Consider the following 144,179-nt stretch of genomic DNA (forward strand, 5'->3'; position numbering starts at 1 on the left):
AAGTTTCAACGTGTTCATGGAGCAACTGTAGCAATCTGTTCAGAGTCCGAGCCCGAGATAGAATTATCTTCCTCTGTAGTAGGGGCGTCTACCTTCTTTAAATTATCCCGCAGTAAGTCCCACTGTGTGGCATTCTCCCTGGGTCTTTGGCCGCGTATGGCTTCTTTCATTAACACAGCACTCTCTATTTCTGCCCACTTTTCCAGTGCACCTTGCCATCTACTTGCTAGTGGGCCCCCTGGGTCTTTCCAGTGTGAGGTTATCTCTCTTTTTGCTAGTATCAGGTCCAAGTCTATGAATTTGTTCGAAGTTTTGTGTGACGAGCGGCGCTGGAAATCCCCTAAAATTGCTGCTAGGGGGTTTGGAGTTAGAGGCCTTTCAGTAGAGCTGGCTATTATCCTGAATACTTCTGTCCAGTAGGAACTAATCTGAGAGCAGTTCCATAACATGTGCATTAGGGCTGCCGCTGGTTCGGAGCATCGCGGGCAGAGAGAATTATTTGCATCATATATCTTGGTTATCATTTGGGGGGTAAGATAGGCTCTATGGAAAATGTACATGTTTATCAGTTTAAATCTCGCATTCCTGGAAACGTTATAGACATGGGCTGCTATTCTGGTCCATTGGGTATCTTCCAATGGGGTATCAAGATCTGTTTGCCATTTTGCTTTGAGTTTGTTAAGTGGGGTGCAGATGCTGTTCTGCATGAGTTTAAATGTCCTCGAGATTATTCCCCTTTGGTCTCCAATGGAGCAGAGGAGTTCGCAACCCCCGTGGATCCGGGGTTCGGTAATGCCTGCGCCCCATGGTTTTTGGATAATTCTAATGAGGGCACCCTAGGTGAGAAATAATCCGGGTGGGAGGGTAAATATGTCCTGCAGTTCTGCAAAGGAGCAGAGTTTCCCATTAAGGAACAGGTCGCCTAAATTTGTAATATTGAAAGGGGCTAATTTATTAATATGTTTGGAGATTTGCGTACCTGGTGGGCAATTCAAAGACTCCAGAGGTATCATAGTTGTGTATGGGGTCTTAGTGTGCGAGCATTTGAGATAGAGATCCCAGCAATATCTAGCGGCTTCCCACTCCAAAGGGAGAGGCTCTTTTGGTTTCTTGGGGTTCAATACTATACGTAAGATTTTTCCTAGCGAACAGCTTAAAGGTAACTGTAGATCTTTTTCAACTGCGGGTCTATTAATCAGTTTCGCTAGCCATTGAAGCTGTCCCGCCCAATAGTAAATTTCCAGGTTAGGCGCAGCTAGTCCTCCCTCCGATGTAGGTCTTTGTAGCGTGTGCAATGCAATTCTGTGTCTGTTAGAACCCCATATAAAGCTTGTAATTAAAGAGTTTGTGTTCTTAAATACCGAACTCGGGATTATTAGAGGAAGCATAGAAAAGTAATATGGGAGTCTGGGCAGTACTATCATTTTAAGCGGGGCGATTCTCCCTGCGACTGTAAGAGGCAGGGTGCTCCAGAATTGCATGCTAGCTTTGATTCCCCTAATTGTTCCATGTATATTCCCTTCTAGTATATCTTCAACTGATTGATAGATATTGACTCCTAGATATTTAAAGGTGTTTGGGAACCAGGGCAAACCCCTAGTGTCGGATGGCTCCGGGGTGCCCCTGAACGCCGGAAAGACGGAGGATTTCCTCCAATTAATCTGGAGTCCCGAGGCAGAAACGAAACTTTCAAGCATTTCTATCGCCCCAGGAAGATCAGCACTCAGGTTCTAGAGGAAAAGTAGTATGTTTTCAGCATAGAGGGCTATGAGATGCGTCCAATTATTAATCAGGATGCCCTCATAGTATCTTTTGGATCTAGCAGTTTGTGCAAGGGGTTCGACCGCTAGAGCAAATAGAAGGGGGGAGAGTGGGCAGCCCTGTCTGGTCCTCCTTCCCACTGTGAAGGGCTCGGAAATGATCCCACCCGTAGAAACTCTCGCTGTGGGATTTGTGTACAATAATTTCGTCCATCGGTGTGAAGCCCTCTCCCAGGCCCAGTTTCAACATTTCTTGTTCCAGGTAATCCAACCTTAAGCTATCAAAGGCTTTTTCAATGTTTATTGAGATTATTCATGTGTGTGGTATGGAATTAGGCACGGAGTGAAGAATGGAGACTAAGCGTCTGATATTTTGCGCTGTACTGCGAAGAGGGATGAAGCCCAACTGTTCCTGATGAATCAATGAGGACATGAAGGGTAAGAGTCTGTTAGCTAATATCCTGCTTAAAATTTTGTAATCTAGGTTCAACATAGAAAGAGGACGGTATGAGCGGACATCTGTGGCAGGTTTTCCAGATTTCAGTAATGGGACCATTATGGCTTCGTTGGTGGTTTGAGGTAATTTATTATTATGCCACGCTTCTGTATATGATGTGCAGAGTCTAGGTGCTAGTGTATCCTGATACAACTGATAGAACTCTGATGGAAGGCCGTCTGCTCCCAGTACTTTGCCCTTTGCCATGCTTTGTATTGCGGCTTTAACTTCCGCTATTGAGATCGGGGCGGCTAGGGTTGCACTCTCTTCTATACCCAGTCTAGGGAGGGCAAGTGACTCCAATTCTGTGATCTGAGAGCTATTAATTGAATCAGTGGGTGGGGCATAAAGGGAGAAGTAGTATTCATAAATGCAGGTGTTAATTTTTTTTTGGCTGAGTACTCTGTCACCTGGGGTCCTCTCAATTTCAAGTGTAATAGTTTGTTGTTTGGAGGGTTTGGCTAACCATGCCAATAGAGCGCCTGCCTTATCTCCTTCAGCGTGTTGTCTACTTAAGTACTGTTTGTAGTTGAAGCGAGATAGTCTGAAATCTACCTCAACTATTTTCGTTTTAGTTTCCCGCAAAAGAGTGAGGAGCTCAGGGTGTGAGGGAAGGTTGCATTCTGTGATTCTTAGGGAGTCCTCAAGTTTTTTAAGTTCAGAATCAACACCTACACTTTCCCCGATACAATTGCATCTGGTTACTATTTTAAAGGTTTCCCATTCTAATGTTCTAGTGGAAGCTGTTCCTGCATTTAGTTTGAAGAAGTCTTTAATGTTATTGTGGAGGAAGTGTTTAAAGGCCTCGTCTTCTAAGGATTCTGCTCCCAATCTCCATGAGGGGATCACAGGTTTTTCCCTATGCCAGTCTAATGAAATCAGTAATGGATTGTGATCTGAAATGGTACGGCTCAGATATTCAGCCGCAACTACGACGGGTGGTAGCTCTGGGGAGGCTAGTACAGTGTCTAGTCTAACGTGTAGGTCATGTACTGCTGAATAGAAGGAGTATTCTCTATTATGCAGGTTGAGGTGTCTACAGCAGTCTCTAATTTGCCAGTGTTGTTGCCATTCCTCAAAAGCTTTAGCAGTTTTTAGTGTTTGAGTATGTGGGGGAGGGGGATCTGTCCATATTGATATCTGTTCTGCCCCCACCTATTATTTTCGGGTTCTCTAGGATCGGGCTCAGCTCCCTAGACAGAGTGTCAAAGAATTTCTTTTGATCCTGGTTCGGGGCATAAAGACCTCCTATGGTTATTTCCCTTCCATCCAACCTTCCTGATATAACAACGTATCTACCTTCTTTGTCTAGGTTTGAGTGAAGGGCCTGGAATGGAACGCCAGGACGTGTCCACATCAGAACTCCTCTTGCAAACGCCGAGTAATTAGTAGCAAATATTTGGCCTCTCCATCTCTTTCTAAGTGCCCTAACCTCCTGTTCTAGCAAATGAGTTTCCTGCAGAATAGAAATGTGGGCTCCTCTGCATTTGAGGTAGCTGTACACCCTATATCGCTTGGCAATATTATTTAACCTCCTGACATTCCAGGTTATTAATTTGTATTTTGAAGTCATAGTCTTGATTTACTAGTTGTTGGCTACTATTAGGGGACGAATCCAAGAGTAGTTTGCTGCTCCCAAAAGCTATCAGGTGTTTAGAACTAGAGATATTGACCATTCTAGGTCTCAGTGCACAAATTCCCCCTAACACTAACTGAATAAACATAACTCCCAACTCCACTTCCCAGGACCGGTCACTAAAACTCTTCCCATCCAAACTGTTAACAATCCTATTCTAATATCCTATTGGTGAGTGGCTTGGCTGGGGCCGAGAGTGCGCGCTCAGAGCCTCTCCAGGGGCCCGGCCGCAACATGGAAAGCTCAATGTGGAGTCCGCTTTTAACACATGGGTTCACCAGCAGTGTTCTTAAGCTAGTGCTGAGCAAGATCCAACATCGGAGTTAATTCTTTCTTTAAGTTACTCACGGTCAGGATGGGCCGAACAAAGAGCAGTCAAATAATTTCTTCTGAGGTTCCTGGAGTTATTATAGGTAGGCTGGTGGCAGTGTCTCGTGAGGATATTGATGAGCCCCCGCAGCTGGAGTCCGGGTCTAAGAGGTTACCAGAGGACCTAGGTTTGTGGCAGGGACCCCGGCTAAGGGTGGCGGCCGCATCAACCGCGTCTCGCATTTCCTGAAGCGATTGGTGCTTAGGGGGGGCTGCCCCCGTAGTCCGCCTAGAAGAACAACCACGTTTCTTTCCTGGTTCACGGAGGGGTCCGGGTGGAAGAGCCGAGGTAGACAGGTTCAAGGTTTCCAGCCACTCACCTACCTGTTGAGGTGAAATGAAGAAATGCGTTTTACCTTCGTATTCCATTCTGAGCTTGGCAGGGAAAAGCATTGCATATTTTATCCCATTTTCGCGTAGGGTGCATTTGTGACCATGAAACGAGGCTCTTTGCGCATGAGTTTCTCTCGTGAAGTCCGGGAAGATCATAACCCGTTGATTGTTGCATAAAGTTTCGCCTAGTTGTCGTGATTGGGCGAGTATATAGTCTCTATCTTTGTAATGTAACAGTTTAGCTGTAATTGGGCGTGGTCTAGTTCCTAGAGGTGGAGCTCTGTTAGGGATCCTATGAGCTCTTTCTATTGCAAAATAAGCTGAGAGGCCTTCAGGGTCCACTGTGTTTCTTATCCAGTTTTCCAGGAAGGTTTCTAAGTTAATTGCTGAAGTTTCTGAGTCTTCCGGTATTCCTATAACTCTGAGGTTATTTCTACGAGCTCGGTTTTCAGCATCTTCTGCTCTAGTTTCCTGTGTCTTAATGCGGGCTGTTATATGTGATAGTTCTTTGGTTGTTGTTTGTTGTGCAAGGTCGACTGTGGATAACGATTTTTCATTCGTCTCCACTCTCTCTTTCAGTTTGCGGTGGTCGTCTTGTAGTAGTGAGAGGTCCGACGGTAGGCAGTCAATTTTTTTCTCAAGTGCTTCCCGGGATTCTTTAATAGCTAATAGGACCGTGTCCAAGGTTGTTTCTTGTGAATTCAGGTTATCAGAGCCAGCCAGGTTGGAGGGCTGTGTGTGTTGTTTCGTATTTGCTAAATCCGATTGGGGTTGGTCTTCACGCCTTTTGGGTTTCCCCATGATTAAAATCTTTGCTGTGCACGGAGAAGGTGAATCGAGTTCCCAGGCCACCGCTGGGGTCCGGTTGGATCACCCAATCCACCCCTGAGTCTCCGTCGTTTGGGGGGGCTCCCCGCCTTTCCACTCCGCCTCCTCCCCTAGTTGGCACTGTCTGTGGAGTTCCGATGGGTCCCAGGTATGTGGAGGCGGCTAGGGCGTGGGGGGAGCTCTATGATTCGGTCTCTTGTGTGTCCAGCCGGTATAGATGTCGTGAAGCTGAGAACTGAGCTTGGCCACGGAGGGGGTGGGATGCAGGAGCAGGTAGTATGAGCAGCATCTGCACCCGCTAAGCTAATGAACCAAGCCCTCAACATGTCAAGATATGGGCCGGGGCACCGTGGTCCAACACCCCCACTCCGTTTATAATTTCGGAGGTCTCTAATGGGGACTCCCGGGGGTGAAACGGCTCCGGGGTCCCCGATTACTCAAAGCTCCCTCAGAGGGGAGGGCCTGACTTCCCCCCCTTCCCTCAGCGACTCCAGGGGGAGAATTCTTTTAATTTAGGCAGGAGGGATGGCGAGTGCTCCTTTTTAAGTCTTTTGGGGGGCCCCAGAGGTCAGTCTCTTTATTATTTGGGAGGACGGACTCCAGTCCGCTCCCCGCGCTCTGGTGGGGCCCCACGGCTTACCTCCGCTCGTGCCTCCTTGCCCTCATCAGTCCTCGTGCCTGCACAGGGTCAACAGCCCTCCCGGCTGGCTCCTCGAGTCGCTGCTTTCGGTTACCGGACTCCACCGCTACTCCGGGCCTCCGTGCCTTTGTCTTCTCGCCAGCCGCCACCGCAAACGCCGTGGCCGCCATCTTGTTTCTCAAAGTTTTCCCAGGGACGCCCATTACACTCGCCCAAAGATGCTTTTGCGGGGGCAGAATCGCCAGGAGCAGGGTCACCCCGATGCCGGGGATCCACAGGGGATGGTCCCAGCGGGTCGCAAACGCTCCGGTGCGCTCTGCGCAGAGATACTGCCGGCCGGGCCCCGATCGCGGCCCCGGAGCTCCGCGTTACGCTTGCAGCCTCATCGGCTGCCAGCCACGCCCCCCCATACCCATTCATACACACACTCACAAATTCACTCACACACCCACTCACACACCCATTCGCACACTCACACAAGGACTCACACACACCTTTCACACACACTCACACCCATTCACACACTCACACACCCACTCACAGACCCATAAAACCACTACCATACCCATTCACAGACCCCCACACCCACTCACACACCCAGTCACAAACCCATTTACACACACACACATTCACACACTCACAATCCATTCACACACCAATTGACAGACTCACACATGCGCTCACACACCAATTCACATACTCACACACCCACAAAACCAGTACCACAATGACTCACAAACTGACACAGCCACTCACATACCCACTCACACACTCATTGACACACTTCTGCACTCACTCACAGACCCACACAGCCAGTCCCAACCCACTCACACACCCATTTACAACCTCAAACAGCCATTGACACACCCATTGACACACTTCCATACCCACTCACTCACCCAATTACATGTTCACACACTTACTCACACTCCCACAAAACCACTACCACACTGACTCACAGTCCCACACAGCCTCTCACACATTCACTCACACACTCCTAAAAATACTCACACACCATCTCACAGTGACATATATATATATAGACATATGGACACACAAACAATAAACATATTGTTTTTGTTTCTTTGAATGAAAATAGGCTGTTCTGAAAAGAACCAGTTTTGAGTTATTGAAACTGGTTTTCTTTTTTTGGTGTTTTTACATTTTTTTCAACAAACTACAACTATAAAAATAAATTGGAAAGATGCACATTACTTGTTCAAACAATGTTTTAGAAAAACAAAAAATTACATTTGTGGTAATGACAACCTGCATAAATGCTGGCATGGGCTGTTCTTCCACACTCATGATTTTATTGCACACTTTTGAATAAGTTGCGATTTTAAGCATCTGGCGCACCACCGCAGGAAGGTTTGCAGTTACAGCAGCAGGAAGCGGGTCTCCGGGAGAAAGCTGAGCTGGAACACTTGATGTTGATGCATGTGGTGCATCCCTCTGGATCTCCGTTCTCACTAGGTGTTAGGGGTGGATGGTCTGCAGATATTTTAACATGCTGCTCATCCCAAGTATTTTGTTGTTGTCCCTCTGGAACGATCTTTATTACAAAGGTTGCACTTAACAACCTTTGGTACCACCTTTTTGTTCTCCAGATGGTATGGAGAAAATGTTCCCTGCAATGGATTCCTTTTTCATGGCTGTTCTGCTTCGTCCTGTTCCTGATGGTTCATGAAAAAACACTAGAAAAAAAAGAGTTTCACCTGAGCTGCAGAGGTGTCAAGACTAAGGAAACCCAACCAAAGAAGAAGAAATGGGTATTTAATTTCCTTACAAGAGGATGGCAGGCGTTCCAACAAATCAAATGCATTTGTTGCTGTGTCACATGAGATCTGCAGATCCATCATAGTGCTGCTGAGATGTCACCGTAAATCTGAAAATATGTATTAAAACGACCTTGTAAACTAGAAGCACTTATTGGAATATAGTTTCTATGTTATTTTACTATATCACTTACCTCACACACCAATTTAATAGTATTCATTTATGTTTTTAAATGTTAAAAAACCCACCCAATCCACGATTCCCCTATGGAGCCTGAAACAGAAGGGTGTATGGGTTGGGCTTGAGGCGGAACTGCAAATCCTAAAAACATTCATAAAAATGACAGGACAAATTTTGATTTTAAAAGAATTAAGGTAATATATTTTAATGTCATTTTTCTTTACCTAAAACATTTGTTGATTAAAATCACTTAAACAACCTAAGGTTAAAGTAATGTTATAGTTAGGTGTGTTTAATAAATATACGTTTTTGTAAAAAAAAAATTAGAATTTCACTAAAAAGCCAAAGGTGTCACGGATGTTATAGTTCATAAACCCCATAAAAACTGTAGAAATTCACTGAAAAAAAAAGTTTACCGGGATAATATAGTTAGGATATACCATTAGAAAACCATCGAAATTCACTGAAAAAAACAAAGGTTACTTGGATGTTATAGTTAGGTATTAGAATTTGAAAAAGCTTTATAAATACACTAAAATAAGAAAGGATGTAGGGACATTATAGTTAGGTTCAGTTTTTACATACACAAAACCATAGAAATTCAGCAGTTATAGTTATACATTTCTCAAGAAACTGTAACTCGTGGTCTAACGTGACTATAACTCAAGCCCACGCCATGCAATTCTAATTACCCCACATATTACATCAGTCATGACATCTACTGTGACATCATTGATAATATAACTGCAACATTTGCAATAAAATTATTGATGAGAAATCTGTGCATGGTCAGAAAAATGGCACTCGTTCAATGGAGTTCAGCAGTAAGTAGTTATTGTTGTGACTGCACCAATGTAATGTACGGTCACACCAACAACAATGATGCATCTCAGCTTCGCAGAAGTCTTTGTCAAGTAGATTGTGACCATAAACCATAGAGAGAAATACAAAAGGAATCACTGTGCAGAAATGATAGATTTCAGATTAACTTGAGTCTCAGAAGATCTTGATATTTTACATAATCATTACACATGTATTCCATTGTCCAAAATAATGCATTAGAGAATCAGGAAAAAATATTGGTGAATAATTACAATTTTGCTATAATTCCTTATTATGTCATAGAAGAAGAACAAGAAGCAAGTATGTAAAGAACATGAAGAAAGCCTATGTAAAGATAACATGAAGGTCATTCTCTGTGGATGGGGAAAAATGATGGAAGTGACAATATTTTAAGCCATCATGTGAAGTGGCATACAAAAGAATATTCATGAACACATCCCTTAAATGCATTTATTCCATAATCACTGAATTTTACTTGTTGGAAATGATGCATGGATCACACATCTAGGATCGGAACAATATTAAGTGCCATAGTAATCATGTTTACGTTTATGGAAATGATCAGTAATAGACGCAGCAATCATGGTAGGGAACTAGTCCCACCATTGGTAATCCCACATCAAAAAGTACCTGATGTTTTCTTGGTATTGAAACTAATGTGTCATAGCATGCATTAATGATGGTGGGCATGGTGTCTAATAATGAGCAATCACAACACACAAATCCAGTCTGTAAGATGCAGATGTTTTGCCATGAATCCCCATCGGTTATGTGTCTATCTAAATATACATGAATTGTGTCAGAACCCCTTTCAGAGGCAATTAGCAATTACTCGATGTCCTTGAGCTCCGGGCACTAGTTGTTGTCAAGCAAATCCCTGGAACACCCTCCTTTTTGTAATGTGGTCAGGGTTATTCCCCCTTCACTGGTGGCCGCATCCAAGGAATGCTTACTGGAAGTCTGTGCTCAAAAGTTCCTCTTTGAATTCTTAGAATTTAGTCAAAAGTTTCTATGATACTGTAGCACTATTAGCAGTCAGTTCCCCATGGCCCCAAAGGCCCAGATCCAGTCTGACCTGCTCCAACGGTATGGAAGTGTTCAGTGGTGTACCAAGTGCCTTTTCAAAGGGTACTCCAGAGTCCTTTTCCTGCTCAGCAAAGAGGCTTCTTGTCGTGAATGTGGCAGTAGGGTCCGCTTTAGCACAGGTGGTGCCAAGTGCAACAATCTTTATTGGCACCCCTCCAAAAAAACACCATTCTCCATGAACTCCCTCACTACCACACTCTGCCAATGCCTCTCATCTCTCCATAGTTCCTCTCTCACATGAATTTTGTTTGTTTTATAGCGTGACTCATAACAGTGTAGGATGTCAGAGCACATACCTTATAAAGAGCCAATGAATTCTATGTTTGTAAATTAGTCTATAGGAAATGTTACATAAAACAATGATGGTTACAAGGTATAGGAATCACGTCATCCATACTAGTAGGCAGTATATTTTATGAGTGTTTGACCTGAAGAAGCACAACTCCGAATTTACAACATAGCACATAAGATGGATTCTTTTATTAGTTCCTACTAAAATGTGGTACAGGTGCCCAGGGCGTGTAAATTAAAAGCTACTGGTGGGCCTGCAGCACTGATTGTGTCACCCACTTCAGTAGCCCTTTAAACATGGCTCAGGCCTGCCTTTGCAGAGCCTGTGTATGTATTTTGAAACTGTGCTGTTGACTTGGCAAGTTAACCTTCTGTTCAGGCCTAAACCGTCCTTTTGTCACATATGTCACCCCTAAGGTAGGCCCTGGAGAGCCACAAGGTTAGGGAGAAGTATATTTAAAAAGGTGGACATGTACTTTTAAGTTTTACATGTCAAGGTACTGAAAAACTCTTACATTTGTTTTTCACTACTGCAAGGCCCATTTATCCCATAGGTTAACATTGTGATTATCTTATTACATTATAAGTGTAGTTTCAAACTGGACCACATTGATATTGCGAGTTTGGTGTCTCTGGACTCACAATTTAAAATCACAACTTTTGGTGAAGTTGGACATCAAGTTGCAAGTCTGAAAAGGACACTTTTAGAAAGTTGGCAGTTTCCTACCATAACTATTCTGTGCCTCTGCCTGTATCAGAATACCCGTCTGGATAGCTGACAGCTGGGCTTGTGCATTCCCTCTAGAGAGTCACACACAAAGGAGCTGAGGTGTGCCATTACATCCTGATGGCCCATCACCAGGTTGATGGGTCTTCCTAGGCTGGATGGAAGGAGCTGACGTGCACCTGAACTGGGCTGGGCCTGTCCCCACACAAAATGTTGCATAACTCCCTGTAGTATGTCTGGAACCAGGAAAGGAAGGGCAGGCACTTTGTGCACTTCAAAGGCCTCTCTTTGAAGTCTCTCCCACTTCAAAGGCGCAACTGGGGATAAGTACTGGACCCAAAACCCCACCAATTCAGTACACATCTGGACCTGAAGGCATTCTGCCAGGACGAAGGACTGCTATGCTGCTAAAGGGACTGTCACTCTGCTAGAACTCTGCTGGAATTTTCTGGACTCCTTTGCTTTGCCTGCCCTGCTGCCTGCTGCCTGCTGCCTTTCTTGCCTGGGAGTGAGAAGAATTGGACCTGCATCACTACATTGCCAGAACCAAAGTGACTCCACAGGCTTGCTGGCTTGCCTTCTGTTCTGTAGTCTCAGGGACATCAAATCAATCAATCAATCAGAGTTTATAAAGCGCTGCTACTCATCTGTTGGGGTCTCAAGGTGCTGGGGGAGGGGGGTGTAGCGAGTACCAGAGGTGGATTGAAAAAAGTCATGTCTTCAGTTCCTTCGTGAAGTTGGGGAGGGAGGTGGTTTGACTGATGTGGATGGGTAGGGCGTTCCAGGTGGTGGCGACGAGGTAGGAGAAGGAGCGTCCTCCTGTTTTGGTTTTCCTGATGCGGGGTACTTCTGCAAGAGAGAGTTGGACTGAGTGTAGGGTTCTGCGGGGTACGTGGAAGTTGAGTCTCTGGTTAAGGTAGGCAGGTCTGGTGTTGTGGAAGACTTTGTGTGCGTAGGTGAGGATTTTGAAAGTGATTCTTTTCTCAATGTGGAGCCAGTGAAGTGTGCGTAGGTGTTGTGAGATGTGGCAGTTAAAGGTTTTGTCAAGGATCAATCTGGCGTCGGCGTTCTGGATGTTTTGCAATTTGCTGGTGAGTTTTTTGTTTATTCCGGCATAGAGTGTGTTGCCATAGTCCAGTCTGCTGGTGATGAGGGCTTGTGTGACGGTCTTTCTATGCTCGAGGGGGATCCTTTTGAAGGTCTTACGTAGGAGGCGGAGGGTGCGGAAGCAGGTGGAGCTGACTGAGTTGATCTGATGGTTCATGCAGAGGTCGGGATCCAGGATGAATCCGAGGTTGCCGGCTTGGCTGGCGGGAGTGGGTGGGTGGGTTTCTGAGGGTGGGTGGCCCCAGGAGTCACTCCATGCATTGTGTTTAGGGCCCAGGATGAGTACCTCCGTCTTCTTTGTGTTGGGTTAAAGGCAGCTATCTCTCATACAGTTGGCGACTGCTTTCATGCTCTTGTGGAAGTTGTGTCCAGCCTTGTCTGGTTCGTTGGAGAGGGAGAGAATGAGCTGGGTGTCGTCGACGTAGGAGATGATGTTTATTCTGCAGCTTCTGATGATGGTGGCTAGTGGAGCCATGTAGACGTTGAACAGCGTAGCGCTGAGGGAGGATCCTTGGGGCACTCCGCAGTGGTGGGTGTGGGTTCTGCATGGAAGGGGGCGAGTCAAAGACTGCCTGCATCTCTCCTACAGCACTAAGACTGTGCCACCTGTGAATCCTGCTCTGCCATGTGGTGCCAATTTAGTCCTGGAACCCTTGGATGTGGGTTCTGCAGCTGTGTTCTGAGAAAAACCACAGATCGCCATCACTGCACCGATCAGAACTTGTGCATCTCTCCTCAACGCAGACACATCGTGCTGAGGATGGGGAATTCTACTCATTGATTGCATGCTCAGGATCAGTGCAGCGTTATCTGCCCTGGCGCATCACCATTTCATCGCCAGCTGGGTGGCTCAATGGCGATGCATCACTTTCATCACAAAGGGTTTGACGCTGCACCTCGAGGAGATCGCATCAACGACTGCGTAGTTTGACGAGGACACATCCCTGACTGTAGGGATCGGAATTGACACATAGCCTTTGCATTGGCACCTCCTGCTCCTCGCAACAGATCCTTGACATCAAAGCAAATCTCCACACAAGGTGCTGTTTCAGCAGTACAAGGATGGTCCCTGTAGCCGACCTGAGGTCCATTGCGGTTGGCCTAACTTTGGATTTACCCCAGTCTAGCTTGACCAGATAGCCTCAGTCAGCACTCTAAGGCTCATATTTATACTTTTTTAGTGCCGCATTGGCATCATTTCTTGACGCAAAAGCAGAGCAAACTTACAAAATACAATTGTATTTTGTAAGTTTGCGCCGCTTTTGCATCAAAAAGCAGCACAAATGCGGCGCTAAAAAAGTATAAATATGGGCCTAAATTTCTAAGCACTACAATTGCAGATATCCTTTAAAAATTCATATCCCAACTTCTACTTATTGTATTTTTGTCATGTTGGTCTTGTTTTGTTCATTAAATTAAGATCTATTTTTCTAATTTGATGTGGATTAATTTTGTGTGGTGCTTTCGCAGTTTTACTGTTTTAAGTGTTGCAAAAATAATTTACACACTCCTTCCTAAATTACACCTGCTTGCTCTGTGCCAAGCTACCAGAGGGTGAGCACAGGTTAATTTAGGTGTGTACCTGACTTACCCTGACTAGGATTTTGGCTCCTTCTTGGACAGGGTGCATACTTCTGCCAACCAGAAACCCAATTTCTAACACCAAATTAACTTTTTAACAAGATTGGGATGGTGAAAAACTGGCTAAAAACATAACACTCTAACCCAGTGATACTCAAAGTACGGCCCGAGGGCCACATGCGGCCCTCTCGACTTTGACATGTGGCCCCCTGGTGCACAGCAGCACTCTGGTGCTGTTTACACTAATAGATGCTAACAATAAAAAAAGATGTTAAAGAAACAGGCAAGCATTTATTTAAAGCATTATTATTGTTAAAAAAAAGAAGGTAACTGTTAAATCCTGCATCATTTAATTTTAGGAGCACCTTCATTTTAAAGTAATCTTGCAGCCACGTGCAAACAAATGATAAAGTCTCAAAATTCAAACAGTGTATTTAATTAACATGCAGAACCTTTTCACCTCAGTACATCAGATTATATCAGCAGATTGAGAAGTATTATTTTAAAAGTGCTAGTTTTCAAACATGAAGTTAGAAACATCAATTCTTCTCCCTACCTTGACAATGCCAACAGTGGTGGTGACCTGGGTTCCTATTATACAAGTAAGACATTATAGTTTTTTTAAATCAAACATAGGATAAGTTTTTGTACAGCGGACATCATGAAGTCATGTATTTTTTAGGTCCTGTTTATGTGATGATGAAGGGAAGAGAAATAAAACTATTGCCTAGAATCACACAATTTGGTAAAGTGGGGAAGCCGGGATTAATCCAAGGTTTTCTGGTTTCACATTTTGCAATTCAGCAACTACATGTATATGCTTTGTTTCATCTACACCCACCTTACAACCAATGCATCCCTAATACCCCCACCCCAACCACACCCCGCTGACATCAATGCGGCCCTCGGACACATAACAGACCACATCTTTTGGCCCCTGGGAAAATGTTTGTGAGTACCCATGCACTAACCTATCCCGTGCAGTGTGTAGGCAGTTCTTTGATGACAGTTTATTGCTCACTGAGCCATATTAAGGTTGTAACTTATGAAATGCAAGAAATAAAAGCATCTTTGTGACAAAATCAGTAACCTTTTGAGAGATTCACATAAAACACAGTTTGGTTATTTGCGTCATACACTTTTTTTGCAGTAGGCCTATTAACCCTCTGTACTACTTTATCATGATGGGAAACTACCACTAGGCAAAATATCTCTGTTATCAGGAACATTAATCACCAGAGATAGCTCAACATTTTTATTATTGCCTGAAAGTTGCTGGACAGACAAGAACCTTTGCAGCAGGTGCTTTTTAAAGCTTTGTTATTTCTAAACACACGCCCCTCAAAGTCAGTGCCAGGTGTGGCCGCACCGTTTGCACTGCCCTATACCCAGCCCTGCAGCTGCCTACAGGCAGAGACTCCTTTCTGCAAGCAGTGCTGGCTGTTCATTCCAGCGATCAGAGCAGCAGCTCTTATTACAGAATCCCCTCCTAGCATATGGGATCGCCGATCTTGGCTGACACACGTCTCACACTCCTGGCCAAAATAAGTTCAAACATGGGCCTCTTAGAAATGGAGTCTTTGACTGGCAGTCAGGTTACCCCCTGTACAAGCAAGGACCCACACTTTAGTCAGGGTAAGTCACACACAATCCAAATTATCCTGTGCCCACCCTCTGGTAGCTTGGCACTGAGCAGTCAGGCTTAACTTAGAAGGCAATGTGTAAAGTACTTGTGCAATAGATCATACAATAACACCATATAGCACCACAAAAACTATATAATATTTATCGGGATATTTGTAGGTCAATACGATCAAAGATGCAATAAGTAAATGTAGAGATATCACTAAAAAGTGATATAAAGTGTCCTGGTTCATGTGAAAAACCTCCGCAAAGGGGCCGCAGAGAAGGAGAAGCGTGGAAACAAAGGGGTATGTGTCGATTTCTCGGGCCACACACGGCGATGCGTCATTTAGTTTCCACGCAGGGATGGCTGTGCATTGATTTCCGGTGCTCGGTTGTGGATCCTCTTCGAGTTGCAGGGTTTTCAGATGCCCCGGGGTCTGTGCGTGGAATCCTGGGCTTGTGGAGCGAAATCACAAGCGCTGCGTCATTCCGGTGGGCGTTGCGTGGAAGTTTATTCCGCACGGCAGGCGCTGCATCGATTTTACCCTCTGGAAGTCAGGCTGCGTCGTCCCTCGGTCGTCTGTGCGTCGATCCGGTGGGCCGTACGTCAAAGTTCCGGTCACAACGCAGGCGCCACGTCTATCTTCTCCTTGCAAAGTCACGCTGCGTCATTCCTGGTCGACGTGTGGTGAATTTCTCACCACGGGGCAGGCTGTGCATGGGTTTTAGCAAGCTGTGCATCGCATTTTCACCGCACAAGGAGTCCAGTTGCAAGAGAGAAGACATTTTGGTCCTAGACTTCAGGGAACAGGAGGCAAGCTCTATCCGAGCACTTCTTCACCTCAGCCAGAGAGCAGCATGGCAGCAGTCCTGCACAGAAAGCAGTCAGGTGAGTCCTTTGGACAGCCAGGCAGTTCTTCTTGGCAGGATGCAGGTTCTGGTTCCAGTTATCTTCTCCAGGAAGTGTCTGAGTTGTAAGGGGCAGAGGCCCTGTTTAAATACACAAATGTGCCTTATACGTAGGGGGGACCTCAAAGAGTGGCTTAGAAGTGCACCAGATCCTCTTTCAGTTCAATCCTGTCTGCCAGGGTCCCAGTAGGGGATGTGGCAGTCCTTCGTGTGAGAGCAGGCCCTCCACCCTCTCAGCCCAGGAAGACCTTTTCAAAATGCAGATATATGCAAGTGAGGCTTGTAGGAGGCTGGCCTGGCTTGTAGTGGGTACCAGAGGTACTTACACCTTGTGCCAGGTCCAGTTATCTCTTATTAGTGTAGAAGAGGTGTTTCTAGCAGCTTAGACTGATAGAAGGTAGCTATGGCAAAGCAGCTTAGGCTGAACTAGGAGACATGTAAAGCTCCTACTATAACACTGGTGTCATATGCACAATATCATAATAAAACACAATACACAGATATACTAAAAATAAAGGTACTTTATTTTTTAGGACAATATGCCAAAAGTATCTCAGTGAGTACCCTCAGTATGAGGATAAGTTATATACACAAGATATATGTATACAATAGACTGGTTACTCCCTTTATCATCCACTATATGGTTACTTCCCTGTGGGGATGTAAACCACCCTGTTTGAAGTTTTTTAGCTAACCAACAATGTGAAGATATATTCTCAGAGTTCCTATCAGTAGGTTTTGGTTTAGAACAGTGGAAATTGTCCACTGGACCTATTTCTAGTGATGAGAATGCCAGACAGGGATGCTGTCTCAGTAAAGCCATAGCTGGGCAAAACCTTTGTCCATATGGCTGTAAAAGAGAACAGGGATGCTGTTTCTCTTGTTTTGGAGCAGGGCAGAGATGCTGTCCTATGAGCTCCACACTAGGGCAGGGCTGCTGTCCTAAGTGTTTTAGGCAGTGCAGGGTTTCTGCACTAAAGTTTCTCTGGGAGGGTTGGAGGAATGCTCCATGTTAACTAAAATGGTGGCCTTTTTCTCACCAATATTAGTTATCCCACAGAGAGGTACTTTCACCTCAGGGAGTACAGCTGTGCCAGCTGATGATTCTCTTGGTACAGGTGCCACTCCAGGAGAGGTTTCTCCCACCACAGGAATGGTATCCTGAATGGCAGGGTGGTTAGGGGATACTGTGATACCCTTTTTACCTGTTGTTGGAGAAGGATCCTGAGTTTTCAGGCCTTTTTCTCTCCTTTGCTTTTTCATTTCAGCTGAAATGAGAGGAAGCAATTCCTCAGGGATACCCAGCATGGCTGCATGGGTATAAAACTCTACCTCAGCCCAACCTGAGGTCTCTAGGTCATTACCTAAGAGACAGTCTACAGGTAAGCTAGGTGACACTACCACCTGCTTAGGGCCAGTAACTCCACCCCAACTAAGCTGAACTATAGCTAAGGGAAGAAACTTAGTGGCGTTATGGACATCAGTAATCTTGCACTGTTGTCCAATGATGTGTTGTTCAGGAGGCACTAGGCTTTCAGTCACCAAAGTGATTCTGGCACCTGTGTCCCTGTAGGCCTGGGCCTCAACTCCATTTATTGAAACTGTCTGCATGTACTTATCCATTGAAGGGGACAAGCAGCCAGTGTGGCAAGGCCAATGCCACTAGGTGTGACAGAAACTGTCTTGGGACTGACTACCCCAGTTTCTATGATGGACCCATAAGTGAAGCCAACTACACCCTTACTTTGACTGTTGCCAGCAGTCCTACCACTATTACTACTACTGCTAGGGGCACTAGAGTCTGATGTATTAGTGGTTGTTGGCTCAGGGGGTTTACCTGGACAGGATTTATCCCCTTGCCAATGGCCTTTATTTTTACACACATAGCACCAAAGCTTTTTAATGTGTGTATGTTGTGAAGAAGAGGAGGAATTTGATTTATCCCCACCCCCTGAAGAGTGTTTTGGATTTGAAGAAGGATCTTTGGTTTTACCCTTATCCCCATGCTTATCCTGAGATTTCTCACCATCTTTCTTCTTGCCATCCTTGTCACCCCCTGAATGAACTTTTCTGTTCACTCTTGTTCTGACCCATTTGTCTGCCTTCTTTTCCAGTTCTTGGGGAGAGGTCAGATCTGAGTCCACCAGATATTGGTGTAACAAGTCAGACACACAGTTATTCAGAATATGCTCTCTCAGAATAAGATTATACAGGCTTTCATAGTCAGAAACTTTACTGCCATGTAACCACCCCTCCAAGGCCTTCACTGAACAGTCAACAAAGTCTATCCCGTCTTGTGAGGACTCTTTTCTGGTGTCTCTGAACTTAATCCTGTATTGTTCAGTGGTTAAGCCAAATCCATCCAAGAGTGCATCCTTCAAAACTGTAAAATTGTTAGCATCACTTTCTCTAACAATAAGGAGCCTATCCCTACCCTTTCCATTGAAAGATAGCCACAATATAGCAGCCCACTGCCTTTGAGGGGCCCCCTGTACCATACAGGCCCTCTCAAGTGCAGCAAACCACTTGTTGATGTCATCCCCCTCCTTGTAAGGGGGAACTATCTTATGCAGATTCCTGGAATCATGCTCTTTAACAGGATTACTATCAGGAATACTGCTGCTGCCACCATTGGGTCCAAACCCCAATCTCTGTCTCTCCTTTTCCAGGTCTAGGGATTCCCTGTCTAGAGCCAGCTGTTGCTGTTTAAGCTTCAGTCTGGTCTCTTCCAATCTCAACTTTTTTGAGTTCCCTTTCTAACATGTTGTCTTCAGGGTGGGTGGGTTGGGAATGCTTGGAAACAGAAGATAAATTGGACACAACAGAGGGAGATCTGTCCCTAACTGGCTGGACTCTATCAACCTGGCATCCAGGAATAAAAACATCCCTACTATGATGGGAGCTCCTATTACTACCAGCATTGCTACGTGGCCTGCTAAGGGGCAGATTTGGAACAGAACCCTCCCCACCTCCCTCAAGGAGTTCCCCTGAGTCAGAATGGGAGCTATCTATTAACTTCTCATTTGAAGTGCCTACTTGGGACTCATCATTCACAATAAGCATGTTATATAGAAACTCTCTTGTAGGGTTCTTTCCTATAACTAAACCTCTATCTAGGCAGAGACTCCTTAAGCTCTTGACATTTAAATTGTAATAGGTAGTATTGACCATTTTAAGAGCAGACTCTACAGCAGACATGATACAAGAAGGTTTAGAGACAGTGAGAAGAGAGAAAAAGTTTCAGGACTTTTTAAAGAACAGAGAAAAAAACTTTTTCAAACTTTTTGGAAACTTTTAGAAGTTTTAGAGTACTTTTCAGCACTTAGTAGAAAGTGTAAGAGGAGAAAAGCAAAACTTTTTGGTTAAGTGTACATACACTGAACTTGTTTTGTATATTATTCTCTTATGAAAAGTACACAATGACAAAGTGGTAAGTAGTTACAAGTACTTATCCCACCGCTGCACAACCAATGTAGGAGGCTGGCCTGGCTTGTAGTGGGTACCAGAGGTACTTACACCTTGTGCCAGGTCCAGTTATCCCTTATTAGTGTAGAAGAGGTGTTTCTAGCAGCTTAGGCTGATAGAAGGTAGCTATGGCAAAGCAGCTTAGGCTGAACTAGGAGTCATGTAAAGCTCCTACTATACCACTGGTGTCATATGCACAATATCATAAGAAAACACAATACACAGATATACTAAAAATAAAGGTACTTTATTTTTAGGACAATATGCCAAAAGTATCTCAGTGAGTACCCTCAGTATGAGGATAAGTTATATACACAAGATATATGTATACAAACCAAAATTATGCAGGTAATAGCAAGAAAAGTAATGCAAGCAATGTGAAGTCACAGTAGATTGCAATAGGAGCACATAGGTATAGGGGCAACACAAACCATATACTCCAAAATTGGAATGCGAACCACGAATGGACCCCAAACCTATATGAGCTTGTAGAGGGTCGCTGGGACTGTAAGAAAACAGTGAGGGTTAGAAAAATAGCCCACCCCAAGACCCTGAAAGGTAGGTGTAAAGTGCACCTACTACCCCCAGAGAGCACAGAAGTCGTGATAGAGGGATTCTGCAGGAGGAACAAACACCAGCAATGCATCAACAGTGGATTTCCGGACCTCAGTACCTGTAAGACAAGGGGCCCAAGTCCAATAGTCGCGACAGTGTTGAGAGTGGGCAGGAGCCCAGGAAATGCCAGCTGAGGGTGCAAGGAAGCTGCCACCTGTTGGAAGAAGCTTGGTGTTCTGCAAGAACGAAGAGGATTAGGAACTTCCCCTTTGGAGGAATGTTCCACGTCGTGAAGAAGCTTGCAGAGGAGTTCCCACGCAGAAAGACCGCAAACAAGCCTTGCTAGCTGCAAGGGTCGCGGTTAGGGTTTTTGGATGCTGCTGTGGCCCAGGAGGGGCCAGGATGTCGCCACTTGGATGAGGAGACAGAGGGGGCGCCCAGCAACGTAGGGAGCCCTCACAGAAGCAGGCAGCACCCGCAGAAGTACCTGAACAGGCACTTCGAAGAAAAGTGAACCGGAGTCCACCCAAAGTCACAAAAGGGAGTCCCACGACGCCGGAGGACAATTCAGGAGGTTGTGCACTGCAGATTAGAGTGTCTGGACCCAGGCTTGGCTGTGCACAAAGGAAATCCTGGAAGAGTGCACAGGAGCCGGAGCAGCTGCAAATCAGGCGGTACCCAGCAATGCAGTCTAGCGTGGGGAGGCAAGGTCTTACCTCCACCAAACTTGGACTGAAGAGTCACTGGACTATGGGAGTCACTTGGACAGAGTTGCTGAGTTCCAGGGACCACGCTCGTCGTGCTGAGAGGGGACCCAGAGGACCGGTGATGCAGTCTTTTGCTGCTTGCGGTTGCAGATTCTGTCGGCCCACGGGAGATTTCTTCAGAGCTCCTGGTGCAGAGAGGAGGCAGGCTACCCCCAGAGCATGCACCACCTGGAAACAGTCGAAAAAGCCGGCAGGATGAAGCGATACAAGGTTGCTAGTAGTCGTCTTGCTACTTTGTTGCGTTTTTGCAGGCGTCCTGAGCAGTCAGCGGTCGATCCTTTGGCAGAAGGTGAAGAGGGAGATGCAGAGGAACTCTGATGAGCAATTGCATTCGTTATCTGGTGAGATCCCCAAAGCAGAGACCCTAAATAGCCAGAAAAGGAGGTTTGGCTACCTAGGAAGGAGGATTGGCTACCAAGAGAGGTAAGAGCCTATCAGAAGGAGCCTCTGACGTCACCTGCTGGCATTGGCCACTCAGAGCAGTTCAGTGTGCCACAAACACCTCTGTTTCCAAGATGGAAGAGGTCTGGGACACACTGGGGGAGCTCTGGGCACCTCCCCTGGGAGGTGCAGGTCAGGGGAGTGGTCACTCCCCTTTCCTTTGTCCAGTTTCACGCCAGAGCAGGGCTGGGGGATCCCTGAACTGGTGTAGACTGGTTTATGCAGAGATGGGCACCATCTGTGCCCATCAAAGCATTTCCAGAGGCTGGGGAAGGCTACTCCTCCCTGGCCTTCACACCTATTTCCAAAGGGAGAGGGTGTTACACCCTCTCTCAGAGGAAGTCCTTTGTTCTGCCTTCCTGGGCCAGGGCTGCCTGGACCCCAGGAGGGCAGAAACCTGTCTGAGGGGTTGGCAGCAGCAGCAGCTGCAGTGGAGACCCCGGAAAGGCAGTTTGGCAGTAGCCGGGTTCTGTGCTAGAGATCCGGGGGATCATGGAATTGTCACCCCAATGCCAGAATGGCATTGGGGTGACAATTCCATGATCTTAGACATGTTACATGGCCATGTTCGGAGTTACCATTGTGACGCTGTACATAGGTAGTGACCTATGTACAGTGCAAGCGTATAATGGTGTCCCTGCACTCACAAAGTTTGGGGAATTTGCCCTGAACGATGTGGGGACACCTTGGCTAGTCCCAGGGCGCCCACACACTAAGTAACTTTGCACCCAACCTTCACCAGGTGAAGGTTAGACATATAGGTGACTTATAAGTTACTTAAGTGCAGTGGTAAATGGCTGTGAAATAACGTGGACGTTATTTCAAGCAGGCTGCAGTGGCAAGCCTGTGTAAGAATTGTCAGAGCTCCCTATGGGTGGCAAAATAAATGCTGCAGCCCATAGGGATCTCCTGGAACCCCAATATCCTGGGTACTCAGAACCACATACTAGGGAATTATATGGGTGTACCAGTATGCCAATGTGAATTGGTAAATTTAGTCACTAGCCTGTTAGTGACAAATTTGGAAATCAGAGAGAGCATAACCACTGAGGTTCTGGTTAGCAGAGCCTCAGGGAGACAGTTAGGCATCACCCAGGGAACACATACATAAAGGGGGTCATTCCGACCCCGGCGGTCAAGGACCGCCGGGGCCGGGGTCGGCGGGAGCACCGCCAACAGGCTGGCGGTGCCCCGCAGGGCATTCTGACCGCGGCGGTTTGGCCGCGGTCAGAACAGAAAAACCGGCGGTGTACCGCCGGTTTTCCGCTGCCCTGGGAATCCCCCATGGCAGCATGGGATTCCGACCCCTTCATCGCCATCCTGTTCCTGGCGGTTCCGACCGCCAGGAACAGGATGGCGGTGAGGGGTGTCGTGGGGCCCCTGGGGGCCCCTGCAGTGCCCATGCCAATGGCATGGGCACTGCAGGGGCCCCCGTAAGAGGGCCCCACTTTGTATTTCAGTGTCTGCTTTGCAGACACTGAAATACGCAACGGGTGCCACTGCACCCGTCGCACATCCTCCACTCCGCCGGCTCCATTCGGAGCCGGCATCCTCATGGAGGGGTGTTTCCCACTGGGCTGGCGGGCGGCCTTTTGGCAGTCGCCCGCCAGCCCAGTGGGAAACCCAGAATACCTGCGGCGGTCTTTTGACCGCGCAGCGGTATTCTGGCGGTTCCCTCCAGGCGGGCGGCTCCCGCCGCCCGCCGGGGTCAGAATGACCCCCATAGTCCACAAACTTATGAGCACTGGGGTCCTGGCTAGCACGGTCCCAGTGACAGATAACAAACATACTGACAACATCAGGGTTTTCACTATGAGCACTGGGCCCTGGCGAGCAGGATCCCAGTGAGACATTGAAAACACTGTGACATATACTCACAAACAGGCCAAAAGTGGGGGTAACAAGGCTAGAAAGAGGCTACTTTCTCACAAGGCTGAGTATCCTGTGTTTAGGGTGTTTCTGAGTGAATGCACAAGGAGCTGTCAACTAAACCCAGCCAGACGTGGATTGTAAGGCACAGAAAGATTTAAGTGCTGAGAAATGCTGACTTTCTAAAAGTTGCATTTCTAAGATAGTAATATTAAATCCAACTTCACCAGTCAGCAGGATTTTATATCACCATTCTGGACATACTAAATATGACCTTCCTACTCCTTTCAGATCAGCAGCTACCAATCAAACAATTCACGAGGGCAGCCCCAATGTTAGTTTATGAAGGGAGCAGGCCTCACAGCAGTGTAAAAACGAATTTAGGAGTTTTACACTACCAGGACATGTAAAATACATAGGTATATGTCCTGCATTTTGCCTACAGCACCCTGCCTTATGGGTTACCTAGGTGATACCTTAGGGGTGTCTTATATGTGGAAAAAGGGGAGTTTCACGCTTGTCAAGTACTTTTAAATGCCAAGTCGAATTGGCAGTGAAACCGCACACACAGGCCTTGCAATGGCAGGCCTGAGACAAGGTTAAGGGGCTACTTAAGTGGGTGGCACAAACAGTACTGCAGGCCCACTAGTAGCATTTAATCTACAGGCACTGGGCACATATAGTGCACACTACAAGAGACTTATAAGTAAATTAAATAGTCCAATGGGGTATTATCCAATGTTACCATGTTTAAAGGGAGACAACATATGCACTTCAGCACTGGTTAGCAGTGGTAAAGTGCGCAGAGTCTAAAAACCAGCATAAACAGTGTCCAAAAAGTGGAGGGGGGCAGGCAAAAAGTTTGGGGTGACCACCCTAAGGCTGTCAGGTCTAACATGTGCCCCCCCAAGCTAAAAGTGGGGAGAACTACCCAACCTCCTGGGAGCTCTCATTGCTAAGACAGAAGTATCTGGAGAGACCATCAGCGTTGGCATGGAAGTAAGTCCCAAACAGGTAGGGTCTCAGCTTCTTCAGTGCCCAAACCAAAGCAAATGCTTCTCTCTCAATAGCACTCCACCTCTTTTCCTGTGGTAATAGCCTTCTGCTAATAAAGGCTACTGGTTGGTCTGAGCCCTCCTCATTTAGCTGTGCTAGAACAGCCCCAATGCTATGCTCTGAAGCGTCTATCTGCACAATAAATTCCTGGGAGTAGTCAGGGGCCTTCAGCACGGGGGCCGTGCACATGGCTTTCTTCAGAGAATCAAAGGCTTTCTGACAAGCCTCTGTCCAATTCAGCAACCTAGGTTGTTTCTTGGAAGTGAGTTCTATCAAGGGTGACACAATGGTAGCATAGCCCTTGACGAATCTGCAGTAGTATCCAGTGAGGCCTAAAAAGGCTCTCACTTCAGTCTGTGTTCTAGGTGGTTGACAGGCCTTGACAGTTTCGATCTTGGCCTGGAGTGGCTGCACCTTGCCACCACCTACTAGCTGTCTCAAGTACACCACGGAACCCTGCCCAATCTGGCACTTACTAGCCTTGATGGTCAGGCCTGCCTGTTGCAGAGCCTGAAGCACCTCCTTGAGGTAGAGCAGGTGTTCCTCCCAGCTGGAACTGTGGACAGCTATGTCGTCTAGATAGCCTGAGCAGTAGGCATCCTTGCCAGCTAGGACCCTGTTAACCAACCGTTGGAAGGTAGCGGGGGCATTTTTCAACCCAAATGGCATCACCCTGAACTGGTAATGGCCATCAGGTGTGGAAAATGCAGATCTCTCTTTAGCCCCCTCAGTCAGGGCGATCTGCCAGTACCCTGAAGTAAGATCAAACGTACTCAGGAACTTGGCAGTGCCTAGCCTGTCAACAAGCTCAGCAGCTCGGGGGATGGGGTGAGCATCAGTCCGTGTGACTGAGTTGAGACCCCGGTAGTCCACGCAGAACCTGCGTTCTGGCTTCGCACCGGAGGCAGCAGCCTTAGGAACCAGCACCACAGGGCTATCCGAGGGACTACTGGACTTCTCAATAACCCCTAAAGTCAACATCTTGGAGACCTCCTCCTTGATGCTGGCCTTCACCTTATCTGTAAATTTTTCACAGGGTGTAAGGAAATGCCTCCTTGGCATGGTTACCCCCTGACTTTTTGCCTTTGCTGATGCCAAGTTATGATTTGAAAGTGTGCTGAGGCCTGCTAACCAGGCCCCAGCACCAGTGTTCTTTCCCTAACCTGTACCTTTGTTTCCACAATTGGCACACCCTGGCATCCAGGTAAGTCCCTGGTAACTGGTACCCCTGGTACCAAGGGCCCTGATGCCAGGGAAGGTCTCTAAGGGCTGCAGCATGTCTTATGCCACCCTGGGGACCCCTCACTCAGCACAGACACACTGCTTGCCAGCTTGTGTGTGCTGGTGGGGAGAAAATGAGTAAGTCGACATTGCACTCCCCTCAGGGTGCCATGCCAACCTCACACTGACTATGGCATAAGTAAGTCACCTCTCTAGCAGGCCTTACAGCCCTAAGGCAGGGTGCACTATACCATAGGTGAGGGCATAGGTGCATGAGCACTATGCCCCAACAGTGTCTAAGCAAAACCTGAGACATTGTAAGTGCAGGGTAGCCATAAGAGTATATGGTCTGGGAGTCTGTCAAACACGAACTCCACAGCACCATAATGGCTACACTGAAAACTGGGAAGTTTGGTATCAAACTTCTCAGCACAATAAATGCACACTGATGCCAGTGTCCAATTTATTGTGAAATACACCCCAGAGGGCATCTTAGAGATGCCCCCTGAAAACATACCCAACTTCCAGTGTGGGCTGACTAGTTTTGCCAGCCTGCCACACACCAGACATGTTGCTGGCCACATGGGGAGAGTGCCTTTGTCACTCTGTGGCTAGTAACAAAGCCTGTACTGGGTGGAGGTGCTTCTCACCTCTCCCTGCAGGAACTGTAACACCTGGCGGTGAGCCTCAAAGGCTCACCCCCTTTGTTACAGCGCCACAGGGCACTCCAGCTAGTGGAGATACCCGCCCCCTCCGGCCACGGCCCCACTTTTGGCAGCAAGGCCGGAGGAGATAATGAGAAAAACAAGGAGGAGTCACTGGCCAGTCAGGACAGCCCCTAAGGTGTCTTGAGCTGAGGTGACTCTGACTTTTAGAAATCCTCCATCTTGCAGATGGAGGATTCCCCCAATAGGATTAGGGATGTGCCCGCCTCCCGTCAGGGAGGAGACACAAAGAGGGTGTAGCCACCCTCAGGGCTAGTAGCCATTGGCTACTAACCCCCCAGACCTAAACACACCCCTAAATTGAGTATTTAGGGGCTCCCAGAACCTAGCAAGATAGATTCCTGCAACCTGAAGACAAAGAAGGACTGCTGACCTGATAGCCCTGCAGAGAAGACGGAGACACCAACTGCTTTGGGCCCCAGCCCTACCGGCCTGTCTCCCAACTTCAAGAAAAACTGCACCAGCGACGCGTCCACCAGGGTCCTGCGACCTCTGAAGCCTCAGAGGACTACCCTGCATCTAAAAGGACCAAGAACTCCCGAGGACAGCTGCTCTGCTCCAAAGAAGAAACAACTTTGCAACAAAGAAACAAACTTTAAAGGACTTCACGTTTCCCGCCAGAGGTGTGAGACTTTCCACTCGCAACCCGATGCCCCCGGCTCGACCTGCGGAGAAACAACACTACAGGGAGGACTCCCCAGCGACTGCGACCCTGTGAGTAGCCAGAGTTGACATCCCTGAGGCCCCTCAGCGACGCCTGCAGAGGGAATCCAGAGGCTCCCCCTGACCGCGACTGCCTGCTTCTAAGAACCCAACGCCTGGTAAAGACAATGCACCCGCAGCCCCCAGGACCTGAAGGATCCGACCTCCAGTGCAGAAGCGACCCCCAGGTGGCTCTCTCCCTTGCCCAGGTGGTGGCTACCCCGAGGAGCCCCCCCTTGCCTGCCTGCTTCGTTGAAGAGACCCCTGGGTCTCCCATTGAACTCCATTGCAAACCCGATGCCTGTTTGCACTCTGCACCCGGCCGCCCCGTGCCGCTGAGGGTGTACTTTTTGTGCTGACTTGTGTCCCCCCCAGTGCCCTACAAAACCCCCCTGGTTTGCCCTCCGAAGACGTGGGTACCTACCTGCTGGCAGGCTGGAACCGGGGCACCCCCTTCTCTATTGAAGCCTATGCGTTTTGGGCAGCACTTTGACCTCTGCACCTGACCGGCCCTGAGCTGCTGGTGTGGTAACTTTGGGGTTGCCCTGAACCCCCAACGGTGGGCTACCTTGGACCCAACTGTGAACCCTGTAGGTGGTTTACTTACCTGCAAAACTAACCAATACTTACCTCCCCCAGGAACTGTTGAAAATTGCACTGCCTAGTTTCAAAATAGCTTATTGCCATGTTTGTGAAAACTGTACATGCTATTTTGCTGATTCAAAGTTCCTATGATACCTAAGTGAATTACCTTTCATTTAAAGTATTGATTGTAAATCTTGAACCTGTGGTTCTTAAAATAAACTAAGAAAATATATTTTTCTATACAAAAACCTATTGGCCTGGAATTGTCTTTGAGTGTGTGTTCCTCATTTATTGCCTGTGTGTGTACAACAAATGCTTAACACTACCCTCTGATAAGCCTACTGCTCGACCACACTACCACAACATAGAGCATTAGAATTATCTCTTTTTGCCACTATCTTACCTCTAAGGGGAACCCTTGGACTCTGTGCATGCTATTTCTTACTTTGAAATAGTACGTACAGAGCCAACTTCCTACACAGGGGGACTGTCACCTGTGTCAATGTCATGAACACAGAAGTGGGCCAGTCCAGGAGTAAGGGAGAACAGGGAAGAGGACTGCTTTAACAGCTCATAGCAGTCTCCTCCCTGATTAAGAGTCAGGGAGTCAGAGAGAATGACACCCTCCACTGACCCATCACCTTCTTTGGCAGAGAGGAGGTCGGGGAGAGGTTCCCTCTCCTCTTCTATGCCCTCATCTGTGACCAGGAGCATACTGATCTCAGACCTCTCAAAGTGAGGTGTGAGCCTGTTGTGATGGAGGACCCTTAGGGGGTGCATATGGGTCTTGAGGTCCACTAGGTAAGTGGCCTCCCCTTTATACTCCTTGATCTCAAATGGGCCAGTCCAGCGGTCCTGGAGAGCCCTGGGCTCTACTGGCTCCATCACCCAAACCTTGTCTCCAGGTGAGAACTCAACCAGAGTGGTCTTCCGTTTATATCACTCCTTCATCACCTCTTGACTGGCCTCAAGTTTACTCTTGTCCTGCTTCCAGAAGCATTGGGTTTGGTTGCTGAGGGCCAGCATGTAGCTGACCGCATCCTGGGAAGGTGTCTTCGGAGCTTTCTCCAAGCCCTCTTTAACTATGTTTGAAGGTCCCCTAACAGGATGACCATAGAGAAGTTCAAAGGGGCTGAGCCCCATCCCTTTCTGGGGCACCTCTCTGTAAGCAAACAACAGGCATAGTAAGAGGACGTCCCACTTATGCCTCATGGCTTCAGTCAGGCCATTAATCATGCCCTTCGGGGTCTTGTTGAATCTCTCAACAAGCCCATTGGATTGAGGATGATAAGGGGTGGTAAACCGGTAGGTCACCCCACACTCATCCCACATGGACTTCATGTACGCAGACATGAAGTTTGTGCCCCTGTCAGACACAGCTTCCTTAGGGAATCCCACACGGGATAATATTACCAACAGGGCTTTGGTCACCACTGGTGCAGTCACTGTCCTCAGAGGGATTGCCTCTGGATAGCGGGTAGCATGGCCCACCAAAACCAGGATAAACCTGTTGCCCAAGGCAGTTTCGGGGTCCAAGGGACCAACAATGTTGATGCCCACCCTTTCAAAGGGGTTCCAACGGCAGAGAGTGGGAGCAGGGGAGCTTTAAGCTTTTCCCTGTCTTCTTACTAGCCTGGCAGGTGGGGCAAGCTCTGCAGAAATTATCTGAGGCTAACCTCATTCTGGGCCAATGGAAGTGGGTGACAAGCCTGTCAAAGGTCTTGTCTTGGCCCAGATGTCCTGCCAGGAGAATGTTGTGAGCCAGACCCATTAGGAAGGCCCCGTAACACTGGGGGACCACCAGCACACGTTCTGCCCCAAGACCTAGAACCTTAGGCTCACTGTAAAGGAGATCATACTCCCAGTAAATATGGTGAGTGCCAGAGGCGTCACCTGCTGTTTGGGCTGTGGCCTGTCGCCTCTGACCCTCAACGGTGGGGCATTCCTTCTGCGCCTGGCAGAATTCTGTCCTGGTTGGCCCACCCTCTACTTGCCAGCCAGCAAGTTCAGGTAGGTTACCCAGGTCAGCTATGTCCTCCCCAGTTGGCTCCTCCTCAGGGGCCCAATCCACCACAGTGGGAACATCTGAAGTGGGTTTCCCCTGCCTCTTGCCCTTCCTCTTTGCAGCTGTCTAGGCCATTGTTCCAGGCTCCAGACACCCTTGACTCCCTTCCCGGGCAGCCATGGACCGTGTGGTCATGCAGACCCACTCAGGCAAACCTAACATCTCCAGGTGGGATCTGAGCTCTACTTCTTTCCAGGCAGTATGCTCAAGATCATTGCAGACAATCTACAGCCATGGCAGAACTCACAGCTACTTTCAGAGTACCAGAGACCCCCCCCCCACTCAAAGGGATCTAGAGCCACCGGTAGGTGACTCTCACGATTGTCAGCGACTATTACCTGGTGGAATTTATTAGGGACTATCTGCTCTGATGACACTAGCTGACTCTTGACAGCGGTCATATTGGTTCCTGTGTCATGCAGAGCCTCCACCCTTTGCCCATCAATGGTAACCTACTTGGAAGTATTTTCTGGCATGTAGGCTTTAGGCACCATATCTCTTTCTCCCAGGGACACTAGGGAAAACTCTGCCTGCTCCCCAAAGCTAGCTGGGACTGTCTCCTCCCCAAGCGCTATACTAGCCAACCCAGGTGTCTGTCCAGTGGTAGACTGTGCTCTCTTGGAACACTGGGAGTCGCCCTTATAGTCCGCATGCTGGTAGCTCTCTAAGCACTTGGGGATGAATTTCCCTAATGTTTTATCAAAATACCCTGTCTTCTTCCCAAATCTATAAGAGGAATGGTGATCACCCCTCCCTTGGGAATTCTTTTGGGGGCCTTTTGAGAACTCCTTATATTTAAGTTTTTCTCCCCCCTCTTTCTTCTGTTGGAAACCCTGAACACCTTTGTGGGAGTTCCCCCCAGATGCCTTCTTGGACACTCGGGTGCTAACCCAGAGGTCCGCCTCCTCAGCAAGCTTCCTGGAGTCAGTCGGCTTACTATCTACCAAGTGCTGGCGCAACTCTGAAAAAGACATATTGAGCATATGCTCTCTCAGAATCAAGTCATATAACCCTTTATAATCATCTAGTTTGCTGCCCCACACCCATCCATCCAGTGATTTGTTGGAGAAATCATAAAAATTCACCCAAGTTTGTGTTGAAAGTTTGGTGCTGTCCCTGAACCTCTGATGGTATCTCTCAGGGGTCAGCCCAAACTTGGCCAGTAAAGTGGCTTTCACGTGTGAGTAGTCATTTCTATTCTGTGGAGCAAGTGTGAGAAGTGTGTCCCTCCCTAAGGATGGTACATGAAACCACATGGCCGCCCCCAGTGCTCCTCAGGTGTCCCATGGGCCCTTAGTGCAACTTCATGGGCAGCTAGCCACTTATCAATGTCATCTCCCACCACAAAACTTGGCACCACATTCTTGGGTATACGAACCTGTTTGTCCCCAGCCAGTCCTGCATGTATGCTGCCACCATCACTGCTGGACTCAGACTGTCTCGCCTTGATCTCCACCTCCATGAGACTCAGTTCATGAGCCAACAACAGTTTTTTCTCAGCCAAGGCTCTTTCAGCTGCAGCTGCAGCTGCAGCTGCAGCTTCAGCTGTTTCAGCTTCAATCTGTTTGGCTGCTCTTTCAGCCTCAGCTTGCTTTGCTTGGCTTCTCTCTCTGCTCTCCTTTCCTCCTGTTGAGCCTCAATTTTTAACTTTGCCATCTGCAACTGAAACTCTCTCTATTCTCTCCTTTCCTCTGCAGTCAGGCTTTGATCAGAGATACTGCTCCCTGGTTTTGCAGGGGGCACAGTTGCAGCACTAATCTCATCTAGTGATGGCAAAAAATCCTCTGAGGGGTCATCTTCTGGACCCTCCTCCTCATCATCCTCCTCAGCAGGGGCTTCTGCCACGGCCATCAGCGCTTTTGGAATTCCTCCTTCCTGGAGGCTTCCTGGGTAGGTACACCCATATCCCTGCAGAATGCCCTCAGCTGTTTAACAGTGTAGGTTTCCAGCATAGCCATATCAAAATCTTTCTCGCCTGCTTAAGACCCAGCTTGAGACATGTTGATTTGAGGATTTTAGTCAAAAATTGACAGGAAAAACGAAATTGCAGAAAAGAGATAAAAATCAAGTTGACCTTCAACTGTGGGTAGGTAGTGATATACATAGCTACTGTATGTCACTGCACAAATACAAGTCCTATCCTCACCGCTGATCACCAATGTTAGAAATAGGGCCTTTGGTTGTCAGGTTACCCCCTGTCCAAGCAAGAACCCTCATTCTAGTCAGGGTAAGTCACACACAATCCAAATTATCCTGTGCCCACCCTCTGGTAGCTTGGCACTGAGCAGTCAGGCTTAACTTAGAAAGCAATGTGTAAAGTACTTGTGCAATAAACCATACAATAACACCATATAGCACCACACAAATACACCACACAGTGTTTAGAAAACTATATAATATTTATCTGGATATTTGTAGGTCAAAACGATCAAAGATGCAATAAGTAAATGTAGAGATATCACTGAAAATTGATATAAAGTGCCTTAAGTCTTTTTAAAGCAAACAAAGTCTCTTTCAAGCACAAAGTGCCTGGTTCATGTGAAAATTCTCCGCAAAGGGGCCGCAGAGGAGAGGAAGCGTGGAAACAAAGGGGTATGCGTCGATTTCTCAGGCCACACACGGCGATGCGTCGTTTAGTTTCCACGCAGGGACGGCTGTGCATTGATTTCCAGTGCTCGGTCGTGGATCCTCTTCGGGTTGCAGGGTTTTCAGATGCCCTGGGGTCTGTGCGAGGAATCCTGGGCTTGCAGAGCGAAGTCACAAGCACTGCGTTGTTCCGGTGGGCGTTGTGTGGAAGTTTATTCCGCACGGCAGGCCCTGCGTCGATTTTCCCCTCTGGAAGTCAGGCTGCATCGTCCCAGGTCGGCTGTGCATCGATCCGGTGGGCCGTGCGTCCAAGTTCTGGTCACAACGCAGGCGCCACATCGATCTTCTCCTTGCGAAGTCACGCTGCGTCGTTCCGGGTCGACGTGCGGTGAATTTCTCACCACGGGGCAGGCTGTGCGTCGGTTTTAGCAAGCTGTGCATCGAATTTTCGCCGCACAAGGAGTCCAGTTGCAAGAGAGAAGACTTTTTGGTTGTGAGACTTCAGGGAACAGGACGCAAGCTCTATCCAGGTCCTTGGAGAGCACTTCTTCACCACAGCCAGAGAGCAGCAAGGCAGCAGGCCAACCGCAAGGCAGCAGTCCTGCACAGAAAGCAATCAGGTGAGTCCTTTGGGCAGCCAGGCAGTTCTTCTTGGCAGGCTGCAGGTTCTTGTTCCAGTTATCTTCTCCTGGAAGTGTCTGAGTTATAAGGGGAAGAGGCCCTGTTTAAATACACAAATGTGTCTTTGAAGTAGGGGAGACTTCAAAGAGTGGCTTAGAAGTGCACCAGGTCCCCTTTCAGTTCAATCCTGTCTGCCAGGGTCCCAGTAGGGGGTGTGGCAGTCCTTTGTGTGAGAGCAGGCCCTCCACCCTCCCAGCCCAGGAAGACCCATTCAAAATGCAGATGTATGCAAGTGAGGTTGAGTATCCTGTGTTTGGGGTGTGTCTGAGTGAATGCACAAGGAGCTGTCAACTAAATCCAGCCAGACGTGAATTGTAAGGCACAGAAAGATTTAAGTGCAGAGAAATGCTCACTTTCTAAAAGTTGCATTTCTAAGATAGTAATATTAAATCCAACTTCACCAGTCAGCAGGATTTTATATCACCATTCTGGCCATACTAAATATGACCTTCCTACTCCTTTCAGATCAGCAGCTACCACTCAAACAATGTAGGTACCACTCAAACAATGTATGAGGGCAGCCCCAATGTTAGTCTATGAAGGGAGCAGGCCTCACAGCAGTGTAAAAATGAATATGGGAGTTTTACACTACCAGAACATGTAAACTACATAGGTACATGTCCTGACTTTTGCCTATACAGCACCCTGCCCTATGGGTTACCTAGGGCATACCTTAGGGGTATCTTATATGTAGAAAAAGGGGGGTTTCAGGCTTGGCAAGTACTTTTAAATGCCAAGTCGAATTGACAGTGAAACTGCACACACAGGCCTTGCAATGGCAGGCCTGAGACAAGGTTAAGGGGCTACTTAAGTAGGTGGCACAATCAGTGCTGCATGCCCACTAGTAGCATTTAATCTAAAGGCCCTGGGCACATATAGTGCACACTACTAAGGACTTATAAGTAAATTAAATAGTCAAATGGGGTATGATCCAAGGTTACCAAGTTTAAAGGGAGAGAGCATATGCACTTTAGCACTGGTTAGCAGTGGTAAAGTGTGCAGAGTCTAAAAACCAGCAAAAACAGTGTCCAAAAAGTGGAGGGAGGCAGGCATAAAGTTAGGGGTGACCACGCTAAGGCTGTTAGGTCTAACAGTCCCCCTCTGCCATACAGGGTCACCTGGGCAAGGCAATGCGGGCCTGGTGCTTCTGCACAGCGCTCCTTAATTAGCACGTTGTTAAGATGGCCGCCACGCTCGTGCTGTTAAGGTTATAATTCCTTTTCCAAAAAGGCCGCCGTTACATAGTGAATCGGCAGAACGTACCCGGACTTCACAAGAGGTAGCTTGACAAGCACCCTTGTGCCAGATGAATAAGCATTTGCAACTTAGATAGAAGTGATAGATGAGGAAGTACTAATAAGTTTAAAGTATATGTAAATGATTACTAATGACTATTTTGGTTGCATTTTTTCAGTGGAGTAATTGTTTTATCTGTCTGATTTAAATTTCAGATAGGAGAAGTTTTGATATTGGGCAGCTTTCGAACCAATGTGTAAAGGTACAGATAGGACTTTTCTTACACGAGGAGGGCAATTTGGTTACTTGTAATATTTAGAATATACTTTTAGTAGTACACTATAAGATACAAGATATTATACACAAAAGTGAGCTTCTTTAGCTTAGTTTACGCCACATGAAATACAGCATGCTAACCATAAAGACACCAATGTGGTTGAGTGCTAGAGACACCATGGAATGGTTAAAAAATGTAAAAGATAATTTTTCACAGTGGAGGGATTTTGGGTTCAAGCAAGGTCCGAGTTTAGTAATGTTTCAAATAGCAAGGCTTTATTCGGTCTAAAAGGCCATCAAAGCATAAAATACATACATAACAGAGTTAAAACAAGAGATAAAAACAACTAGCTCAATAACTTAATAAATACATATACAATAATTAAAACAAAGAAGGTATATCCCTATAGTCGTATCTTCAATTGGTAGTTGGTAGCAGAGTTTAAAGAATAAAGAATGTCGTATGCACCACGCGGTCACAAGGAACTTGCAAACTGCGAGGATCACAGATTTAGAAGTGTCACTCTTTAAAATCCTGATAGCTAAAAAACACTGGCTCAAGCCCAAGTCTCAACACATTGGACGTAACCATTTTGATCTGGGACCAGTATATACAGGGCAAAAAAACATGAAATGTTCAATAGTTTCGGGACCACCAAGACAAACAGGACAAAGATCGATAGATGGAGAGGTGCCCCAGCGTTTGGTAAAAGATAACAACGGGAGGCTTCTAAAACGGAAGCGTGCGCAAAGACCCCCCCCAGTAAATCGGGAATCAGATCAAGATATGGTTCAAATTGGGGATACCACTTAAGATCGATAAATGAGTTGGTCAGCTGGCCATAGGATAAACTGTGGACCAGGTTGTTTTTTACATAGGACCAATATGCTATCTTCAAAAGAGTTTTATCAGATCTTCCCAGCTTGTGTGGCTCGTCCCAAAACCTTCGTAATCCAAGAATACAAAACCCTTTGGAAACGTGCTTGACCCATGAAACAGTGGCCGCTTTCGGCCTCCTTAGTAGATCGAGTACTGAATCTCTATATACAAAAAGCTCGGTGACAGTCTAAATCCTTACCCAGTATAGCAGGGGTCTTAGAGCTATCAGATCGGCTATACGTTTAAAGCCTAGGTCCAAAAACATAGGGCTCAAGGGCGTACTACTGGGACATGCTAGTAAAGCCCTGGCAAAGTTGTTTTCTCCTACTGTTAAATGTTTGCAATCGGAGAATCTCCATATTTCAGCACCATAAGCGGCGGCACCCTGCGCCTTTGCCAGATAGATTTTAATGGCTGGAGATACAGCTTTAGGTAAGGAATTCTTATAGCAGCGCAGGATGGCAGCTGCTCTGTGCTGAAGAAGCCCCAAGCTTTTATTGATTTGATCCTCCCAATGCAGGTTGTTTGATAAACGCACTCCGAAGTAGTCTATAGTCTTAACTCTGCTTAAAGCGGCCCCATCCAAGTTGGTGGTGCACTTCCGACCCAAGCCGGAAGTGAACAGCATCAACTTGGTTTTATTGGCATTCAGTTACAAACCATGGTTGTCACAGAAAGACTTAAATCTATCCACAAGGGTTTGGAGGCCCATGGGGGTCTTAGAGATAAGAAGTGAATCATCGACAAACAGTAATATTGGAATCTTCTGTCCATTCAAAGTGGGAGCGTCATTGGAACAAGAGGATAGGATTTGGATCACTTTATTAATGAATAAGGTGAATAGTAGGGGCCCCAAGACACAACCCTGGTGGACTCCCCTCCGTATGGGGATTTTGTCTGTCAGTTCTCCCTGGGCACCCCACTTCACTTGCGCGTACGTATTAGCATGTAGCCGCTGAAGGAGAAAACTAGATTTTTGGGGACACCCATTTGAAATAGTGTTTCCCACAACTTTTCTCTGGAGACCAGATCGAAGGCAGCTCTAAGGTCCACGAAAACGACATATAAAGGTTGTTTAGCAAGAGCCACGTATTTCCAATACAGAAGTGTCAGTCTAAAAACCTGCTCATTTGTACTGATTTTGGATCGAAAACCCGCTTGTAATGTGGAGAGAGCCTGGTGGTCTTGAACCCAAGTAGTTAACCTCTCTAGCAATTGTTTAGCAAAAATTTTCTGCAGATTATCGATCAAGCTGATAGGTCTGTAATTGGCAGGGGAGTTTGCGTTACCCTTTTTAAAAATGGGGATTATTTCTGCTCCCTTCCAGGTGCTTGGAATTGCACCGCCAGCGGCAATTCTGTTTGAAATCAGGTCAATGTACCATGACCAAATGGAAATTTCTGATTTATAAAGATCACCTGGTATCTTATCTGGCCCTGGAGCTTTCCCTGGCTTTAAAGAGTTTATTGCAACTTTAGTTTCCTCTATAGAGAAAACAAGTGGTTCATACCAATCCCCCTGGCTAGCCGACTGTGGAGTTAATGAATCGTGTGCTGGAAGATGGTCGGCCAAGGAGTTATAGGGGGTAGCATAAAGTTGGGTGCTTCCTCCTTGCCCTCTGGACAATAAGTCCCAAAACATCACATCGTTTTTGTTGACTGTAGCAAGGATCAAGCCTTGCCATAATGCATCTTCCCATGACTTTTTAGCTACCATTTGGACCTTCTTATATAATCGTCTAGCTGGTTAAATCTCTGCTGGGCAGTCTGTCTTAATAGCAGCTTTTAGTTCAGATTTGGCCCTGCTACAGCCCTCGTCAAACCACCCTTTCACGCCTTTGGTAAATTCAATACCTAATTTAACACAAGATTTTTTGTAAAAGAACCTCTGCAGTCCCTTCAGCATTTCTTGATGGATATCAAGAATGGGGATGATATCAACTTTGCAGTCCGCATAGATTGCCAGCTTGTCCATAAACAGTTTGTAAATCCCGTTGATTGCATGGGGGCTAGACAAAACCTTTGGCCATGAAACCCTAGTGTGGTTGTTATTCAACAGTGGGGAAGGAACCACTGTGCGTTGTAGGTTCAGAGTTCTCCTGAAAACTTCCCCATCCATTGATAGTAACAAGGGGTTATGATTGTTTTCACATCGAAGTTCCACCTTCATGTCTTTCAATAGAGGCCACAATCTAACGTCGAGTAGAAAATAGTCAATTACACTTGAAGACATCCCACGTTTGAAGGTAGGTTCCAAATTTAAATCAGATGGTGTACGACCGTTACAAGCCTGCAGCCCGTACCTCAAGCATAGCGAAGCCAACTGAAGGGATATGCGAGATTGGGTACAGGGATGAGTATCTATTAGCTGCGGGATTCCCCACATCTCATCTTCCTCTTCAGTTAGTCCAATAACCAAATTAGAGGGTTCAAAGGTACAGTTTAAATCACCTGCTATTATTAGATAGAATGGGGGATATAGGGAGCCAAGGAATTCTGACAGTTGTATCAGAATTTGGGACTCAGTACCCCTTGGAACAGATCTAGCGTATACATTGATAACTATGATTTTAATTTCTCTGTGAAAAGTGAATTGTACTCCCATTAGATCCACTGAATCTATTTTTAGCAAAAGATGCTCACATTGCAAATTCTTATTAATGAGCATTAACAGTCTCCCTTTAGCGCGGCCTCTGCCCTTCTCTGGGATATTATACGAGAAATACCCATCAATATGTATTTGCCCAACAGCCCAGGTTTCCTGAAACAAGCAGATGTGGAAATCATTGATGAAGGTGGCCCACTCCCAATCCCCTAGTTTCATACTTTCTTGGCCCATAACTCATTGGTACGGTTTACCAGTTCCATAAGTTGATCCACTGTGTCTTTTTTAATGAAAGAAACAGAGATGTAATCATAATTTAACCCTGGGAGGTCATGTCTGCCTACCTCTAGAATATCTGATCGGATAACTGAGAGGCAATGGCGTCTAAATCTTAACCAATGGATGACGTTATTGGTCAGAGACTTGTGGTCCTCAAACGAACCATGCGTCAATTTGGGGACATTAATCATATAAATATTGCAATCTTTACTAGGTTGGACCAAGTGTCATGTCTGTCGTGCCAGTCGTGATGTATCAACCATAGACGTATCTACTCCTTTAGGAGTCCCATGAAAGCCAGCTGCCCCACCTGAACCTCGGAATGTAACTACCCTCTCGGGTCTAGCTTCCAGGGGATGGGAACGTGTTGCAGTAGGAGCTCCCCCCCGTGAACCCCTTGTGTTGAGAGCCCCAGTATGCTTCTGGCACAGCCTAACAGCATCTTGCTGGTTGCATTTGGCAAGGGTCAGGGGTAATTCGAGCGGAAGGGGATTCATAGCAACCTTAGGGGAAGGAACAACTGATTGTAATCCAAGCTTGGTCATGGCTGTAGGTCCAGTATCGGTTCCCGCCTTTTTTATGGTTGTTCGGCAACTACAAGCACATTTCGGCACCAAAGTCTCTTTCAACAGCCCCATTAAGGACATTACCAGGGTCTTTATCCGTCCAGCGGATATGCACATCATCGGGAGTGGGATCACTGTCACGCTGGCTGTTACTCTCAGTGGCAGCTCCGTGTTGATCATGTGGTACACAAGCAGGGGAGCCTCCCTCTTCCACCAGTGGCCCAAATCGATTTGTACACAGGATGTTAGGGATCACCACGATTTCAGGGCTAAGTGGAGGGGTGTTTGCCATAGTGCCCGCGAGAGGGAGACCTGGGTGGCTAGGCAGAGCAGTGGCGAAGCTGCAAGAAATTGCTGCTGTCTTGTGCGTGGATTTGCCTCTAGGAGCAGAAAGGACCTCGCTAGAAGGATTTAAAGGTGGAGAGTAGGTGATTAATGACTTCTTCTTTTTTGCAAAGATTTCTGGTATCTTCCCCACCCCTAGGGTTTTGCTCTTTTTTATGGGCTTTTGAGAGTTATTGTAAAGAAATGGCTCCCTGTTGCAGTTACCCCCCACTTTTTGCCTGATACTGATGCTGACTTGACTGAGAAGTGTGCTGGGACCCTGCTAACCAGGCCCCAGCACCAGTGTTCCTTCACCTAAAATGTACCATTGTATCCACAATTGGCACACCCTGGCATTCAGATAAGTCCCTTGTAACTGGTACTTCTAGTACCAAGGGCCCTGATGCCAAGGAAGGTCTCTAAGGGCTGCAGCATGTCTTATGCCACCCTAGAGACCCCTCACTCAGCACAGACACACTGCTTGCCAGCTTGTGTGTGCTGGTGAGAACAAAATGAGTAAGTCGACATGGCACTCCCCTCAGGGTGCCATGCCAGCCTCTCACTGCCTATGCATGTATAGATCAGTCACCCCTCTAGCAGGCCTTACAGCCCTAAGGCAGGGTGCACTATACCATAGGTGAGGGTACCAGTGCATGAGCATGGCACCCCTACAGTGTCTAAGCCAAACCTTAGACATTGTAAGTGCAGGGTAGCCATAAGAGTATATGGTCTGGGAGTTTGTCAAACACGAACTCCACAGCACCATAATGGCTACACTGAAAACTGGGAAGTTTGGTATCAAACTTCTCAGCACAATAAATGCACACTGATGCCAGTGTACATTTTATTGTAAAATACACCCCAGAGGGCACCTTAGAGGTGCCCCCTGAAACTTAACCGACTGTCTGTGTAGGCTGACTAGTTCCAGCAGCCTGCCACACTAGAGACATGTTGCTGGCCCCATGGGGAGAGTGCCTTTGTCACTCTGAGGCCAGTAACAAAGCCTGCACTGGGTGGAGATGCTAACACCTCCCCCAGGCAGGAGCTGTAACACCTGGCGGTGAGCCTCAAAGGCTCACCCCTTTGTCACAGCCCAGCAGGGCACTCCAGCTTAGTGGAGTTGCCCGCCCCCTCCGGCCACGGCCCCCACTTTTGGCGGCAAGGCTGGAGGGAACAAAGAAAGCAACAAGGAGGAGTCACTGGCCAGTCAGGACAGCCCCTAAGGTGTCCTGAGCTGAAGTGACTCTAACTTTTAGAAATCCTCCATCTTGCAGATGGAGGATTCCCCCAATAGGGTTAGGATTGTGACCCCCTCCCCTTGGGAGGAGGCACAAAGAGGGTGTACCCACTCTCAGGGCTAGTAGCCATTGGCTACTAACCCCCCAGACCTAAACACGCCCTTAAATTTAGTATTTAAGGGCTACCCTGAACCCTAGAAAATTAGATTCCTGCAACTACAAGAAGAAGGACTGCCTAGCTGAAAACCCCTGCAGAGGAAGCCAGAAGACGACAACTGCCTTGGCTCCAGAAACTCACCGGCCTGTCTCCTGCCTTCCAAAGATCCTGCTCCAGCGACGCCTTCCAAAGGGACCAGCGACCTCGACATCCTCTGAGGACTGACCCTGCTTCGAAAAGACAAGAAACTCCCGAGGACAGCGGACCTGCTCCAAGAGAAGCTGCAACTTTGTTTCCAGCAGCTTTAAAGAACCCTGCAAGCTCCCCGCAAGAAGCGTGAGACTGGCAACACTGCACCCGGCGACCCCGACTCGGCTGGTGGAGATCCAACACCTCAGGAGGGACCCCAGGACTACTCTGATACTGTGAGTACCAAAACCTGTCCCCCCTGAGCCCCCACAGCGCCGCCTGCAGAGGGAATCCCGAGGCTTCCCCTGACCGCGACTCTTTGAATCCAAAGTCCCGACGCCTGGGAGAGACCCTGCACCCGCAGCCCCCAGGACCTGAAGGACCGGACTTTCACTGGAGAAGTGACCCCCAGGAGTCCCTCTCCCTTGCCCAAGTGGAGGTTTCCCCGAGGAATCCCCCCCTTGCCTGCCTGCAGCGCTGAAGAGATCCCGAGATCTCTCATAGACTAACATTGCGAACCCGACGCCTGTTTCTACACTGCACCCGGCCCCCCCCGCGTTGCTGAGGGTGAAATTTCTGTGTGGGCTTGTGTCCCCCCCGGTGCCCTACAAAACCCCCCTGGTCTGCCCTCCGAAGACGCGGGTACTTACCTGCAAGCAGACCGGAACCGGGGCACCCCCTTCTCTCCATTCTAGCCTATGTGTTTTGGGCACCACTTTGAACTCTGCACCTGACCGGCCCTGAGCTGCTGGTGTGGTGACTTTGGGGTTGCCCTGAACCCCCAACGGTGGGCTACCTTGGACCAAGAACTGAACCCTGTAAGTGTCTTACTTACCTGGTAAAACTAACAAAAACTTACCTCCCCCAGGAACTGTGAAAATTGCACTGTGTCCACTTTTAAAACAGCTATTTGTCAATAACTTGAAAAGTATACATGCAATTTTTATGATTTAAAGTTCCTAAAGTACTTACCTGCAATACCTTTCGAATGAGATATTACATGTAGAATTTGAACCTGTGGTTCTTAAAATAAACTAAGAAAAGATATTTTTCTATACAAAAACCTATTGGCTGGATTTGTCTCTGAGTGTGTGTACCTCATTTATTGTCTATGTGTATGTACAACAAATGCTTAACACTACTCCTTGGATAAGCCTACTGCTCGACCACACTACCACAAAATAGAGCATTAGTATTATCTATTTTTACCACTATTTTACCTCTAAGGGGAACCCTTGGACTCTGTGCATGCTATTCCTTACTTTGAAATAGCACATACAGAGCCAACTTCCTACAGTTATAGTTAAAAATTTCATCGACCTCCTTAAATAATAGATTAATTTCATCCAGGGGGTAGGTTCCTTTGCTAATTGCGGGGCTCACTGGATTTTTAGATTGTTTTTTAGATTTCTTAATACCATTTTGGCGGGTTGAGACGTCCATAGCTTTGCGTTTCCCCATTCCTTAGTGCTGGCAGCAGACAGGTCACAAAGTCAAAGGCAATAGAAATGGCCCTACACACTTAGCCCTTTTTGGGGAGGAAGGTAATATGACTTGCCCAGCCTCAATCACTAAAAGGAACCCTTGTCGCCACCCTAGGATGACCAAACAGCTTGACTTGTTTGGAGAAAGGATGTTCAGCACACAAAATAGTAGTTAGACAATTGCAAACAGAAGGGGATCAGTGCCGTATCTTGGGGCCCAGAGGGGGGGCCCAGAGGGGGGGCCCAGCCCAACCTCCAACAGGCTCTGACGGACGCAGATGGGCCCGCCCATAGCCTGGGCTTTGCCCGGGTGCGGCCCGCGTGCATTCCGCGCAGCAGCGAAGCGCGGCACTCTTAATAGCGCCCGCGATGTTCCCCCGGTGTGTGGGAGCGAGGAGGTGCCTGGGACTGGGAGTCCCACCAGGCAGAGTCAGGCGGCATTTAGTAATGTGTATTGTTTGCATTGATTAGGTACTTGTCTCTCCATTAGTCCTGAAGAGGCCCATTTGCGAATGGGCCGAAACGCGTCAACCTATTGATAATCAGAGAGGTTGCAAGAAAAATGTATTTGACCTATAAGGATCTCGGAAAACATCTCTTTTTAAATAAGGATGGAAATAAAGAAAGATCAGAGATGTGATAGATAGGGCAACCATCTATTATATGTGGATTTATGTTATTAATAATGTAGATAACCACATTGGTTCTAAATATTGAGAGCTGTGAAGGACCTTGTGTACATGCTTATCTAAAAAATCATTTTTTTGCAAAGCTTGGTTTATATGTTTATCTGAAAGGTTATTTTATATACATGTTTTTGATTGGCCTTGGTATTGGAGAAGAAGAATGAATTAACTAATTGTGTAATTAAATTGCATTTCCATTGATCGATTTACAGATTAATTGTATGTGAATTTTTTAATGATTTTTTTATACAGGGTCACCTGGGCAAGGCAATGCAGGCCTGGCGCTTCTGCACAGCACTTCTTAATTGGCACTGGGCAACGACCCGATCGGTGCACAGATGTTCTCCTCATATCTGGCTCAGGGAGTCCTCTTAGTATGGCTCCCCACTGAATCTAGATCCCTCCATGCCCTCCTCTTCCTCACAGGGTACACTGCTCTTGGCAAACAAGCAGGTGCTGGTGCTCTGGGCTCCAGGGCAAGTGATTTTGGTTTTCCCTGGATGATGTTCCCTCGCCTAGCAGTGAGAATAGCAGGCCTTGGCCCACAGTCCTGGTCACAGGCCAAAGAAGTCTTGAAGAGCTTCCCCTTCTAACATAGCCCATCTGGCTGGTTGGCAGGTGACAAATTTTGGAATCTCAACTTCCCCTTGTTAGAGTACATTTCCAGACACCATAATGTAATTTAGGTCTGAATCTTTGAAGTTTTATGCTGGGGGTCTGCTTCTTTTGAAGTTTGCATTTCTTTTTTTTCTTTCTTCTTGAAAGGATGTCTGTCCACACTTCTCTTTTCTTCTTTCTCCTTGAGAGGATGTCTGTCATAGCACGCTTGACTCTGAAGCTGATTGACCCTCAACACAATTCATAGGAGTTACCAAAGTTCACACTTGGATGTCAGCCACAGTGATATGTGCATCAAAAGATTAATCCCAGGCTCTCAGCCGTACTCTTTATGACTCCCTTATCAGCCCGACCCCGTTCCTAAGATTTGTTCAGGACCCTTCCTTGTGATCTATCATTGAAGCAAAGGACAATCTTCTGAAGTATTAAGGGAGAGGTCTCTCCCTCCTTCCTCCACTCTGTTCCACCCAGCTTACAGGAATGCAGCAATACACAAATCCACCTGGGGAAGGGGAATTCCTCTCCTCCTCATGTTTTCATCAGGCAGGCATCTGCTTCCCAAAATGGAACCCATGGTTCTAAATATAATGTACCAATGCAGGCACACTTACTCAGTGTACATTAACAGCACACACTGTGCAGCACTGTTACCTTTATGCATTGTGCCATTACAAGTACACATACATTTAGTACACAAATTCAGTCTGCATACAGTATTTAGCACTGAAGCTTTTGCTATACTGTACCAGTTTGTGCTGTTTGCAAACAGACCAGCACCAGCAAATACACCCACCATGTACTTGCTGTACAACACTTCACATTTCATGTGTTGTACTTCATCCATGAATACATACACTTAGCACATGCTTTCGTTGCACACCCACTGCAGGACACTATACTTTCCATGTCATTTATTTCTTGCAAACGTACATACACTTAGCACATGCACTAATCACACACATACTATACAGTATTGCTCTAACCCTATACTGTGCCCTTCCCAGACAAAACAAATATCCAGCACTGTCACTACACCTGCGCTGTGCAGCACGCCACATCTACCTGATGTAGGGCAAGGGTGAGTTAAGCACACAGAAGCTGAACTTTAAACATTGGTGAGTAAGCCTGTAGGTCTCTCTCCATTGACACAGGGTAAAATGTTCCTGTTCACTACTACTAATTGCTACACTTTATGCTGCCATTACCTCTGTTGTGCTGTTTATCTCTTGGTAAAGGCGGTAGCTTTCCACCATGACAGTAGCACGTTTGGCACTCCTCCCAGTCCAAGACCAGGAGACACGCCTATGTTATGCCGCACACACAAAATACATGTTTACCTCTGACAAAAAAAACAGCATTAGGAATCCAGACAACTGCACAGTTGGGAACTCAGGGCAGGGGTATATGTCTAAGACCATGCATAGGACTTTTCAGATCCAATACGTAGGTTTCACATTACAATCACTTCCAAGTGGACTGTAAATTATATGTCACAATGGAATCCTAAAATGTTTCAACAAAAGTGACAATGCATTAATGTAACCAAAGAAGTGTCTGGAAATACAGAGGACTCTCGAGTGCTGTGCATCTGAATACATATTCACAGTGGTGTGCATTTAATATATACTCCACGTAATATGGAAACGTAATTGCTGTCAATCAAGTATGAAACATGGAAAAGAATATAGAAAAACATGCAGTTGTAATAACCTGAAAAAAAGCAATTTTCCAAAAAGTACAACAGTTATACAAGACAAGGTCTACATAAATAAATCCTTCTATAGGGCATACGTTGTCATAGGAGTAGTACACAGTTCATCAAAGTTCTAGAGTTAGACACAAAAAGAATGGTTCTCTGTTAGAGAATGTGCATTACAAGTTATTCGACTTGGGGTTAAACGGAAAACTCTCTTTGTTTTGGGGTTAAACTGAAACTGAAGTGAGAATGGCATCTGTGAATGATTGAGTGTCAGAGGGTGGAAGCGGTTGAATTAGGAAGCAGCTGCTCTACTTTACCAAGGACTCTAGGATTTACACCATTAATTGATAATTATTTACGCCACTGATTAACAACTACAGATTGAGGGTGTACCAGTCCTCCCGGATAAACCTAAAAGAGAGGAAAGGCAGGTATGATTATTGTGTCACCATTGAGAGATTCTTATATTCAGTTTGACTCCTACAGTGCAATCAAAAACCTGGTTCCAAATAAAACAGCAGCATGTACAGAAAGAAAGAGGGCCAAGAAAGGAATACATAAAGAGAGACAAAGCAAGCGGGAAGTCAATAAAAGGTATTAACTGTATATTTGCACATACCGTGGATGATAGTGAACATTTATAACAGCCAAGCAACTGAAAAGGTATTGATCAGACAAATGAGACCTAAGGGGGTAAAATTAGATAACGTTTGGAGAACTATTGGAATCAATAGGTGGTGACATTACTTAGACTACAATCGGAAGCGTACCTGAATAGTTGTTTAAATGTCTTGATACAATAATAAGATCTAGATAAGCTGCAACTTCTACATGGTAGGCCTGATGTTACAATCATGTCAGAGGGTAATCATGTTGTCTGAGAAACAAAAGCAAATGATTCTAAAAGATTTTGCAAACTTTCTGCTAAAGTATGGTGATTTGAGTAAATATTAATGCAATGTAAGTTAATGTGAATGTGAAACATACTGGAGAATATAATCAGTATGCTAATGACTAGCATCATCCATCTCTTGGGTATATAAAAAGAATGAAGATGAAATTTAGAGACGGTCCTGTATGTATATTTTTTACATTTTGTAAGTCATGGCAAAGGTCATGTGGCTAATTAGCAACAGCTTTAAAACAGTAACTTCCTAGATTTAGGCTATTCATAGTATATATATATATGGGTCTTCCCATTTTCATACAAGTATCAAGAGATTGGAGTGTAGTATGCAGGGTTTAGTCTGCACAAGGATCTCCATGTCATGCAAGGCTTAACTAAGCTTAGTTTATCTGTGTGTCCAAATGTGAAGAATGGCTGTATTTTCTGAGAGTGACTTAAACATGTAGCATGCAGCTAACATACATGTTACCAAGGATTTTTAAAATAAGCTAAATGTATTGTCGGTGCTTCCCTGGTGTGTCGATCACAAGTGAGGACTTCCTGCCATGTTATGAGGGTACACACCATTGATAAGGACTGCATCTTCTAGTGGGAGGTTTGCAACATTGAATGGTTCAAATAAATTGCAAAGGCAGGTAGCCTTTATTAGAATACCACAATCAGTAAGGGATACAATGTATAGTGTAGAACACTATACAGACATCCACCACGGAGCCCACTACTTGTTCAGCCTCTTAGAGACTAGACTAGAAATAACAGTAGTGTGCACCCAATATAGTAAGCATTACACATCAATTTGTGTTAGTCCAGTGTTAAAACACAAGTATACATGTTTTCTTGCCCCGTAGTTCATCCTTTATTTATTATAAAAATATCCAAAAGGTCTATTTATTCATGATTCCATCACAGAGAATATTCCATCAGCTGATGTTATTCTTTGCATAGGAAACTTCTTCAGGACTGCAAAAACATGGATATATTGTAATTATATACTTTACTTTTCTTTAAAACAGACTATTCAACTCTTATCATTTTATTTTCTTACATCTATATTAAACCTTCCCATATTCTCGAGGTGGTATTATTGCTTACATAAAACCACTTGTTCGAAAATGGAGCACATTTCTACATACCGTAAGATCAGGATAGTGGCATAATCATTACTGACAGAGTGTAAAAAGTGTAAAACACACCTCATGTAAAAGATCTAACTTTTAGCCATAAAATATTATCACACTTTGTATGGATTTGTACCAATATTATTATTAATATGCAATCGGTAAATCATCTTCAGTCCACAAATACATATTTCCATATAACTGCATATTATCCAAATGTCATCAGCGGACGATTAAGAGTTTACAAATTTCATCTGTTAAATATAGCATCACAGTATTACATATCTGAATCGAGATAAACGACCTTAACTAAAAGATAACCTTCTTTTGTTTCTCTAATAATGAATAGTCCAAAGGGACAAGTGGAAGAAACGCACATCTGCTTTACATGGACAATCCGCCAAATTATCTGAAATTCAGCCAGCCAGACAGGATTACACCCATGTCTACCCATTGGCTCAATGAGAATGATTGCCAATTTATTACTTATAAAAGGCTGTGGCAACTGAAATCGGAGAGGCTTTGGCAGGTTAATGAATACCGCTGTGTGGCCCGAATATTGTATTGTCCAAACCTCTTCCATGGAGCTAGCCATGGCAGGAAGCCAGAGGTCTCCGTCATTGCTCACAAGGGACAGAAAAGAGCTTGTCTGTACTGTCTAATCGATCATGTTAATGGTTAGTTATTCTCTGAATCCATGCAAATTCTAAACAAGATCATGTGATCTTTTTTGACGTTGCTATTTCATGAATTATTGCTGCTATTTATTAAACTACTTTCTAGGTTCATATGGATTGCCTGTTTCATGATATTTCTCTATTGGTTATATTCACTCACGCCCACATCTAAAATATTATATTGGGTTAAGGGTGTTACTTGTGCACATCTGTCCAACACATTTTGTGTGTGTATGTGAATCTGTGTTTGTGTGTGTGTGGCATAAAGTGGCACCAACATACATGGATGCTCAATAATATCACAGGAAGTAACATCGCAGAGATGGGGCCAGTGTGCTATTATTTACAACCTTTACAAAAAACTGGTCTGCTCAATGTCAATGTTAAATTCTCCTTAGGTCTGTGTTGAAGGGAACACATGCTTCCAAATGCCAATACTAAGTCCCCTCCCAGGGACGGTTCCTGCCTTAGGGCGCTGGGGCATTGCCCTACTGATATTTTGCCCCCTCCTTCCTACACAGAGAACTCTACAACAATTCAAACAATTTAGTTGTGCCCACCCGGCGCTATGGCTCTGAAGTGGGCGGGGCTTATTTCATAGACTGTACATAACAGCATGACATACATACTGGTGCTTGGCACCTACTGCGCATGTCAGATGGGGGCAGCTGCACTGCTCCAGCCAGCCAGACATGCGCACTAAAGGCTTCTCTTCACCTTCACATTAGAGAGCAGAGGTTGATCAAAGCCGCAACCCCGGTCTCCAAATGAGCGGTGAGTGAGCCTGCTCACACTAATCCTAGTGCTGTTATTATGCTGTGTTACAGCAAATGAGCAGCGTCAGTATTGGCTGAGACTCGGTTGTTAGGCCTGGTGAAGTTTGCACATTAGCACCGCGGGTCAGTTAGCAGGCTCTGCTTACCAACGGAGCAGCATCACCAACGTCGAGTGAGTTGCATTTGTCAGTTATGTCCTACAATACATTCCTGACGACTTCGAGCGCCTGTAAGCCAGCCATTTTTACCCTGAGGCAAATGAAGGTGACTTCGTTCGTGTTATCCTTAAGTAAGTCATTATTTCGGTTTTACACTGTACTTGTCTTTTATTTTTGTTATACTAACTCAACTGGATGTGTCGTGTCGACGCGCCCGTCTGTAATGTATACTTTCTTCATCTCTGTGGCAGAAGGACGCATGGCAGGCTCACTTGCAGCCACTGATCACACAACACGAGTGACCCTTGCGAAGTATATCTGGGCCTTCCTCGTGACTTATATTGCCAATGGCAAAGGCGGCTTGAGGTTTTTGCAGCAATAAATCCCGTAAAGAGACTGCTGCACTACAGGTGTGATCAGGGTGTTTTTCTTAATTCCTGACCTATGGGTTCAGGTTGTTCCAGAATTTATTTCAGATTTATTCCTTATCTACTTTCGCATGCAGAGCAGTTCTGGCAATAATGCTTGCTCCTCTGCCCTCATTGTTCGTCATTGGCTGCCAGGAGGGCAGTAGCCAGATCCTGTGGCTGAAGTCAGACCGCCATGGGGTTAAGTCTCAGCCTGACCTCGAGTTCACACCCCAAAGATAGCTGTCTCTCCCCCCCCCCCCCCCCCCCCCCCAGCAGTGAGCACAAGCGGCCTTGCGCTTTGCCCGCTTATTAGCCTTTCGATATGGAGATGTGTGTGCGCCCAACATTTCAAAACAACTTCCATAAAAGCCAAAAGCATTCATTTTGGATAATACAAACTTTGGTCCACGAATACAACAGCTGTCAGTTCACACGTGCTGCCTTGACCGGTCTCATTCACTCACTACTGTGATGATCATGCTCGGAGTTTTTCTATTCCATAACAATAAAAGGAATGACTGCGCAGCAACCACAAACGCTTTTCAAATTGGAAATACTATTCTTGTTTCACACATTAACGGGCAGGAATTTGGAAGTCACTGACAGCATTTTCTGTAAGGATGTGTGTGTAAGTGGGTCACTCTCTCTCTCACGCTCTCTCTTTTCCCCTGTTTGTCACCCCGCTGGCTCTTTCTCTCTCTCTCCCTCTTTCTCTCTCCGCCCTTTCTCTTTCTCCGTCTCTCTCTCTCTCCGCCTCTCCCTCTCACTGTTTGTCTCCCTCACTCACTTTCTGTATGTCTCTCATCTCTCTCTTAGCCCTTTCTCCCCCCCCTCTCTCACTCTCTGTATGGCACCTGTCCCTCAGCCTTTTCTCTCTCTTTATCTCCCCCTCGGCCCCCCTCCTTCTCTCTCTATCTCTCCATTCCCCTCTTTGTCACCCCGTTCGCTCTTCACCTGTCTCTCCTTCCTTCTTACCGCACTTCTCTTGTTTTTCTCTCTGTTTCTCTCCGACATGATTTCTCTCTCTCACCCTGTCGTTTTGTTTTGTTCTCTCTCTGCCTCTTTCTTTTTTCCTCGGTTCTATTTTGCCACACCAAATTCACACTCTAATAATCCCAAATCACCGGTACACATTTATGGCTCCCACTTAAACGACATGAACATGCAGTTAAAGAGTAGATAAAACAAGTCGGGAATTAATACCTCAGCAAATAATAATAATACCTGCAACACAAAACAGTATATAGAAAAGACAAAAGCACATTAAAATATATTAGTAGCATAATTGAAGCACTCGTACACTAAAAAAGCGTTTCAACAAAAGCAATGTTGTTTTCCACTTCGTTGGTGGGAGGGGATAACTGGGAGGTGAGTGTGGGCTAAGAGATGGGGGGGAATGGGGGCCATGGCGAACATCACGAGCTGTTTCCAAGATAGATGACAGGCACCTTCTAGAAAGAGAAGTCAGGAAAACCTAAATGGAAAGTTAATGAAAGGTCACAAAGAAACAGCATCTGAAAAGGAAAATGTAACTGGTGTAACAAGAATGAATATAGACAAAAATCACCACACAAACAAACAGATGCACTTCCTAAGAGCACAATGCTGACAGCTGTGCACTTTGTATTTAAGAAAGGAAGCAGAGATTTTTGCCCTGAACCAGGATTGGTGGAGGGTGGACAGAGAAGCCAAGGAGACTGCTGCGAGCCACAGTTACTAGTACAGTCAAGTTTTTTTCTATTAATGCTTTGTCTTTAATCCTATTTAATCCAGCTTTTAATTAGTCTGTCCAGCACAGTAATTGTTCACTTAGCATTCAGTGCATGTAATAATTGTGCTGCACATACTTTCAGACATTCTGCTTTTTCAGCAGGACAATTAATTATCCGGCTATGTTGCATGACTCCCCACCCCCCCATTTTTTAGCGGCCAACAGCAATCCATTTTTAGAACTTAATTTGTCTTTCCTTTCTCGCCTGCTCTACTGCTGTCCTTCTGCTGTCCTTCGCTTCCTTCTTGGACCATCCCAGGGCCCTATTGAGAGGTTTGCAATTGTGTAATCTCCCTGTGCCTAAAAAGAAAATGACTCAAATGTGACTTTGTGTGATGTAATCTGGCGCTCATGTAAAGTGCTCTAATGCCGTCTGTCCTATTTTACGAGGCGCTATATATAAAACTGCAAAAATGCCATTCAAAAATTGCAAAATGGGGCATTTAATTATAATGTTACAGGAACAATCTGGCAAATAAAAGGTCTGTGAGGTAGGACTAGGGAGATGCATACATGTCAAAATAATCCAAAATGAAGATTTGTCTGGCTATTAGTATGTTTAATTGAGGAAAGAAATCGAACCTTATAAATCAAAAGTACCTGTCAGTGCTACTGAGTTAAAATGAGCATAATTTGCTGAAACAAACTCTTAGAAATTTTTGAGTTCCATTCCAAGGTGTTAGCAAAGGGAGTTTCCTGGGTGAGCGGGGTAGAAAGATTTGTAAAGTGTGTGTTTGTGTGTGTATGTGTGTGTGTGTGTGTGTGTGTGGTAATCCAGGCCGAACTGACTCACAAACTTGGTAATAGGCCTTGAGATGCTGCAGGCCCATTCGTCTGACCTCTATAGAATGTGTGCCCAGGGTTTTTACAAGCCTTCATTTTCTTTTTGGGAAAAAACACTGTATTATTTCCCCCGGTGGTAAATGTCTTCAGTGACTGAGGCCTGGTTCCCTCAGGGATTAGAGGGGCCTTAAACGGTTGTTCATAAAATTAAAAGTTAGTGGTCGTAGGAGCGGGGTGAGAGGAAAAGGGGAAACAAAGACAAAGGTGAGGGGAAGACCTGAAGCTGAAAACCAAGGAATTGTGAAAAAAATGTCACTCTCCAGGCACCATCCCTTCCCAGTGTCAGGATGAAGGCACAAGTTGCTAGTTAGGGAAGCCTTGTTTAATAAGCCTTTGCATTGACTTTGAACTATAAAAAAATAACAAAAGTCGATGTGGTGGTCTATTGGCTGACCCTGTCGACTTCTGAGTAGAAGAATCTCACTTCTAAATGTATATCAATAAATAAAGAAGTCTGTGAGGTACTAGACCTCACACTTATCTCACACTCTTATGAAGTTCTATGGTTATATTAAATAAGCAGCTACCTATGATGTTATTATATTAACTCTCTTTATTGATGTCATAACTACATTTTCCCAATTGCTTTATTAACCTTCTTGCTTTCTCAAATTTGCTTGAAAATGCACCATTTGCCCACTCTTTTTTCAAAAATTTCTCAGGGGGGAACACCCCCGAAACCTCCTCATGTTAGTCAGGCTGGCTCACTACTCTCACTTGTTACAGTGCACTCTCCAGCAACTTTTACGCCGCACCACTTTCAAATGTCACCAGCCGCCACTGGTCCCCTCCCATCTCATCCTATCACTCACTTCAACTCTAATCCTCCAGTATCTGAAGCTTCGATGTCCTTCAGCTAACATTTGCATATATGCTCCATCTTCCTCTAATTTGGTTGCAAAATCCTTCGATTATGAACCACGAGATGGTAACATGACAAAGATCTTTGGGAACCTGCATTTTCTACTGTATGAGTGCAATTTCACGCAAAGTGCCCAGTGCAAATCACTGAAGGGCATCATTAGCCATGCTCAGGCCAGGAAGTGTGACCAGGGAGGAGTGGTACCCTTCTTCCTCCCACCATGCTACCAGGCCATTTCCAAGGTAACTGGTCATCTACTGGGAGGCGTCACTTCTGTCTTGATACATTGCATCCAGGGGGCAAGGTAAGGGGTACATTTCCCTGAAGGTCATGTCCTGTAAATAGACCTTCTGCCGAGAAAGGTTGTTAGAATTGCTTTATGTGACCTTTAATCATTTGATGGATACAGGGGTGTCCAACATAAGCCCAGGACAGCTGGGTTCCTGCCAGATTTTCAGAATATCTACATAGGACATATTTTGTACAATGAATCTACATGAAACTAAGGGGCATATTTCTACACCATTTGTGCCAATTTTTTGTCATTTTTTTACGCAAATTCGGCACAAAACTAACTCAATACTTATATTTTTACATTAGACCCATCTAACCTCAAAATATTGGAGTTTGCACCATTTTTTAGATGCGTGAACCTACCTTGCGTCAGTGAGATGCAAGGGTGGCGTTCCCATCTAAAAAATTGTGCTAACTTCATAGCCCTACATTTACCCCTGTGCTAAAATGATGCACAAGTGGTTGGAAGGGCTAAATAATGGTGCAAAGCATGCTTTGCACCATTATTTAACTCCTGGGTCAGACCAGGAGATAGGGGACCTGTGGACCCATTCCCGAGGTTGAACACCATGGAATGGGTCCACAGGTGCCCTCTTCAAGCCCCAGGAACACCCTTACCCACACCAGAGGGACACCGGAGGATGGAGGACCCCATCCCAGGTAAGTAGGGTAAGTATAGGTAAGTATTTTTTTATTTATTAAAGTGCCATCAGGGCCCAACTTGGGGGCCCTGCATGGCACAGAGTGCAATGGCCATGCCCAGGGGACACTGGTCCCCTGTGCTGGCCATTGGAGTGGCAGGCATGACTCCTGTCTTTTCTAAGACAGGAGTCATGTGGTATGGATGGTTTTGCATCAAAAAATGACGCTAGGCTGGTTAGAGGCATTTTTTTTGCCTATAATCAGCCTAACGTCATTTTTTGGTGCAAAACCCCCTTCTCCCATACCGCCACCCCCACCTGGCTAACGTAATTATTTTTACACTAGCCCACCCTTTGTAGTGGCTTGCGGCATTCCATTAATTTGGCACCCAGCTGGCGCTCTGGAATGACTCAAGCCGGCGCTATACTTTTTGACGCAAAAATGTGTTTGCACAGTTTTGAGTCAAAAAATATAAATATGGGCCTAGTTTGCGTATTCAGTGGTCATCCCGAAAATCTGGCATAGATCCGGTCCTCACTGGCTTAGGATGGACAACTCTAGCTAAGTGGAATCAATGTTTCTACACGTCACAAAACTTTATATTTGACACTTAAGCGAATTTTCAAATCACAGTGTTCTCTGCGAACTTAAAGCGCCTTAGTTTCCTTGCTAATTTTTAAACACATACCTAGAGTTCACATTTCATTTTAAAGTAGACGAAAGTGTAAAATTGTCACATGCAAACTTTGTGAAGTTTTGTTTTCAAAACTTTGCGGCCTCCCTATCATTCACAAGGGTTGCAAATGTGTTTCTTTGTTTTGCATTATTGGAAAAAAATGTTATAAAAGTAGAATTTGTGGGTTATAGTAGGTACCAAAAATAGTTCTTGGAGGATCTTTCAGCCTCAGGTGAATCAGTGATGAGGTTGCTGAATTTGAGTGACTTTGCATAGGTCAAAAAATGCGCTGGCTGAATTATAATTAAGGCTCACCGTTTTCCGTTTTTACTAAGTTTTACAAAAAATACATGAAAGAAAACAATGTTTTTCCTCTCTGTATTTGTTTTTAAAAGTGGAGAAATACTGAAAATTACGCTTCTAATGAGTGACTTTCCATGCTGTCTGTCGTGAATTCCTAGAAGACACATAAGGAGATAGACAGCATGGGGAGTTAAAAAACAGCTTAAAATAGCTTTAAACACAGGCATATGTTAAAATATATTTGTTGAAAATAGCTAATATTTACCTGTAGCTGTATTGTTTTGCTATATTCGGCTGCTGAATTTGCTAAAACATACCAGGCATCAAAGTATGAGTGCATGTTTATCAGTTAAATAAATGTGGAAATGTACCATTTTTGACTTCACTTAGTCGCGAAACACAAAATAAATATGGATAAATACTAAGAGGATGCCTAAAAAAATAAACATGGATAAATACAGACGGAAGTGTTAAAAAATAAATACCATGAAACCGGGAGCCCTAATTATAATTATGCACACTTGTGACTTTTCAGACAACTTCTTTAACAAAACGGCAACCTTCAAACTGCCTACCTCTGCCTCGAAATGGCCCCATCTATGTTTTAGTTGCCCAAACATGGCTATGAGGGCCAAATAATTTGTTTATTGCTGAGGTCTCTGCCAGCACAGCAAAAAACACGAAAAAACATAACCACCAAAGATAACTGAAAATATCTTTGATTTTCCATCCTGTTAGTAATGGCAAGTTCTCAGATCGGCATAAACAGGAAACAGCCCAGGATTCTGACAGTAAAAGAATAGATTTTTGCCCAATGTCTGCTACTATTAATTTCTGCAAAATAAAGACAATTCTAGTATGAAAATAGTAACCCCAACCCCGCGACCTCTCCTATGGGTTCATTTCCGTCAAGATAGTCTTACTTCTCTCTTGGTAATTAACATTATTTGAATATTCCCTTATACATCCTGGTGACCCATACGAAGTCTTTATAAGACCTCTGCTGTTGTCTCTCCGTGACCTTGTCACAATGCAGTCCGACGTGGCGCGAGAAGGGCTCCAAGATGACTTCATGCTTTTATCCGGTAGGTAACTTTGGGGGTTGTGACCTGGCGCCAGATGTATCAAAGGGTTTTACCCATTCTGTGTCTATGAGAAAATGCTTTAGTACATATGGACCCTGGTGACTTACTTGTAGACTTTGGCACAGGCACTCATGACATGGATTCGAATCCCGTCTTCCCCACTGCATCACAAAACAGTTTGGGTCCTGGTCAATTACTCTGTCAACTTCGGGAGCGCTTAGAAACGAGAACACTCTTATGACATGGTAGTTATTCAATTTAAAAAAATTATGTTCCATTCCGTTCTACAAACTCATAAAGACGATTTCTTGGTAAAATTCAGTTGGAAGGAAAGAGTTTGATACCTATTCTTCTGTAAGGTTTGTGCCTGACAGGATAATATCTAGAGGTCAAAATCATCTGTTTCCATGGTCTAAGCACCTCAAGAAATATTTGAGGTTTGGTGGTGGTACTTAAGGGAATGCACCTCTAAACATGGACAATTTGTACTCATTTAAAAAAAATGAACAATGATCATTATTTGCAAGTGAGATTAACTTGCATTGCTCTTACTTTTCACTGATCTTCTTTTGATGTTGGGTAGGAAATATCAAGTTTGATTTTCAGTGTCGTAGCAGTGTGCACCTAACGTCTAACGCAAACACTAACTGCAATTTTAGGAAGACGCAATATGGTTTTGATCAATTGTGTTTAACGGGCACCCTGTAGCAAGTGCTTCCCACTAATAGATGTCAATGTGCACATTTACAACAGGCCCAACGCTTGTGGTTACACATGCTTCTAAGCAGGCTCTGTGTACAACAAGGAGAATTATGAGACATGGGAACTATCGTGCTTGCCCTAAATTCCACGGCAATCACTTGTGGAAATCAGCTGCTTTTCATCCCTGGCCACGTATCTGGTAAGCGCTGCAGTCCCACTGGCAAAGCCATGTGCAAGTTTAAATTTCACAAATACATGAAAAAGGCTTGATTTACAAGTGTTAAGTCGTTCACAGGCTTGATATAGCGCGAAGGAATTAATGTAATCTGGTGTAACATTATCCCAGTATGGTGAATATGATGCTTGCCTAAATTTCCAGGAGTTGCCCTGGGAAGTTTTGGAACAATAAAAAAAGTGCGAGCTTCTGGTTATTAATACAAATGTACATGATCTAATACTGTAAATGGGTAGAACTGAGCACTGAGTACCAATCAGAATGGGATAATACCTGCATTTCTCAGCCCTTGTGCAATACTTAAAATGTGAGACTACCAGCACTTCTCAGGAGACACTGATAGTGAGTGCCAGCACTTGGATAACTCTAATTAGAGCACTGCATAACCCATTCTCATGATGGAAATGATCAGAAATGTATACATTTTCTAGGGCAAGAGTAAATCTCTTTCTATAATGGAAATGGAAGAAAACACCCCGACAATTGTTTGGTTCAAGGGAAGGGATTTCTCTAAAAGCAAGAATATTTTTTTCCATGGAGGGACGAAAAGAACAAAAAGAGCAAAAATGCTCATAAAATAGTATTTTCACATGCACCATTGCACCCTTTGGACGCGTGCTGAAAGCGCCTTTGAAAAACCTAAGTTGGCATGCTCAACAGTTTTGTGAAATCCAAACATTTGTGCATCTGTGAAAGTGTGTTCTGCGTGCCTTGGTCAGAGAGAGTGAGAACGAAGAAGTTACAGAGAGGCAGTGGAAGAGAGAGAGCGATTAAGAAATAGTGAGACAAAGAGAGAGGGAGAGAGCGAGAAAGAAATAGAGAAATCGAGGTAGAGAAAAAATATATATAGAGAGAGAAAGAGAGGGTGAGAAAGAACAAGTGCAAGTTTGAGCACAAGAGAGAGAGAGAGAAAGAAAAAAGAGAGAAAAGAGAAAGCGCTAGAGAGAGTGAACAAGGTTTGAGATAAGAAAAGAGAGTGAGAAAAGGAATAGATAAAAAGAGATAACGAGAGAGTGAGAAAGAAAGAGAAAGTAACGGAGAAAGAGAGAGAGGACGGAAAAAAGAGAGGAAGAATGATGGGAGAGAGAGAAAGAGATAAAGACAGAAAAAGGAAGGGAGCGAGAAAGAAAGCGAGAAACTGAACAAATATGATAGACATGGAGGAATCGCTATACATAGATCAATTTATTGCTGAATAGATCAAGACTGATGTTTAGGTGGATACACACATTTACAGAGGAAGATATACTGGTAGACATACAAAAGTTGACAAAGATTGTTGTGGGGTCACAGAGATAACATGTCTCAGGTCTGCCGTATGTTAAGTTGTAAAAAGTTGTGTGTGAGCTTTAATTGCATTGCCATAATTTATTACTAGAACTACACATTTTATCTACCATTGGCATTAACCGTAATGTTGCCTTTATCGGGTATGTTTAATGTATTCGTTCCTGGGTTTATGGTTTACTGTAACTCAGACTATTTTCAAACTGAGATAGCATTTCCGAATTTTAAATTAGGCTTGCGATAGCAGACAGATGTAAAAAAATGCTACAACAATAAAACTATTCACTTAGTTCAGTGGTGATAAGCTATATATCAAAATGGTGGGATTATTAACTAAACTGCGGAATCGGATCAAATTTAACAAGCAACTTCAATTCCAATTGAAGGATAAACAAATGGAAGAATAAAAACATTGTGCCCCATGGTTGCTGCCTGCCAGGTGAGCTATGATGGAGGACAATGAAAATTCGACTGTAATGTCTGCTGTACAAAAGTTGCTGCTTATTCAGTATTTGTTAAATCATCTCTACATGTTCTTTGAGTGCAGTGGTCGAAGTGCATTAAAAGAAGTTTGTGGCACTGAGTAAGATGGGCGCGGAGTCAATGGGTGTGGGGGCTTGATAAAAGCCATTGCTAAAAAGAACACCCATATTTATACTTTTTTAGCGCCGCATTTGCTCCGCTTTTTGACGCAAAAACGATGCTAACTTACAAAATACAGGCCCATATTTATACTTTTTTAGCGCTGCATTTGCGCCGCTTTTTTATGCAAATGCAGCACAAACTTACAAAATACAATTGTATGCAAATGTGACACTAAAAAAGTATAAATATGGGCCCCTGTATCTATTCTGTTGGCCTATCACCTTCAATAAACTGCATATAAAATAACACATACTTTTTATGAAAATAAGAGCACCTTAAACTAATCAGTGAGAGATTAACTTTTTAATGTCGTGAATTATTAATTAATGTGATCACTGAAGATATCTGAGTATGTAACCAGAGAGCCACAGACCTGAAATCTTGTTGGTGGAATGATGAGTTGTGACTTGTGAGTTTTTTATGTTACAAGTTCCCAGCTTGTGACAGGAAGCATGTGAATATACACGTCATTATTTTAATCTTGCATTACACACATTATAGGATAGGCTGCTGCACAAAAGTATTTAGGTTTAATATAAAAAGTACTTCCAAAATATAGATCTTAGTTATATGCAGACTGTATCTAGTGCAAACACTCCACAGCTTACAATACCTATCAAAAAGAATTGTCTTTAAGTGAGTCCATGCTTCAAAGCCACCTTTACATTTGCAGACTAACAAATGTGCACATTTAAATTTCTTTCAAGCAGCAAACACTCTGGCAAGAAGGATTATTTATTGTTCAGATGTCTGTCCCTTAATTACCTTCACAGCTTAAGAGACACTCTTCTGTTCCAGTTCAGCTGAGGCATTTCAAATGCAGGGGAGGCTCCTTTGCAATGGGAAGGAGCTCCACCCCGCTGGCTGAGCCAGCAGCTGAAAAATAAAACGATATTTCATTATTGTTTTATTTTTCAGCTGCTGGCTCAACCAGCCTGTGCAGGGAGGGGCGGGACTGGGCCATGGTAGATGGGAGCAGTGGCAGCCAGCAGCTTTAGGAGGGGGGGGTACACACTCATTCTTTCACACACACACACACGCACGCACGCACATCCATTAACAACACTCATAACATTCAAACATGCACGTACGCACCAAACATTCATTTTAAAAGATCACACACACACTCATTCTTTCACACACACACGCACCCACACACATCCATCAACAACACTCATAACATTCAAACATGCACGTACGCACCAAACATTAATTTTAAAAGATCACACACACACCGTCATTCTTTCACACACACATGCACGCATGCACATCCATTAATAACACTCATAACATTCAAACATGCACGCATGCACCAAACATTCATTTTAAAAGATCTAACACATGCACACACACACACTTACTCTCAGCCTCGGAGGTCCCAGGAGGGTGGGGACTGGTGCCTTCCCTCATTGGCTGACCTTGGGTCAGCCATTGAGGGAAGACAGCTGTCCCAGCCTCGTCACAGAGTGGGATGGGGTCAGTGAGACTGCTGACCCCACCCCACTCTGTGACAAAGTGTCACTGATTGACACTCGCCCTGGGCGCTTCAGGGCTTAAACCTGAAGCACCCAGGTCGAAGTCAATGGGTGACGCTTTCCTCGTCACCCAGGGGAGGGCCTTGAGGCACCTTTGCTGAGCCTAGGAGGTCATGCCCATAGGAGCTGTAACCTCCTCAGCCCAGCAAAGTTCAGCTCAGGCAGCCAGGAGTCAGCGCAAATAGCGAATGTCTGCTCCTGGCTGCCTGACCTGAACATGAGGAGTGTCTGTCAGGCTGACCTTTGTTCAGCCTGACAGACACTCTTCATGAGGGGCAAAAGGTGGGGAGGCGTGGCCCCTCCGCCCTTAAGGACGGGCCGTGCCTGGATGGGAGTGGAGTGCACCTAAGTGAGCATGTTTGTTTGACCAGCCACCTTAGGCCGGCCAAACAGACGTGCACTTAGGTTTCTCCAACTCAGCTATGTTGCACAGCCGGATTGGAGAAACTGCACAGACTCCCATGCAGTGTCTGCGGTAGACCAAGCCACTCAGACCAATCCTGGTGCTGCTCTCATGGTAGGAATAGCATGAGAGCAGTTCCAGGATTGCATGGGGAGTCTATGCTGGTCTCCCAGGGACTGCTGGGACACCGTCAAGAGATCAGGGGGTGAGGCAGCAGCATGGGGAACGCTAAGTTTAAAAAAAATTGTTCTTAAAGTATTTCCCTCGTCCCTGTTGTCCCCTCCCCTACCCCCCTTTGAAATTTGTGGTGGCCGCCGCTGCTCAAATGTCAGAATCAACTATCCCGGACTATTCTTTTTCAACATAAATTAGGGGAACTGTTTTTGTCAAATTAAAAAAGTATGGGCACGTCATGCCCCTCAGATACCGCCCACTTCGGCATCTGTTTCAGTCACATTCCCTTACAAATCATATTTGTTTATATATGTGAGGAGAAATTTCTCCCGCCCTCAATGTCTACTTCCATGTGATCTTGGTTCCATTCCTTAGTTCTTCAGTCATAACGGCTTGCTCTCATTTGAAAATTCATGCCATCTTCCATTCAAAAGGTAAATGAATACCTCCAAGGCTAATAAGAAATGTGAAAATGCTTCCACTGTAACAGACAACAGAAAAGAACGGTTACCATATTTCATGTAGTTGTGGTGTCTGAGAAAGCTTGGTGGTAAACAATGCTCAATTACTTAAAAAATATAATAAAAGCCGTCCAATGTTTTTATTGAAACTCACTGCTGGTACTGCTGACATCCAGGGTTACCCAAAACCGAGTCCCCAGATTCTTGATGCCTTATATGGTCCAAATATATTTATTTCAAATATAGCTGATTAATTTGCATTTCTACCTGAAATTTAAATATTCAAAAAGGTGTCCTCCAATTTCAGTCAGAAATTCATCATTATAAAAATAATAAAAAATTAAGATCTACTATAGACTGAACATTTTGTAAATACTAAAAAGATTATAATGATGTAAGTAAAATGATGCCTACATTTTACAGGACATTAGTGAAAGCAGACTACTTATGGGTCTTTTAGGATTTTCTCTGGATATGCAGGGCTGAAAAAGTGTTTTGTATGATGGAGTGGAAAACAAATATCAGTCCTGGCCAAAATGTTCAAATCAGCCCCACACTGTTGAAAGCCATGACTAGAATGGGGCTAGTGGGGGGGGGGCAGGGCTGTGTCATGACAGCTCATCCTCCACTTAAATATCCAGTCCTAGGAGAGTAAAGTATAAGTAAGAGCGGAGCACTTTTTACGGGGCATGGCCAAGAAAGCCAGCATGGCGGATGTACCTTAGTGCAGCTTCGCCACGGGCCACCAAACCGTGAAGTTATACCCCAGTTGCAGCAACAACACCCACCTGCGAGCAACACACGAAGACCCCGGGAAGACGCAGAGCTTGGCCCTAACCAGGAGAGAGGCAGTCGCGCCCCTGCAGGGCTATTCAGTGGGAGCGGCCTACCTTCACACAATACTAAGGCTGGAGCAGCCTGCCCGGCCAGGGCTGCACAGGCCACATGACTAGAACTGTAGCTGCGATCCACGGGGCACAGAGTCAGTGGCGAGGACCCCCAGACACAGGCAATGGCTGCACTGACATCCTGCTAACCAACAAGAAGAACTGGATGGCAGGGAGATGTGGCCCGGGAGCAGTCTGTGTGATCGCGGCCGGCTCACCTCTGCCACATCTTGGACCTGGCCGCCGGCGGTGGCACACCGACAGGAGGCGTGGCCGAATGCGACCCGGCCAGTCCCGATCCGATTCCCGTTGATGACTGACACCGCCCAGCCGTAATGCACATGCCATAGTGTCACCAGTTGAGGGGGCCACCTGGAGCGTGGACCCGGGAACGGGGTGGCGGCGCCGACTGGGGGGCTCTACCTGAACAATCGACTAAACTGAAGCGTGCTCCTGGCTCAGCAGGAAGCGACCAACATGGGACCCACAGGCATGGTGCCCAACTGCGTCTGAGTGTCCCCGGGACTGGGGCGGATGGCATGCCATGACCTGTTGCTCGGTGATAGGAGCAACGGACTCTGCTGGAGATTGGCTGCGACCGCCTAGGTTCACCATGTGGGGGCCCCCAGTAATGGTACAGTGAGTGGGTCCCGTGGGACGTTTGGAGGAGGATGCCCACCTGTTGGTGACCTATTGGGAGCTCAACAGGGGACCCAGTAGACCTTTGTTGTCACCCAGGGGGATCCCATCTGATCACCCCCCCCCCGGAGTAGGAGAATGGGACTGGGCTGAGTTGAATGGTGCTGGAGGGCCCTGGGCTAAGCATTGCTGCTTCACTACCATTCAGAAAGCCATGGATCTGTGCCCCTGAAGCCCCTGAAGCCCCTGACTCTAACATGACAGACCCATAGGCAGGGTTGCGCTGAGCTGAGTCCCCACTGTACGCGCTAGGAGCGGCAGATAGCTGGTGCCAGAGATGGTGAGAGGGGAGAACAGCAGGACTTGCCACCGGAATGGGCAGACAATGTCCCGGCCCTGCAGACCCCGGCAACCAACCCCCCCATACCTGCAAGTACTGCGCCCCTGAATCAGTGGAATGCAGAAGCCCTGGTGATGTTGGATAGGCTGGACCAGGTACCTGCAGCCATAGTGCAAGTTAGGCACTCTATGGAGACCCAGCTGAGAACACTGGCCAGTGAACTTGGCTTTTTGAGAGACGACCACCAAAAGCTGGTAGATAAAGTTTCTGAGGGGGAAAAGACACTCACCGAATTACGGCCACAAGTAACGGAGCATCAAGCAGAGTTACAGGACCTCCGCAGTTGGGTCCAGCACTTGGAGATGCAAACAGATGATGCTGAGAGACGCACCTGCAGGAGTAAGATCAGGATCATTGGGATGCAGACGGGGCGGAGGGGCTGGCTCAGACCTCACACCCTTCTACACACTGGAGAGAGCACATAGGGTCCCCACCAGCCGGCTGCCCCCCCCAGGTCACCACCGTGCCCCATGCTTGCTAAGCTCCTACACTACCAGGACATGGATGCCATCCTACGGGCAGCTAGGATGCCACTGCAGCTTGAAGACAAAACAGTGATGCTGTTCCCTGACTACACCAAAGTAGCCCTACAACAGCACTCTACATTCCTGGCAGTTAAACGCAGTCTCCGACAATTAGGACTTCAGTACTCACTACTCTTTCCAGCCTGTCTACGGATCATTGCGAACAACGAGACACATTTCTTTACCGACCCTGCAGAGGTGACACAATAGCTAGACAGACGAGACGGCGCTACCTCAGTACGCATTGCCTGGGGGGTCCCCCCGGTCTCCTCACCAGATGCAGTTGGTGGCCGCAAAAGAGGGTGGCCTCCCGAGGGACCCCCGAGGGACCCCCTCTCCAGACATGCAACAGATCACTTAAGAAAGAAAGGCAGAGCTGACTGCTGGGGCCACCGGGGAGCGGTGACTCCCTCCACGGACGGCGACTCAAGGTCTCACCTCTTCTCAACAAAAACCAGGATTCAATGAACTCAACCTTCACGGCTGAGATTCACCCATACTGCCAGTTGTCACACAACAGACGGGGGTGACTGATCTGAGGGATCGGGCTCAACACATTTGATCAACTACTCCTCCCCCCCTTGTGGGTGGCACAGATGCAGCCACATGTATGGAGGCCAGGGGAAGCCATTTGACGTACATAAAGATTACAATGGACATATCGCATGCTAGATTGAGAGCCTTTTTCCCCCACCGTTACTTGACGTCGGTGGGGTACCCAACGCCAGGCTACACAATTGAACAGGACTCAATGCAGGGCCGGCGGCACTCTCTGGGTCCTATCTGTCCCCGCGCAGTGGAAGATATCACAAGCAGATATGAAAATGGCCCACACGCAGCCCACTAACCCCTACTCTGATAGTCAACACTATGGCGGTCATTCTGACCTTGGCGGACGGCGGAGGCCGTCCGCCAAGGTACCGCCGTCGGAACACCGCACCGCGGTCGAAAGACCGCGGCGGTGATTCTGACATTTGCCCTGGGCTGGCGGGCGGCCGCCAAAAGGCCGCCCGCCAGCCCAGGGCAAATCAACCTTCCCACTAGGATGCCGGCTCAGAATTGAGGCGGCGGAGTGGGAAGGTGCGACGGGTGCAGTTGCACCCGTCGCGTATTTCAGTGTCTGCTGGGCAGACACTGAAATACTTTTTGGGGCCCTCTTACGGGGGCCCCTGCCGTGCCCATGCCATTGGCATGGGCACGGCAGGGGCCCCCAGGGGCCCCGCGGCACCCCCTACCGCCATCCTGTTCATGGCGGGAGAGCCGCCATGAACAGGATGGCGGTAGGGGGTGTCTGAATCCCCATGGCGGCGGAGCGCGCTCCGCCGCCATGGAGGATTCAGACGGGCAGCGGAAAGTCGGCGGTAGCCCGCCGGCTTTCCGCTTCTGGCCGCGGCTGTACCGCCGTGGTCAGAATGCCCGGCGGAGCACCGCCAGCCTGTTGGCGGTGCTACCGCCGACCTCCGCCCTGGCGGTAATTACCGCCAGGGTGAGAATGAGGCCCTATATATTTACAGTTTGGGCTCCTTGCCTGTTGTGAGGAGCTCCCCTTTTATAACATCCCCATAGCATCCTCCTTTCTTATAATGCATTACCCTTCCCTATTCAGATGGCAGCACATTGAGTTTTTCACAAGGTGGAGATACACGACTTCGCACACGCATTTACAGGTGAGCAAGGGGTGATATTGGAGCTCCCCTCTCCCCCTTCAAGCAGGCCTACATCATCCCAATGACCACACCAACAACAGCTTGTTTCCTTACACTTAACGTAAGGGACATGCACACTGGTGGAAGTGCTACGCAATCCACTCCTACATCCGCTGCCAGAACTCCAACATCATATTATTGCAAGAGACGCATACCTTCACAGAGGAAATACCAAGGCAAGGCTCCACCGCTGTTGGCACTGAATCATTCATGCCACCAGCTATTCTGCATAAGCACATGGGGCACTGATCTGGGTCCGGTCCGACCTCCCATTTCAGGAAACAGGGGTCATTATCGACAAAGAGGGTCGCTTCGTATTATTAGAGGGCGGGCTGAATGGGGAACCACTCTTAATAGGAAGCATATATGCACCCAATGTAGATCAACACCTCGTCCTCTGGGATCCCCTGTGGGAACACCTTGCTCACAAGACACATCTTCCATGGCTCTTGGGGGGAACTAGAACAGTGTTCTGGACACCTTCCTAGACAGGTCTCACCCACACCTGCCCCGCACACTACCCTGTCGCCAAGTGATACACCTCAAGACCTGGGCAGAGCCCTCGTCTCTAAGAGATGTCCGGCACGTATTGCACCCCGCTGATAAACTTTACTCCTTTTCTGTGCCCCACTATCTTTATGTACGGCTGGACCGCTTCCTGAGTTGCCACGCTCTACACCCCTTGGCAACGCATGCTGACTACTTAGGCAGAATCATGGCAGATCATGCTGCCCATGTGGTAGACCTGACCTGACTGTCCCCACAGTCTGCTGTCCCATTCTGGCACCACCTTAGGTGCAACGCGCTGGAAGACCCTGCCTTCCGACATGCACTCGACACCTACACACAGCAATATTTCTTGGAAAATCATACCACTGTAGGGAGCGCTGCCATAGAGTGGGACTCCTTCAAGGTTGTCACATGGGGCATATGCATCAAAGAGATTGCAGATGTCCGCAGAGCACTGGAGCGTGAGTTAGGCGAAACGAAGGTGCACATAGCTGCGCTGGACAGGTACCCTGACTCCCAGATTGATATTATCACGCAACAAATCCAGGCATGCAAAACACTCACCACTCAATTGGAACGCCTATGGCGTTTCAACATCACAGCCCATGCAGCAAGGATACATCAGGAGGGAGACAGGGCCGGGCAATTGATTTCCTGGCAAGTGCAGGAGAGCACAAGCACCACCCCAATCACAGAAATATGCTCTCAATCGGGGGAGATGCTTAGGGACCAGGACTCAATCTTGCAAGAATTCACACACTATTGTGCACAAATGTACAAGGCTCCCGTCCCAACCCAGACCGTCGCTGACTTTTTGTCACAAATTACCATCTCGTGGATCCCAGCAGCCACCAGGAGGAAACTGGATGCCTCAATTACAGAGCAGGACGTCTGTCAGGCATTTAAAGACGTAGCCCACAATAAATCCCCAGGATTGGATGGCTTGCTGTTGGAGTTTTACTCCACACCTGCGTCTAAAATGGCCCCACGACTAGTGGCAGTATATAACGAAACATTGCAGCTCAGTACCCTGCCTGGAATGCTCCGGGAATCCCTCCTTACCTCTATTCTCAAACCTGACTGAGACCCGGCTTCCTTGAGTTCCTACTGGCCGATAGCCATCTTGGGGGCAGACTACAAAATATTAAGTACATTTCTAGCAAGCCGTTTTACACAAATAATCCCTGCCTTCATTCATGAAGACCAAAATGGATTTGTTCTGGGGAGGAACACCTCACAAAATCTTCGCCGTCTGTTCCATATTCAGGATCAGCTTGCGACTCCTTCCCCCGTGCAGTGGCTCTCATCCTGGATGTGGAGAAGGCATTCGACACGCTATCATGGGACTATTTATTTCAGGTGCTGATCCGCATGGGTGTGGGGGAATGCCTATTGGCATACACCTACCTCCTCTACAATAATCCCTCCTCCCGGGACCGGTTGGGTCACCTAGTCTCCAATTCATTCCCTATCCAGCGGGGCACATGTCAGGGCTGCCCACTGTCCCCCGTCTTGTTTGTTCTATCAATGGGACCTGTGGCGATTCAGCTGCAACAGGAGGGCGACCATTGGGGTATTCCACTGGCCGACCAGGTACACATGACCTCGTTGTATGCGGATGACGTGCTGGTGTACCACTGGAATATACAAATGCCCCTCACTCTGCTATACAACACGTTGGAGGAATTTGCAGCCACTTCAGGACTCCGAATTAACTGGGTCAAGTCTGTGGTCTACCCTTTTCACTCAGAAACCCTGCACTCTATTGCTCAGCTGGGCCCCATCCACCTTCAGTCTGCTGACAGTCCGATACCTTGGGGTCTGCCTATATCAAATGCCGGGAGACTTCCATGAAGGCGATCTTCGTAGAGCAATGGCACGCATCAGAGCACAGATGACGTTCTGGTAAACCCTCCACCTTGCCTCCATAGGAAGGATAGCACGCACTAAAATACTTATCCTCCAGAGGCTGTTTCTTTGGGAACCTCCCAGTTTCCCTTCCCGTGCCTTTTTAGGGTGTTGGACGTGTTAATGGGGACACTGATCTGGGGCTGAAAGCAAAATAGGGAGGCCGTCTCGAAGTTGCAGCTCCCCCAGGTTCGGGGCGGACCGGGAGTCCCTGTGTTTGAGGCTTACTTTTTAGCGGCACAGCTCCAAGGGCTATCACGATGGACAGCTGGTAGCTGGGAATGGACGAGGCTACCCATCCCAAGGGCCCTCTTAAAGCAATTATCATTTGCTGCCTCCTGTTCCCGAAGCTGATACCCTCCTCCCCTTGGTCTGTATGTTGTGAGTTCATGACTATCCCAAGACAGACCGTGCTATGCACCTAATATCCCACTGGTGGGCCTTCCTCAACCCCCAGGCTACAACACAGCGTGTCCCTTAGCAGAGAGGACAGCAAACGATGTTACTACAGTGGGGGACCTATACCTAGAAGGCCAATTGCTCACGTTCAACCAACTCACTGTGAATAATATACCACTGGGGCAAATTCTCACCCATCAACAAATATGCACCACCATGAAGGCACTATGGGGACAAACAAAGACTGAACCAGAGCACCAACCCGTCATACAAACAATATATACCATGGGCCCCAGCCATCACCTTATACCCTGGCTATATAAAGCCGAGCTTGACGTTTTCTGCATAACCTTAGACCCACTTAGATGCCGATGAGAGACAGATATGGGCAGGGAGCTGAGCAACAGATAATGGGAGATGCCCTTGTTCCACCCCAGAAAAGTCTCCCATAATTCGCGTTTCAAAAATATACAGTTTTACCTCCTGCATAGACCGTACCGAACACCAACCTGTCTAAATAAATATTACCCCATGGCAAACCTCACATGCCCACACTGTCCCCAAGAAGAAGCAGACCTCCAACACATGCTCTGGGCTTTCCCAACACTTCAATCTTACTGGTCCACAATACATGATACCCTGAAGGAATTGCTGGGGTTGCCCGATTTGAATACATGGGAGGTCAGTGCCCTAGGCATTTTCAAATGTAAGAAAGCGTATAAAGGCCCATATTTATACTTTTTTAGTGCCACATTTGTGTTATTTTTGTATGCAAATGCAGCGCAAACTTACAAAATGTAATTGTATTTTGTAGGTTTGCGCCACTTTTGCGTCAAAACATTACGCAAATGCAGTGCTAAAAAAGTATAAATATGTGCCAAAGTGCGATCTTGTTTCGCGGCATTGATGCTCCTGCTAGCAGTCTGCATGATCACACTACACTGGCGAACACCTGTCCCACGCCCAGTAGAAGCCTGGAGAGGAGCTGTGGCTAAATGGGGGGTGGCAGAGGAGGAGGGCCTCCATAGACAGGAGGTGTGAGGCCTGTGTCGCTGCCCCATCTCACACCACTGGGCGATGATTCTTGCCCACTTCAAACAGCACCCCCGCGACGATACTAGGCCACCATGAGGTATATCACCCATAGAGGCAGGTCACTTCGCTTGACTTCGTGACCCCCAGACAACCCGTGACGATACTAGGCCACCATGAGGTATATCACTCATAGAGGCAGGTCACTTCGCTTGACTTCGTGACCCCCAGACAACACTCCCTACTACGCAATAAAAGAGGCACACCCCACTCACCCTTTGGGGGACCCCGCACTTGTGGCCAGTACAGATGCCCCCAACTATTGTGCCCCCTACCTTCACTCCTGCAAACTCTATAATACCAATGTACAATCTGCATCTAAGTGCTGATCACACCCAATATGTTAAAAGATAGTAAAGACCATCTGCACTGGTTCTACCTAGTTCTCTGACCCCTGGAGGCATACACATCACCCATAGCTCATCGTGCATCCCCACACCATCTTCTACACATATGTGAAATAGCATGCAGCAATGCTACCGCACGGATGCTGCCCATTGTTAAACGGACAGGAGTGAATACCCTCCCTTCCTTTGAATTTGCGTGATGTACACAGATGACTTGATCTCAGTTGTTGTATGCCAAATGTTTGTACCTTGTTTGAATAAAACAATAAAAAAATTTTTTTTTAAATAGTAGAGTGGTCCACCCACGCTCCCATATGAAGCTTTGTTTCTTTGGTTTCAGTACAATCATTACGTTTTATATACAAATATATGAGCCCTAGCACAGATCTGATTGGCTGTCAGCACTTCAAGCAGAGAGTTATGGCAGCAATCTTGGAACCAATATAGTGACAGCACCCCATTGAAATGCATTGTAGTGAATGGCAGGTTTTGAGGGTCACAAAAAGGAGAACGTATGACGGGTGATAAGATATTTTAGTTACAATATAGATAATTTGTTGATGGTATCATACTAAGTTTAGGAATTGTGGTGTGTTGTAAGGTGATTTCACCCTGCTGGGATTTCATGAATCATGTTTGAGAGAAAACTGTTTTCTCATGATTTCCCCATGGGGGTTATGTAAGATGCTCATAAGCTAAAATGGAAGCATATTTTCTGTACATTCACACTATCTTTATCAGCCATATGAGAATGAAGTCTGACATTTTCAGTAAAGCCTGTATTTCCAATAGGAGCAGCCTGTCAATGCATTCCCTTGTGTTCTACTGCAGCCTCCCAGAGTGTTCTGAAGAACATCTAGAGTGCTAACAGTCTTACTTGTGACAAACGTATGGCACACCTGAAGCCATCTTGATTGAATCAAACTGGTAAACTTAAAACATTTAATTTAGAAAGGAATGAAATGAGGGGGTCATTTTTTCATAGAAATTATGGTTAGTGCTGTAGAAAGAAAAATTAGGACATGTTTTAAGTGAGTTCTAAAATATCTTCCTGTTGTACTTCCAACAGGAGCAGCCTGTCAGATGATTCCCTTGATTCTATGTCAGGACCAGAGGCAGGGATTATGCAATTCTTTATTCACTTTTTATTAAACAGCCAGTACAAAGTTAAACCAAGAAATAATAGAACACCAGGTATCCCATGGTCCATAACACGTCCCCGTGGTAACCACTGTCCAATCCAACCACAGTCCGATTGTCCATATATCCCCTGCTCTCAGAGTCCTTCCTCTTTCTTCATTGCTCAGAGCGTCAGTTAAGTCACTTCTTCCTTATCTGACTAGCCATATATTGTATTATTTTACTTTGTGCTTATTTTGCCTAACTCGTATATATTTTTTCATTAGTGTATTGCACATCAAGAAAACGATCTTGTGGCAGGCGGAAACCCAAATGCAGATTTGTTTCTAGTTGACACGTCGGGTCCACCAGAGGCCACTCTTTGTGACGCTACTGTGGACTTGATTGCGCGCAGTGTAACAGATCGAATCACCATGCGGCATTCAATTGTTTTTTGCTTCGCATTAAGAGGAAGGAGCCTGTTTGGTATAGTACTCCTATATTTCCCCTTCCAACCCCCGCTGAATACCGCGTTAGCTTTCAGTTTCAGCCCATCTGAGGGCCCGGCCCCGTTACCGCGTAGCGGTTCAGCGCGTTGAGGAGCAATTTGCTTTAGGCTGGCAGAGCAGTGCAAGGGGCTGCCCATACGACCTCAGGGAGTTTTTCTGACAGCAAAAGAATGTCCTCAGTTTCAGCATCTGGGTGCTTTCACCCTCTATCCATGCAGTCCCTGCAGGGCCATGGATATTCCCCTAATATGCCTACAGAGGAGAGCCCCTCTCAGTGCCGCTTTCCACCAGAGCTGGATGCTATCTTGTCATAGGCCATTGCTAAGGCCCTGGCCCCCTCTACAGGAGAGCGTGGCCAAGCTGTCAGCCTAGGTCTCTATGGGAGCAGGCATGTTTGGGGATTTGGGGGCTGGCCCGAGTGGCAATAAAGCAGTAGCTCCCAAGAAATTGTGCAGACGTGACGCGAGGTCTTGTATGGCTTCGAGCGTCTCAGCGAAGCATTCCATAAGAGTGTGCGCACATTAAAGCAGGCACCCTTTTGGGGGAATGCATGGCCCGGAGAGACTGGTGATGATGTCAACCCCATATCCGACCCTGAGGAAGGGTTACCCGTACAGGGAGAGGGTGACACAGATGGTGAAACATCCTTGGATGAGTATCGTGACTCCAGTCGGCCATGGCACCCAGCTACGGCCACGCCAGACCACGATGAAGGAGACATGTCCACCTCTGACATGTTCAACCCAGAGGGTATTTATCACCCCAGGTCTTCAGAGTGGTGACAGGATCAAAATGTTTCAGAGTATGTGACAAGCAAGATCAGACAGCCTCTAGACAAGGAGGTTCAGGCCAGAATAAGGGTGGAGTGCCCTTGCCCTACTGTGGAGGGCAAAGTGGCGTTTACGCCGGACATTGACCCTAAACTGTGCACTGCACTTTCTGTGGGAAGTACACTAAGGACCCTAAAAAGGGTATTGATCATTCCTGGAGGGTGTGACAGGACAAACATTTGGATGTGTTGGGACCCCTGACACAGATTATCCAACTGGCCGAGAAGGTGAGGTACACAGGCAGACCCCTATCTACGGACATAGTGGCAGGTTGGGCCCTAGGGCAGTTTGTCTTCTGGGGAATGCCAATTGCACCATCTCGGCAGAAAGATGCTGCTCCCTACTTAAAAAATTGACCCTAAGCTTGTAGAGCTCTCTGGTACGGAAGTAGGGGCAGTCCACCAGGGCTACCTGTTTGGCGACCCCTTTGCCAAAGAATTTTGTGGCAACCTTTTCGGTGCTGAATAAAGTGCAGGCATCCATCTAAAAGATCTTCCCCAGGAAGGTTTTTTGCGGGGCCAGATGAGGTAGGGGTCGCTCCTCTGGCCGCCCCATCCAGTAAGGCCCCGGAGGAAACTATGCCAGAAGAAACAATGGTTAGCGGGATGGCCGACAAAGAACATCCTTCTCCAACTTGGAAAGAGGGAAGAACAGAACCAATCGAGGCGCCCGTGGCGGAGCGAATGCTCTGGAGGACCTAATGGTAAGCATTATTCCTTCTTACCCTGGAGCTCTGGGGGGGAGGTTGAGGAGGTTTGCGCACAGATGGGCAGACATGACCTCTGATGCCGTGGTATTACAGACAGTGGAGGGTTTCCACATAGAGTTCTTGGGAACCCCAGTACAGGAGACACCACCAAAACCATTTTTTTTCTCATTGGCAGACATGGATCTGAGAGATTCAGAGGTACAGGAACTTCTGGCGAAAGGGGCCATTGGCAGGTCAGTACTCCAGCCCAGGGGTTTTCTGTGCAATATCTTCCTGGTAGAGAAAAAAGACAAAGGTTTCCACAGGTCATCAATTTACAGGCATTCAACAATTGGGTGGTGTACAGGCACTTCACGATGGAGGGCATCCACATGCTTAGGGATCTCCTACTTCAAGGTGATTGGATGATATGTTTAGACCTCAAGGATGCATACCTCATGATCCCATCTTTCCCCTACACAGCAGGTTTCTACAGTTTGTATAGAGGCAGCAAGTATTCAAATTCAAATCTCTTCCATTTGGGCTGTCGTCAGCACCCTGGTGCTTCACCAAGCTGCTAAAACCAGTGGTGGAGCACCTCAGGACCCAAGGGGTACACCTGATAATTGATCTGGATGATATCCTCTTGATGGACTAGACCCGCTCCCAGCTTCTGTGTCACGCGAACATGACTATTGTATTACTTCAGGAACTGGGTTTGTAATAAACCAGGAGAAATTGGAGTTTATTCCACCCCAGACTATGACCTTTCTGGGGTTTCTCATAGACACCAATGTGGCCTACTTCAGCCTTCCAGCCAAGAGGGTAGCTAAGATCAGGAAAGAACTGGGGAATGTTCTGAGGAGGGACAGGATCTCCCTTAGACAGTTGGCCAGAATTGTGGGGCTTTTGTTGTCCTCGATCCAGACCATATTTCCAGGGCCCCTTCATTACAGGGCCCTACAACGTTTGAAGGCTCAGCACCTCTGGCAGGGAGTAATTTACTCGGAGTTGATATCCCTCTCTCAGGAAGAAAGGATGTAGCTGCAGTGGTGGATAGACCACATGGAATCTTGGAATGGCAGAGTGATCTTCTGATCCTCTTTGGAGCTGATCATAGAATTGAACGCCAGCTGCCAGGGATGGCGGGCCAGATGTGGAGAGATTACAATGGGAAGCTGTTGGACTCAGCAGGAACTCAGCCTGCACATCAACTGCCTGGAGCTCCTGACAGGGTCTTTTGTGATCAGGTCCCTGATGCAAGTTTCTTGTATTCTCCTGAGGATGGACAATGTGTCCGCAGTCCAGTATATAAACCGCCTGGGCGGCACTCTCTCAAGGGCACTGGCAGAATTGGTGAAGGATTTTTGGCACTACTGCCTCCAGCACCAAATCTCGGTTACAGCGGAATATCTTTCAGGTACACAGAATACCCTAGCGGACTGGAACTCCAGATATTTGAAGAACACCAAAAACTGGCAGCTGGACAAGAGGGTCTTTGCGGCTCTCATGGATCATTGGGGTCTGTGTTCAGTGGATCTTTTTGCATCCAGGATGAACACTCAACTGCGGAGGTACTTCAGTGGTGCCCGAACCCGGGACAGCGGCAGTGGATGGTTTCCTGCAGGAATGGGGGAAGGAGCAGGCGTATGCCTTCACTCCTTTAATGCTGATACTGAGAATGACTGCTCAAATGCGTCGTCAGAGAGCATTGGTGGTTCTGGTAACTCCCCTGTGGAGATCACAGCCATGGTTTGCGACACTACTGGAACTCTCTTATGACTTCCCAATTCTTATCTCAGTTTTCCCACAGATACTTATAAACCCTCAGGGTCAGCAACACCCTCTAGTTCAGGGTCATCTCAAACTCACGGCATGGAGAATTTCAGGCGCTGATGGGGAGACATCAGAGTTTCAAAAGGGGTTGAAAGATTCATCCAACAGACTTGGGCCTCAGGGACATATAGATATAGATCAACATGGAATCGGTGGGTTTGTTGGTGTGTGGAGAAACATTTGGATCCCATGGGGGCCCAAATTACATATATACTTAATTTTTTAGTTGAGTTGGCTGATTCTGGCCTATCATACTGTACGGTAAATTCTTTTAGAGCAGCGATCTCAGTGGGTCACCTCCCTTTTCATAATTCTCCGGTGGGAGAGCACCCCTGGGTTTGCAAGTTACTCAAAAGCATCAGGATGTCTAGACCCCTGGAACCTCGCTACTCGAATATCTGGGTTGTTAATATAGTGTTACACTTCCTGTCCTCATGGCAGGATAACAAGTATCTCTTGAGGAAGGAACTATTGGCGAAGTTAGCCATGCTGCTATGCCTCATATCGTGTAAAGGGTATCCGACGTGAGAGCTCTGGATATCTCAGCTAGATTGTTTTCGCCAGAGGGAGTTACTTTTACTTGTCCATCCTAGGAGAGCCAAATGCAATACCAGATCAGTAACTTACCCTGCTTTTGATAGTTCACCTAGGTTATGTGTGGTCAGATGCCAGAAGGTGTATGAAGAGATGACGGCAGAGTACCGTCCCCCGGGAGAAAGACAGCTGTTAATCTCTATCAAGAAACCTTTTAAAGCAGTGTCCCTTCTGTCTGTCATAAGGTGGGTAAAGTGGATTATGGCAGAATCCGGGATCAATGTTCGGACTTTTGGTGTACACTCCACTAGGGGTGCCATGGCTTCTAAGGCCATACAGGTAGGTGGCAGGTTGGAAGATTTTATGAACGAGGCTGACTGGTTGTCTGAGTCTACTTTCAAAAGGTTCTACTTTAAGCTGATTCACAAAGCGGCTACGCTGGGGGTAAGCTTTGAACTTGCATAATCCTCGCCTCCTGTCCTGACATAGAATGAGAAATTTCCAAACTATCGAAAAGGAAAGTTTCAATTCTGTTAAGGACAGGGAGATGAGGTTTATCCCACTCAACATATATTAATTGTATCTCCCACCCGATCAGAGAACAGACCAAGGATTTACATGAGAGGTAGTATATTTCTATGTTTATGTACTATGACAATCACATCATATGGATAAGACTAATGTTTTAACTGACTCAGGGCCAGACTGTATCTCGTGTTTTTTTATGCAATGTGGTTAAAAGTTTAAATACAATTTGGATTGGAAATAATTGATAGGGGATGCTTTTTTCTCAAAGATTACATTGCTTTAAGGAACAGGTACTATGACAAGTTGATGGTGCTTGGACCTAATAGATCGCAGTGAAGTCGAGGAACGACTGGGAGTGCGTGGGATATATATGGACAATCGGACTGTGGTTGGATTGGATAGTGGTTACCACGGAGACATGTTATGGACCATGAGATATGTAGTGTTCTGTTTTTTCTTTGTTGAACTTTGAACTGGCTGTTTAATAAAAAGTGAAGAAATGCATAATCCTCTTCTCCATGTCCTTAATAGAATTGAAACATTCCTTCTCAATATATAGGACATTTCTCAGTTCTACTGCAGCCTCCCAGAGTGTTGTACAGAACAACTAGAGCACTAAAAGTCTTTCTTGTGACAAAAGTGAACTTGAAGCCATCTTGATTGAATAAAACTGCTAAAACTTCAAGCATTTAATTTAGAAAGGAACAAAATGAGGAAGTTCATTTTGTCTTAGAAACTAAGGTTAGTGCTGTAGGAAGAAAAATTAGCACATGTTTTAAGTGAGTTCTCAAATATCTTTCTCTTCTATTTCATTAAATGACATGTGCACTTTGAATACCAGCAGCTGATTTCCAGCTAACTCTTTGGTGAGCAGCAGCTTGCAGTGTTTTAATGAGCAACTAGAGTGCTAACATTCTGCATTTGTGCCAAATGTGCCATCTTGATGGAATCGAAGTGAAATCATTTCCTACTGAAGATACTGGAGTAAATAAGACAATTAGGAAGCCTGGCCCTGTGTCCAACCCCCACACTATACATTGCAATGGGTATCTTACTTAACGTTAAACAAATCCTATAAATTCACTGAAGAAACCAATGGTTACAGGGTCGTCATAGTTAGGATAGAATTTTAAAAAACCTTAGAAATTCACTAAAAGACCAAAGGTTACAGGGATGTTATAGTTTGGTTCAGATTTTTCATGCACAAAACCAGAGAAATTCAACTTTTATAGTTGTAGTTATTTCAAGTAACTATAACTCGTGCCCTAAGGTAACTATAACTCGCACCCTTGCCATGCACTACTAATTTCTGAAGATATTACATCACTCATGACATCTTCTTTGGCATCATTGATAATATCACTGTTTATACGACAATGTAATATTTTAAACAAAAAATAAAACAGAAAGTGAACCAGTTATGGTCCCGCCTCCTGTAATTATGTGACTGGAGTGGGCCAAATTATGCAGCAGTAAATTGAGTAAATTGTGCTTCAAGAAAAACCAAATCATGAGACGCAATGCTTTAAATGTAGTTATATGATTACTGTTGGACTTTCTTGCTTATGCAGGGTCATCCCCTATCTTTTTGCCTCCTGTCTCCTATTTTTTCTGACCTGTTGCTGCTGGCTTTTGAACTCTGAGCACTTTACCACTGCTAACCAGTGCTAAAGTGCATATGCTCTCTGGTCACATCAACACACCGGCCGCCACGGCGGGCCAAACAAACAGCGCGGCGGTCACCGCCAACAGACAGGCGGGATTCAATGTACCGCCCACCCTATCACAACACACCAATCCGCCACCTTTTCTGGGGCGGTAGCCCCGCCGATAAAAACACGGCGGAAACAGCCATTTCAAACGGAAAACGCTCACCTCCATACACCCCACGAGGAATCTGGACAGCATGGAACCCGAACTCCACATCCTCCCAGCGATTGTCTTCCTGCTCCTCTACCAGGAGCAGGAAAGCCGGCGCAGAAGACAACGGTGAGTACTGCACCTACGACACTGGGGAGGGGGGAGGAGAAAATATTACGGGGACACACATACGCGACACACCCACCCCCACCCTCACCCACTACAACACACACATCAATGCACAGTAATACATCACAGTTACCCCCCCGCCAAACCCCCCGGAAGAATGCAAAGACAAAAGGAAATGATTCTAAACATTGGAATATATTGTATTACTGGCTGAATTATATATATATATATATATATCTACACATCAAAAAAACGTATATACATATATGTACAAGTCCGAGCATTGTAGCAGGCATTGTCCGTGGACCACTGGGCCCAAATCACATGGGCAAAGCCCACACAGGATACCTGACTCTAACGGAGAGAACACTGCAGGGGCATCAGATAGGAAAACTACAGGCACCTCAGGGGGAAGGAAAGGGGGGGCACCTCAGCCAGATGAGTGCACAACGCCAGATCCACGACGGGCCTCCATGGCCACTATTCAATCCTGGGGAGTGCAAAGCCACAGTCTCTCAAGTCTCTGCAGTGGGTGGGTTGCCCACTGTGCCATCCTGGGGAGTGCAAAGCCACAGTCTCTCAAGTCCTGCAGTGGGTGGGTTGCCCACTGTTCAATCCTGGGGAGTGCAAAGCCACAGTCTCTCAAGTCTCTGCAGTGGGTGGGTTGCCCACTGTGCCATCCTGGGGAGTGCAAAGCCACAGTCTCTCAAGTCCTGCAGTGGGTGGGTTGCCCACTGTTCAATCCTGGGGAGTGCAAAGCCACAGTCTCTCAAGTCTCTGCAGTGGGTGAGTTGCCCACTGTGCCATCCTGGGGAGTGCAAAGCCACAGTCTCTCAAGTGGATGACAGTCTCCACTGGTTCTGGAGGGGGACTGGTGCCCAGAGTGCTTCGTGCAGCCCTGCCCGACACAGATGCGGGCCTGCCCCTGCCGCTAATGGGCCAGCGGTGCTTGAGACGGCGGTGCCCAGTGCAGCGGTGCTTGAGACGGCGGTGCCCAGAGCAGCGGTGCTTGAGACGGCGGTGCCCAGTTCAGCGGTGCTTGAGACGGCGGAGCCCAGTGCAGCGGTGCTCGAGACGGCGGTGCCCAGTGCAGCGGTGCTCGAGACGGCGGTGCCCAGTGCAGCGGTGCTTGAGACGGCGGTGCCCAGTTCAGCGGTGCTTGAGACGGCGGTGCCCAGTTCAGCGGTGCTTGAGACCCAGTTCAGCGGTGCTTGAGACGGCGGTGCCCAGTTCAGCGGTGCTTGAGACGGCGGTGCACAGTGCAGCGATGCTTGAGACGGCGGTGCCCAGTTCAGCGGTGCTTGAGACGGCGGTGCCCAGTGCAGCGGTGCTTGAGACGGCGGTGCCAAGTTCAGCGGTGCTTGAGACGGCGGTGCCCAGTTCAGCGGATCCGGCCATGGCGTGCAGGTCATTTGCCACCTGTCCTGTGGCTGGCGGGGCCTTCCTGCCCATCTGTCGGGTGGCTGGCGGGGCCTTCCTGGTCTGCAGTACCGGGCCTGTTGGTGTCCTCCTGCCCACCTTGGATGGCCAGCTGGGCTGATGGCGCTCTCCTTGGGCGTGCTGACCTTCCCAGCCTTCCCTGTTCGCCTGTGGCCCTTCCCCACCTTGGGCGGTGTGCCACCTGCCTCCACACTTCGTGCCGGAGCCATGGTAGGGATTTTAGTGCCTGGTGTTTTCACCCTCTCGCGCCGGCCGCAGACTATCTTCGGGTGTTTCTCCAGGGGTGGGCTGCCCGTGCCTTGGCTCCGTACTGAACTGGCTGCCCTTGAGGGTGGGGGACTCCACAGTCCATGGCAGACTGTCATCACAGGGCCCGGTTTTGTGGTGGCTGAGGTGCTGACTGGAGTCCTATGAGATGGACGGGGTGGGGGAGTTGTAGGAAAGAGGTTAAGTTTGGACAGGAATAGCATTTTAGGACCAGTGGGACGGGTAGGTGTAGTGGGTATGGGAGTGGAGGAAGAGGTTGTGGTTGTAGGAGTTTTAAGTCTGGTGTCTTTGGGTGCAGGTGCTTGGGCTGGAGGCTGTTGTGAGGTGGATAGCTGTTGGGTGGGTGGCTGCCTGCGTTTGTGTATCTTGGAAGAGGGGGTGACAGACACACTGGGAGAGGACACAGGGGACATGTAAATGGTAGTGGGGGTGGTGAGTGCACGTGTGCGGGGGGTTCTGGTGTGTGTGCTGGTGATGGACGTAGTGGCTGAAGATGTTGTGCATGCAAGTGTGAGTGGAGACGTGACAGGGAGGGAGGAGGGAGATGAGGAGGAGGGGGACACAGTGGAGGCAGTGGGTGTTGGTATGTCTGTATGTGGATGTTGCTTGTGTGAATGCTTGTGTGATGTGTGGTGCTTATGTCTGGATGAGCTTCCCTTGGGTGTTGAGGTGTGTGCAGGCTGGTCTGATGGTGTGTCTGGGATAGGCAGAGGTACAGGTGATAGGGTATGGGTGGAGGAAGTCGGAGGGGGGAGGCTAGAGACAGGGACAATTGCTGCCATCAGTGCTGAGGCCAGAGTGTTGAACGATCGCTGAAGGGCAGCCTGACCAGAATGAATGCCCTCCAGGTATGCATTACTCTGGTGCACCTCTCTTTCGACACCATGGATGGCATTCAAAATGGTAGACTGCCCAACAGTGAGTGACCTGAGGAGGTCAATGGCCTCCTCACTGAGGGCAGCAGGGGTGACTGGGGCAGGGCCTGAGGTGCCTGGGGCGAAGGAGATGCCCACCTTCCTGGGTGAGCGGGCACGGGGCAAACGCTGAGGGGCTGCTGGGAGGGCGGTGCTGGTGCACTGGGTGGCGGCTGTACCTGTTGTTGCGGGGGCACGGATGTTGCCGCCACCACAAGGGAGCTCCCTTCAGAGGACGAGTCCGTGTCACTTATGTCATACCGAGTCCCCGCTGTGGAGCTCCCCTCGCCCTCCGTACCACTGGTGCATTCTGAATCCATTGCATGGCCCTCCAGGGCCATGTGGGATGCAGCTCCCTCGGGCTCCGATGCCACTTCTCCTCCGCCTGATGATGCTAATGCACACATGAACAGGAAGACCACAAAAAAGGGGGGGGGGAGAAAATAAAGACATGTTGAGTGCATGCATTGGCGACACCGTTGGTGGAGAGGACAGACACAGAAGCCCCCTGCACCACGCCGCGCACTTGGGGTCCACTACTCAATCCGTGGGACATGGCCTACAAGCCTATGGACGACATCTGCACACATAGATGACACAGGGCCATGAATAGCTGTACTTGGCACCCTACAGAGGTGGGGGGCGGGGCACAGGGCCATGCCTTACGGAGGGGCCTAGCCTACAGAAATCGCCCTGGCCTAGGGATACCCACAGCCCTCCTCCCCCACCCAGACACCTCCAATGCGCACAAAGTCACCAGAATGAGAGTGTACTCACCCCCTTGTGCCTGCTGTGATGTCCTCACGCGCCCATCCAAATCGGGGTAGGCCACCACCAGGATCCGGGACATCAGGGGGGTCAAAGTCCGACTGGCACCCCTCCCACGTTGGGAGGCCATCCCCAGCTGAGCCTCCGCCGTCTTCCTGCTCCAGCGTCGGATGTCCTCCCATCTCTTCCGGCAGTGGGTGCCCCGTCTGTGGTGGACCCCCAGGGCCCGGACGTCCTTGGCGATGGTACGCCAAATGTCTATCTTCTGGTGGGCGCTGACCTATGTGAAATGTACAGGGGGAGAAAAAGAGTCATCACCTTCTGCACCCTCAATGTGAGTGGCCCCCCATCCCTACCCTTGCCATGTGGCACATCCTGTCATCTGTCGTTTGATGCATGCCTCATTCGCTCCCCTCCCCACCATCTTTCATCCACCCAACTCAACACAGGCATTGGCCACAAAGCATGGTCCCAGTGTACTTACCTGTTGGTCTGGAGGACCGTAGAGTAGCGCATACTGGGAGAGGACCCCATCCACGAGTTTCTCCAATTCCTGAGCAGTGAAGGCAGGGGCCCTTTCCCCAGTCGCGTGAGCCATTGTCTCTTCCAGACCGAGGTCACAGCAGCACTTGCAGTGTAGGTCCGCTCCTGTCGAAGATCAGGTATCGAGTGATTAAGCAGATAGAAAATGGCGGTCACGCCCGCGGCGGTGCGTACCGCGGCGGTGCGTACTGCGACTGCCGGCGCACATCGTCATTGGCTCCTGAGACCCATAGGGTTCAATGTTAACCAATGCTGCTTTGCGCCGCGGTCTTCGACCGCCTACCGCCACGGTGTGCCACGCCAGCGCATTTACCTCACATCCCATTGTCACACTTCACAGGTCAGGCAGCCGCCATTTCAAGGGCCCACATGGCTTACTTTTAACTGCGTCACACATACCTAGGCCTTGGATCAACACTCATACAAACCATTCAATGCATTGGGAATCGTGTTTTGTGCAAACTGTGGTTACCTACCTGTGGGTTGATTGACTCTGTGCTCGCTGTTGTCCTTCATAGGCACCGTCCGCTGGGACATGCGAGGAGATGGAGGAATCTTCCTGTGTACAGACCGCTGGTAGACCTGTCAACAATGGAGGAAAGACATGTCATACTGACATACAGGCTTGACCGAGCCACTATTCATGAACTGTGTGCCCAGCTGGAGCCAGACCTGATGTCACCCATCCGCCAACCCACAGGGATCCCACCTCTAGTGCAGGTGCTGTCAGTACTCCATTTCTTTGCAAGTGGGTCATTTCAAACAACAGTGGCCATATCATCAGGGATGTCCCAGCCTATGTTTTCCAAGGTGTTGTCCAGAGTATTGTCTGCCCTTCTGAAACACATGCGGAGCTACATTTTTTTCCCTGAGGTGGGGGATTTGCCTACAGTGAAAGGTGATTTCTATGCCCTTTGACATATCCCCGACATCATCGGTGCCATTGATGGGACCCATGTGGCTTTAGTACCCCCCAGCAGGAGTGAACAAGTGTACAGAAACAGAAAGAGTTATCATTCGATGAATGTACAGATGGTGTGTTTGGCAGACCAGTACATCTCCCATGTTAATACCAAGTTCCCTGGCTCAGTGCATGACGCGTACATCATGCGGAATAGCAGCATCCCTTACGTGATGGGTCAACTCCAGAGGCACTGTGTGTGGCTAATTGGTGACTCTGGTTACCCCAACCTGTCATGGCTACTGACCCCAGTGAGGAATCCCCGGACAAGGGCAGAGGAACGGTACAATGAGGCCCATGGGAGAACTAGGAGGGTGATAGAGCGGACCTTCGGCCTCCTGAAGGCCAGGTTCAGGTGCCTCCATATGACAGGTGGATCCCTATTGTACTCACCAAAGAAGGTGTGCCAGATCGTCGTGGTCTGCTGTATGCTTCACAACCTGGCTTTGCGACGCCAGGTGCCTTTTCTGCAGGAGGATGGTCCAGATGGTGGTGTTGCAGCAGCTGTGGAGCCTGTGGAGAGTGAAGACGAGGAAGCCGAAGAGGACGACATAGACAACAGGAACACAGTAATACAGCAGTATTTTCAATGACACACAGGTAAGATTCCAACCCAGCATATTACATATACTTAACCCCTACTACCTCTCTACTGTCTGACCTTTTCCCCCAGTGTATGGTAACTGAGTTGTGACTTTCCCTTCCAATTTCAGAGATGTGGGCCATACTGCGTGACATCTGCTTTGTTTCCCCATGGACTACAGCTGTGTGACAGTGGTATGTTGGCATCACAATGTAAATATGCATTTTGGGACGGTAATGTCTAATACATTATTACAAAATCACAGCCAGACTCCTGATTGTTTTGTGCAATAACTGTGTTTATTTCAGTGCTCTATATTGGTGGCTGACTGCAAATCGGTGAGGGGTGATGGTGGAGGATTGTCCATGGCAGAGTCCAGACTATTAGTATCACAGGTGCATTGTCCAAATGCCTGTGGAAAGTGGAGCATGGGCAGTATAAGAATGGACAGGGTGTCAATGTGGCACAGTGGGATGACAATCAGGGAGGTATCCTTTCCTGGCGGGGGTCTTGGCATCTTACTCTGTCTTCTTCCTGGATCTCAGGGCCCGCTTGCGGGGTGGTTCTCCTTCTGCAGGGGGTGGGGTGCTGGTGGCCTGTTGGTCCTGTGGCGGGGCCTCCTGTCCACTAGCGCCGGCAGAGGTGGTAGGCAGTTCTTGGTCCATGCTAGTGTCAGGGGCCCTTTGTCCTCCCACAGTGTCCCGCAATGTGGTGACTACCTGATTCAGAGCCCCTACAATGGTGGCCATTGCGGAACTGATGTTTCGTAGTTCCTCCCTGAACCCCAAATACTGTTCCTCCTGCAGAAGCTGGATCTCCTGAAACCTGGCCAGGACCGTCGCCATCGTCTCCTGGGAGTGGTGGTAGGCTCCCATGATGGAGGAGAGGGCCTCGTGGAGAGTGGGTTCCCTGGGCCTGTCCCCCCCCTGTCGCACAGCAGCCCTCCCAGTTCCCCTGTTTCCCTGGGCCTCTGTCCCCTGGACCGTGTGCCCATTACCACTGCACCCAGGTCCCTGTTGTTGTTGGGGTGGTGGGTTAACCTGGGTGCCCTGTAGTGGTGGACACACCGCTGATTGACGTGTCCTGGGGACAGAGGGATGGGCCCGCTGGGTGGGTGCTGTGCTGGTATTCCCAGTGGGGGGAAGGTCTGCTATGGCCTGTGGCTGTCTGAGGGGAACCGACTGTCCCGAGGTCCCCGATGGGCCGGGCTGGTCATCTAGATCCAGGTCGACAGAGGTGCTGTCCTCACTGTGGGCCTCTTCTGGGGGTGGAGTGGACATTTGTGGACCCTCCTGCACGGTGACGTGGCGTTCGGGTCCTGCAGGGGTATAAATGGATGCTTATTGCATCTGTGTGTGCCATAGCGTGCAATGGGTGGGTGCCCGTGTACCCCAGTGCTGGCATTCCCGTGTGGGGGCTTTTGTGACAGTGATTTGGTGGGGGATGGGTATGTGCAGTGGGCATGCTTTGGTGATGGGTGTCCATGCTTTGTGGTCGCATGTAGGGATTGGTGTTGGGATGGGTGGGCTGTGATGGTGAGACATTTGCAAGGAGCAGGATGTGATGGGGGTGAGGGTGAGGGTGGGGGTATGAGTTGGTATGCTGGTGGGGTGGGGGGATGAAGTAGTGATGATTTGAGTTACCAGAGTCCATTCCTCCAGATACTCCTGCGAGGCCCTCAGGATGCAGGATCGCCAAGACTTGCTCCTCCCATGTTGTAAATTCTGGGGGAGGTGGTGGGGGTCCGCCGCCAGTCCGCTGCACCGCAATGTTGTGCCTGGATACCATTGAACGCACCTTCCCCCGTAGGTCGTTCCACCGCTTCCTGATGTCGTCACTATTTCTTGGGTGCTGTCCCACAGCGTCGACCATATCGACTATTCTGCTCCATAGCTCCATCTTCCTGGCAATGGTGGTGTGCTGCACCTGTGTCCCGAAGAGCTGTGGCTCTACCCGTACAATTTCCTCCACCATGACCCTGAGTTCATCCTCGGAGAACCTGGGGTGTCTTTGCGGTGCCTTGGGGTGGTGTGGATGATGTGTTGGGTGGATTGTGTGGTGATGTGTATTGGTGTGTTGTGTGAAGTGCGTGAAAATATTGCTAAAGTAAAATGCGCGTCTGGGTGCTCAGTTCTATTTTTCTCAGTGCGTGGTCCAGATTCTGTAGGAGTGGGGGTTTGTGGGTGATGTGGGTGTGTGTTTTATATTGTGTTGGGTGTGTGGGAGTGGTGTTTGTATGTGTATCAGGTGCGTGTATTTTGAATTGTCCAATGTGGTTGTGTTTTGTAAGTGTGTGTGTATTTTGAGCGCGGCGGTGTGTACCGCCAATGGATTACCACGGTTGAGAGACCACCGCGTGGATTCGTGTGTCGTGATAGTGTGGGCGTATTTCTGTTGCCATGACGGTGGAGGTTTGGTCATCGCCAGTTTCTCGCTGGCCTTTGGTGTGGCGGACTTTTGTGGATGTCTGTGTTTTGAAGGTTTGCCTGTTGTGGGTCAGAATGACCGTGGCGGTTTACCGCGGCCGTGGCGGTATGTTGGCGGTTTTCTGACAGCGGTAAGCAGCTTTTACCGCCAAGGTTGGAATGACCACCATAGTAATGTGTTTTATATGCCTTGACAGTGAAATATTGCTAAATTCGTTTTTCACTGTTGCAAGGCCTGTCCCTCTCATAGGTTAACATGGGTGCTACCTTTAAATCCGATTTAAGTGTAGATTCCCTTTGAGAGAGGATGGACATGTGGAGTTTGGGGTCTCTGAGCTCACAATTTGAAAATACATCTTTTAGTAAAGTTGATTTTAAGGTTGTGTGTTTGAAAATGCCACTTTTAGAAAGTGAGCATTTTCTTGCTTATACCATTTCTGTTCTGTTTGTGGATTCCCTGTCTGGGTCAGTTTGACAGTTGGGCTGGTTGCACCTCACACTAGACAGTGACACAGAGGGAGCTGGGGTGTAGTCTGCATTTCCTGATGAGCCATCTGTGCTAGGAGGGAGGGGAGAAGTGGTCAGTTACACCTGAAAGGGCTGTGCCTGTCCTCACACAATGCAGTCTCCAACCCCCTGGTGAGTGTCTGGGGCCTGGCCTGGGCAAGGCAGGATTTCACATTCAAGAGAGACTTTACTTTGAAATAAAGCCTACTTCAAAGGATAAATTGGGTAAAAGAAGGGCACCCAAAACCACAGACTTTAGAACACTTCTGGAAACCAAGAGGAACCTCTGTCTGGAGAAGAGCTTAGGAAGAAGAGCTACCCTGCCTGTGACTGTGCTTTGTGGAGCTATCCTGCAGTTGCTGCTTCTGCCAAAGTAAGAAGGCAAAGACTGGACTTTGTGTGCCTTCCATCTTTTGAAGATCTCCAAGGGCTTGATTTAGAGCTTGCCTCCTGTTGTTTGAAGTCTCAGGGACAGCAAAGACTTCTCTCTGCCAGCACCTGGAGTCTCTGGAGAGACTCCTAATCTGCCCTGTTGTGCCCGTCCAGCTCCTGGGACCCTGAAAGGAAAAGCTTGCAGCCTAAGAGGAAGAAATCCATGCACAGAATGCAACGCGGGGAAAAGATCGACACAACTCCGATCTGCGGCTGAAGAAATGACGGGCTGTCGGCTTCACGGCTGAAAATTGACACTCGCCTGTAACGCGACCAAAGAAGCGATGCACGGAGCTGGAGAAATGACGCACAGCATCGCTGATGGAGGCTGGGAGATCGCAACCTGTGCTGCGTGGTTTTCAGATCATCGTGCGGCTGGATTTCCGACGCAAGCACCGCTGGGTGTGTAAAAACTACGCAATGCCTGCCCGAACCAGAAAGTGCTGACCGGATCGACGCATTGCTCTCCTGCGGAGAGAAGAACCGATGTGCCCCAACCTGACAACAGGAGAAACGATGCAAGGTCCTGCCCGTGAGTGAAATCGACGCATCGCAAGCCCTTTTTGACACACACTCGCCTGTGTGGGTTATTTTTGACGCAACCAAGGTACATTTTCACGCTAACATTGTTAGTGTGTGTTTTAAACTACAGAAAGACTCTTTTTGCTTTTCAATTGCTAAGTTGACTTGTGTATTGTGGATTTTTGTAGTTTTGGAATTGTTTTGTTTAGATAAATATTTCCTATTTGTCTAGACCAGTGTTGTGTCATTTTGTAGTGTTTTCATTAAGTTACTGTGTCGGTACAAATACTTTACACCTAACACTCTGAAGTTAAGCCTACTGGTCTGCCAAGCCACCAAGGGGGTAAGCATGGGTTAGCTGAGGGTGATTCTCTTTTACCCTGACTAGAGAGAGGGTCCTTGCTTGGACCTGACTGCCAACCAAAGACCCCATTTCTAACAATTACTACATTATTTTGTCATTTTAATAAAAGTGTTGAAACTTTTCAAACATTCACCCCAGTCACAGATCTGGGTTTAGTCCATTGTTATTTTGCTTGCCACGTCACCCCAGTTCGGACCCAGCCATATGCAAATCAGTTTTGACCCTGCTACCCATTGGAGCAGTCCAGCCCAAACTGCCAAGCCAGGTCCTCCCTGGACAGGATTCAAGCATCCTGGGACTGGTTTCAGAGTTTCACCCTTCATCAGCCATGCTAGCTTGAATCCAGTGGTGCAGCAAGCAAGGGACCCATGTCTGGGCATACCCTAGCCACTTAGGGCACACAAGGCAACATCACAAAATAAATTATTATTGGTTGCACCTCATTAATACCAGTTTAACACCCCAATATAGCAATAAGCAACAGTAAGGTGACCAGTTAACCTTTGCAAAGGGCCTTCCACTCTGCAGATTATGCATCAGATGATGAATTACGTGGCAAATGTATAATTATGTGAAAAATGCTGGGGTCGCACAATCGCATAATTCCAATGGCCCTGGTTAGTTATCTCTAGTAACTATAATTCATGCACTAAAGTAACTATAAATTGCACCCCCACAATGCACAGTCTTGTCATCAATGATGTCATTTCAGATGTTGTAGCAATGGTATTAATGATGTTATAGAACATGTCATGAGTGATGTAATATGTGGGGTAATTATCTGTGCATGGCAAGGGCACTAGTTATAGTTACGTTAGGACATGAGTTACAGTTACTAGATAAAACTATAACTGGTGAATGCCATCTTTTCTTTTTTAGTTTAAACCGTTATCTGTGGGCCCCAACCCCCTGTCCCTTATTTTTTATAATAGGACCCTATCCCCTAGGCCCAAAACATATATTTAGAGGAGAGGGTGACACTCAACCCTACTCCCTGAGCCACTATGGGCTCCAGGGCCTTCCTTTTTTATCAAGTGGAAAGGAGCGTGCAGCCCTGAGCATCTAGTGGCCAAAGGGACCCCAAACCTTGGGGCCTTCTTTTTTATAAAGGAGAAGGGGCACACGACTCCCCTCCCTGAGCCTATAGTGGCCTGGGAGCCACATTCCCTGGGGCATTATGTGCTCCTGAGTGCACCCACAAACAGTATATTGGGGGCTTTGTTTGTTCCCTGCATGCACCCATCTTGGGTGCTACAGGAGCCTGCTATTTCTACTTGCTCCCACCAGCCAGAAGCACACTTCTACTGCGCCCTGGTGGGGGGGCTTCACGACACAAAGGGTATGATCCAGCCACAGGATATGGCCCCCTCCCCTAAATTCACATATTTGCCCCAGTGGATGGGATCCCGGGCACCGATTGGTGGCTAGGTAGGGGGCATGCTATTAATATATATTTTGTCTCCAGTAGATAGGGTCCCTGGGACCTGTACAGGCTCAGGTAAGGGGGCTGCATGATCCTTCCCTTTTGAAGGAGTGGCGTGGGGGATGGGGTACCCTTGCAGTAAACCTTCTAAGGAGGGGAGCCACATATCTCCCTCACTTATATTTAAATTTGGCCCCAGAGGATTGGGCCCCCAGGGCCTCGATGATGCTCAGAGAGGGGGCTGTGCCCTCCACCCTTTTGTTTTTCATGGCAGTCCCTCGCCGCCATTTTCTTTTTTTTTGTATTTACCACAATCATTTCAACGTGAGTTATAGTTGCCTTAGAACATGAGTTATAATTACTTGAGGTAACTCTAACAGGTGAATTTCTATGGTTTGGTATGTTTAAAATGTGAACCTAACTATAACGTTCCTGTAACCTTTTGTTTTTTAAGTGAATTTCTATGTTTTTGAAATTCTATTTTCTGACTATAACGTTCCTGTAACCTTTGTTTTTTCAGTGAATTTCTACGATATTTTTTCAACATAAAGCAATTTTCATTACTACATGCTAATCAAACCTACACAATGCACAGCCTTTGGTTGTGGGCAGCGGCAGTTGGGCACAGGGACTGCAACCAACCGCTATATCCACCCAGTCCCAAGCTGCACATACCGTTTTGCCATGCACAGCAGCAGTTGGCCGCAGTTCCACATGTCCTCCTCCCCCAGCCAATTTTGACCCCGGGGACCACATCCCCCATGGCCCGGCCTAATAACTATTTTTTGTTGGGGAGGGGGCAGCTTTGCCCCCTTCCTCAGGGATAATCTCAGCCCTGGTGACCTCATCACTGTGGCCCAGCCTTATCAATTTTTTTTGGGGGCTGATGGGAGCTGCACAGCCCCTCTCCACAGGCCGATTAGGGGCCCTGGGAACCCCATCCACTGGGCCCCGGTCTAATTATTTTTTTTTTTGAGAGGGGAGCTGATTGGGGCCCATCCTCAGGGCCGATATCGGTCCCAAGGACCCCATCCTACAAGGCCTGGCCTTCAAAAAATGTTTTGGGGAGGGGGAGGGGGAGAGGGGCAGCCTGCCCCCCTCCACAGGCCGATCTTGGCCCTGGGGACCCCTGAGGCCCAGCTTAATTATATATTTTTTTGGGAGAGGGGGCCACGTGAACCCCCTCCGTGGGAGCAGTCTGGGGACACAGGGATCCCAACGCTGAGGCCTGGCCTAAATTTTTTGTGGGAGAGGGAACCCATCCCAAGGGCCGATCTGGGCACCAGGGACCCCATCCCCCGGGGACCAGCTAAGTGAGCAGGGTGCTCCCCAGGGCACCCAGTTACAATGTTGGGAAATGTTAAGGAACCTGTAGGTCCCTGTGGTCCCAGCTGGCTCCCAACCTCCTGCAGGAGCCAGCATTGCTGGCAGGGAGACAGAGGAAATCTCTGCTCGCAGCGAGGGAGAGATGTTTGACACCACTCCCTCACTGCGAGCAGAGTGTTTTCTGTGCCCTGGCACCAGCTGTCAAAGATGCCACCAAGCCACAGGAAGCAGCTCTATCCCGCGGTGGACACCCCGGGACATAGTAGGAGTTGGCCCTGTGGGGTCAAGGGGTGGTAGTCCACAGGGCCATCAGTTGGTCCTCGAGGGGGGCCGCACGGCCCCCTCCAATAAAAATAGCCCAGGGAAGGTGGTGGTCCCTGGGGCTTGGGGGTCCAAAAGAGACCCCCTTCTCTGTTTTAGTATAGCCCTGGGGAAGTGGTGGTCCCTGGTGCTGCAGGGGGCCACGTGCCCCCCATCAGTATTTGTTTAACACCTTGGGGAAGTGGTGGTCCCCGGGCCTGTGGGGAGGGGCAGGTGGTCCCCCGCATTAAAATAACAATGCCCCTGGGATGTAGCCCACCTGGGGGCCAATTCATATTTGAAAACAAGCACAGGAGCTGCTTTAAAAAAAAAAAAAATTGGCGTATCCGCCATGATGTCCTCTGAAAAAAAAGCTTTTTTGCCGGGGGAATCCCTCTGGGACCTCACCACCAAAGCCGAGTGTCTGTACCCTGTCCCCTTTTCTTATTTTTTAACATTCTTGTCTGGTACTCGGCTGAAGGCGAGTCCCACCATGGCTGACTACACAATGTTGGTGCCAATTCGATCTCAGCACAAAATCGGGAGGGGTCGCAAATCCTTTGCGTCCCTATAAATACAAATTTGGATTTCTTTAATTTCTCTAAAACTACTGAATGGATTTACACCAAATAACAAAAAGGGTGCTTTCTGGACCAAGAGCTTCCTTTCTGCCAGATGTGGTGTAATTCTGGCCAGTGGTTTCTGCACAATCGCTGTTCATAATCCCTATGGAAAAATTAATGGAGAAAAAGCATTGTATTTTCTTGGAAAAGTTTGTGAAGGTTCATCAAACGGTGCCAAAGTTATTAGGAAAACACAATATGCTTTTTCTCTAGAAACTAGATCCTAACTATAACTAGTTAGTGGTGACTGCCACTAGATAATATATAATATGGCATAATATATAAATGGCATATATATATATATATATATTTTGCTTATTTATATTATATATATTTCTTCCTTCCCTGGGTTAACTGACAAGATTGCTAGATACTCCCAATGAGCACATGGTCCTTTGGCCTAATAAACATCAAGTTCACCCAAGGAACCATCTGCTCTCATTCCCAGTTGATTATGGATTCTAGTCAGGTCTGAGCATTCTTCTCCATTTCTCTTTCAATGGGCAAACTTTGAAGTCTTCATTAATTTTGAAGTACTTCTGGGCCAGGGTCAGAAACTGGAAAGTTCATCCATTCAGGGTTAAAAAAAAAGCTTGGCACCAGGATTCCTTCCTACATGGATGGGAATGGAAGCTCATCATTAGCTTGCACAATGCTTCCTTGGGGGTGTGGTGTTAAAGGTGCACACCTACTAAAAGTTTGATGAAAAGGCAAGAGGTCTTAGATCTTAGACAACTACCAAACAGGCTTTTCACTACTGTAGCATATCACTTAAATTGTTATGTGTGGTTTTCAGGTATACTGGGATGGCTCCACAGTATTGTGAGGAAAAGATTGTTCTGTAAACCCCAGCAGTAGTCTTTACATCTGCAGATGAGGTGTTTTTGCAGTGTCCACTGCCAACCCTAAAGACAGTGGTGAACATTGCCTCCTATCTCACTAACACTGGCTACGTGGTGTCTGCCATACATGGTCACCATTAAAGAGGTAGTCAACCCCTTGTTACTTTAATAGGGTCAATATTATGACATTACTCCAGCAGTAGATCATTGAATCGTTGGGCTCTCCATTAAATACAATCAGAGAGGCCGTAGACAATAAACACTGGTGGATCACAGACATCCACATTCCAGTTCATTAGGTGTTTGAAAATAATACGGTCTCACTTTAAGGTCAGAACTTCGAATCTCCAGCAGGTACATGCAGCCTTTTATTCTTCTGAGATCAAAAAAATTATTGCCATTGAGTTAAGTGATAATTATTATTATAAAAAATGTCAAATCTGATAGTACAGATTTTGTTAAGTACTACACAATGATCATTATATGGAATTGCATCATTAAAAAGCTCACATATTGTATTGTGTCACAGTTGTACCTATTGTATCGATTAATGCTCTGTGTTTGTTTATGTTAATTTTTTATTTAAGGCAGGAATTACTTCCTGAGGAGGGTGAAACCAGTTCACGTGATCTGCACCCTGCTGGCAGTGTCTTATGTGCTTATCGTGGTGCTGTTTGTCACATCTTCCAATGATGGTTAGTACCACACCATAGTTTTTTGACCCTTTAGAGAATTCTGTTTTGGACTCTTTATATGTCTTGCCTCACATGCACTTGGATCTTGTGTGGTTATGCAAATGTGAGTGAAAGAGCGAGTCACTCTGAGTGTGACTGTTTAAGAGAACACCTGGCGGGCCTAATGGTGGTATGGTGCAGTGAAGGCAGCCATGCCTTAATGCCCTTTGGAAATTTGGATACGTTTGTGCAGTCCATGACTACAATGTACAGGATGGTTGGGTTTAATAGGTGGGTGGGCTTACTGGGTGAAATGGCAAATGGGCAGTCCCCCTTTTTTGTTTATTAACCTTTCAGCTCTTTGTTATGCATTCCTTGTGTTTTTCTTGTGTTTTTAGGCACAGCCTGGGCAGAGAAATAGTTTTGGAGAGTTTGGTAAGTGAAAGAAGTAGTGTGTGGGTGAGTGTAGGGGTCCGCAAAACAAAAATGGTGAGGACCAACATACTGTAAAAAACTGGTGAGTATATCAAATTTAACACATAGAGCACCATATTTAATATAGATAGTAAAGCTTAAAGTAATAATATACCTAAAAGATAAATACAACTATTTAAACAAATAGAAAATAAAGTAAAAAAATAAAAATGTGTACTTTAGAAATACAAAAAATGAAAAAGTAATAAAAATACATTTTTTAAAAATTATTAATAATAAAAGTAGGAAAAAACGTAGGGCCTTATTACGAGTTTCTCCATCTTACCACTGTACCGCAGCGGTCCCAAGAAGACCGCTGAGCTGGCGGTCTCCCATCTACCATAGTATGATGTTACCGCTGGCCCAATGGCAGTATCACTGATTGTGGTGGACCGGAGTGGTACATTTGTCAGCAATACAAGGAATATTTTCTATGTGTCGATGGAGGTGTGTACATTTTGACTAAATAACACTAAAATGCACACATATTTATGACACATGTGGAAAAATACCCTGTATAAGTACTGTTCCATAACTGGAGTCGGGATCGTATACGCCCAGTCCAGTCGATGGCAGGAAAATGTGAAAGGTACTTACCTGCTTAATCTTTTTTTCTGTGGGGTGAAGGTACTGCTGTGAAGATGGGGCCCTAGATGAAGGTGTCCACATCGGAGACTGAAGGTAAAAGAAGGGAATGTGGGAGCTAACACCACATTTCTTTCGATTCTGCCATCTCAAGGCAGTTGGACCCCCGCCACAGTCGGCTTGATGGAAAAGTACATCACAATCTGGGCAGCGGTTACCTTGTCTGCACTGCCCTTTAACAGCTGCTATTCCTCAGCTGCCATTGAGGCAGTCAGAGAATGGCTGGTGGTGTCAGCTGGACTCCGGTGGTCTCTCGTTCAGCAAGCCTCCAACTTAGTAATTTGGCTGGCGGACCACCTAGCCAGCAGTCAGGGGTTGCACAGCCGCCATTACATCAGTACCAAGACCACCAAGCTCCTAATCAGGCCCTAATTATATATAAGATTCATTGACATTGACATTTTCCTCTTCCAATATGTTTTTGCCATTCTCTCATATTTGTGGGACTCTATTGATTTGGTGAACAAAAACAATTATATAGGTTGGAGATTATATATATATATTTCAATTAAGCAACATTAAGGAAAAAGTTGGACTTCTGACTTGTTAGATTAACTAATTCCACTCCAAATCTAAGCAACACAAGGGAAAATGTTGGACTTTTGAGGGGTCAGATTTACTACTTCCATTCCAACGTAAGCAAAATTAGGGAAAGGTTTGGATTTTGAATGAGTCATATTTAGTCTTACCATTCTAATCTAGCGAATAATTGGGAAAGTGTTGAACTTTGGAAGGGCCAGACTTATTATTCCCAGTCTAACATAAGCAAAAGTATGGAAAGTGTTGGACTTTGGAGGGGTCAGATATGCTATTCCCACTCCAATATGAGCAACAGTAGGAAATGTGTTGGGCTTTGGAGGGCTCAGATTTACTATTCCCACTCCACTTATAGCAAAAGTAGAGAAAGTGTTGAACTTTAGAGGGGTTGGATGTTCTTTTCTCACAGTATTCTACACAACAATATGGAAAGTGTTGAAATGTGGAATGGTCAGATTTACCATTTCAACTCCTATATTTTTACATAAAACATTTAAATATAAACAAAAGCATGTACAAATATTTAAAATAATTCCTGCCATTATTAAATATAAAAAAATGTAACGATGCAAAGTTTAAATTACAAATACAAAAAATAATTACAAAACTGAGAATTCTTTATACCTTATTTCCCTACTTCCCTAAATAATAAACAGTGACAAAATATTAAAATTCTTAACCAAATACTAATATAAAAAAATACATTATTTAGATTTTGATAGTAATTAAATAACATTGTTAGTATTAAAACAATGAATACATTTAAATCTATTAACACAATTTAATAAGTACTTTACATATTTTAGATAATTAATTAAAAATAAATCATATAATATTAATGATAAATGAAATACAATAAATTTCATTTTAAAAAGCATCTCACTACAAACCCAACAAACTGCTACAAAATAAAAAATGTCTATTTAAATTTAAAAATACCTTTCATACAAAATATGAGGAACTATACTAAAACAAATTAAGCAGAAATGCTATTATAGTACTAATAACTTAACACTAATGAACTAATATTTATCAAACTCATTTAATAAAAAGTATATTTCAACAACTAGATTAAATAAAACAACATTGTGTACAAGTAAAGGACACTATTAAATACATGAAATAGCGTTATTCTTTCCTTCGATATTAATGTTCATAATATTTTTGATATTACAATATGGTGGCCACGATACTTGTGACCCACAATATTTTTGATTCAATATTTTGGTAAAATACCCAGTAATGTAAACACAGAGGGGCAGAGCAACATTAAGGGGAACGACTCTGGTGTGGGTTAATGCTTAGGAGTTACAGGACTGACTGCACCACTACTTGGCTGACAAGAAAGCTGCAGTTCTGGGAGAGGACTTCTGGCTGGTTATCCTTTTAAGCGACAAGAGGCCTAAAGAGCAGGCTGACACCTTCATTGAAGAAGATGCCGGGAAGTGATGAGGAATACATTGGAGATGGAGGTGGCAGCGGACAGCCATGTTGACACTTTTGAGCTGTTCCCAACACAAAATTTGATAGTTTTGTACTCTTTTGATAGTACCAAAGAAGCCTACGTGTTAACCTGTATTGAATCACCACCCATATTCGTTGGACGAACAGATTGTAAAAGATCTTTTTATGCAAGACTGAAGACAGTAGAACTAATGAAGAAATGTGTGAATGTAACGAAAAAGCAGAGTATTATATGAGGTTTTCTTGGTTTGGAATAAATATGTATGTGGACAAGAGCCCGCCACTACATTGCTCTGTTTTGTGTGCATTTTCAAAAAGTTTCACACTTTTATATCAGACTTTTTTGTTTGAACTTTGGTGTTTTGGCAAGAAATACATTATTTGCATAACTTCCTATTTATCAGGAGGAAAGAGATGTGAGATCATGGCTGGTTTACATTGTCTTGATGGAGTACTGGGCCAATCTCTTATAATCGGTTTCCTGGTGGATCTTTTCTTTGTCGACACAAGAGGCGAGTTAGCATTAGTCAAACAATTTCCAATTAACAGTGTAACCTATTTGGCTACACAATGAGAACCAGGAATCATGAATAAAGTTAAGGAATTTTATTACAAGTTAACAGTCAGGTTAATATAAAGCAGTCTGAAAACATGCTGTAAAGATACAGGATAACATCAGGATAACCAAACCTCCTGAGGAAGTTCAGGCAAACCATCATGAGACAAATCAGAAGTTCAGTTACTGCAATAGAGAAGATTAGCAAAAAAACCTGGTGCTCAGAGAAGAGTCTCCAATCCTCTCTCTTAAACATGAGTTATGTCTAAAGTAATCTAATTTAGGATAAAAATCAAAGATCATTAAATCTGAAAGGAATCTCAAAACGTTAAGGAATTTTTCATATATACACATGTATATATGGGAAAATGTCCGCGTTTCACTCCTTTGGGCATCTTCTAGAGTTAAAGTCCTAGCCTAAGCCACACTCAGCAAAGGGATAAAAAGGGGAAAAACATAGAGGTCTGCACCTCTCAAAGTCCAAAGGAATAGTGGCTCACATCGCCCTGTAACAACAGTAGTTAATACCACACAAATCTTCACACCATCAGGGATTCCATTGTCCTTTTCGTTCCTATGTTGTGAGCTGAAACATTTGGGGATTCTCCCAGACCATTCCTGAGGAAGATGCCAACCCTGGGTACCTGCAACTCTCCAATTGATTACTGAACATACACTGCCAATTTACTCTTTTGTTCTCCATGTTCTTTATCAAGGTCCTCTTCTCAGACTCTCAATTACTAGTACATTGTTATATCTATTCTCAAACGAACAATCCATGTGATCGTACCTGCAAAGAAAAAGACATGCAAGCAGAAAAAAAAAACAACATTACATGTTGAAAGAAATTCAGGTCTAATCATTTGAAGTTTACACATTTAATGTGTGTCATTTGTGTACATACAACTATAAATAAATGAGAATGTCAGTACATAAATTCAAATTAAATTCATGTTGCAGTTTTAATTAAATGCAATGGAACTATGAATTCATTAGTATAACTGTAACTAAGAGCTACTTTATGAATTCAAATGTGAAAACCTTAGTGCATACGTTTACACAAATCCTTCTCGTTTCTGAAGTTAATACATGTCAGTAGTATAAGGATAATTTTATTCAATTCCTAAAGACCATATTTAATTTAATAAGGTTAAGGCACACAGAGTTTATGAATTTCTAGTCCTACAGTGAATGCACTTCAGTGCTGAGCTCAAGTGCAACAGTTTACATTAATAACAATAGGACACACAAAGTATGTAGTGCAAAGTGCACATATATATTACGTATAAGGGTGAAGTCAAAATTATGCTGCTCCAGTCTCTTTATACGTATTGAATGAAGGCAGAAGATGCAGCACTAGTTTCAATGTTTATTAGACAGGCCTAATAGTGCAAGATCACATTGCTTTGAAGCTTTAGATGATTTGAATGTTAGGGGTACTCGACCCATCATTTTGTATTCTGGGACAGACATGTTGGATAATAACAATGTGCTGCCCTATTGTGAGTGGCGGTGGATTTGTGGCACACACCAAATGATGCCAAAGACCTTACATGTATGTCTCTGACACTGTTAGTGACGGGAGACAAGCGCCAGGACGACAAGGGCCAGATTTAATAGAAAATGACATTGCGTGGTGCTGCGCCAATTTTGGCAGCATCGTGCACCATCATTTTCAAAACGGAAGGATGCACCGTATTTACTAGAATACAGCACACCCCTGTGTTTCCCCTGGCGCCAGCACTAAATTTGCTGCCGTGGGCCAAAATGCAGCACACATAGAAAGAGCAAAAATTAGGAGAAATTAAAGCATTTCTCCTCGTGGTGCCACTCTAATGCCACCCCTGCCTCAGGTTTATGAAAAGTTATAATCTGAGGCAGTGTCAAAATGCATTGGGTGTTGCTGTGGCCCACCCACAGCAATACCCATTGCACGCCCCTTCCACGCAAAGTTCTGTGTGTGAAATTGCCATATTTACAAGGTGGCGTTACGCCACAAAAAGTGGCTTAACACCACCTTGTAAATACAGTGTAGCACATAGCACCACTCTCCGATGGCACTAGGGGCACTTAAATATGCCCCCAAGTGTACTGGCAGCATTCCCCACATAGCCTTAAGGCTGGGCAGCTGGAGTATTTAAGAGGTGAGTGAACAGAAGGTCTCAGGTGTTTTTTAACATAGAAGGGAGGATATGGTTAGATACTTTTAGTGTCTGATGGACAGTCTCCCCAGGTTACTGCCAAAGAAAAGTTGGTAGATATTTGTTTTTATTGGAAGTGCAGGGAGCCTGCAGCAGGGGATATGGTATTAAGAGTGTCAGATTAGTGAGCAAGTGGAAAAACTGGTTGAAGGGCTGAGAAGAATGTCCACTGCCACAATAATAACGGGTGAATCAAGGGATATTGCAGAGGTTGATTTTTCAGAGTGATGGCAGGGTTTGTCTAACCTATATGCCTTCCAGAGTTTTTAGGGGGTCAGGCCTAATAAAGCAAGACATAAAGGCGGAAACCAATAGGCTACTCACAGAAGTTACCTGGTTAGTTCAGCCTTTCTCTTTTCTAAGCCTGTGCATGCTAGCTGCTTCATAAACAGTGATTCATCAAAATACCAAGTGTAGTCGAAGTATCATTGTGTGCTCTTTGACCCAGTTAGATGGCACAGGATTGACCACTTGGTCTGTGCATTACCACTTAACAGACTCTTACGTCTCTACCACATCCACAAGAAGAACAAGGAGTGTAAACCAGAGAAGTAAAAATGCTCTGACAGCACAGTGGGCTTAGCAGGGGGTAGTGACAGTGGGACTAAGAGGCACGCCAGGAGTCATAGAGGTCATTAATACTTCCATGACCTGCTTCTGCCTGCATACTAATCCTGTGGTTAAATTCCCAATCAGAAATACTGTTCCCTCCTAGAATGTGTTCGCTGCTGCCATTGCTATCTGCCTGCATTTTTATCATTTTAGTGGTCACTGAATCCATAAATACAATTTTGGGAGAGCACTTCATTTATTTGCTAATGGTTTGGGCCATTATCTCCTCCATTGTTATGTTCACTGCATATTTGTTTAATGTTTTGTGTTTAAAACTGTGTAATATAAATTATTATTATTTATGAGGTTGTACTACACTAGGACACATTTTGCATGTTTTATGCTTTTGGAAAAAAGATTTACAACTAAATTAACAAATAATTCCTCAGTGATTGTAGACAGGTGTTAAATATGTTCCCATGATTTATACTTCTGTTTCAGCAAGCTAAAAAGAGTAACATGATTGGATTGCTTTTTTTCTTGCTCAATGCAGGCCCGAAACAGCCCCAGCAGGTGGAAAGCAATGACACTGCTTTGGTCGTCGCCGCCATGCAAGGCAATGGTAGGTTTTGACAACAACCACATTTTACTGAGTCCCATGGTGATCCTCTGACTCAAGGTAGTCAGGCATAAGTCCAGGAAGACAGGACCCATGCCAGGTTTTCAGAATAACCATGTGGTTGTCAGTTGGATGAAGAACTTAGATTTAAATAGGGGTGTAGCTGATTTTTGTTCTGCAGTTACTAATGCAGTGTACAACACAAACTAACACCTCTAGAAGTTTCAATAACAGACGCCTCTTATTAACTGACAGAGCGGAGATTCTTAAATCTCATTCTCTTAGCATAATCATCAAAGAGAATCCCCCTAGTGTCGTATGGACCTTTGATTGTCGACCTAGAGCCTAGTGAAGGAACTAGCATCAGCAATACATTTCAATCACAGTGAAACCAATGTGGTTTCATAAGAATAAGAAATAGGATGGAGTCTAAATCTTACAGTTTTTGGGGCAATTTGCCCGGAGTAACAATCAATTCAATTAGCTGAGTTTTATTAAAAGTATTGTAGGAGCATACATATTTTAATGGTCATGAAATTGGAATTTGTATATTATGAGGAAAAAAGATGCAAAATATAACAACGTACAAAAGGCCAAGTATAAAGTCAATTAGTTCCAGAAAGGAGCTTCCTATTCTAAATTAAGCATCAAAAGTGTTGCGGTGAAAGTCCCAGCATCTTTTAAACTGTTTAAGATTTGGGGGAAAGAGTGTCAGTGCTCAAGCACAAAGCTCAACACACGGGGTAAAGGAAATCAGCAAAGTCGAGAAACAGTATTCTCTCCGCGATTTATGTGTTCTACAGAACACATAAGTAATACGTGAAAGAACGTTCTGCAAGACTTTTCGCATCGGTTCCCACCAAATGGACCAATCAGCATGAGTTGTTCTGTGGTACCATATATACTCCTCAGGTTCCACTGTTCAAACAAAGAAGAGTACAGTTGCACCGCCTAGAATAACCAACCGTCTGGGCTTCCTGGTACAAGGTGATCTCTCCCAACACCAAAGTCTCTATGTCTGTATCCAAGTTCCAAATAAACAAGTAAACCTTGTCCTTTCACTACACTACAATAAACAATGATACTATTATAACTAACAAGCACTTTTTAAAACTGCACCTGCAGAGGGGAGAAAACATGAAACTTGCAAAGCATTTATGAATGTAGAATTCAAGTAATTCTGGCATGGTTACAAGTTAGGCTAATTTTAAATCAAAATTACTTCTAAGCCAATCCAGTTAGCATGGGTAAATACACTGGATATATGTTGGGTATGTATGTGTAAATCTCACTACATAGATATGCAATCACCTACTGTTATTGAATTAATACAGTGTACACAAATTAATACATTTTAACACACATTAAGAATAAATTGCACATAAGTGGGTGGCATTACTAAATTATGTAGCACAGTAACTACTCAGTAGTACATGATTCACGGCCCTTAGATTTATAAAATTCTGAGTCAGCCCGCCAGGTGGGCATTCCGTCCTGTGGCATGGAGACTACACAGAGCTTACAAATAAGATACTAAGGGCTACATGTACGAAAGTTTGGTTTTGCGACTCACTAATTGCGAGTCAGAGCGACTAAATTTGCGAGTCGCAAAACCTTATGTTGCACAGTGTCAATGACACTGTTTGCGATTCGCAAGGGGGGTGGCAAATTCCCTACCTCATGAATATTCATGAGGTAGGTCGCAATTTGCGACCCCCTTGGGAAAGGCCGCCCTCACAGGGATGGTGGCCTGCTGGAGACAGCAGACCACCATGCCTGTGACGGCTTTTAAATAAAGCAGTTTTTTTTTTTAAATGCAGCCCGTTTTCCTTAAAGGAAAACGAGATGCATTTCAAAAACAAAAAATGAAAAGTTTTCTTTTCATTTTTTTAGAGCAGGCAGTGCCCTGCTCTGAAAAAAAAGTTTTTACTGCCATTTACAAAGAGGAAGGAGTCCCACGGGGACCCCTTCCCGTTTGCGAATGGGTTAGCACCAGTGTGACACTGGTGCTAACTGCGATTGTTTTGTGACCGCATTCGCGGTCACAAAACAATCATACATGAGACTGCGACTCCCAATTAGGAAGGGAACACCCCTTCCTAATTGTGACTCGCAATCCCTTTTTGCGAATCGGTAAATAGTTTGCGATGTGCAAATGCTGCGTACATGTAGCCCTTAATATTCTTGATATTTGTTAATATTGCCCATGATACAAAGTGCCAAGAAGTGCTGGCAAACAGCTGGCATACCAACAGGTATTGTTGCTCTAAATATCTTTGCAACAAAGCATAACACATGTATGTGAAAAGTAAAAGGGAAGATATCATGTATAACATAAAACATATGTCAGACCCCCATTTAGTGGGTGCTACTAGGCCCAAATTGTCGTGGTTGAGTAAATGTGTTACTGGTGTCCTAGGTTCCAACCTACTATCACTCTGCAAACTGGGCCATGTATAAGTCTTTCTTCATTTGACTCTCAGGGTGGTGAAGACAAGCAGCCATAGCCTTCTCTGAGAGGTTGCATGGTAGGCAGAGTACTCAGACCTCAATGGCCCAACAACATACACATAACCGTAAGGTCCAAAAAAAACATAATGTCTAAAAATAAATATGTCCTTTTATGAAAAGAAAGTACTTTGAATTTCACAGCAGAATAAAATGCTACATAATTTAAATATTACATCAAACAGGGTCAGAAATTTCCCTTTAAACATGAAGCATTACACTTCCTCTTCCTTCCCTTGTAACCGTCTCCCCTCCCACAATAGTTCTCACTTTTATGATCTCCACTACATTAGAGCGTGAGCAGGATTAGATCGCATACAACTCACTCAAATGTTCTCACAAGATAAGTGTGCACCTCAGTGAAACATCGCTTGCAGCTTTTGTAACAAAATGTGCCAAGTGCTACAACAGATTTGCCTGCATGTTTCAGACTCTCTCTCGTTTCTAGGTGCATTCCTGCCCTCAAAGGGTGTATTCATCCTTTGAAAATCACGGCAGCTGCTGTGAGCATGACGATCTGCACAGTACTGGGTCTGTTGCAGGCACACATGGCAGCACCAGTCTTCGGTAGCAGTGACTCTTCAAGGTCAGCTATTGAGTGGTACTTCAGCTTGTGAATGTTGTGGACACTAGGCCCTAATCTTCTTAATCATGTCTGGGGGCCATTGCGGCCTCTGGACTGGTTTGGGACTTCCTGCTTTGGTGGCGGTTCAGTCTAATATTTCTCGTTGTTGGTGGCAGCACCAATCGCTGTCTGTGGCAGGCTGCTAGGTAACACCGAATGGCAGGCTCTGATACAGTCCTATGCAAAGCTCCTCAAGAACTGTGCTGAGAGACTGGGGGACCCCTTCACAGCATTGGTCACTCCTGGATTAATCTTTTTGGATCATCAGCTTCCTCTGAGTGATCCTCATGCCAGGAACATGCCGCCCGCCAAACTCTTATTAAGGGCCTGAGGGTATAAGAAGCTTTGTGCAAAGGGTGAAAAGGGTGAGGTTGCTAGGCAGTTTTGGTAAAAGAAGGTGCATTAGCACATTGTGAGAAGCTTCAGGATTAAGGACAGACATACTGAGGAGCCTAAGGCCCATAAACATACCGCGTGAGGAATTCAGTGCACATGGACATGCCCTGTGAAAAGCCTTGGACACGTGGACAAGGAGTGTGAACAACTTCAGCAACAGGGCTAGGCATTGTGAGGACCTCAGGAAACATGGACAGTATGAGGCTCATGGTACACATAGAGAGTATAAAGGGCCTGGAGCATATGGACATGCAGTTCGAGAATCTGGGGACCCTTGAACAGTGAAAGGAGCCTTGAACACTTGAAAATGCAGTATGAGGAACTTGGAGCAGATAGTCAAGCCGTCTAAGGAACTACAGGCACATGGTTAGATCCATGCATAACTTCAGTGTCCAACTCCCTCAAGCTGCCACTTTTAGTTCACTTTTACCTAAGCACCTTGAGGAGATTTAGCTCATAGTGAGCACTGAATGAAAAGGAAAGTTATATATCTGGTGAGGTATGTTGGCATCTCACTTCACTTTAAATAAAGCACTTTTATAAAAGAAGGACTTTATGAGCACTGATAGTGATTGACAATACAAGGTATATACAACCTACCCTAATTATCTCATTTTCCCTTTGTGTGACAGTTCAATCTTCAGCTGTTGGTCAAAGAACCCTGGGTGACCAAATGACTGCCCTGCAAAATAAATGTGAGTTTCACCTCTTCTATGCTTTAACTACATAGGACAATATTGTACTTGTAAACTTTGCAGGTGAAGTGGCGGGGTGGCGTGCATTTTATTATAGACAGTATATATTTGCTAGTAAGATTGTGATTTTTTTTCCAAAGGTACCAAAGATTAGTACATTCATAAACCTCTACTGTCTTTTCTCAAACATTTTAGCAAACTGCAGCATTTGCTGGAATAGGTACATTATCATTAAATAGAAGAATAGTGATATATGTAATTTATAGCATATCATATGAAGCCCTGCAAAAAACTAGTTATTATTATTTTTATTGTTATTATTATCATTATTATTATTATGAGTGTTATTGCCATTGTAGCAGTATGATAGCAATGCTATGCGACTTGATGAATGACTTGATTGGATTTGTCAAATGTTGAGTCTGATTCTTTCCCATGAGATGACAAGATATGAGCTGGCATCTCATATTGTGAGATAAAAGAACTATTGCAAGTAACATGGCGACTTGCCCATTATTACAATATATAAAGTAAGGAAGCTGAAATTGAAATAAGAAGTAACGACTCTTGGTTTAACTCGAGTCCAGATAACCACCAGCAGTATCTATCAAATTGCTTTGAATTGACATATTCATAGACAAGTAGATGGCAAGCAACACAATCTGTACATTTTTACCAATTTTCATAGCCATATAACCTGTTTGGACTGTGTACCCTCCTTCACACTTTCTTGAACATGGTGCAATATCAACTTTTCCTCCCTGCTGATCACCTGTGAGGCGGACTTCGAGATCTACAAATTATGTAGATACAACTCAAAGACTTCACATATTAAAATCTAAGCTATCTTCACTAGTTCAGACCACAGTTCTAGGAGAGTTTGATTGGCTAGGATTCTACAGATAAACATAGCTCATTGGGAAAGAAGGCTCCAGCTCTTCTTGCCAGAGAGCCAAGCAGATCACCTGGACTAGCTTTTACGCAGCGCAATTATGTATTTAAAGGAGTATTTTTATACCCCCACTAAGATGCCCAACAGTAACTAACAATGCTCTATAGTATTGACTTTCTGTGTGATGCACTGTGTCCCCAATGACCACCCATGAGCCAATATCTATTTGCATCCTGCTTGACACCAAAGTGCTTTGTGTCAACAAGTTAGTGCTCATTGTCCATTCAAAAGTAATTTTGAAGCACCCAGGGATTGTGTTTAGAAAAATAATGTCTAACTATTATTAGTTGTATCCCTGTGACGAGAAATTGGACTACAAGTGGCCATCAACTCAAACACACCAGGCTAATCACTTGATATTTAGAGGGTGATGATGAATTGACTGACCACTGAGTAGAAGACACAAGTCAGTGCTGAGGACTGCTTTCACTGAACTCTATGTCCAGGACTGTTAATGCAGACATTTTATATTTCACCTGCTTTGTTTAGCATTTGGGACATCACAATTGACTTTATTTTCTACCACCAAATTTGTGTTTCTTGAATGCCACAAATCAGCTTTAATATGCTTACAGCACTGGATGATATGTGTGGAAATTCGTCTGTCCAACAATCTTTAAGTAACCCCTAAATATTGCTCTAGACTTTCACAAGAAATTTTAAACATGGATAACATGTAAGAGCCAATCTACCTGTTTAAACCTCACTCTAAGACTTTTGGTGTAACATAGGGATTCTATTTAATGGTGTTGTATTGAGTATATGCAATGTTTCAATTGTTCAGTTTGTATGGGAAATAGTTTGTATCATGTAGTGATTATATTGAACTTACAACTGGCAGACAATAATATGCTCACTTTCCCTTTTGACTTTTAGTTGACACCCTCTTGTTAAAAATGACTGATTTGGAGAATATTATGAAGAAAGATATCCCAGGTGAGTTCACATTTTGTCCTTTGTGTTTAGGGTGTCCTCAGAAGAGTTTTCCCAACTAGAGGTCCTGCTGTCAAGTGAGGTAATGTTATGCATGAGATTCATGTGATGTACCATTATCTTAAGTGTTTCTCCGTGTTTTGCTATTCTTATTTGAAGGTTTATGATTTTCTAGGATTTAATGTATGGTATGCAATAGCATGTTATTTTAATTTTAAATACATTTTACCAATATAAGACCATTATAACTCTGATTGTGAGTTCCCTGGATCATGTTTAATTGATCTTGTATTGAAATTAAGGTGTACAGTTTAAGTTAGGATTTGTCATGAATTGTGTACAACTACTAGGTACCTTCTATCTATCTATCTATCTATCTATCTATCTATCTATCTATCTATCTATCTATCTATCTATCTATCTACCTATCTATCTCTCTATCTATGTATCTACCTGTCAATTGACTTTCCAGCATTTTGCTTGCTTGTCAATCATGCCACCCAGTCAAGTGAGGTGTGGCCCCTGAATATTGAACCCACAATATCAGTGGGACAGAACATCAAGGACAAAATGTTGGACACATTTGACACGTAAGCAAGTTTAGATTTTCTAGACCTAACTTCACTCCTATGCAGTACATATACCTTCAAGGCGCATAGATGTCGATTTAGGAATAGTAAATCTATACATTTCATTTTTGCACTTACTTTTCAATATGTTGTACCTTGATATTCTGTCTTCAATTTTCTTATACCAGAACATGGTTGGTGTTGATATTCAGTAAAACAACCGTCAATTCTGGAACCAGAGATAAAAATTCGACGACTCCTGGGTCAGCTACTAATGGTTTAACTATTAGTCGTATCTGGCAAATAGTTTTGAACTTTCTTGCCATACACAAGGAAGACGTAAAGAATGGCGAGACAGTTGCTAAATGGTGTTCCAATTTCCATTGACATAACTTGTGCCTTTAACTCTTAAACTCTGATAGTAGCATAGCTCATTAGATTAATGCATCCACTGCAGAAATCTGTGTGTAACCCAGTAGTTTCCACTCGGCCTTTATCATTCCAATGCCGATGACATGAACATGGTGGGACAATCGTTGTTAGTAAACCACAGTTACATTCTTCTCCACTGATTCCCTCCTGACCGCCCTCCAAAGGTGTCCATCATCTCTCCATAGACCCTCTTTCACATTTAATTTTGTTTACATTACTATTCATCCTAGTGTAGGGTGTCAGAGCTCTTTGCATGACATACACATATTATTATACAGAGACAATGAATCACAAAAGTGTGTAAACCAGTGTATGGAAATGATACATTAGACAAAGAGGGCTACAATGTGTAGGAGTTACATATAATCCATACAAGTAGGTACTGTATGTTAAGGATACTTTTTTTCAGGAGAAACACAAACTCAGGGTTTAAATGTAAGAAACTGTTGGGGTTGTCTCCACTAGTAAAAGAATATTTCTATCCAGAGGAACTATTTTAACAACCTTAGAATAATAGGTTGAAATAAAATAAGATTCTAAATGCAGCTCTTTGATGCTTGTTCATTCCACGCTGCACTACATTAGGATGATAACAAATGAACTACAAATAACAAAAGGATCTTTCCGACAAAAGCAGTAACCCACTGAGATATCTGCAAAAAATAGAAACCTGTAATCTACATGTTACAAGTTGTGCTTTGAACCAGGCACATTCGTCGTTGTGCTTCTTTATGATGAGTCAAATCTTTGACTGGACAAAATATAGATCTCTGACAAAGTGCATTAATTACCAAGGTTATCTTGACATTATTATTAATCCCCTGAAGACCTTCACTGGATATCAGGGATGAAGGTTAGGGTAGTCTATTTGTTTGAAAAAGCAAATGTAAACACTACAATACATAGAAAAGAAGGGTATAGTATTAATCTTCCAGAAAATAAAAATACAAAGCTGCTGTGAACCACATTCAGCAAATATGCTATTTGCTGGAGAAATAATTACTATTGAAGGAGTTTTATTGATCTATCATAGGCAGCAATATGTAATGGTATTGCACGATTTCGTATGTACTCCTTAGAACTGAACGTGTACACATAACAAAGTATCACGGTTTAATTGTGCTTCATTTGTAAAATAAAATATTAATAATGAATAAGTGCAGGGACCTTTCTGTTTTTCCTGGGAGCCTGTCGACAATGCCACTGATTCCCAGCATTGCCAAATACCAAGGTTGCTTTGTTTTGATTACACCATCAGACACTTCCTCTTGATCTCATTCTTATGGGCTCTTGTTCGTCCCTGCCTTCCCCCCTTTTCACTGCTTCCATAGCACTCTCTTCCTTTCCCTCTTTTCTGTTTTTCTCTCTCTTGCTCTAAGCTAATGTCTAGTAAAAAATAAGTCCTGGTCTGCAAGCATGATTACTTGTCCAGCACTTGCAACCACTTGAAAAAAATGAAATACAGTATTTTAAACATTGTAGTGAAGATAGTATTTCTGCCATCAAAGTAAGAATGCTATCAGAAGTTTAAGTGTTGATTACAATTAAAACATTAAAACAAAATGATTTACAAAACTAGATAATGTTGTGATGTCAAACATTTCAATCTCCTTTGAAATGAACAGGCATGTCACACTGCATTTGTCTAAAAATGGTGCCCGAATCCTGGGATATCTAGTAAGGGGAAGGAGTAAAATAAATGTTTTTCACACTCATACCACATGACAGAATACCTTTAGAATATATTTGTTGTAGATTTGGTCCACTTTTTAGGTTTGCCGTTATTCAAATAACATAAAAGAAGGCAATTAATTCTAAATAACGAATTCAGTCCTGCTTAATTATCGCTATTACTAAGGCTTCTAGTTTCAGTTTTAGATTTTTAATCTTGGATTCAGACAGAAAGAATGAATAAAATGGGATTGCCTCTTCCTTCCGCTGTCAATCATAACTGCCAGGCCAATAAATGTGCATAATGATGGTGTCTAAAGTTAAAAAAGGAGGAAGAGTACTTATGAAGATGGAATTTAAATAGCTACACGTGCTCATGTGCCTGTACTACAATACTAGTGTTATTAGATGAATGTATTGTGCTGTATATGGCTAGTTATAGCACGCACCACCAAAATATATACAAGCCCAGGTGAACATTTTGTTGGTCAAATGTAAGTGGAAAATACAGATGCATTTTTTATTATTATACAAAACAAAAACTAAATGTAGGTAAACGCAACTAAGCCAGAACCCTAAATTGATGTTGTTTATGAGGCTTTGAAATGCTTCCCCATAAGGAAGCACATTTCCTTGGACTGACTCTCTCTAAACTGATGTAATGTGATGCATATTGTTATGCACTGTAAATTATGTGCAATAATGTAATGGAATTTAATGGTATATGATATGATAAATGAACTTTCATGAGTTTTTATGTTATTTGATGTTGTATGTAGTGAAGTGTTTTGGTGCTACAAAATAATATGTTTTAATATTAAATCAAAGGAATTAACTATTCAAGCACACTGTGCAATGTGTCTGATCCCTACACGCTGAAAACAGGTGTTAATCATTTCCATATTCAGTTCGTAATCATTTCGTATGCCTCAGAAGGATGAAATACCCCATGGGATCCAAATATGTGACCTTCCTCTAGAATACAGTACAATGGGTACTTTAGTCCACTGATCTATCTTTCCGGTTTTTTCAGATGTTTTTAGTTTTTGGATTTATAATTTTTTTGCAGTGCTGTAGCACTTTATTCATTGTTATTTTGATTGGTGTAAATCTAATCTATTAAATGTTCTGTAATACAATGTTATGTTGCAGATGCGTGATTGTATATTAAACTGCAATATTATGTAATGTGCTTATATTGTACCATTGTGTTATGTTATTAGTCGGTATGTAATTTTACGTTGGTATGTAATGTTATGTGTTGCTAAGTGAGAAGCGAACTGTAAATAACATTCTTGTAAAAAATGATGCGAGTGTATCAGTGGAACAATGGAAAAATGCGGAAAATATAAAGGATACGTAATTCTTGTTGCCAAAACCTTACATTTTCCTACCTTCAATCTTCTAAAATTAACAGCACCTACAATGTTTTCACCACATTGTACGTCATTGTGAGTGGACAGTTATTCCCGATGGGGCTGGTAACTACTTACCAGCCCCACCAGAATGACGAGAGCCACTGGAATACTGCTGATCTGTTTCCTTTTACCCGAATATTTTATCCGATGAAAAGAGCTGACATCTCTGGGTGAAAGTCCAGGGTAAAATGAAAAATTACTGTGGAAATCAGATTCATAATTAAAGACTACCTGGTAATTCCTAATTTCTCAGGTGAACCTCAGGGTTCCAATTTGGATCTGTCCTAGTTCCAACCCCCATCTCTTCCCAGAGTTACTAGTACCCCTGATATTACTCAGTCTGGGTAAGGGGCAGACTTAACAGGTCCAAGTCTGGGTAATTCGTAATGAGGCCGTTTTTATTAGGTCGAGCATGCAAGCGCTCTGTCCTGTTGTAATCTCTCTGTGGGCTATCAACACGCCCACTGCACGCCCATCACTATAACTCGTTCATGGGCTTGCCTTTCAAAAATCCTTTGTTATCATTGGTAAATGCTTTGTGTAACATGGATAATTTCACTTTTGCCGATACGTTTGACTGCGATCAAATTTCTGTTTCTTTTTGTGTCTCTCCTTCGTGCTCATGCTTATGGCAGCTGTAGTGCTTTGAATCGTCTCGCTATGTCAACTGTTTCACTTTTCATTTTCAATTTATGTGGCAAAAAAGTCTATTTAGGAATTTACAACGCTAATAGCTCTAACTCGAGCAAACGTGAGACCCACTGCATTGCAAATGCTTGTTGACTGCTACAGTTGGTCTTTTCATTACTGTATTTGTTGCACAATGGTGTGGCAGGTTTGGCTTTGTTACATTATGTGGCATTATGCTATGAAGTAAGGTGTTTGTATACGGATTCTGCTATAAATGAACCATTTTCACACATAATTGTTTCGTTTTTGTCTCTTTTGTGTTACCAGCCAACCTGTGCGGGACAGGCTCTGAAGCCTGGGAGTATTATAACGGAAGTTGCTATTTGTTCTTGAATGTAAAATCCACCTGGATGGAGGGAAAGGTGAAGTGCGAAACTAAGAGCGCGACCCTGACTGTCATCAGTAGTGAAGGAGAACAGGTAGAGAGAACTACAGGATGTTCTGCATGCCTCTAACAGTGCTAGTTACCTATGGAAGCAGCTCCCTATCACCACTGACAGTGGTGACAGTAACACTGCCTAGGAGAATTCTAAACCATGATTTTTTTACCTGCCAGCCCCCAAAATTGAACATTTTTGTTGGGTGCCTCTTCAATTGCATTCTATGGAAGGCCTAGAAGATTGACTGCTACAAAAGTAATCTTTGTCACATAAAACTTTATTAGTGGAGTGCCCATTCATCCCCAAGGAGGTCCCTTGGTGCTATTAACTTGGATGTTTATTGACAGATATGCAGTCATTAGGCACAGTGTTGGCTATCACTGACGTTGCGTCAGAGAATGGGGGCATTCACTGAAATCTCATGCTTTCTCCCGCCTTCTTCACAGAGCTTCCTCGTAGGCAAAACTAGGGACCAGAGATTTTGGATTGGTCTCACAGACATGGACGAAGAAAAGGAGTGGCAGTGGGTAGACGGAACAGACTACAAATCCTCTATAAAGTGAGTGGCTAACATGCTGGGAGATGTTTAACACCCTGGCACATGAGAAAGTAATGCCCTTGGCAAATTTATTTAATTAAAAACTTTAGTTTTTGCAGTTAAAATTGCCCGTTCGCACAGAAATATGCAAAAAGGGAAAGCATAAGAGGAAAAACCAACACAAACTGTACAATGATTGTTTGGGTGAGAAACACATTCATATATTGAAATGACGTAAAAGTTGACTTCTTACCAAAAAAATAAGTGGATTATTTTGTTAGGCATTCTACACAAATCCTACTTCCATGGTAAGAGTTGGGCTAGGATTCTGTATACGTATGATCAGCAAACCATTTAACCCTTCATTTTCCCCACTAGCGGCTTTCGCTTATCATCTAATGAAGTAACATACCTGAAGGGAAATTAAATTTCAGGTTGCTCGTCATAGCATGCGGAGTTCGGAGACTTCACCCTAGGAGTACATCATTTTTTTCATGTCCCCTTTTTCTTCAGACATTTATCAAGCTACTGCACAAAATGCAGAAAATGTATAAACAGGAACAACTCTAGATACAAACTGCACACATTGGAAACCCATGGAAGTGTTGTGGCACCCATACAGAAAAGAAGGCATAGGCACCAAGACCGTTTTGGTCTAATAAACTTCCCAACAACCTCTACATCATTTTTCTGGAGCAAAGGGGGTACAGTATATTAGATTTCTCCTTTGATGGTTTAACGGATCCATAACTGTTGCCCTTTGACCTATTGGAACTAAGAGAATGTTTAAGAAGCAACTGAAACATTGCAGATAAGGCCAATCACAATTTGCCCCGAATAATACTTTAAGTCTTTTTAAACCGAAAAACCCATTTTAAAGTAGCCCAGGTGAATTCAGTCTGGCTAAATTTTATTGTCCAAAAATATATTGAGAAAAGCAATTTACTAAACTGGAAGGGTAAATTAACTTTTCTACATCACACCTCAGGAATGTTTGTTTAGTCAAAGTCTATCTTTTAAAACCTGCTTTTCCTAAGGCAATGCCACCTTCAGGTTAGAAAAGGTTCATGGAAATGGCTTAACCACATATCCTTTGCAACACTGCCACACTTTAGTGTTTGACCAGAAGTTCTTTAGGGGATGGGGGATCATTTCCTGGGTGTTTACTTGGGATTGATTTTCTTAGAGACTCTCAAATTTTCTATGACTAAATCTCTTCTCTTCGGAGGAGGAGGATCAGAGAAAATCACACATAATTATAGCACACATACTCGCTTTAGATACTAATATGTCAAATAATCGTCAAACAGAAAGCAGTGTCCAAGGTTGATTCCCTGGTAAAAACTGAATCTAGCGCTCCGGGGCAGTCAAAATAAAAGCCAAGTAGATACCAACCAAATATGATACTTGCTGCATCTTTACATGTTTACGGAACATTCAAATCAGCTATTGGCTTCCAAATAGCGACCTAGTGCTATTCGGCAAACTGTACTTTCTCACTACATCAGAGCATTGCAGAAGGCAGGATGCGTTTGTATTTCCTTTGTTCTTTGGGAGGAGAGGCACAGTAGATCTAACTGGCTACATTCTACTTTGGGTTAACTCGTTTGTTGCCAAAATTACCGTAACAAGTATACGTTTTATGTATTCTTGATGCCACTAGGACTCAGGGAAGAGGGCAGACTGTTGGTAAATCATGGGTAATGTAGTCAAAGCTCAACTATCCACAGCATTTGAAGACTGATGGAAACACCACAAAGCTGTCTTCTAAAACTCTAAAAAATAACTTGTATTCTGGCCGTGAGAAGAAAAGACGCTAGTAATAAATAATGTTGGCCAACATTCTGAAATATTTTGCCCAACTTTCCAGCCATTTTTGTCAAATCTTTAATCGAAGTGAAAGCTACCAATGAAAGACAATCAATCCTTTATCACCACGAGTTTACCGTAAATCTATCAGCGATACCATCATTGTTTGTTTTGAATGAATATATGAGGACAACATCAATAAAGCGATTGGTCTGAGATATAAACCTAAACGCTGTATTATGCACAAAATAAATCACCTCTCACAAACACAACTTCCTTAAAAATGAAAGCTGCCTACAATAGTGAGTCACGCCATTAAAAGGTAACTCGGCAGATAAATTGCCTGCCACATAGATGTCCAACCCGATATGTCCACTTTGAATCTCATAATTGGCTCCGCTTTTCATCAACGGTTGATGAATGGTATGGTATGCCTTTGAGTACCGTAGAAGCATTATCAGACTGTTTAGATGGAAGTCAGACAGTTTCCGAATAAGGCGCTATTTAAAACGAATATTGACTATGCAAAATTTGGAAGATGCTGTCATTCTGCTGAAAGTATATAATGCGGGTTATTTTTATTTCTAGGTTTTGGCTACCCAACGAGCCAAATGACAGTAACCAAAATGAAGACTGTGCCGAACTCCGCTCGGGTGGCGAATGGAATGACGTGCGCTGTAATGACCAGTGTTTCACTATCTGTGAGAAGAAAGCCAGCACCTAGTGAGCCGGGCTGTCCTCTTCGGACACTTGACATGCGCCCTTATGTTGATGGTTTCTTACCCTGTCAGCATCACAAGATGAAGTGTCATTTTACTTTCAAATCACAGATTTCTTGATATATTCTAATTCTAATCCAACTTTGTAACTTTCCATTCTGAATTGTAATACAAAGTTAACTATGCAGTACTGAGCTCTAAATTGTTACAAATCTGTAAATGCTGTTATGTTTGACAATGTGGTCAGAGGTCATTGAGTAGAATTTGTAGTTTAGTAACAGTCCGTGGCATTTCTTGATAATTGCCGGCATTGGATGGCTAATCATGGCATTTAATTGAAAAATGAAACCAGAGCATATGATTGTATCGATAATTTAAGATGGCACCCCAGCACATGAATATCCCTAGCATGATGGGATTACCAGAGGCAGTACAGCGACACCTGACATACTATAATGATGCATGGGCATGTGAGGATGAGCATGGTCATATCAGGCTTTTGTGGCATATGATGGTGTTACTTGGGCATATGGGGCACTATGGATACATGAAGCTGCACATAGGACCCAAAGCTGAATCTGATGCCGGAGATCACCATGCCAGGCAATGGTTAATAAGAGTACTTAAAGTTAACAACATATATGTATTTTCTAATGGCAACACGCTTCTTTTTGTGGAATAAACAGAATTGTGGGAAATGGCCCTTTCTGCAGGCTCATCCCCAGACATTTTGCCTTTCTCCTCCTCGTTTTCTGCCCTTGTTTTTTTGGGTTTAGGATTCTGGGCATTTTACCACTACTGCCCAGTGCTAAAGTGCAGGGGATCTGTACTCTAAGGCATGGTAACTTTGGTTCATCCACAATTGGCATATTTAATTTACCTGTAAGTCCATAGTAAAGTTTGCTATATGTGCCAAGGGCCTGTAAATTAAATGCTACTAGTGAGCCTGAAGCACTGATTGTGCCACCCACTACAGTAACCTTTCAAATATGTCTCAGGCCTGCCCCTGTAGAGCCTGTTTGTGCAGTTTTAAACTACCATTTCGACCTGGAAAGTGTACCCACTTGCCAGGCTCAAACCTTCCTTTTATTACATGTAAATTACCCCTAAGATGGGCCCTGGTTAAACCCAAGGGCAGGGTGCAGTGCATTTAAAAAGAAGGACATGTACTTGTAAGTTTAACATGCTCGGGTAGTGAAATATTCTTAAATTCGTTTTTTCATTATTGCAAGTACTATCTCTCCCATAGGATAACATTGGGATTGCCTTCATACCTCTTTTAAGTGTCATTTCCAAATGAGAAACAATGGAAATACAGAGGGGGTCATTCTGACCCTGGCGGTAAAATCCGCCAGGGCCAACGACCGCGGGAGCACCGCCAACAGGCTGGCGGTGCTCTCATGGGCATTCTGACCACGGCGGTACAGCCGCGTTCAGAAACGGAAAACCGGCGGTGTACCGCCGGTTTGCCGCTGCCCTGGGGAATCCTCCATGGCGGCGCAGCTTGCTGCGCCGCCATGGGGATTCCGACCCCCATACCGCCATCCTGTTCCTGGCGGTTTTGGCCACCAGGAACAGAATGGCGGTATGGAGTGTCGTGGGGCCCCTGGGGGCCCCTGCAGTGCCCATGCCAGTGGCATGGGCACTGCAGGGGCCCCCGTAACAGGGCCCCACAAAGATTTTCAGTGTCTGCCATGCAGACACTGAAAATCGCGACGGGTGCAACTGCACCCGTCGCACCCCTTCCACTCCGCCGGCTCCATTCGGAACCGGCATCCTCATGGAAGGGTGTTTCCCGCTGGGCTGGCGGGCGGCCTTCTGGCGGTCGCCCGCCAGCCCAGCGGGAAACCCAGAATACCCGCGGCAAGTCTTTTGGCCGCGCAGCGGTATTCTGGCGGTCCCAGCCAGGCCGGCGGCTTCCGCCGCCGGCTGGGGTCAGAATGACCCCCAGAGTTTGGTGCCCCTGGAGTCACAATATAAAATCACAACTTATGGTGAAATCAGATCTTAAATTGTAAGCCTGAAAATGCCACTTTTTGAAAGTTGCCATTTTCTTACTTTAACCATTCTGTGCCTCTCCCTGTTTCTGAATACACATCTGGGTAGATGACAGCAGGGCTTTGTGCGTTCCCTGTAGACAATCACACACAAAGGGAACTTGGATGTGGCATTTGCACACTGATAGCCCATCGCCAGGCTGATAGGTCTTCCTGGGATAGATGGGAGGGAGGAGCTGACACACCTGAATAGGACTGTGCCTGTCCCCGCACAAAGGGCTGCAAAGCCCCCTGTAGAGTGTCTGGAGGCAGGGAGGGCAGGACAGGGACCTTGTGGACTTCAAAGGAATGCCAAGAAGCTTCTCCCACCAAACCCCACCAAATCAGATCTCTACTGCAACCAAGGACACTCTGCCAGGAAGAAGGACTGCTGTGCTTCCAGGAGGGACTACCACTCTACGACTGCATTGCTGTGTTGGCCTACTGCTTGCTGTGCATTAGGAGGGACTGCCACTTTATTACTTGCTTTGCTGTGTTGGACTGCTGCTTCTTGTTTGCAGTGAGAGGGACGGGACTTGTTTATCTACATCCTTGAACCCAAGAATCTCCAAGGGCTTGTTGCCTTGCCCCCTGTTCTTCTGCTGTTTCAGGGACATTAAAGACTGCCTGCAACTTTCCTGGTGTTGCTAGACTTTGCTACCTATGAGTCCTACTCTTGCCTGACGTGCTCCACTCCAGTCCTGAGCCCCAGAAGTGGGTTCTGCAGCTAAAACCCGCAAAAAAGCGACACTTGTCTGAGTGCAGGAGAAAAATCAAATCATGATGCAGCGGCTGCCTGACGACAGGAGATTCTCAGACTGCATGACCTGATGATGACACTCTGTGCGACTCAATGATGATGCATCACATTCACTTCCATGGAGCTCGACGATGACACAGGGCCCAGAGTGTGGTAGAAATATCAACACATTGTGCCTCTCGCCATTGAGGCATTGCGGCATCAACAGTACTGTTTCAGTGGACCTGGTGGGGGTTCTATAGCTGGCCTACCCTCCATTGGGGTCGTCTGGATTTTGGATTTGCATGGGACCCGCGTGACCTCAAGCTACCTGTTGACTGCTAGTGACTTCTAAGCACTGTTTTCACATTTAATCTTTAAAAATTCACATCTTGGCTTCTACTGACTGTAGTTTTGTTGTTTTGGTCTTGTTTTACTCAGATAAATATTATATATTTTTTCATAAAATGGTGTGAGAAATTAGGTTGTTGGTTGACAGGGGTGTGAGCCCTGGGCAAGCAACAGCCACAATCCCTTACAGGGAGAAACACAAAAAGTCAAAAATTTAACCTGTGCTCAACCCTGAGTAGCTTGTCACAAAAAGCAGGCAGGTTCAACTTAGATAGAATGTGTTAAGTATTTATGCAGTACACAAACAGCAAAACAGTGAAAGCACAACACAAGACAAATGGCATACCAATTTAGAAAAATAGCGAAAATTGTAATAAATTATCTGACACCAAAACCATCAAAATCTAATTAGTAGATCCATACTAATGAATTTTCAAAGTTTAAGGTTCAAAATTGCACGTTCTCAGTTTTGCAAAATGGTGATCTGGACACCTTTAGCACCACAACCAAGGTTCCAGGAGTGGAAGGAGGACTCTTGGAGGTTCAAGATTCACTCAGGCTGGGTCAAGGTGCAGGTTTAAGATGGAGGGAAGCTGTTATGTCCATGTCCCTGTGGCTCTGAACAGGGATCCAGCTAAACTAGCCCTTAGAGTCACTTCTGAAGTCCTGTGTGCAGGTCAAGATGCAGGGCACCACAGCAGGGGTGGTCTCTGAATGTTAAAGACAGGCTCCAGGCAGCACAGCAGTCCTTCCTGGTACAGCAGCAGACTGGTTGAGTGCACAGTAGTCAAAGCAGCAGGCAGTCCTCTGAGAGTCCTTCTGCAGGTCCAGTAATGAACCGAGGAGTAGGTCTGAGAGCCCTATTTTTATTCCCTAGTGCCCTACTCCTAGAAGGTGGGAGCAGTTTCTAGAAGGGTTCTCTGATGTTCCAGGAGTTTCTTGTGTCCACTGGCCTGGCTCCAATCTGGCTGCAGTGACAACACAGGGTCCTCGAGCCCTTTGTATGCCAGCAGAGCTCGGTCTATTCAGCTATAAGTGGGGCTATGCTTAGTTCTGCCCCCACATCAAGTCAGTTAATGGGTCATTCAGGCTCCGCTAATCCCACTATTGTGTGACTGTCTGGGGCAAATTCACAAAGTCTCAGCTGTCAGTTACAACCAGTCATGTGACTTAAGGCAGGCTACAGGCACAGAGTGCTAAGGGCAGGAAAATGCCATCTTTCTAAATATGGCATTTTCAAACTTGTAATGATAAATGCAACTTTACCATTAAGGAGGATTTATCATTACAAGTACATAGACACCAAACATGACATAGCTACCTCCTCTGGTTTAGGAGTTACAGCTTATTAAATATAATAAGGAATCCCCAATGTTATTCTATGGGAGGGTTAGGATTCACAGTACTGAAAAACTGAATGTGGGAGTTTTTCACTACAAGGACATTTAAAACTAAAAAATACATGTACTACCTTTTAATTACCAGCACCCTGCCCTATGGGCTACCTAGAGCCTACCTTTGGGGTGACATATGTAATAAAAGGGAATTTTAAGGCTTGGCAAGGGGTTCTAAATGCCAGGTCGACATGGCAGTGGGACACTGCCTTCCAGCTGCAATGGCAGGCCTGGGACAAGTTTAAGGTGCTACTTACATGGGTGATAAAATAAGTGCTGCAGGCCCAATGATAGCATTTGATTTACAGGCCCTGGGTACATGTTATACCACTCTACAAGTGACTTACATGTAAATTAATTATGCCAATCAGGTATATGCCAATCAAGCCATGTTTTAGGGAGAGAGACCAAGGACTTTAGCACTGGTTAGCAGTGGCAAAGTGCACAGAGTCCTAAGGCCAACATGTAAAAAAACAGCAAAAAGTAGGCGGAGGAACGCAAAAGGTTTGGGGTGACCCCGTATAGAGGGCCATTTCCAACAACTGCTGTGGAGTCTTTTTGTGGTGTCTTTCACAGTATTACTGTAATTAAGTGTTGCTCAAATACTTTACACACTGCCTCTTAAGTTAAGCCCGACTGCTCTGTGCCCAGCTACCACAGGGTGAGCACTGGTTTATTTAGAGAGTGTAACTGACATCCTGACTAGGATTGTGTTTCCTACTTAGACAGGGTGCATAGCCCTGCCAACCAGAGACCTAATTTCTAACAAAAATATTTTCAAAAAAATGACAAATTAATACCTGGGAACAAAGTATTTTTATTTTCTAAAATTGAAAAATTGGCAGTGGGGGAGAAAATAGTACATCTTTAGAAAACAGGAACCTGGTGATTGGGTGCAATTTTTTTTCTTTTCACAAAACATATTAATCTGATATTTTTGACAAGGTAGGTGTAATGTGGATTTTCCTAGTAATTTATGAAGGAAAGTCTTAATTTTATTAAAAAAACAGAGGCAAGTTTTATGCATTCTAATCTTGCTTTAATATTATAGCAGCAGTCAAGAACTACAAATTCCATGATGCCTAGCAACAGGCTACCCAATGGGATAAAAAAAAAGTAACTATAGTAAGCACCAATGGGGTAACACTAATGACCATAGAGTACACACTTGACTGCAAGCAGCCCTCTTTTCTTGTGCGAGAAGGTCAAAGAGAGTCATAAAACAAAGGAAATATTGAGCAAATAATAGCAATCGCCAAAATAAATGACAAAAGTTCTTGGAAACAGTACACAATCCAGGAATCCCTTGGTAAAACTTGTGAATCTTGAAGGTAAGAGATCCTGGAATCCTGAAGAAGTGATGGGGAGGAAGGGAACGATGGGCATCTGGTGTCTTCACGAAGAAGAAAGTGGTAATGCTGGATTCGCTGTTAGGAAGGGAAAGAGAAGAACATGTTAATGGTAAATGCAGTGAGATAATACTCGCCTCTGTGTCTTTAATAAAATTACAACTTTCCTTCATAAATTACTAGGAAAATCTACATTTTATGTAAAGTCCGGAGGCTCCTATTATGCTAGTTTAAAGCATATCAATCAATAATGAAGTTGCAGTTTGAACGGGTCCACAATAAAATGTTCTAAAAACATTCTTGTTGGACCAGTCAGCTGACCACAGAATGTCCTCAAGGCTACAGCCTTCCGAGAAAGCTTTAGAGGCCATGGCACCCCTGGAAGAATTGGCCCCAAAAATGGAAATGTCAATACCTGCCAAAAACATGACCCATTTGACCCAACAAGCTAGAGTAGCAGAGGAAAATGCTTTATGGGGTTTACGGAAAGAAATCAGTAGTTGGTGGAGAGAGGACATTCTGAGGCTGAGCGTACGTTTCTCATATTCTTTTAAACACACTCCCACACAGAGTTTGGGTTTATTAGGAAAGAAAGGGTAAAAAACCAAATGTAAATTTTTTTTGTGTGTTTGTTAATGTGAAATAAAACCCCTGTAGGAGTATATTGACAAGAAGATACATCAAAGGATTTGACATCAGACACAAGTTTAACAGAAATAAGACATAAAAGCATAGTCAATTTTACTGAAAGCATTTTTAAAGAAATGTCTGGGTTATCCGGCCAAGAGATTAACAAATTTAATACCACAGATACAGCCCACAGATATGTGTACTTTGAAGAAGGAGGTTTGGAAAGTTTTATTCCCTTCAATAGGCGACAGACTAAAGGATGTTCTCCGATGGGTTTGCCATTGATATACTGATGCTGCATGGAGATTGCTGATCTATATAGGTTGATGGTTCTGTAGGACTTACCGAAACTGGCTTCTGCTGCCAGGAAATTAATGATAAAAATTATATTTGTTGAAAAGGGAATGATACATTTTCGCACACACCAGCTTGTCCATAGAGACCAAGCTGATTTATAGGCCTTTCTTGTTCCTGGAACCCATGCGTTGTTAATGAATTCTGAAGCCTCTGACAAAATGAAATAGCCTTGTTGGGGCGACCTGAGACCCTTTAAGCTGAGAGTGTTAGGGAGTTATTGAGTATGAGATTGTGGGGAGATCCTGATGGGTCTAGAAGAAGAGAAGGGAATGAAGGGAGGAGGACTGGAAAGTCTGTTGATAATTCGAGAAGAGGGGGAAACCAAACTTGAGACTGCAAAATGGGGGCCACTATGACCAAGGACGCTTTCTGGGGTCTGACTTGGGCTATTACTCTGTTGATCAAGATGAAAAGTGGAAGGGCATGGTTGATCACCAGAGACCAATCTTGTAGAAAAATAATCTGTTGCTAGGGCCAAGGCATCTGGTCGCAAACTGAAGAAGCGTTTTAATTGAGAATTGAGGCAGAATGCGAAGAGATCTGTGTGGGAAGGACACCATTTATCTAAAAGAATTTAGAATATCGAAGGATGGAGTTTCCAAATGCTGGAATCTTTGAGATGACGGGAGTGCCAATCTGCTACAGCATTTTCTGAGCCTGGGAGGTACTCCGCTTGTAGGGAAAACCTGTGGGAAAGACAGAATTCTCAAAGGCTTTTTGCTAGTTGAGCTAAAGGTTTTAATTTGGTTCCTCCAAGATGATTGATGTACCGAATTACAGAGACATTGTCCATGCGAAGAAGAATGGGACATTGTACTTTGTGTTTTGCTAGGCTTTTGAGTGCAAAGGAGCCTGCAAGCATCTCTAAACAATTTATGTGCAATTTGGACTCCTCTAAAGACCATGTACCGGCAGATGATATTGGTCTACAGCGGGTGCCTCAGCCCGTTAGACTTGCATCTGATTCTAATCCAAGATCGGAAGCTGAGGAAAAGATATCCCTGCCGTTCCTGGCGTCTAAATGGTGTATCCACCATTGAAGTTCTAGATAGGGCTCTGTGTCTAATTTAATAAGGTTGGAATAGGCCAGACCTTTGCGGAGATGGAGAATCTTTAAATGTTGTAGAGCTCGATAATGGAGTGGCCCCGGAAATATGGCTTGAATGGAGGAAGAAAGAAGACCTACAATTCTTGCAAGGGATCTCAGGGAGATTTGATCTTTGTGGAGGGTGTGAAGGAGTTTTTTTATTATTAAAGTTACCTTTGAAATATGAAGATGAAGAGTAGCTGTAGTGGAATCTATTAAGAAACCTAGAAACTCTATTTGTTGAGTGGGAATCATAATTGATTTTTCCGAGTTTATTAGAAAACCCAGATCTGAAAGAAGTGAGCATGTGAACTGAAAGTGAGAGGAAAGAGTTTGAACATTCTGGTTCATGAGAAGGATATAGTCTAGATAGATTATGAGTCTGATACATAGAGACCTTAGATGGGCAACTATAAGTTTCATTACTTTTGTAAAACACCAGGGGGAAGAGGAAAGTCCTGAAAGGAAGGGAAGAAAACTGATAGGTTTTTGATTGCCATTATAATTAGAGATATTTCTTGTGAGATGGGTGAATGGGTATCGTTAGCTAAGCATCCTGTAAGTCCAGTCTCACCAGCCAGTGGTATTGAAGTAAAGTATCTCTGAGATGAATTATGGTTTCCATTTTGAAGTGGCAGTATACCACAAAGTGATTGAACGATTTGAGGTTGATGACAGGTCTTAACATCTTGTTTTTCTTTTGGACGAGAAAGACGGAACTCATAAAACCTGTGGGATCGGGAAGAGAAAGCTGAATGGCATTTTTCTGTAAGGGAGATTGAATTTCCATTATAATCAGATTGGTCATTTCTGTAGAAAATCTTGTAGGGGCAAAAACATTTTGAAATGGAAGGGAACAGAGTTTTAGGAAATAACCCTGAACAGTATTTAACACCCAAGGGTCTGTTGTAATTGATCATCATTTTGGTAGAAACAATTGAAGGCGCCCTCCCACAGGAAGGCCAGAAGACGGGCTTACATTGGGAAGTGTTGGCTTTGAAGTATAGTTGTCCGCGGCCACGGAACCCTCTGGACCTCTGTGGATAGAACTGGGGCTTGAAGTCCTGGACATCAGAAGATGCTTTAAAGGAGCCTCTCGAACCTTGGTTACGGTAGGTATAGCCGGTAAAGCGGCTCCTGCTTCTACCGGCCTATGCAAAAACATGTTAGCTTAAGACCTTTTTTAGAGATTGTTGGGCCTTGTTGATAGATGAAAATGTTGTGACATAGCGACTGGGGTCCTTGATGAAGGAATCGTCACTAAGTTGGCCTTCCACTTGTATGCCAGGATCAAGAGTAATGAGATTTGCAAGTTTAGGGTCCAATTTTAGAAGTAAACCTTTCCTTTTTTCATGGATAATAGCTGAATTGGCATTACCTAAAAACAAAAGGCCCTTTGGACCCAAAGAGAGAGATCTGAAAGTTTGATGTCTGTATTATCCAGTCTAGCCAATTCGGCCAGGTCAAAAATACGAGCGAGTGGGCTGACCACATCCAATAGCTTGTCCTGGCAGGTTGTCAAGGTTTTATCAACCCCTTTGCGAGGAATTTAGTGAAAAGGGATTGGTTAATAGTAGGAGTGACTGTGATGTTGGATGGCAAGGAATGTCTAGGTAATTCAGACTTTAGTTTTGCTTGTGTTTGCTTGTCTAAAAGAAGACGAAGGCGAGAAAAAATGTATTCTCCAACATGGGAGGCAGGTAACCATTCAGTGGAATTGGGGTGGTGGATAAGGGTAGGATCGAACATGGGAACCCCTTCGGTATCGATAATAGAGTAGGAAAGATCAGAGCTGGTTAATTTGCTTTTCTTAGGAGGGTGGTGGAGAGGTGGAGATGTTATCACAAGCCATATTAGATTTATCTAAATCATACATATCATCATCTGTGTCCAATATATTTGAAATAATAATCTTTTTCGGCACGTCATCTATATGTTTCAATTTTGATGTGCATTTAGAATGCAAGTTGAAAGAATTATTTGCATTCTTAGAAGTATTCCCCTCCTTACACAGAGGCCTGGGAGGAAGTAAATCCTCAGTCTGGTGTGAGGAAACCTCACTAATCAACTGTGTGCCATTGGAGGTACATTTATTTTTAATAAGAGGAATTAATTTGCGTTTTCTGCTTTCCCCTGCAGAAAGGGCTCGTAAAGTATTGGACATCATATTCCTTTCAGAATTCTCAATAGTTTTAGACATTTTTTCCATTGAAGCCTGAAGAGCTTGTTCTACAGAGGATTGAATTAAGTAATTTAGTTCTTGTTTGAACAATTCCCCATCATCATTAAAATCAGGAATCAAAGGGGAACTGTCTAAATCCATTTTGTAAAATAGGAAGGAAAAGTTCAGGTATTAAGGAGTTAAAAGAACTGAAAGTAAAGAGGGGCGCGGAAAAACAAGAAGAGACACTCCCCTCAGGCATGTACTGAATCGTGAAAGGGGTCCGGACGAATCAGAGAGGCGGAGATTGAGGACGCGCCCCCTGAGGGAAATGGAGAGCGGCAGCGAGGATCTGAGTTCAGCCACTGGAGAGCTGGAATTGAGGCGAGAACAACAACCGTAAGCGAAGAGGCGGAGAGTGAGGCCAGCGCCCCCTGGAGGAAACAGAGAGTGGCAGTGAGGAACAGAGTTCAACCGCTGGAGCGCTGGAATTGAGGTGAGAACAGCCACAGTAAGGGTCCACGATGGTTGAAACCGTTATAGAACGCAAGAGCTGATGTGAAGGGGCATGAGAGGACAAAGGGGCGCGAGGCAGCAAGGAAATAAGAACATATGTGTGTAGCGCAACAAAGAAGACGGAACGAAGAAAACGTTCTGAAAGCAACCCCAGCATATAAATCATAAATGTAAACAATAGAAGTAGATAATGTTAACGCTACTGAAGAGGACATAAATTTGAGTACTTATCTTGACTGCGAGCAGCAAGAAAAGAGGGCTGCTTGCAGTCAAGTGTGTACTCTATGGTTATTAGTGTTACCCCATTGGTGCTCACTATAGTTACGTTTTTTTATCCCATTGGCTAGCCTGTTGATAGGCCTCTTGGGATTTGTAGTTCTTGACTGCTGCTATATTATTAAAGCAAGATTAGAATGCATAATAGGAGACTCCGGTCTTGAAATAAAATTAGCATTACTGTCATAGTAATAACTGCAGGAAATAATAAAGGCCTGATTATTAAAGCTGACATAATAATTTAAGAAAAAACAAGATGGTGTATAGGGTCAATCAAAGTGTATTTATTACAAATGAAACGCTGGTATTTAGAGGAGAAATAAAAATTAAATGCATTTTATTAAACTGACAGGGTAATGTTTGGGGACAACATAAGTTTACTCAAAATATGCAAACAATTTGTTTCCCTGTCTGCACATAATTGGAAAAGAATTCAGAAAAACAGAAACCTGGTATTTTGAGATACTTCCCATGAGGGCAATATAGCTGCCAGACTACTGAGTGTCCAAATTGATGCCAAGATAGTGTAAAAAATTATCTGAATTGCCACTGCTTCAAGACTCTGCAGCAATTCAAGTTCCCTTTCATCTGGAGTGTCAATTAAGGGAACCAAGATTACAAGCTGCTACCCCTGAATTTCCCCTTGGTACTCCTGGTACTGACTGCCCTTGAACCCCTTTCCTCAGGTCATTGCGTCAGTGACAAGAAGAGCAACCAACTTATAGGACGGTCCCATCTCCTGCATGGGTTCACCTAGACATTGATGGCCTCCCTTGCACCCACTGGAATACACTATGGAGAAAGTAAAAACATTCATAATCAAAAGGAGGCCAGACAGGGCTCCAGGATGGAATGGACTTCCAGACGCACTTTATAATTAGGATGCTGATGCTTGGTCCAGGTCTTTTCAAAGTTTATTTGCATTCTCCCCTGCATCTCAGTCCACCCAAGGATTGTGGCATGGCTCAATACTGCAACCAATTTACAAAAAAGGCCTCACCACTGGCTGAAGTAGTGATCGGCTGATAGCATTGCTGGATGTGAAATCAAACTACTTTGTCAACCTCTTATTGAAGGATTCGGCAACTTGGGCTCGAAGCCAAAATTTGACACCATTCAACCAAGTGGGCTTCCAAGCAACTGCAAGCACCACTGAGCGTCTGGTTGCTTTATCAGTGTCAATACAACTACAAATGCACAGACACCTGGGCTCTGGTCAAGCTGGGCACAAATCAGTTTGCCTCAGCCGCTTTATCTCTCTAGATTGCAAATCAACCAGAGTGTAGATGTGTGTGAAGAAGTAGCTGTAGATTGGGTATGTGAAGCAGCCCTGGAGGAAAGTGAGTGGGATAATGCCCTTTCAAACAACTTAGAATTATCTACATTAAAGGAACTCATTGTAAATGGTTGGCCAAACAAGAAAGATATACCAACTAATGTGGAAGAATTTATTTGTGTAAAAGACAAACTATTAGTGATGGGAAAGTATTAAGGGGGAACGGGTGGTACCTCCTGATGTTTTGAGACAGAAGTTAATTAACTTGGCTCATAAAGGACATTTAGGGAGAAATTTGACCGAGGCTCATTTGCATTAATGGTGCTGGTGGCCAAGAATGGATCAAGAGGTTGAAGTGGTGGTAAAGGATTGTTGGCATTGTGCGAATAATGACAAAACAAAGAAAACTCATACAGTTCCTCTGTCACCTGTAGAAGTTCCAGTGGAGCAATTGCCTAAGGTAGGTCTAGATATAGCAGGGCCATTTGATCTTCTAGCCAATGATGAATAATATTTTATGCTGCTGGTAGACTATCTGTCTAAGTGTGTGGTCACTAAGTGTGTGGCTACGATAAACGCTAAAATAGTAATCACATTTTTAAAAGAAGAAATTCCTAGGGAGGGTGTTCCGAAAACTCTTGTAACTGATAATGGGGTACAGCTTGTATCCCAGAAAATGAAATATTTTCTTAAAGAATTGTCAATAACTCATTTCAAGACAGCCCTCTATTCACTTCAAGCCAATGGTTTAGCAGAGAGTATGAAAAAGATCATAACAAATTGTGCACAGCGTGCGCTCTTGAATAAGACATCCCTGAAAGAAATGTTAAGAGAAACGTGATGAGCACACCATGTCACTCCTAATAGTGTAACATCTCTATCTCCATTTGTTTCACGTAAAGGCATGAAACCACATTGTAAACTTCAATCCTGTCTGGTTAAAAATAAGTGGAGAACAAAATGTAGACTCTCCAAATGATGAGCTTGTTCTGCATAGGAGGGAACATCAAAATAACTATAAAACTCACTATGATGCAAAAGATTCTGCACATGAATTAATGTTTCACGTCGGTGACAGACTTTTAGTGAAAAGACGTAATATAATAAAGAAGGGCATTCAAAATTCATGGGTTCTTTTGTGATAACTTCTCTTAGAAGGAATGTCGCAATTTTAGACTCAGGGGATGTCTGGAGTACATCTAGATTAACAAAAATAAATGAGGTTGGTTCAGAAACTATGCTAAAAGAGAGCCATGGGATGGAGGATGGATGATGATAAAGAGCTTTTGTTAAGAAGAGAAAAATATAAATCTACTTGGCACAAGGACTACACAAGGACTACGTAACGGGGAAAGTTACAAACTACAGACTTTATTAAGTCATGAAATGGAAGAATTTTATTAAATAAGGGAACCTTCTACTGTTATAAAATAAAGTGAGGGTACGTATATGTATATGTTTCATTTCCTTTTTTTACACATATGATTTCCATGATCTCATTTGTTTCATTAGAAGCTTATTATTTTAATATTTATTTTTAACTGTTGCATTCTGATATGATATTATAAGGGAAGTGTTGTGGTTTGCACTAGATCACTTAGCACGAATGCGGTGACAATCACTTTGAGGTTAGAGCATTTCTGGCAGTGTCAAGCTTCTTGGGGAGATTTGAATGTGGCAGTTATGATCGGTTCACTGCCTGAGGATGTTGGATAAGCATGCTATGAACCTAATTAAAGGTTTATGAAAAACCACTTTGAAGTGAAAAGCGTATTCTTAATAGAGACCTTTTCTTTGGGTCAGGGGCAATAGGTAAATAATTGGCAGCATCTTTGGAGAATACAGTTTATGATTGCTGTTTCAGAACTATTTAATTTCATTTGTTTAAGAGTTATTCCTTTTAGAATCTTGTCTCTTCAATGGTGGCAATAGCGAGCAGTCAAAGCTTAAGCCCAAAGGTGATAAAGGTAATGGAACTCAAATAGAGTCTGTCACATCAATAATGCCCGATATGCACCTTATCCAGTCTGCCGAGCCATGTCTTTAAAAGGGACTGATTTAGATCAGGTGGTAATGGAATGAAGCAACAGAAAATATGTTCTGTGACTAATAGTCTCCCAGTATCCAACAAATGTCTCACAATATCTTTGCGTGTGCAAAGTGTCCTGCAAAGTGGTAACCAACAGTAGACTACTCTGCAAGACTTAAGTGCTGCAAGGCCCAAGGAAGGGGATAGAACCAGGTAGGAAAGGCAGAGAATCCACAGTAGAGTGAGACGCCAATGACTGGGCCCCTTTGTGAGATGATATTTTTATTACTGTAGATACATTTGGCTCCTTGCTTGGGCTGGCTCGGCCGCATGTGCACAATCCAAAAGGATGCAACAGCTTTAGAGTTAGTGTGCACAGTCAGTCTGACTGTGCTCACATAGCTATGCCGCTCATTATCATGTGAAGAATGACAATGGGCTGGAATTGGCAGCATGAAGTGCAATGGGCTTCTTTCCGCAACAAATAATTTCAAATCTCAGGGAGTGACAGCGAGGCCTGGGGAAAGGCTGCTTTTCAACAGCACAGTTAGAATTGGTTGCCTGTGGGAGGTGAGGAGAAGAAAGGGAGGCAGTGTACAGGAGAAGGGGGCTGTGGGTTGGAGGCAGCTGAGAAGCGAGGGAGCATTGCATTGAAGTGAGGGAGCATTCCACAGAGTACATTAATGCACATGGTGTGATCTGCAAAACCCTGATCCTATGCGAGTATTTAGCCAGTAGGTTAAGAGAGGCAGATCTTGAACTTGAGGGTGGTAGACCAACAGTATTTGGTTAGGTACCTGAGGAGTGACTTGTGGATGATGGAAATTGTCTTGCAAGGGTCTTGCATTAAATTATCTCTTTAAACAAGATCGAATGGATTTACCTGAGGGTTGGCGCAATTTGGTTATTTCTTCTTAAGCTAAATATGAGTTGACTGGCATGGATCTGGTCCCTTTAGCAATTTGACAAATATCATCACAGAAATTAATGACATATGACTTAAATGTTTTTAAACTGTAAGTCTCTGGTATTACGTTGGTGTTATTTTCCAAGTCAAGCCACACCTCCCCCAAACTACTCCACATTGCTACATTTCCTTTCCATATAGCTTCAAACTGCACAGATTTTGCTATAGTAAGCCCTTTTTTTGCTTAATGTATCTCTTTAGTGACTGGCTCCCAGTATAGCTTTGGCTGTCTTTTTTTCTTGGCCACAAACAGTTTTCCCTTAGCCATCTCTTTTGTATATCTTTGTTAGTTCAGATCTTCACATCTCTTAAAAATGGAGTTTGAGACTAAGGTGGTCATTACAACCCTGGCGGACGGTGTTAAAGCGGTGGTAGGAACTCCAACAGGCCGGCGGGAAAAAAAATGGAATCATGACCTTGGCGGAAACCGCCAACAAAGACAGCCACTTTAAGACTCCGACTGCCAAGGCGGTACAAACAAACAGCGCGGCGGTCACCGCCAACAGACAGGCAGGAGACAATGTACCGCCCACAGTATCACAACCTACCAATCTGCCACCTTTCCCGGGGCAGATTCACCGTGAACAAAAACACAGCGGAAACAGGACTTCGAAGGGAAAACGCTCACCTCTACACACCCCACGAGGAACCAGGACGCCATGGAACCAGAGCTTCACATTTTCCCTGCCCTTATCTTCTTGCTCCTCTACCAGGAGCATGAACGCCGGCGGCGAAGACCATGGTGAGTACTGCACCTACGACACAGGGGAGGTGGGAGGGAAAAAACAGGGACACACACACGCAACACGCAACATCCCCACCCCCACCCTCACCCACTACAACACACACACTAATACATGTTGATACATTACAGTTACACACCCCAACCCCCCCGGAAGAATGCAAAGACAAAAGGAAATGAGTGTAACCATAGTAATATATTAAAATCCAGTACGCAAAAATATATATACACTATAAACAAATATATCCACCAAGAATAGTAGTCCAGATATTGCTCCATTGAAGTCCGTGGAACACTGGGCCCTCACTGCAAGGGGCGAGGCCCACACTCAATACCCAAACATGATGGAGAGAACACTGCAGGGGCATCAGATAGCAATAAAACAGGCACCTCAGGGGGAAGGGAAAGGGGGGGCACCTCAGCCGGTTGAGTGCATGACGCCAAATCCACGAGGGGGCCCCATGCCCACTGTTCAATCCTGGGGAGTGGAAAGCCAGAGTCTCACAAGTCTCTACAGTGGGTGGTTTGCCCACTGTTCAATCCTGGGGAGTGCAAAGCCACAGTCTCTCAAGTCTCTACAGTGGGTGGTTTGCCCACTGTTCAATCCTGGGGAGTGCAAAGCCACACTCTCTCAAGTCTCTACAGTGGGTGGTTTGCCCACTGTTCAATCTTGGGGAGTGCAAAGCCACAGTCTCACAAGTGGATAACAGTCTCCACTGGTTCTGGACGGAGCTTTGTGCCCAGAGTGCTTCATCCTGCCAAGGACTGTGTGAGTGGGTGTATCTCTCCACTGGTTCTGGAGGGGGCTTTGTGCCCAGAGTGCTTCATCCTGCTTGTGGCGGACTCAGTAGCGTCTGGTGCTCATGGGCCAGCGGTGCTTGTGGCGGCGGTGTCCTGTTCAGCGGTGCTTGTGGCGGAGGTGTCATGTTCAGCGGTGCTTGTGGCGGACATGTCCTGTTCAGAGGTGCTTGGAGCAGCGCTGTCCTTGGCAGCGGTGTCTGTGGCGGAGGTGTCCTGTTCAATGGTGCTTGTGGCGGCGGTGTCCTTGGCAGCGGTGCCTGTGGCGGAGGTGTCCTGTTCAGTGGTGCTTGTGGTGGCGGTGTCCTTGGCAGCGGTGCTTGTTGCGGTGGGGTCCTTGGCAGCGACTCAGCTGCTGGCGATCCTGTCTGGCCCAGGGGGGCTGGTGCTGGTGGTGCTGTGTGGCCCAGCGTGGCTGGTGCTGGCGATACTGTGCGGCCCAGTGAGGCTGGTGCTGGCGGTCCTGTCTGGCCCAGCGGGGCTGGTGCTGGCGGTCCTGTCTGGCCCAGTGGGGCTGGTGCTGGCGGTGCTGTGTGGCCCAGCGTGGCTGGTGCTGGCGGTCCTGTCTGGCCCAGCGGGGCTGGTGCTGGCAGTCCTGTCTGGCCCAACGGGGCTGGTGCTGGCGGTCCTGTCTGACCCAGCGGGGCTGATGGAGGTGGCCTCCTGTCCACTAGCGCAGGCGGAGGTGGTGGGCCGTTCATCATCCAGGCTAGTGTCAGGGGCTCCTTGTTGTGCCACAGTGTCCCTCCTGGTGTTGAGGACTTCCTTCAGCACCCCTACAATGGTGCCCAGGGTGGAATTGATGGATCTGAGTTCCTCTCTGAAGCCCTCCCAGTTCCCCTGTGTTCCTGGGCCTCTGTCCCCAGGACCGTGTGCCCACTGCCACTGCCCCCAGGTCCCTGTTGTTGTTGGGGTGGTGGGTTAGCCTGAGTTTCCTGGAGTCGTGGACGCACTGCTGATTGACGTGTCCTGGGGACAGAGGTATGGGCCCGCTAGGTGGGTTCTGTGCTGGTGTTTCCAGAGGGGACAAGCTCTGTGGTGGCCTGTGCCAGTGTGAGGGGAATCGACTGTCCCGAGGTCCCAGATGGGCCGGGCTGGTCATCTAGATCCAGTTGGACAGAGCTGCTGTCATCACTGTGGGCCTCTTCTGTTGGTGGTGTGGACATGTGTGGATGCTCCTGTCCGGTGACTTTGGGTAGGGGTCCTGCAGGGGTATAAAAGGATGTTTATTGCATCTGTGTGTGCCATGGTGTGCAATGGGTGGGTGACCGTGTACCCCAGTGCTTGCATTCCTGTGTGGGACCTTGTGTGATGGTGGATAAGGGGGGTGTATGGGTATGTGCAGTGGCAATGTTTTGTTGATGGGTGTCCGTGCTTTGTTGTTGCATGCAGGCGTTGTTATTGGGATGTGTGGTTTGTGATATTGGGATATTTGTGAGGAGTTGGAGTGTTGGGGGTGAGGATGGGGGTATGTGATAGCATGCAGGTAGGGTGGGGGATGTAATAGTTAAGATTTGACTTACCAGAGTCCATTCCTCCATCTACTCCTGCAAGGCCCTCAGGATGCAGAATCGCCAAGACTTGCTCCTCCCATGTTGTTAGTTGTGGGGGAGGAGGTGGGGGTCTGCCGCCAGTCCGCTGAACCGCAAGGTGGGGTCTTGAGACCATGGAACGCACCTTCCCCCGTAGGTCGTTCCACCTCTTCCTGATGTCATCCCTATTTCTTGGGTGCTGTCCCACTGCGTTGACCCTGTCCACTATTCTTCGCCATAGCTCCATCTTCCTAGCTATGGAGGTGTGCTGCACCTGTGATCCGAATAGCTGTGGCTCAACCCGGATGATTTCCTCCACCATGACCCTGAGCTCCTCCTCAGAGAACCTGGGGTGTCTTTGACGTGCCATGGGATGGTGTGGGTGATGTGTGGGGTTGTGTGTTTAGTGATAAGTGGGGTGATATTTAGTGGTTTGTTGTGTGAGGTGCGTGGAAGTTATGTGGGTGATGGTATTGTGTGCCTGTGGATGCTTGGTAATAGTTTGTAGTGTCTCTCTCTGGGCTTCTTTCGGTATTTTGGTATTAGGGGTTTGTGGGTGATGTGGGTGTGTGTTTTATATTGTAATGGGTGTGTGGGAGTGGTGTGTGTATGTGTATCAGGTGTGTGTATTTTCATTTGTCAATGTGGCTGTGTTTTGTAAGAGTGTGTGTATTTTGAGCGCGGCGGTGTGTACCGCCAATGGAATACCGCGGTTGAAAGACCGCCGCATAGATTCGTGGGTCATGATAGTGTGGGCACATTTATGTTGGCCTGACGGTGGAGGTTTTGTTTTCGCCAGTTTATCACTGACCTTTGGTGTGGCGGACTTGTGTGGGTGTCTCAATTTTGGCGGATTCCGAGCAGTGGGTCATATTGACTGTGGTGGAATTCCGCTGCCGCGGCGGTGTGTTGGCAGTCTTCTGCACGGCGGTAAGCGGCTTTTACCGCCAATGTTGTAATGAGGGCCTAAGTTTAGGTGCGGGTCAGCCTTTGTTGCTTCTATCTGCTAATATATTAGCCCCTCGCCTGTGTAGGACATTTGTCAAGTCTCCTCTTCTTATTTTTTTGAATCTTGGCTTGCAGGCCACTCGCCCGATCTCGCATGTATCTGTTTATGTTGATTCTCCACACCTGCTGAAAAACAAATGCCTCATCTTGAACTTCACATGTGTAAATGTAAGGCTGGGGAGTCACTTGAAGTCCTGCTGTATAGTTCTAGGATATCTAACTTAGAATTTTAATTATGTCTTAATCTGGAAACAATTAGTGAACACTGTAGCAATCATATCAATTTTGGGGAGACCTAGGCTTGCTTTTTCAGCTAGTTTGATTAAGGTATATATATAATTATTTTATTAGAATTATTATTTATATATGTGTGATATTCACACTTGGTAAGTAGTTTCTTGCAAAGCAGCTTCAACATTTCGAGAACATCAATGTTCAATTGATGTCCCTTCCTGTTATGTCACATCTTAGAGTGGCCACACATGTTCTTTTTCTGCCTAGGGCCCACTAAACCTAGGGCTGGCCTTGCACACACGTCACTATTCTCCACTGCGCCAACCAGGAGTCAGTACTGAAGCTCTCTGTAACACATGGGGACCTCTCTAATGCATGAATTAACAGAGGTTTCATAATGTATGATAGTGAATTAAGTTGCATTTATTTTTTATTTAAGCTGTGCCTTATTTTACATGTAATTAACAGAAGATGAAAGGTTGAAAAAGGTTATAGAATATTTTGGTTTTTTTTAGCCACACCTTTGACCCCACTCCCATGCTCACTCACCTCACCTCCATTGTGTGTGCTATCACAGCTCCCATAGTTTTCTAATGCACTTCGACCGCTGCATGTATATTGTAAAAGCACCTATGTGTTATTTTTTTTTAATTTAGGGCCTGATTTAAATGTTGGTGGTCTTTCCGCCAAGCCGTATCGGCGGGCGGCCTGAAAAGACTATCATGTTGGTGGTCTCCCACCTGCCGTAGTAGATGTATTGTGACGCAGTCAAAGATCGCCATGACGAAGTGTACTCTGTCGAGCCAGCTGCATTCTGCAGCTAGCACAGCGGACTCCAATGCCAACGATTAGCACTCCATCATGATGGCAGCATCCCGCCAATCCTATCTAGATCACACAGTTGTGCTGGCGGTGTGTCAGCGGCATGCCCATGACAGCAAGAGTCCTTCAGGGAACCCGTTCAGTATAGTACCATGGCTGTGGCCATTGGTTGGATGCCTGTGGCCCACACCTGTTGCAAATTGGACAATTGTGAACACCTATAAAAACACTATAAAACGTATTCCATTTCAGACCATGATCCTTTGCCATTCCACTGCTGAGGACCAGACAGACAGCCAAATCCACAACATAGGAGATAGTTTTTTTAAAAATTCTGTTTACCTCTCCCTCTGTGTATTTTTTGTTAAATCTATTTTTTTAGAATGCCCTTCATTTTTTAGAGCATTAGTATTGTTTAGATGTATTTCACAATGGCAGGTCCCCATTTCACAGAGGCAGAATTGTCTGTCATGGTAGATGAAATCATTATAGTAGAACCACAATTGTTTGGAGCACAAGTCCAAAATACTACAATTTCCCAGAAAAGGAAAATGTGGACCAGAATAGTTGACAGGGTGAATTCAGTAGCCAACAACCTGCGCACACAGGAGGAGATTAGGATGAGGAGGAACGACCTGCAGGGGAAGGCTCATTTACTGGCCTCCATGCATCCCATGGAGGTCCAGAGGAATGGTGGTGGTTCTCCTCTCCCCCCATTCAACTCTTTCCCTGGGAGGAGAAGGTCCTTCAGATCCTCCATCCTGAAGGCTTGACTGGAATTCCTGGTGGAGTGCAGACTGGTAAGTCAGACCTATGTATGTCTTCCTAATCACCAATGGAGACCTGCCATTAAGGTAGACTTTTACAATGCTGCAACAACCTTAGCAACACAGATATAGCTAATTTTGAAAAAAATCTAAATCTGTTGTGTCATACAAATGAACAGAAGCATGGGTGTAGCTCTCCTTTTAACATAATGCAATATGGATAGTCAGATAGTGTGTAGTTCCCCATAGATCATCCCTTGCATGGACTCTGCCTACTACTGCCTATCAATGTATGTTGTTACAAAAAAAGGTCCATTTCACAGGGGAGTATGGTGTTTCTAAGTTGTATTTTCTATTAGTCACATTATATTGATACGTGTGTACCATCCTCAAGCGAGTTTTCATCTCTAAGGTAGTCTTTGAAAGTGAAATGTGTAACTTATTTCTCAAATAAGTATTGTCCATGGTGTAAGTATTGTCCATTTTGTCCGTGGTATTGTCACAACTACCATGATGCTCTGTTATTGGATCTGAAAAACAATAGTGGAATGTAATACTGTTAAGCTGTTCTTTACTTCCATGTGCACACACATTGAAAAAACTAGTGCACTTGCCAGTCACCATGTCCTGCTGTGGATTAAAATATTACTTCTTGTGTATCTCAACCATATTGACAGCTGCTCATAGCTACATTAAATCGATGATAATGCTTACATCATTAATTGCCTGTTGAATAAAAGATATCTAAAAATGTGTTGTGGCGTGCTCAACAGAATCATTAGCCACACAAATTCAATGCCCAAATGATGACCAGTTACAGTATCATGTGCATTATGAACTACTTTGTATCCAATGTTTTGCAGCCTGTTAGGCCTTGGAATGGTGCAGAACTCCAATCTACTCACCAAAGTGTTGGGTTCAATGTCTGTCACATGTAACCTACAAATCTGAATTAACACTTTGGCATTTCAGGACATATCTTCAAGGTCAGAACTGGAGTTGCCATCTGTGTAAATCAGGCTGCATGGGTAAAACAATGAAAATAACAGAAAGGCCCAATCAGTCAATCTCACTCTTTGTAGGTTGGCCCTTTTGTAGACAAAGACACATGAAATGCTTTTACAGTATTTTAAACACATATCCTCTGCATCCTTCACAGGTCCAACCACCCGGTCCAATGAACCATCGTCTGCCAGCCAAGACATCTTCACTCCAGCCCAGAAGCAAGACTTCAATGAGGACTCCAAAGGTGCAAGTCCAGATGATGAGGAGCAACCTGGTTCATCTGGTCTGTCTGGTCACACAGATCCAGTGAGTCAAACCCAGGCCACAGTTACACCTCTCACCACAGCTGCAACAAGACCTCAGTGTGAGGACCCTTTCACTCCCTGTGTACCAAATACCAGCACACCAATTCTGTACCTCTCAGTACTAGCTACTGCTGAGCCATCAACAATTCAGCCTCCAGTTCTGCCAGGACGCAGTGGTTTGGGGCTCACTTCACAGTCACAGGATAGTGGGAATAGGGGTCATGGGAAGGAATCTGTGGATGTTAGTTAGCCAAGTCTAGGGATCAGTCCAACAATCCCAAGACATGATGGACCAGGTCTTAAACGAGTTCTGGGACATTAAGCAGGTGCAGAGGGAGAACAATGCAGAGATGTTGAACATCAATTCCAATTTGTGCACCTTGACTGGGGTGATATAGGATATATATCACATTATGCACAGGGCTTTTCCCAGCCCATCAACCCCTGTCTGTGGTCCTTCAACATCTGGCTAAAGTACAAGACTGCCAGACACAGACAGGGAGGCCCTGCCACAGGATGAACCTGCCCCTACCACCTCAGTCCCTGCACCCCCCATCCCCTCCCCGTCATCTGGACCAGCAGCAGAGGGTGGCAAGATTAACACCACCACTTCCAAGAGACACCAAACCTAATTTCCTCCTTGAGTGCCTAACATTCACTCTGTGGACTGTTTCAAAACACATTTACCTTTTCTGAGGACAGTAGCATTTTGGACATTGGACTTCAAACTCCATTTGGCTTTACTGGCATGATACTGTCATGTTTCCATCCACCATGATAGACTCTTCATATTTAGCCTTATTTTATTTCACCTCACATTTGTTTTTTTCATCATAATAAATGTAATGGACAGAGAGTATAAGACTCTTGTTTGATTATCTGTTGCATTTCCTTTGTTATGACCATCTTCCACTATGATGGGGAAACCTTTGAACCTCCATTTAGGAAACAAATGATGCATGTTCAAAGAGGAAAAGTTTCAACAAATTTATTGAAAGTAAACAAACTCAACTGAGAATATATGTGGAACATACTAATGTTTTTTAAAAACAGGTTTTTGTTGAAATGGAGTCTGTGTTACAAAAGACACTCCTAAACCCAATATCTGTGACATTCAGAGTTATATGCTCCACCGCTTTGATACCATGGAGAAAAGGGAACATGCACTATCACTGATGCATGACCTCAGTTGGAGCTATACATCCTTCCATCACAACAGGAATCCTAGATCAATAACACCAACAGTCCCCATCATGGTAGTGACCAGTACATGACACTGTGGCAATATCTGGCACAATGACACATTCACAATTAACTGGTGTGCTAACAAAAAGTCCTATCACTTATGATGAAACACAGCAACAGCTACCTTCACAGTCCACAAATTGAAGATTTAGCCAATGTGAAGGGATAATAGTATGCTAGGGCTTGACATACAAATGTGGTTTAAGCAACGCAAGTGGCACATATTGTCTTGATGACACCATCACACAGAAAACAGGTCAGATACAATCATCAGAACTTCCATGCTATCAGATTGCAAGATTCCTTTGGAAAAGATTTGTCCATTCCAAATGGCTGCCTGTCCCAGAATCAAACACATGTATGCTTTGTACTTCAAAACAGCAACATATTACAGCAAATGCTACAAGGTTGAAATGTCCAAATGAAGATGACATGGTGAAGGACCCTGGAACAAAATAACAAGGGAAAATGTATTTTACCACATATGTAATGGAAATCTCTTGACAAGTCATGAGAACACACATACTTAGCACAAGCACAGTTCATCTGTGTCAATGACCACATAACCCAATCTAGGGAAACTCTGATCCATATCTTTGCCTTAACCTTTCCTGCACTTTCCATTCCTAACACATTACCATAGCAGACAGATATGTACCCTGGGGCACAAGTTGTACTGACATTGGAGCTTTACATTTATAAAGGGATATTTACACTCAGGTGAAGAAGTGGGCAGTCACATCTTGACGTAAGTCAACTCCTTCTTCTTCATCGCTGTCATCTTTATAGGACATTTCAACATCCTCAACCAGGGGCTCATCACGGTCTCCCTCCTGTGCAATTATAAGGATGTCTCTCCTATGGGGGATGTTATGGAGAAGCCATCAGGCAACTGTGATTTGGTACACCTTATTGGGTGAGTAGAGGAAGTCTCTATCAGTCTTGTCTGGGCACCTAAACCTAGCCTTCAGGAGTCCAATGTCCCACTTCATTGGCCTCTGTGTGCTTCCATGAGCCTCATTAAAGCAGACTTTTCCTGGCTTTGTTGGTTTCCTCAGCAGTGCCAATAACCACTGACGTTAGGATATGCTGTGTCTCCTACACGGTAGCAACACATAAACAGATCAGTCACATATAAAAAGATTGTCCCTTCCTAAACTAGGATTCGGACAAAAGATCAAAAAGTCATGTTGTACTTACCAATAAGCCAGGCCCTCCCTGGTCCAAGTTGTGATATCTGCATGGGTATATGGCTGTTCTGTAGTATGAATGAATCATGTGTTGACCCAGGGAAGAGGACACACACACTTGAAATGCATAAGTCTGGTAAACAGACAACTTGCACATTGAGTGAATAGAAGTTCTTCTTATTGTGGTAGAACTGCTTTCTGCTGAGTTCTTCATATTGTGGTAGACCTGTTCACTGTTGTGTGGTGGCACCAAGGCAATATCCATGCCATCTATTGCTCCAACTACATGTGGAATTCCACTCAAAGCATAAAATTCTCCCTTCACAGTGGCCAAGTCCTGTGTACGTGGGAAATGGATGTAGCTGTTGATGTTTTTCATCAAGGAAGTAAGGACTTCTTGAAGCACACCACTGAATGCTGGCTGGGCATGCCCCCAGATACTGCCACAGTGTATTGAGAGGTGCCAGTGGCTACAAAACGCAGTACTGCGATGAGGTTTACTGTTGATGTTACGGCTGTTGGATTCCTATTATGAGGCAAGAGATCAAGCTCCAACTGCAGACACAAATCCAGGATAGTGTGTCTTTTTAAACAATATTGATTGATGCCGTTCCTTTCCCCCATGGTGGCAAGGTCTAAAAGGGCTGGATCACCGGGAGCTGTCGCATCCCACACATGGCTATGTTCAGAGGTTGGTATGTATGGAATAGAAAAGACCAGATGAAATGGTCACTCCATACTTTTAATGTCAATACACATCAGAATTCTGGGTAAGAGTAGAAATGGCATTGGGTAAAACATGTCCACACATTAACATCAAATATTTGGGCCACTAAGATCTTACAAAATATATATTTAGTAGTTTTCAGTCATCATGTGCAAATAATACATTTGAACTGTATTATTTGCACCAATTTTTGTTAACATTGTTTTTTTTAAATACGGTCAATGGAGGTAGTACTTCCCCCTCAGGCACTATCGTTGTCAAAGACAGTCACAGTTGACATTTTATCTTGTCATGTCTTGCCAAGAAAAGTGTAATTCGTATCTGACATTTAGAAATGCTCTAGTCTCCATTTTGAGTGGTGACACAAAATGTGCCGCTTCACAACCTAAAATGGCAGCTGCCTGACCTTGCCATCAGGACATTGGCTACCAGATGGCCGTCAGCAGAAGTTGACCGCATAGTAGGTGGTAACCTCCACAACGGGCCCTGCCATAGACTAATGTGTGTGACGGCTATGCACAAAAGCCAGTGGCTGTGTCCGTCTCAGATTGCATCCACTGTGTACTTGTACTTGCATTGTGAAAAAACAACTTCCCAAAGTCTTTCATTTTTCCAATGTTGGAACAGCATGTTTTGTATTGGATCAAATTACAATCTTAGTACTAAAGCCAAACTTAACCACTAACATACATTCCAAAATCATATGGGCCTGACTACATATTCTCACAAGGTGTTGCATCAGAAAGTGCATCTATATCTTTCTAAAACAAGAGCAACCCAAATGCCCATGTGAACATATACATACCAAAGCTCATGGTCACAGCCACAAGAATATGGAATGGCTGTGATAGAACCAGTCAGACATGTACCCTCTCATGGGCAGAGAGGGACACACCAAATGATTCCATGAGTGTCTGCTTTGATATGTATTTGTGTATCACCTTGTTGCTTAATCATTATTGTTGTTATGTTTCTAGTGCTTTATTTTATTATTGCGCCTCTACTTTTATGGATATTTAATGAGAATGTTACATTTTTTTATTTGTACTGTTTTTGGTGATCTCCTGTTGTATTGTACATGAACAATCCGAGTCCACTTTGCCCCGGAGCCTCCCGCTACTCCACACGGGTAAGCTTGCCCTTTTGAGCAAACCACGTTGAAATTTGCTTATAACTTGTTGAGCTGTTTTTTTACTTTTCTTTTTCACTATTCTTCAATAGGCTCAAGCCCTGTGAGTATTATTCTTAATTACAATGCACGGTGGTGATTTTATTCCTTGAGATATCCACCCTTTCATGTGAAGTGCATCGCGGGAAGCAATTTTATACTCTCGAGATTCATAATGCCAGCATCCATTTGTTCGGATATTGATTATATGATTGGTTCCTCTGCAGAAACACAAATTATCTCCCCACCCCCACCCTGGGCCTTATTACCTTACAGCAATTTCCTTCAGTCCTGGACAAATGTTCTACACACAGGCGCCCTCTTTTAACAAGCAAGTATGTATTCTGTGTATCTTTTTTCATTGTACATACCATCTGAGTTGCGTAGCCCTCGCACTAACTTCCCATTTTTTTGGCAGCCACCAGGTCATCTACAGTCCTGATGACACTATTCTATCCCCTCAAAGTTCTAAATGCCTTCGACATCCTCACAGACAGACCTTCTGTTATTGTATTTTTTTGATGCTCTAATTAAATGAGGCTGTCTGTTCAATACCAATGTAACTTTTATTTCACATCATATGTCACTATTTTCTTATTTTGGTTATGCTTCTTTCACCTGGGGCTCTTTAACAACTTCTTACAATGATCACAAAAATGCATATTTTTGGCTATGCATTTTGTACTCTGTGGTCATAATAAACTCAATTTGGATGAATTGATTGCTTCTTCACACTGGCTGTTATTTATATGTTTTACCCCAGGGTTATTCTCAATGGTTATAGTCTGTTTCATTATATTATATTTGTGCATGAGTTACAAGTGAACGTTTGTTTAAAACGTACACATCAAAAAATGCAGCACTGCGTTGCATGATTAGGAGAGAATAGATGGGTGGCCATATCTACAGAGATATGGATCTCTCATCTTCTCTCTCTAGCACGGGCTCTGATGTTTGCAGCCAAACACCACCCACACACCTTTGCACCATGGTACAAGGTTTTGTGCGTCAATCTGGCATTGGTTTTGTAGTGAAGGGATTGCCCTTCCAGTACATACAACTATGTGTAGAGAGAATATGAAAACTTTCCTACATTGTATATGTTCTGTACAGTGCAGCACACATACAAAGTCAAAACAGAAAGGCAAAATCTTCTAATTTCGAATTTTTATACACACTTTCACCTGGTGTACAATGTTAACGCAAATGGCAGGCTCTAAATTCCAGTTGATAGTGTTTTGCCTCAAAGAGCATGAGTGGTTGCATTAGAAGACCAATGTACCACATGTTACACCCCCTTGACGCTAAGTAACGCAAAGGAGCACTTAGTGCTGTTTTGTGTTACTTTTTTGCCAAATTTCCAGAGCAAACTATGTTTTGTGCTGGAATGTGGAAAATCAAGATACATTTCTGTTGCTTGTCGCCACTTTTGTGATGCACACACAGCACTCGCTGTTCATAAGTCTGGTACATCATTTGTGCTATTCAAAACCTAAGAGACTAGAAATATACAACATACCAAAATGGGTGACAAGTGAGTTCAAACTTTTGTCATCCGAACTGTTTTAAATTCGTTTTCCTATTGCCTGCTTTACAGACATACAGTTATTGTCTATGTATGAATAGTTTTGGATAGGAAGAACCCAGACACCGTACCCTGCTATGACTGTTGCTACAAAATTAAGTGAATGCATGGAACAGTGTGACTATGGTGAAGTTATGGACACTGATGGAGGATGTAATTGAGCAAATCCATGGAGAAGGAAATAGGGAGGATACCAAGATTGATTGTTACGTTGGTTTGCCACTTGTATGGACGGTGGGCCTGTTCTGAGAAAAGTGCTTGCTTTATACCAACAGCTACATGTTTTGTAAGTATGAACTCTATGTTGTAATGCACATGGTTGGTACACACAGATATGTTTGGTTTGTTTTTCCACCGTATATGCTTCTAATAATCTTAGACCCATATTTATACTTTTTTAGCGCCGCATTTGCGCCGCTTTTGGACCAAAAGTGGCGCAAACTTACAAAATACAATTGTATTATGTAAGTTTGCGCCGCTTTTGCATCAAACAATGTCGCTAATGCAGTGCTAAAAAAGTATAAATATGGGCCTTAGTGTTTCATAAGTGAGTAAGTGAGTTAGACCTGACTCAGGGCCTGCTTTAGTTTGGTGGAGAGGTTACTCCGTCACAACGGTGACAGATATCCCGTCTGCCGAAATATAAATCACATAGGACATAATGGGATTTATATTTCAGCGGGCGGGATATCCATCACTGTTGTGACAGAGTAAACCCTACCCCAAACTTTAAATCAGGCTCTAAATGTTTTGATACTCATTATGCGTGGGGTAATAGAGATATCAGTAGGTATTCCCCACTCCGGGCACAAACTGAATTTACCAACTCACAATCTCATTGTGTTCATTCATACGTACGTTTTTATTTTTCATTTATTGGCACAAGTTTGTCATGTGTACATAAAGGAAAAACTGGGTAACTCAATTTGTAAGCACTTAGATGAGTAACAATTGTATACATAATGATCAAAATCAAATTTTGTAATACAACTACTTTAAACCTTTGAACCTTTACATACATTTACTTGTGCTACAAGATTCAATCAAAACATCACACTGTTTCAAAGTGTACAGACAATTGAATCATTTTAATGACAACTTTTTTGGGACCTCACATTTCAACATGGCATTTCTTCTTTTCCAGACATTGTTGAATGTTGAAATTAGCATTGTGCGCATCATATGCAGCAGCAATGCTCTTAAGTGCAGCAGCTATTTTCCCTTGAGTTGCCAAAAGTGGTGAATTTTGTGTGAGCAAATACTGAAAGTCCTCTCTGAGACATGTTATTGATGTCAAAATTAGTTTAATGTGTTTGATATTCCAACAGTGTCACACTGCATTTCTTCAGTGACACTGTCTTCTTTTTACCGAAGAAGTATCAGTAGATACATTCTAACTCATTCAGCAGTACTTATATTGTGTCTTCATCAATTGATGGTAAAGAGATATCCACATTTGCTACGTGCTGATCATCATTCAATAGGATATTTTGAAGAGTGACATCACCTGTACAAAAGCATATGAATGAGGTAAATAAGTGGTATAGTACTGAATTACTGTTCACTATATGTTGTCAAACATTATATCAAATCATATTTATATTTTAGTTCATGTCATCATATAAATTTGACATATGGTAAATTATGTACTTCAGTGATGGAAAGTACACTTATATCACAGACTTGTACTCAAACTTGACACATTATTGTGGGCGTTAATGTGACACACATTGAGAATATGGCTCATAGAGTTGTGAAACCTGTTCACAACATAGAGGTTCAGTGCTACGTAGATGCTGATGCTTTTCACCCTATAACAATATGGTCAATTTGTGTGCACACAATTACTTTGTATTGGTACCACAGTCATCGTCTCACACATGATGTCTATAAAACGTACTTAATTTGTTCACTGTGACAGGCACATAATATATTTAAGGTCCAGCTTATTGATGACATAAATGCTTTGGTGTGACTGCTAAGTAGGTAATGCTCATTACCACACTGACTACTAGATGGGCACACAATCTT

The 144,179-nt window shown here is 45.1% G+C and overlaps 1 protein-coding gene across 1 annotated transcript; it reads left to right on the plus strand.

Moving 5' to 3' along the window:
• Positions 1–55,606: 55,606 nt before the first annotated feature.
• LOC138293891 (hepatic lectin-like) lies at positions 55,607–114,480 on the plus strand. The gene is made up of 8 exons (XM_069233182.1): positions 55,607–55,667; positions 92,383–92,490; positions 99,452–99,520; positions 103,679–103,741; positions 105,570–105,629; positions 110,674–110,825; positions 111,233–111,345; positions 113,722–114,480. Exons 1-8 carry the CDS (start codon positions 55,613–55,615, stop codon positions 113,855–113,857), a joined length of 756 nt encoding a protein of 251 aa, XP_069089283.1. The 5' UTR covers positions 55,607–55,612; the 3' UTR covers positions 113,858–114,480.
• The last annotated feature ends 29,699 nt before the right edge of the window (positions 114,481–144,179 follow it).

This window comes from Pleurodeles waltl, chromosome 4_2 (genome assembly GCF_031143425.1).
Source record: "Pleurodeles waltl isolate 20211129_DDA chromosome 4_2, aPleWal1.hap1.20221129, whole genome shotgun sequence".
In the NCBI taxonomy this organism is placed as follows: domain Eukaryota; kingdom Metazoa; phylum Chordata; class Amphibia; order Caudata; family Salamandridae; genus Pleurodeles; species Pleurodeles waltl.

Bases quoted from the DNA above. Each gene is read 5' to 3' on its own strand.
- LOC138293891 (XM_069233182.1), top strand. From the start codon at position 55,613: ATGCAGTCCGACGTGGCGCGAGAAGGGCTCCAAGATGACTTCATGCTT. The intron at 103,742-105,569 runs GTGAGTTTCACC...TTTGACTTTTAG, and splicing joins GACTGCCCTGCAAAATAAAT to TTGACACCCTCTTGTTAAAA. The intron at 110,826-111,232 runs GTAGAGAGAACT...CCTTCTTCACAG, and splicing joins TCAGTAGTGAAGGAGAACAG to AGCTTCCTCGTAGGCAAAAC.